The following is a 144179-nucleotide window of genomic DNA, read 5'->3' as shown; positions in this document are numbered from 1 at the left end:
AAGAAAGGGTCCAGATTGTCTAGCCCGGCTGATTTGTAGGGGTCCAGATTTTTCAGCTCTTTCAGAACTTCAGCTGAATGGATTTGGGAGAAGGAGAAATGGGGAAGGCTTGGGCGAGTTGCTGTTGGGGGTGCAGTGCTGTTGACCGGGGTAGGAGTAGCCAGGTGGAAAGCATGGCCAGCCGTAGAAACCCAGAACTTTTTTGAGTTAGTGTTGCAGGAAGCAAATTTCTGCTTGAAAAAGCTAGCCTTGGCTTTTCTAACTGCCTGTGTATAACGGTTTCTAGCTTCCCTGAACAGCTGCATATCACGGGGGCTGTTCGATGCTAATGCAGAACGCCATAGGATGTTTTTGTGTTGGTTAAGGGCAGTCAGGTCTGGGGAGAACCAAGGGCTATATCTGTTCCTGGTTCTAAATTTCTTGAATGGGGCATGTTTATTTAAGATTGTTAGGAAGGCATTTTTAAAAAATATCCAGGCATCCTCTACTGACGGGATGAGATCAATATCCTTCCAGGATACCCCGGCCAGGTCGATTAGAAAGGCCTGCTCGCTGAAGTGTTTCAGGGATCGTTTTACAGTGATGAGTGGAGGTCGTTTGACCGCTGACCCATTACGGATGCAGGCAATGAGGCAGTGATCGCTGAGATCTTGGTTGAAGACAGCAGAGGTGTATTTAGAGGGGAAGTTGGTTAGGATGATATCTATGAGGGTGCCCGTGTTTAAGGCTTTGGGGGGGTACCTGGTAGGTTCATTGATCATTTGTGTGAGATTGAGGGCATCAAGTTTAGATTGTAGGATGGCTGGGGTGTTAAGCATGTTCCAGTTTAGGTCGCCTAGCAGCACAAGCTCTGAAGATAGATGGGGGGCAATCAGTTCACATATGGTGTCCAGAGCACAGCTGGGGGCAGAGGGTGGTCTATAGCAGGCGGCAACGGTGAGAGACTTGTTTTTAGAGAGGTGGATTTTTAAAAGTAGAAGTTCAAATTGTTTGGGTACAGACCTGGATAGTAGGACAGAACTCTGCAGGCTATCTTTGCAGTAGATTGCAACAACGCCCCTTTGGCAGTTCTATCTTGTCTGAAAATGTTGTAGTTTGGAATTAAAAAATTTTGGTGGTCTTCCTAAGCCAGGATTCAGACACAGCTAGAACATCCGGGTTGGCAGAGTGTGCTAAAGCAGTGAATAGAACAAACTTAGGAGGAGGCTTCTAATGTTAACATGCATGAAACCAAGGCTATTACGGTTACAGAAGTCATCAAAAGAGAGCGCCTGGGGAATAGGAGTGGAGCTAGGCACTGCAGGGCCTGGATTCACCTCTACATCGCCAGAGGAACATAGGAGGAGAAGAATAAGGGTACGGCTAAAAGCAATAAGAATTGGTCGTCTAGAACGTCTGGAACAGAGAGTAAAGGGAGGTTTCTGGGGGCGATAAAATAGCATCAAGGTATAATGTACAGACAAAGGTATGGTAGGATGTGAATACAGTGGAGGTAAACCTAGGTATTGAGTGATGAAGAGAGAGATATTGTCTCTAGAAACATCATTGAAACCAGGAGATGTCATTGCATGTGTGGGTGGTGGAACTAATAATTTGGATAAGGTATAGTGAGCAGGACTAGAGGCTCTACAGTGAAATAAGCCAATAAACACTAACCAGAACAGCAATGGACAAGACATATTGACATTAAGGAGAGGCATCCTTAGTCAAGTGATCAAAAGGGTCCAGGGAGTGGAGAGGTTGGTGAATGATTTATTTCAGATTTTATTTATTTCATCACATTCCCAGTGGGTCAGAAGTTTACATACACTCAATTACGATTTGGTAGCATTGCCTTTAAATTGTTTAACTTGGGTCAAACGTTTTGGGTAGCATTCCACAAGCTTCTCACAATAAATTGGGTGAATTCTGGCCCATTACTCCTGACACAGCTGGATTAACTGAGTCAGGTTCGTAGGCCTCCTTGCTCGCACATGCTTTTTCAGTTCTGCCCACAAATTTTCTATAGAATTGAGGTCAGGGCTTTGTGATGGCCACTCCAATACCTTGACTTTGTTGTTCTTATGCCATTTTGCCACAACTTTGGAAGAATGCTCGGGGTCATTGTCCATTTGGAAGACCCATTTGCAACCAAGCTTTGACTGATGTCTTGAGATGTTGCTTCAATATATCTATATAATTTTCCTACCTCATGATGTCGTCTATTTTGTGAAGTGCACCAGTTCCTCCTGCAGCAAAGCATCTCCACAACATGATGCTGCCACCCCCATGCTTCACGGTTGGGATGGTGTTCTTCGGCTTGCAAACCTCCCCCTTTTTCCTCCAAACATAATGATGGTCATTATGGCCAAACAGTTCTATTTTTGTTTCATCAGACCAGAGGACATTTCTCCAAAAAGTACGATCTTTGTGCATTTGCAAACCGTAGTCTGGCTTTTTTATGACGGTTTTGGGGCAGTGGCTTCTTCCTTTCTGAGAGGTGTCAATATAGGACTCGTTTTACTGTGGATATAGATACTTTTGTACCGGTTTCCTCCAGCATCTTCGCAAGGTCCTTTGCTATTGTTCTGGGATTGATTTTCACTTTTCGCACCAAAGAATGTTCATCTCTAGGAGACAGAATGCGTCTCCTTCCTGAGCGGTATGATGGCGGCGTGGTCCCATAGTGTTTATACTTGCGTACTATTGTTTGTACACATGAACATGGTACCTTCAGGCATTTGGAAATTGCTTCCAAGGATGAACCAGACTTGTGGAGGTCTACAATTGTTTTCTGAGGTCTTGGCTGATTTCTTTTGATTTTCCCATGATGTCAAGCAAAGAGGCACTGAGTTTGAAGGTAGGCCTTGAAATACATTCACAGGTACATCCCCAATTGACTCAAATTATGTCAATTAGCCTATCAGAAGCTTCTAAAGCCATGACATAATTTTCTGGAATTTTCCAAGCTGTTTAAAGGCACAGTCAACTTAGTGTATGTAAACATCTGACCTACTGGAATTGTGATACATGGAATTTTAAGTGAAATAGTCTGTCTGTAAACAATTGTTGGAAAAATTACTTGTGTCATGCACAAAGTAGATATCCTAACCAACATGCCAAAACTATAGTTTGTTAACAAGAAATTTGTGGAGTGGTTGAAAAATGATTTGTATTGACTCCAACCTAAGTGTATGTAAACTTCCAACTTCAACTGCATACAATTTGATGCATACATTTGATAAATCTAACATATGCACCACAGAACGAACTGCAACTGCCCATGCAACGCAATGCTGCAAGGCAAACGCAGCGTTCCATTGGAAATGAAAGTACTTCATGCTTCTACATCTGCATTGCTTGTTGTTTGGGGTTTTGGGCTGGGTTTCTGTATAGCACTTTGTGACATTGGCTGTCTATGTGTGTAATAAGGGATTTATAAATACATTTGATTGATTTATTCTTGTGTACCAAAACGCAATGACGCTGTCTGTGTGATCGAGGCGGTACACTAACTAAAGTTAGCTAGCGTGTGTTGTTGGCCAGTTTGTGTTGTAATAGTGTGACAATGTTGGCCAGCTTGTGTTGTAGTAGTGTGACAATGTTGGCCAGCTTGTGTTGTAGTATTGTGACAATGTTGGCCAGCTTGTGTTGTAGGAGTGTGACAATGTTGGCCAGCTTGTGTTGTAGGAGTGTGACAATGTTGGCCAGCTTGTGTTGTAGTAGTGTGACAATGTTGGCCAGCTTGTATTGTAGTAGTGTGACAATGTTGTCCAGCTTGTGTTGTAGTAGTCTGACAATGTTGGCCAGCTTGTGTTGTAGGAGTGTGACAATGTTGGCCAGCTTGTATTGTAGTAGTGTGACAATGTTGTCCAGCTTGTGTTGTAGTAGTCTGACCATGTTGGCCAGCTTGTGTTGTAGGAGTGTGACAATGTTGGCCAGCTTGTGTTGTAGTAGTGTGACAATGTTGGCCAGCTTGTGTTGTAGTAGTGTGACAATGTTGGCCAGCTTGTGTTGTAGTAGTGTGACAATGTTGGCCAGCTTGTGTTGTAGTAGTGTGACAATGTTGGCCAGCTTGTGTTGTAGTAGTGTGACAATGTTGGCCAGCTTGTGTTTGTTTTACTCACTGCTTTAGCACACTCCGCCAACTCTGAAGTCCTTGCTGTGTCTGAATCCTGGCTTAGGAAGGCCACCAAAAATTCTGAGATTTCCATCCCCAACTACAACATTTTCTGACAAGATAGAACTGCCAAAAGGGGAGGAGTTGCAATCTACTGCACAGATAGCCTGCAAAGTTGTATCATAATTTCCAGGTCTACGCCCAAACAGTTCGAGCTTCTAATTTAAAAAATGTATCTCTCCAGAAATAAGTCTCTCACTGTTGTAGCCTGTTATAGACCCTCTTCAGCTCCCAGCCGTGCCCTGGACACCATATCTGAATTATTATTTACCTTTATTTAACTAGGCAAGTCAGTTAAGAACAAATTCTTATTTTCAATGACGGCCTAGGAACAGTGGGTTAACTGCCTGTTCAGGGGCACCTTGTAAATTGTCAGCTCGGGGATTCCGAACATGCAACCTTTCAGTTACTAGTCCAACGCTCTAACCACTAGGCTACCCTGCCGCCCCAATTGATTGCCCCCCATCTATCTTCAGAATTTGTTCTGTTAGGTGACCTAAACTGGGATATGCTTAACACCCTGGCCGTTCTACAATCTAAGCTAGATGCCCTCAATCTCACACAAATCATCAAGGAACCCACCAGGCACAACCCTAAAATCCGTAAACATGGGCACCCTCATTGCCAGGATATTATCCTGACCAACTTTCCCTCCAGTGATCACTGCCTCATTGCCTGCATCCGTTATGGGTCCGCGGTCAAACGACCACCCCTCATCACTGTCAAACGCTCCCTAAAACACTTCTGCGAGCAGGCCTGGGTATCCTGGAAGGATATTGACCTCATCCCGTCAGTAGAGGATGCCTTGTTCCTCTTTAAAACGAATTTCCTCACCATCTTAAATAAGCATGACCCTTTCACACAATGTAGAACTAAGAACAGATATAGCCCTTGGTTCACTCCAGACCTGACTGCCCTCGACCAGCACAAAAACATCCTGTGGCGTACTGCACTAGCATCGAATAGTCCCCGCGATATTTAACTTTTCAGGGAAGTCAGGAACCAATACACATAGTCAGTTAGAAAAGCAAAGGCAAGCTTTTTCAAACAGAAATTTGCATCCTGTAGCTCTAACTCCAAAAAGTTCTGGGACAATGTAAAGTCCATGGAGAATAAGAGCACCTCCTTCCAGCTGCCCACTGCACTGAGGCTAGGAAACACTGTCACCACCGATAAATCCACTATAATCGAGAATTTCAATAAGCATTTCTCTACGGCTGGCCATGCTTTCCTCCTGGCTACCCCAACCCCGGCCAACAGCTCCGCACCCCCCGCAGCTACTTTCCCAAGCCTCCCCAACTTCTCCTTCACCCAAATCCAGATAGCAGACATTCTGAAAGAACTGCAAGACCTGGACCCGTACAAATCAGCCGGGCTAGACAATCTGGACCCTCTCTTTATAAAATTATCCGCTGCCATTGTTGCAACCCCTATTACTAGTCTGTTCAACCTCTCTTTCGTAATGTCCAAGATTCTTAATAAAGATTGGAAAGCTTCCGCGGTCATCCTCCCCTTCAAAGGGGGTGACACTCTAGACTGAAACTGTTACAAACCTCTATCCATCCTGCTCTGCTAAAGTCTTCGAAAGCCAAGTTAACAAACAGATCACTGACCATTTCGAATCCCACCGTACCTTCTCCACTGTGCAATCCGGTTGCCGAGCTGGTCAAGGGTGCACCTCAGCCACGTTCAAGGTACTAAATGATATCATAACCGCTGTCATGACCTTGGCCTGGGGGTAGGTTTATGACAGTCATAAATACCTCTTTCCCCCTTTTTCATCTCTCTACCCTACTGATGTTACATTTGCAAAACTCTTGGTTAACATAGAGATTCTGGGAACATCAGAAGGTGGGGGGAAATCAACTATATTCTGGTAATCCGACCAATTGAACATATGCGGTGGTACTTAATGAATATGATGTCAGTTTGGTTGTCATCTGAGACATTCTCATCAATGATAAGATGACAAACTCTACAGTGGAAAGTCTACACATCAGAGTTATCGGATTCACATGGAATTGTTGTTCAATTTAAATGTTTGAATATGAAATTATTCGTGAGGGGATGAAATGTGATTTTAGCTTCTAAAATGTGAGATTTGGGTTTTCATAAGATAGGGCTCTGCTCAATCAGTGGCCGCCCCTGTAAAGGGACATGGGCTATAAAACTTTTCAAACACGCCCTCCTCTCCCTTCTTATATAAAGCCTTGACGACAATTTAACCTCCTGTTCCGAGGATGTGAGGACGACGGTCCGATGTCAGAATGGTTCAGATAATAACTACAGAACGAAGCCAACATCAGCATGAGCTTTGGTTGCGAATGGTATGAACTTTGAACTCTTATTCACTACAGAAGTGATACCTCCTAGCCGTTGAGTTAGCAACAGCAGCTGCAAACGCAGGTTATGAAGGAACAGACAGAGTATCCCATCTACCACACAACAACGTTACTACAACGTATTCAATTTACCAGCAGAAACATTCTTCAAAGGATAAAGGACTCGGTTGGGCAACACGGCCTTCCAACTACCACAAACCTACCGAAGCGCAGCTCGGAGTAAATATTTATTGCATTTTCCTTTTCCAAATGGGCGGTAATTTAGAATGCATAAGATTCTGTATTTTCGATAGCACAGCTTCCCCCTTTGTTCCTCAGTCTTCCCGCTCTTTTACTCAAACCCAGCCATTTTCTTTTGTGTAACCAGCTCTCATATCCGTAATTTGTAATCAAGTTATGATTTAATTATGTGTATGTGTAATTCTGTGTGATTAGTTAGGTATTTATTTAAATAATTAAACCCAATTTTGTATCGCTGATTCAACTTGTTAGCCAGGGTTCGTGCAGATAACCAAGAATTTACAACTTTCAGATGAGACTGAATTAAGATGACGATTAATATTGACTGCTATTGATGTAAAATATTACTAGGTCTTTAAGAGTTTATTCGGAAGATAACAGCTCTAGAAATATTATTTTGTGGTGCCCCCACTCTCTGGTTAATTACATTGACATGATTAGCTCAATCAGGTAATATTATTACGGAGAAATTATTTTATAGAATAGCATGTCATATCACTTAATCCGGCATAGCCAAAGACACGACACCGCCATCGATAAAAGACCGTACTGTGCAGCCGTCTTCATCGACCTGGCCAAGGCTTTCGACTCTGTCAATCACCATATTCTTATCGGCAGACTCTGTATATATCAATGATGTCGCTCTTGCTGCTGGTGGTCCTTGATCCACCTCTACGCAGACGACACCATTCTGTATACATCTGGCCCTTCTTTGGACACTGTGTTAACAAACCTCAAAACGAGCTTCAATACCATACAACACTCCTTCCGTGGCCTCCAATTTCTCTTAAACGCTAGTAAAACTAAATGCATGCTCTTCAACCGATCGCTGCCCACACCCGCCCGCCTGACTAGCATCACTACTCTGGACGGTTCTGACTTAGAATATGTGGACAACTACAAATACCTAGGTGTCTGGTTAGGCTGTAAACTCTCCTTCCAGACACACATTAAGCATCTCCAATCCAAAATTAAATCTAGAATCAGCTTCCTATTTTGCAACAAATCCTCCTTCACTCACGCTGCCAAACACATCCTCGTAAAACTGACTATTCAACCGTTCCTCGACTTATGCGATGTCATTTACAAACACTCCAGTCAGCAAACTGGATGCAGTCTATCACAGTGCCATCCATGTTGTCACCAAAGCCCCATATACTACCCACCACTGCAACCTGTATGCTCTTGTTGGCTGGCCCTCGCTACATATTCCTCGCCAGACCCACCGGTCTCCAGGTCATCTATAAGTGTTTGCTAGCTAAAGCGCCGCCTTATCTCAGCTCACTGGTCACCATAACAACACCCACCCGTAGCACGCACTCTAGCAGGTATATCTCACTGGTCATCCCCAAAGCCAACACCTGCTTTGGCCGCCTTTCCTTCCAGTTCTCTGCTGCCAATGAGTGGAACGAATTGCAAGGAATCGCTGAAGTTGGAGACTTATATCTCCCTCACTAACTTTAAGCATCAACTATCTGAGCAGCTTTCCGATTGCTGCAGCTGTACATAGCCCATCTGTAAATAGCCCATCCAACTACCTACCTCATCCCCATATTGTTTTTAATTTACTTTTTTGCCCTTTAGCACACCAGTATTTCTACTTGCACATCATCATCTGCACATCTATCACTCCAGGGTTAATTTGCTAAATTGTAATTACTTCGCAACTATGGCCTATTTAATGCCTTACCTCCTTACACCATTTGCACACACTGTATATATATACTGTATGTTTCTATTGTGTTATTGACTGTACTTTTGTTTATCCCATGTGTTGTTGTTTTTTGATGCACTGCTTTATCTTGGCCAGGTCGCAGTTGTAAATGAGAACTGGCCTGCCTGGTTAAATGAAGGTGAAATTTAAAAAATGGAATGCACAAGTATTATGGTCGCTCTCCTTTCAGCACCATGAGTCTTTCAACTTTGATGTGACACTGTTGTTGTCGCTATTGGTGATAGTGGTGTTAGGCTATCATAGGTTGTGTAAACAGTGTGCTTTTTGTTTTGCTGGTCACATTATTTTATGCTGTGTTTCCATGCCGGTTCTGTCTCTGTGTGCTGCAGCCCAAAGCACAGCCAGGCTTGGTTGATTCATTCTTGATGTCATCAAAAAGCATTGCTCCTCCTTCACTACAACTAGAATGGTCCGACTACAGAGGATATAATGTCGGGCGCATTAAGTTATGCTATATGTTCTGTTATTTTCTGGATTTTTACAATGCAATGTATTGGAAGATGTTTGGTCCCTCTGAAGGCCTAGATCCTATAGTCAAGGTTCAGCACTGATCAGTGTCATGTTTGGCTTAACAATGAGCAAGGCTAACAGTATGGAGCTAATGAGATGGCGATTTGGTGGTGGTATGTACATTAGTTAATTACATGGGCGAGGTTTGTCTGCCTCTCCACTGTGTCTGTGTTTAATTGAGCGTGTTTAATATTGCTATGGATCTCAGCCGTTCCATTTACTCAGGATTAACAGCTAGATTCCCTCTCCACTCAGAGTGAAAGGCTTCATCCCAAATGGCACCCTATTCCCTATACAGTGAACTACTTTTGACCACGGCCCACTGGGTTCTGTGTAGGGGATACGGTGCCATTTGGGATAAGACAAAATGAATAATAGGAAAGAAAATCATTTACAGCCACAAGTGACAGGCACAAACAGAAAACCCTAAATCTATATTTATATATTTAACCCCTGGCTTGAAGTGATGTAGATTTAGTGCCGGCTTGATTTATGAGCGGTTGACTTTTTCAACTAACTAAATTGATACTGCAGTGGCAGGTGCTGTAGAAATGGCCTGCGGGTAATTATATATGACACCTAAAGTAGCCTATTAAAAAGTATTCCATCGTTGAAGTGGCACTTGGCAGAGGCAGGGAGGCTAGGAGAGGATGCAGAACGGGAGCTTTCTGCCCTCTGATGAGTGTGTGAGTGTGTACGTGTGCGTGTGTGTGCGTGTGCGTGCGTGTGTGTGTGTGTGCGTGCGTGTGCGTGTGTGTGTGTGTGTGTGTGTGTGTGTGTGTGTGTGTGTAGATTTGGTTCAATTAAGGGCACACAGATAATAATGAATGAGTTTTAGCTATTCTCCGTACATACCTGTGTGTGTGGGGGCGGGGGGGGGGGGGGGGGTTACTACTAGTAAACAAACAAAACTTTGACCAACTGGGGACATTTTGTTAGTCTCCCACAATGTCAAATGTTATTTCTAGGGGGTTTGGGGTTAAAGTTAGAATTCGTGTTAGTGTTAGAATTAGGTTTAGGGTTAGGGTTAAGAGCTAGGGTTAGGTTTAGGTTTAGCTTAGGTTTTGGGGTTAGGGTAAGGGTTAGGTTTATGGAAAATAGGATTTTAAATGGGACTGAATTGTGTGTCCCCACAAGGTTAGCTGTACAAGACTGTGTGTGTGTGTGCGTGCATGCGTGTGTGTGTGGCTAACAGCATGAAACTGATCATTCATTAGATTAGTCCCTTATGGAAGGGCTAAGTGGTCTCCTGGTGGTTCATTTTTCAATCAAATTTGCAGCCGGTGCTGTTCTGAGACAAAGTGAGGATGTTTGACACACAGGAGAGGCGTCACAACAGGAACATAAATAACCATCTGGACACTATTTGATTATTTGACATTGATCTGGTACTGCTAATCCCTGCATATAGCTTCATTCTTGTGTATTTTATTCCTTTTGTGTACAATTATTATATTTTTTTACTCTGCATCATTAACATTTCACAGTAAAGTATTATACCTGTTGTTTTCAATTTGATTTGATTTGCCATGACTCACACTTAATAACTTTCACAAAAAATGTTGCTATACTTGATAATGCTGCTAACCAAACTATCCGTATGTATTTTAACACTCAGTCAAATCAAGTTAAATCATTCATAACAGGAAGTCCAGGGTATGACCCAGATATTTAACTAGTTTCTGAAAGCCATAGGGAATAGTGTTCCATTTCTGACACAATGAACGAAATGATTGGAACAGTTGGCTCCCATGTGTAGCCTAATTCCTGAGAGGTGCTGTTGAATTCAATTCAATTCATTCAATTTGAGATGTGAATGCTATAAAAGCACAATACTGTTTTTGGCTAAAAACGCATGAAAATGGTCCCACATGCAGACCAAGTGTTCTGTATTTCATCAGCTAACGAGTTCAGATCTAGGCCTTGATGTGAGAGCAATTTCTACCTGGAGTCTTATTAGTCTGTGAAAAAGTGGGAAACTTCAGGGGCTGAAGAGACACAGCAGCAATTATTCAGGCAAATACACTCCTTCCCCACGGGGGAGAGGGGAGGCGAGGAGAGAGAGGGAGAGCTGAGAGCAGCTATTGATTAGCACTGCACTAATACGCACATCTCTCTCTCTCTCTCTCGCAAATCAGATGACGGTCGTCACGCTACAAGACAAATTAGAGATTTGAGACCAGTAAACTCCCTCCTTTCCTTTCCTCTCTCTCTCTCTCTCCCCTCCATCCATCTCTCCCTCCCTTTCTGAGGGTGCCCTGGTCTTTGGTGATGTCAGCCTTAGTCACACAGGTCCGAAAGGCCAACGCAGTTTAAAGGCTTTCTTACCTTTTACTATTCTGCTCTCTGAGTCTCACCAGTCTCTCTCTATAGCTACGCACACGCACAGCCCTGCTCTTTAAGATAGGGTTCTTCGTAACTATATTTTGTCTCAAAGTGGGTTGAGTAGAAAAGGAGGTCAGATTTCTTATAGTAGATACACCTGTTTGTTACACACTCCCTTAGTCTCTACATACAGTGTCTTGCAAATTCAAATAATTCATCCCCCTTGGCGTTTTTCCTATTTTGTTGCATAACAACCTGTAATTTAAATGAATTTTTATTTGGATATCATGTAATGGACAAACACAAAATAGTCCAAATTGGTGAAGTGAAATGAAAAAAATAGCTGGTTTAAAAAAATTCAAAAAAATTTAAAACGGAAAAGTTTCTGAAAGGCCCCAGAGTCTGCAACACCACTAAGCAAGGCACACCACCAAGCAAGCGGCACCATGAAGACCAAGGAGCTCTCCAAACAGGTCAGGGACAAAGTTGTGGAGAATTACAGATCAGGGTTGGGTTCTAAAAAAATATCCGACACTTTGAACATCCCACGGAGCACCATTAAATCCATTGTTAAAAAATGGAAAGAATATGGCACCACAATAAACCTGCCAAGAGCGGGCCGCCCACCAAAACCCACGGACCAGGCAAGGAGGGCATTAAATCAGAGAGGCAACAGAGACCAAATATAACCCAGAAGGAGCTGCAAAGCTCCACAACGGACATTGCAGTATCTGTCCATAGGACTGCTTTAAGCCGTACACTCGACAGAGCTGGGCATTATGGAAATGGGGCAGGAAAAAATAAGCAAACATGTTTGGTGTTCACCACAAGGCATGTGGGAGACTCCCCAAACATATGGAAAAAGGTTCTCTGGTCAGATGAGACTAGAATTGAGCTTTTTGGCCATCAAGGAAAATGCTATATCTGGCGCAAACCCAACACTTCTCATCACCCCGAGAATTCATCCCCACAGTGAAGCATGGTGGTGGCAGCATCATGCTGTGGGGATGTTTTTCATCAGCAGGGACTGGGATCCTGGTCAGAATGGCAGGAATAATGGATGGCGCTAAATACAGGGAAATTCTTGAGGGAAACTTGTTTCAGTCTTCCAGAGATTTGAGACTGGGACGGAGGTTCACCTTCCAGCAGGACAATGAACCTAAGCATACTGCTAAAGCAATACTTGAGTGGTTTAAGGGGAAACATTTAAATGTCTTGGAATGGCCTAGTCAAAGCCCAGACCTCAATCCAATTGAGAATCTGTGGTATGACTTAAAGACACCAGTGGAACCCATCGAACTTGAAGGATCTGGAGCAGCTCTGCCTTGAAGAATGGGAAAAATCCCAATGGCTAGACGTGACAAGCTTATAGAGAGACATACCCCAAGAGACTTGTAGCTGTAATTGCTGCAAAAGTTGGCTCTAAGTATTGACTTTGGGTGTGAATAGTTATGCATGCTCAAGTTTTCAGTTTTTTTGTATTATTTCTTGTGTGTTTCACACCCAAAAATATTTTGCATCTTCAAAGTGGTATGAGTTGACAGTAAACTGTCTTCAGCAACCTCACCTTGTTGGCTGAGTTTGGCCACACCCAGTTTTATTCCTCCTACACAGCTGTTTCTGTTTCAGTTAATGATTGTGTTTCAACCTACATATTGAATTGATGATGACTAGCACCTGTTTAGTATAATTGTTTAATCATACACCTGACTGTATGCCGACAAAATCTCTGACTGTGTGCAAATGTACCTAGAAGAATAAATGCTGTTTTCAAGGCAAGGTATGGTCACACCAAATATGGATTTGATGTAGATTTTTCTTATGTTCATGCACTTTGCATTTTGTTAATTGATAAATATAATCTATTAACATGTCTATTTTTTAAAGCATTCTTACTTTACAGCATTTTTTCACACCTGCCCTAAAACTTTTGCACAGTACTGTACATACAAAAACAGAGATATTGAAACAAACAATTGAAAAGAAATCTACCTGCAATACAGCACGGTATATTGATAATGATGGGCGTGGTTTTGTCTTAACACTGGTTATTAACACCAACACTGGGGTTTCTTTTCACCAATGAGTGTTATTTTAACACTTACAGAGTTCATTTAACTCCTGAATCAACACTAGAAATGTTACACTGATAAATCAACACTAGGTAACACTGGCCAATTTGCAATGAACGCACATACACAAACTCACTCTCCCTCTGTCACATTATAATAGAAATCAGAAGGTGTCCGTCACGCTACAAGACAAATGATAGAGACCAGTAAACTCCTTGCTTTCCTCTCGCTCTACCTCTTCCCCCCTCTCCCTCCATCCCTCCCTCCCCCTGTCTCTCCCTCCCTACCTGATGGTACCCTGGTCTTTGATGATGTCATCCTTAAGGCGTCCACATGCTTCCCAGACGAAACAGTTTGGAAGAGTTTGTGCATATATCATGACAACATTTCGTGACGTTTCTGTTTGTTTTGGACTTCGGTGAGGGATTCTTCAGCTGATCGGGCTCACATAAATGTTTCTGGAGGCAAGCCGAAGTCTACGCTAGGGCCGTGGCAGTCATGACATTTTGTCAGCCGATTATTGTCATGCAAAACATCAAGTGATCATATTTTCACACGTTAGACTATAAGCAATTGAATCTTGTCTTTACTAACATGTAACATTAGTTGAGATTTAGAATGGCCCGCTATCAAATGGGCGGGAACAGGGGCAGAGTTCAAACACATGACATCCGTATGCACTCGAATAGCGAACGGAGGCCACTTTCCTGCCGGTTCGTTTCACTCATGTCAGGTAGGCTACTCCGTGCAGCAACATGTTCCACAACAAACTCTGTATGCCAAGGGGCTCTCCAACCCTGCTCCTGCAGCTACCCAGTGCTTACATTTTGGAAACCAAGTGAAATCTGTTCGGGTTTTCACAACAAAACATATTTCATTAAATGGTTGACAGCCCCTCTCTGCACGCTGGAGAAAGGAATATTGTATCATGGCACAATCATTATTTTAATTCCATTTATTTGGGGGGGGGGGGGTTCATATATAGGCCTATGCCTAAGCTTGTTGTGTTTGGCTTTGAAACAACAACCACAATGACCATGTTTTCCACTCAGTTTCAACCTGCTGTTGAACTTCTTTCATCAAAATGATCACCACAGTGAGGTGAGTTTTAAAAGTGCATACTGTTTTGATGATAAGTGTTTGATTGAATTTCTGATAGAATTTCAGAGTGGTTAGAAAGACAAAAACACAGAAATCATCCCCCGTATGATGCATTTTGCATCATACGCAAAACGCAGCATCATATGATTTCTGTATTTTGAAAGTTATATATATTGAAAACTTTATTAGTGACACGCAAAACATTGTGGGACTATGTCAACAATGGACTAATGAAATAAATGCCTAAATATCGTTTTGTTTGGGTGGAGAGTTCCTATGGTTCACCTAGTCGACTTCAGCTAGCCGCAAGCCAAACTGAGACTTGCTGACGTCTTTAGTCACACATCGGTTCCTAGGTAGCCTGTGGAGGAGGGAGGGAAGGAGAGATGGATGAAAGAGGGGTTGCTCCTGAGGCGCAGTGGGGCCCTGCTCTGCAACAAAGGCTTTTCAACTCAAACACTTATTGGCTATTCCTTCTCTCCCTCTATTCATTATTCACACAGATCCAAAAGGACAGCCAGTTAAAAATACATGGACAAGGCCAACACCGTTAAAAGGCTTTCTTACCTTTTACTATTCTGCTCTCTGGGTTTTACCAGTCTCTCTCTATAGCTACGCACACGCACAGGTAAGCATGCACACGCACGCACGCTCGCACACACACACACACACACACACAGCCCTGTTCTTAAAGATAAGGTTCTTCATACCTATCTTTTGTCTCAAAGTGAGTTGAGGAAAAAACGAGGACAGATTTCTGGTAATAGATACATCATGTCTGTTACATATTCCCTCAGTCTCTGCATATACAGTGCCTTCAGAAAGTATTCAGACCCCTTGACTTTTTCCACATTTTGTTAGGTTACAGCCTTATTCTACAAATTATTAAATGTTTTTTTTCCCTCGTCAATCTACACACAACGCCCCATCATGACGAAGCAAAAACAGGTACGTATCACATTTACATAAGTATTCAGACCCTTTACTCTGTACTCTGTTAAAGCACCTTTGGCAGCGATTACAGCCTTAAGTGTTCTTGGGTATGACGCCACAAGCTTGGCACACCTTTATTTGGGGAGTTTCTCCCATTCTTCTCTGCCGATCCTCTCAAGCTCTGTCAGGTTGGATGAGGAGCGATGCTGCACAGCTATTTCTTCAGAGATGTTCGATCGGGTTCAAGTCCAGGCTCTGGCTAGGCCTCTCAAGGACATTCAGATACTTGTCCTGAAGCAACTCCTGCGTTGTCTTGGCTGTGTGCTTAGGGTCATTGTCCTGTTTGAAAGTGAACCTTCGCCTCAGTCTGAGGTCCTGAGCGCTCTGGAGCAGGTTTTCATCAAGGATCTCTCTGTACTTTGCTGTTAATCTCTCAATCCCTGCCGCTGAAAAACATCCCCACAGCATGATGCTGCCACAGCCATGCTTCACCGTAGGGATGGTGCCAGGTTCCCTCCAGATGTGACGCTTGGCATTCAGGACAAAGAGTTCAATCTTGGTTTCATCGGACCAGAGTATCTTGTTTCTCATGGTCTGAGAGTTTTTATGTGCCTTTTGACAAACTGCAAGCGGGCTGTCATGTGCCTTTTACTGAGGAATGGCTTCTGTCTGGCCACTCTATCATAAAGGTATTCTGTGTAGATTGCTGAGGACATTTTTTATTTAATGCATTTTAGAATAAGGCTGTAACGTAACAAAATGTGAAAAAAGTCAAGGGGTCTGAATACTTTCCGAATGCACTGTAAATCAGTAAATCCACCCATCGACAGAGGGATATGTGATAAGGGGATAATAGAGAGGAAGAAAATACATATATATAGGCATCCTGATCACGTATTTCCTGTCTGAACCCGGAAATGGGTTCTGAGAGAACAGGAGAGAGCATATATTATGACAACATTTTGTGACGTTTTCTCGTTCATTTTGGACTGTTTCTGGAGGCAAGTCGACGTCTACGCTGGGACTGTGGCGGTGATGTCCTTCTGTCAGCCGGTTATTGTCATGCAAAAGACTGCCGGTCTCACAGTAGTCAACCGTTTATTAACATAAACACGTTTAGCATCTGCATGCCTCCACACACACACACACACACACACACACACACACACACACACACACACACACAAGCTGCTGCTGGGCGCATTTAGAACATTTCAAATGTCTAAAGAAATGATTGAATATACACAATCACAATAAATCCATTATTTATTTTAGGAATGTCCGTCTAAATAAACATTACGATATTAAGAAAATGTATTTCAGAAGAACAGAATGCGAGTTGCCCAACTGTAGGCTTGTTCATTTAGCTGACAAGATATGCTTAAGTCCCCTGACATTATTTTATATTTTAGGATTTTATAGTAAGAAGATTATAATTGAACTTAGCTGACTAAAATAGAAGAGATATTTTTCCCATTCCTGAGCAAGTGTGAATACAAAGAGGCTATGTTGAGCGTAAAAGTGATCATTTGAAACAGGTCCTATGCACTAGATTTAGAGTTATTTGGCAACTTAACTTTTGAATGATGCAAACCACAGTGCCGTGCTGCCGACCACCATTTAACCTCTATTTAAGTATTCACAGCCTACAGAAAACACATTTTTCAACGCTTTTTCATCCTATTTTCAGCTCTCTCTCCTTCTCCACTAATGTTGTTTCCATGTTTTCCCACAACCATTTTATAAATAATGCTGGTGTGCTAATAAAACATAGAAACAGCTCCCTCTGGACAAGAGGCTGAGAAAAGAGAGGAGAGTTTGTCTTTCTTCCCTTCTATACCCCTTGTTTTATTCCCACCCTCTCGTTCCCTGTATTCTAAACCGAGCTCTAGGAGCCAGTAAGAGCCAGTGCACAAACCCTGGGTCAAGTACAGAATTGGAATATTTTCTAATTACTTGTAAAGTACAGAGGTGAGGGTGATTTAGCTTGGGGTTAGCCCTTTGGGACAATTCCATCACTCATCACAACCACGACAACCAACCACTGAGCATCAAACTCCCATTAGTCTCCTTATGTTGTTCAACAACAAAAACAAAGCTCTTGTTCATGCCATGGAACCATCTTGCTTTGACTAGCCATAGAGATATACTTCCTAGTAATAACCAGCCGGTCTCTCTCTCTCAGGCAAAAGCCATGCATGGGGAGCTGTTTTGCAGTGTGTCACTCTGACAGGCGGTTTATAAGAGGCCGCCTAAGGCGTCATTTTCCGTCAGACACTAGCGTTCACACATCTCCTGCTCAACCCTGGGGATCTCCTTTGAGGCAGGTGACAAGTCTCAGAGAACAGCACAAACACGCTTCTAACACACACAGACCAAGCACAATGCTAACACAAACAGACCAAGCACAATGCTAACACACACGCTTCTAACACAAACAGACCAAGCACAATGCTAACACACACGCTTCTAACACAAACAGACCAAGCACAATACAAACACACACGCTTCTAACACACACAGACCAAGCACAATGCTAACACACACACTTCTAACACACACAGACCAAGCACAATGCTAACACACACGCTTCTAACACACACAGACCAAGCACAATGCTAACACACACGCTTCTAACACAAACAGACCAAGCACAATGCTAACACACACAGACCAAGCACAATGCTAACACAAACAGACCAAGCACATTGCTAACACACACAGACCAAGCACAATGCTAACACAAACAGACCAAGCACAATGCTAACACACACGCTTCTAACACAAACAGACCAAGCACAATGCTAACACACACGCTTCTAACACACACAGACCAAGCACAATGCTAACACACACGCCTCTAACACACACAGACCAAGCACAATGCTAACACACACGCTTCTAACACACACAGACCATGCACAATGCAAACATACACACTTCTAACACACACAGACCAAGCACAATGCTAACACACACACTTCTAACACACAGAGACCAAGCACAATGCTAACACACACTTCTAACACACACACTTCTAACACACACAGACCAAGCACAATGCTAACACACACACTTCTAACACACAGAGACCAAGCACAATGCTAACACACACTTCTAACACACACACTTCTAACACAAACAGACCAAGAGCACTCCTCACAGAGACTTTTGAAATTCACCACATCTTACACATTCAGCCCAAATACAATCCTCAAACACACTTCCTACATCCACATACAACACACAAACACAGACAAACACACAAACCTAACACATGCACCACAAATACACCCCTGACAATCACACACATATTTCATTCACACCCACATCCATGACACAATCTCCTCACACAAACGCATTACACACATTTGTGAGTCGTGACACACATACAGTAGCCCAAGCACACTACTCTCACCCCTTATACAACTTACAGACCTGACCCAAAAACACTTGTTACCCCCATTCTCTTAAAGGGATAGTTGCCCCAAACACACATTCTACAACCAGGCTTTCCAGAATCAGGTTCATTATAAAAACAAACTCTGGCGACCTCGACTCACTCCCAAAGAGCTTGAGGAGAAACTGGTAGACAAGTAAACAAACTTCACTCAAAAACCTGTGTGTGTGTGTGTGTGTGTGTGTGTGTGTGTGTGTGTGTGTGTGTGTGTGTGTGTGTGTGTGTGTGTTGCCAGTGGAGCTCGTTTGATGAATCATCAGTAGGTCGTCCTGGCTGAAAATAAATAATTTGAGACGGACAATTAGAGCTCTCCTCGTTAGTGAGGGCCTGGCCTACACTCTCTCGGGTGTGGCAGCCATCTTGCTTGAGACAGGCAGAGCGAGTCAAAAGTAGTGCACTACACAGGGAATAGGGTGCCATTTGGGAAGCCGTCAGTTTCTCCTCTCTAATGAGATCTCCTGGTTGTTGTTGTTGTTGTTGTGGTGTGAAGAACCCCTGGCTCCATTATCAGCCACTTAATTCTCTCATCATTAACGAGATCAACGGCACAATCATCAGACTCCTGAGACTCCTGAGACGCTCTCTCGATTTCTCTCTGTTGATCTCAATCTCCCTATCTCTTCTCGCAGTCTCTAAATCTAACACAGTTCACAGTAAGAACAGACACATACTAGCACACTTTCTGTCTGGACCTGTCCAACCACATCCTCAGAAGTCTGGCCCTCTGGCCATCAGTAACTCTGTCATTAAACTCTTCAATGCAGAGGGCGAAATCATCCCGATGACTTCTATTTGTCATGTATGACTCATGAGCATGTAGTTGTTCCTTCCATTCCAATCTAATTGTTGTCTTCGGAGTGTAATGGAGCAACACGATTGGTTCATAATTCGCAGTCTTTGAAATGATCCTCTTCTATAAACGCGTTCTCCGTTCAACGACAGAGTGCATCACGTTCCCGGGGGGCCTGAAAATATTTGCTCGCGCCAATATCATTCTCAGCAAGACTCTGAAACAATTGTTCCTTTACACCCCCTCAACCCTCCTCCCTCTTGGCTCGTTGGGAGCAGAGAGATTCTTCTCCTCATCCTATCAGACAATAGTAACACAGTAATACAGAGACTATGGGTAATATGACACATGGCAGCAGATAATACTGCTCCAGACGCTGCATTGCTGGAGTATGGCGTTATCTACTAAACCGTCACACACACACATGCACACACACACACATGCACTCGCACACAAACACATACATGCACACACACACACACACAGACACCCCTTATTCCTCCCCAACACAAATGGATTTGGAATAGCAAGGTAAATGATGGGGAAAGACATCATAACGTTCCTTTTCTATCTGACCTTTGGTTCAATTGAAATGGTTGAAATAGAATGGACCCCGAACCTGTCTAAACAGTGATCCAGTATAATTACCAACCTGTGGCCCCTCTGGAGCTTCTCAATCAATACCCAACCAGCCAGGCAGGCCGGGCAGGTGTAGGCCTGGTTAATCTGCCTTACAGGGGCCAACGGAGGGAGGAGATACCCACAGTCTGTGTCCACTACCAGCCCAGCTCTATAGAGAGACAGGGGGTGAAACATGGCCAAGCAAACAGGAAGGGTTACGGCTGTGTCTGGTTGGGGTATCCAGGGCTGGAACGTCCATACATCCTTCCTCCATCTCAGTTCTCCCAGTTTCCGCCAGGTCGTGTCTGCTCAGTGCATCTGGGTTCTCCTCTTATTTGAGACAGGCCGAGAGAGCCTACGTCTATGTCCCTCCTATTCCCTAAGCAGCCTACTACTTTTGGCCAAGGCCATATGGGCCCTGCACAAAAGTAGTGCACTACATAGGGAATAGGGTGTCATTTGGGAAGCGGACAGTCTCTCCTCTCGAATAAGATCTCCTGGTTGTTGTTGGGATGTGAAGAACTCTGGGCTGAGTGGGAGAGTATGTTGTGTTTGAAATATCCGGGGCAGGAACCTCTATCCATTCCGACCTCCATCTTGGATCTAATTCCTCACAGTTTCCACCATCGCTGGGCTTCCCCATTTGGGTTTACCATGCTGCTCAATGCATCTGGGTTCTCCTCTGTGCTGACTAAGGGAGTCTGGGGGCTCCAGTGGGGAGATTAGCTGGCCCATGCCACCCAGTATGACATCTTCTCCAACATGCTATTTCCAGACGCAACACACTCTGCATCATTCATGAGACACGAAGCTGCAGATAAAGCATCTACATAGTAATGTGGTACGGAGCACAATCCATCCTTCCACACACACACACACACACGCACACGCACACGCACACACACACACAGGGAGAAACACATTAACACACAGCCATATACATTGAGTGTACAAAACATTAAGAACACCTGCTCTTTCCATGACAGGCTGACCAGGGGAATCCAGGTGAAACGTCAACCAGAGTCGATGATGGATTGTGTATGTGCGCCATTCAGAGGGGGAATGGGCAAGACAAAAGATCTAAGTGCCTTTGAACGGGGTATGGTAGTAGGTGCCAGGCGCACCAGTTTGTGTCAAGAACTGCAACGCTGCTGGGGTTTTCACGCTCAACAGTTTCCCGTATGTATCAAGAATGGTCCACCACCCAAAAGACATCCAGCCAACTTGACACAAATGTGGGAGGCATTGGAGTCTAAATGGGCCAGCATCCCTGTGGGGGGGCAGGGGGGTAACTCAATCTTAGGATGGTGTTTTTAAAGTTTTGTACACTCGGTGTATACATACACACAAACACACACACAGAAATGCTACAATGCAAACACACACGCCTACCAATCCCCTGCTCTAAATCCTATTAGTGAAATGAGAACGAGGCACTGCGACCTAAAATCAAGGCCCTGTGTGTGCTGTTTCCATGGCAGAATCCTCCCTAAATCATGTTTAGTATTATTATGCACAGGTTTAGAATACAGCACTGCCACTCACACAGAACCAGGGCAATGATGTGGGAGAAAGGGAGATATAAAAGAGAGAAGAGAGAGACATAAAAAGAGAGAGAGAGAGAGAGAGAAATAAATAGAGAGAGGAGAGAGAGAGAGAGAGAGAGAGACGAGAGAGAGAAATAAAAAGAGAGACGAGAGAGAGAGAGAGAGAGAGAGAGAGAGAGAGAGAAATAAATAGAGAGAGGAGAGAGCGAGAAATAAAGAGAGAGACGAGAGAGACGAGAGAGAGAAATAAAAAGAGAGACGAGAGAGAGAGACGAGAGAGAGAGAGAGAGAGAGAAATAAAAAGAGAGAGACGAGAGAGAGAAATAAAAAGAGAGAGAGAGAGAGAGAGAGAGAGAGAGAGAGAGACGAGAGAGAGAAATAAAAAGAGAGACAAGAGAGAGAGAGAGAGAGAGAGAGACGAGAGAGAGAAATAAAAAGAGAGACGAGAGAGAGAGAGAGAGAGAGAGAAATAAAAAGAGAGACGAGAGAGAGAGACGAGAGAGAGAGAGAAATAAAAAGAGAGACGAGAGAGAGAGAGAGTGAGAGAGAGAGAAATAAAAAGAGAGACGAGAGAGAGAGACGAGAGAGAGAGAGAGAGAGAGAGAGAGAGAGAGAGAGAAATAAAAAGAGAGAGACGAGAGAGAGAAATAAAAAGAGAGACGAGAGAGAGAGAGAGAGAGAGAGAGAGAGAGAGAGAGACGAGAGAGAGAAATAAAAAGAGAGACGAGAGAGAGAGAGAGAGAGAGAGAGAGAGAGAGAGAGAGACGAGAGAGAGAAATAAAAAGAGAGACGAGAGAGAGAGAGAGAGAGAGAGAGAGAAACGAGAGAGAGAAATAAAAAGAGAGACGAGAGAGAGAGACGAGAGAGAGAGAGAGAGAGAAATAAAAAGAGAGACGAGAGAGTGAGAGAGAGAGAAATAAAAAGAGAGACGAGAGAGAGAAGAGCGAGAGAGAGAGAGAGAGAGAGAAATAAAAAAAGAGAGATGAGAGAGAGAAGAGCAAGAGAGAGAAATAAAAAGAGAGAGAGAAGAGAGAAGAGAGAGAGAGTAAGAAGACAAAGGTGTATGGCTGAGAATGTCACATGGATCATTAGGAGACACATATTTCCACATTGCGCTCGCATCAATCAACCTTGTTGGACTATTGACGGCGGGAACACACACACTCTTGTGCTCGTATACTCACATTCCTCTGTTACAACCACTCTACCATTAATTGGCTTTTGTACCCGAGACAGTAATTGATTTAATTGTTTCTCCATGTTCTAGAAAGCCCCGTCTAAACCAGTCGAGCATAGATCAAATTTGAACAGCATACTACCATGCCCAAAACCTCAACCTCACACACGCACAGTCTCCGGGGCTGAGGGCAGAGTGAGGTGGAGTATTCTTTAATAAGATTGACAGTATTTTAATTGGTTGTCACAATTGAACTGTATCTGCCTGCAGTAGCGAGCGCGGCTGGCTGAAGTGGCGTCTCTGTGTGTAATACCAGAGAGCCTATGTCAGGAGACAGGCTGCTTCTAGAGCACAATAATGGCTCTGACTGACAGACACAGGCCAGGGTAATATCCTGCTGGAACAATATGCATCCATCTGACGAGGAGAGGATAAGAGGAGGAGGAGGAGGGGGGGGAGGGGAGATAGACAGGATGTAGCCCCAGCCCTGGCAGCCAGCAATATACTCTATTTCACTGTAAAGAGACCCCCTACATCCAACACACAGTGGCTGGTGTTCAACACCTACACACACAGTGCCATAGTATCCACACAAACACAACACAAAGATCCACGCATGGCTCCAACACCAATGTAAACACAAACCATGACATCACCCGCACTGAAACCGGCAAGGTTCTTAACCCAGACCCAGCCTGACTAACCCAACTAAACTCAAGTCAAACTAAACCAGACCCAGCCTGACTAACCCAACCAAACTCAAGTCAAACTAAACCAGACCCAGCCTGACTAACCCAACTAAACTCAAGTCAAACTAAACCAGACCCAGCCTGACTAACCCAACCAAACTCAAGTCAAACTAAACCAGACCCAGCCTGACTAACCCAACTAAACTCAAGTCAAACTAAACCAGACCCAGCCTGACTAACCCAACTAAACTCAAGTCAAACTAAACCAGACCCAGCCTGACTAACCCAACTAAACTCAAGTCAAACTAAACCAGACCCAGCCTGACTAACCCAACTAAAGTCAAGTCAAACTAAACCAGACCCAGCCTGACTAACCCAACTAAACCCAAGTCAAACTAAACCAGACCCAGCCTGGCTAACCCAACCAAACACAAATCAAACTAAACCAGACCCACCAGAAACCAACCCAGATCCGTTCCAGTGTCCTTACCTTGAACAGCCTCAGTATATTGGCAACCATGATGGACACGGAGCTGGCCGCCGCCCCGATCACCCCCACGATCTTATCAGGCTTGGCGAAGATGGGCAGGTCGCCGTTGGCACAGCGTACATCCGAGCCGTCCTTCTCGATGAGGGCCTGGACAAAGGTCAGCGACTGCTCCAGGGCGTAGGTGTCTCTGGAGCAGGTGTCCAGGATCCGGGCCCCCAGGGTGATGTTGGGGAGCAGCTCCGTGTCCTTGTTGATCAGGTCGATGGCGAACATCATGGCCTCAAGACGATGGATCCCTTTCTCCTTCTTCAGTTCCCCGCAGGGCATGCCACCGCCCCCACGGGAGTGCACCGGGAACAGGCCACCCAGGATGATGTCGCCTTCCAATCGGATGGAGTGGGCGTACTCCTGATTGGGCGCAGTACCGATGGCGGGGTCCGTGATTCGCTGAGGAGAGGCCAGAGGGAGGAACCAGGAACATGAGGCAAGGAAGTGGAGAAGGAAGTGGCGTGTGGCGAGGAAGGAAGGAAGGCGTTGGGATTCCGGCAACGCCATGGTAACAGTTGAGTGGCGGTTGTGGGAGGAGTTACTGAGGAGTTACTGTGGAGTTTGTGGGCGGGATCATGGGTGAAAGGGCGTCAGTGCCCCGAGGGAGGAGTTAGCAGGCAGCTCTAAGATGTCCCAGGCCCATGAGGCATGCATGTCCCAGTAGAGGAGAGAGAGGAGAGAGAGAGAGAGAGAGAGAGAGAGGAGACGGTGGCGGCGAGTGCAGCTGCAGCGATTGTAATCCTGAACTCACATCTTCAGCAGACCCTGCAAGATACACACACAGAGAACACGTAGCAGTCAGTGCCTCAGTTATCTAGCACACAGTCTCTCCCTCCCTCCCTTCCTCGCTCACACACACACACATACACACACAAATCACTGTTCATGCTGCAATGCCTGTCTGTCAGATTCAAGAGTAGAGAGATGAGCATTGGCCACACACACAGTACAGCCCCCCTCTCTCTCTCTCTCACACACACACACACACACACACACACACATAACCGCCAATCCTATCCCACTGATAAGTCCATCCTATCCGTCAGTGCCAAGCCTGTCAAACACAAAGTGCCAAGCCTGTCAAACACATCAACAATGGTCCAGAAGGCATTATTCACGTGGACAGAGTGAAGGTTACTCAGTGTGTAATCATTCAGTATAAACATCTACTGGTTCTACACCTGTTTGACTGACAGCTGCATGGGAATCAACACCTGGAAGGTGTCACCTCAGCTACCTAATCATTGTCATCAGAAACAGGACAGTAATGATGTAGCAAGCCATCCTAGTACGTGAGTCAGTGAGAAGAGGCAAGGCTTTCATGGAGCAGGTTCGGTTTAACGCTCTTAGTTTTCTTGCTGGTGTCCTTCACGAATGGGAGTGATGTCATTGCTGGCCAATCAGATTAGGCTACTGGGTGCCCTCTTTGCCTCAAAATATAATATCCACTGGCGGCCTGGTTTATCTGTAGCCCGCTAATAAACTTTTATCACTCATATCACATCATCACTCTATATTCCTCAGACAAAACAAAGGCATGAGGAAAAGACCATCATTGAGACAGACGAAGAGGGCCTTCCTAATAGTGTGTTTGATCTGTTATGGTTTGACCACACCCGCTTCCCCAAAATAGTCAAATGTGTGGATATTCTTCTGAGATAGATAGAAGACCATATTAATAACACTAGAATGTGAAAATATCAAAGAAATTCACATTCGTAGCTATAATGTATTGGCTCAATAAGTCTAAACTTCCCGCAGAGCGCCATGACCACTTTTGAGCGTGTCCGTGTGCGTTCCAAAAAGGCACAGATGCTGCGCAGTATGCTTGTGTGGGCTGAACCGGCTGCACAATTCTAGGATGCTGAGATGCTAGGGGACTGCTGCATCATTGCATATAAATATCCTAATGTTTATTCGGACATCGTGGCAATATTTCTCCCTCCCTCCCCGTCTATGTACCCATATTTCGAAGACACTCACCTTTCCACACAAACAGCACTTTCAGATACACCCCCCCCCCCCCTACCACCACCACCACAACCACCTTTTACCCTCAGAACAGCCTCAATTCCTTGGGGCAAGATGTCAAAAGCGTTCTACAAGATGTCGAAAGCGTTCTACAGGGATGCTGGCCCATGTTGACTCCAAAGCTTCCCACAGTTGTGTCAAGTTGGCTGGATGTCCTTTGGGTGGTAGACCATTCTTGATAAACACAGGAAATTGTTGAACATGAAAAACCCAGCAGCATTGCGGTTCTTAACACAAACCGGTTTGCCTGGCACCTACTACCACACACCCTCTGAATGGCACACATACACAATCCACGTCTCAATTGTCTCAAGGTCTAAAAAATCCTTTGTTAACCTGTCTCCTCCCCTTCATCTACAGAGATTGAAGTGGATTTAACAAGTGACATCAATAAGGGATCCTAGCGTTCACCTGGATTCGCCTGGTCAGTCTGTCATGGAAAGAGCAGGTGCTCATAATATTTTGTACAGTGTATAGTTCCTATGGTTGTCAATTATACACCTATGAAATACATGAATCATTTACCTTGAAAGGATAACATTACTATAGCACTTTACCAAGCACTTTAACAATAAAAAAAAATGTCTAACGCAATTGGGAAAGGCACAGGCATATTAATATAAAACAGTTAATCTTTATGGTTAGGTTATATTCCTAATTGGCTATTCAGGCTGTATTCATGCATACACTTTAAACCCCAATGTGCTGTCATGTCAGAGACATGGTTGTTGAATTGATTCATTTTCAGTCCTGTGGCCTTCACCGAGTAAGTTCCTCGGTGAATGTTATCATTAAACTCTTTATGACAATACATTAAGTATAAGGTCTTATTTTGAGGTCAAACCAAATCCCAGTAACTTTCCCAGATTTTCAAAAAAGTCCTAGTTGAAGTATTTCCAGGAATCTTCCGACTGCAATTTCTGGAAAACCTGAGATATTTACAAGAATTTTGCGTCCCTAACTGCAAGTCATATAATGCTGGCGTGCAAAGTGATGTGTAATTCCTATTGGAATCCAGACAGAATTAGGACATCGAACAGCTGGAATTCACATTCACCTACAACCTGTATTCACAATGGCTGCAAGGTTTCGGGAAATTATGAGGACTGCGTTTAAACTGGAACAGTAATTTCAATAAGGGGTTGCAAAAATCAAGATAAATTATTAGATTAGTTTAGAAAAAAACAACGTTATTTATCTCTGTGTAGCATAAGATTTATGTATCCATCCCTCAATGTACATGCAAAAACACAGATATTAAAAACAATTCCAAAAAAAATCTATCTGCAGTAGAGCATGCTGGGAAAAAAGTACGATTGTTATTTTTTATTATAACTTTTAAAAAATAGGGTTGATGTGACTTCTCATTTAGTTTTGAGTCACTACCACAAACATTTTAAGTAATGATGACTTTTCATTGACTTTGAGTTCAACTTACTACACGTTTTTGAGTTCATAATGCCTTGGGTTTTAACAGTGTAAGAAGAGTGGATCTTTCAACGTATTGTATTCTTTTACACTATTTTATTTCACTTCTGCAATAAAGCCTTATCACAAGCATTTCGCTACACCCGCAATAACATCTGCTAATCACGTGTATTTGGCCAATAAAATTTGATTTGATTCCTGCTCGGGTTGGAACTTTTGACTCACTAATAAGAGATAATTGACAGAATGGTGGAAATTCCAGCAGTGTTATCATTATTGTTGGCAGTAAGAAAAGGGAGTATTACCCTGCGAGGCAGAGGCCGGCCCATTTAACTTTTTAATTTACACCAATCGCTAGGTGTCAGTCTGCACCATTCTCTCTATTGGTCATGATATTAGGTGTCCTCGTGTGCAGAGACGTTCACTAGGGAGCGCACTGCTCTTTTCACAAAGTGATAGCTTTTCTCTCTTTTTCGCCTCTCTCTCTCCCTCCCTCTGCTATTTTATCCCCCTCCCTCTGCTCGTTTCTCTCTCCTATCTCCCCGCCCGTTCCTCTCCTTCCTCCTGCTCCCCCTCCTCCTTAGTTTCCCCCTCTCACCGCACCCGTTGAATATGGCTTTTTTTTTTTTAATTGCAATTCCGATCACAGGCAGGTAAAGACACCAACCAACGGCAACGAATCAAACACATCCCAAATCCCTCCAACGGTTCGGTTCCCCCCTAAATTGACTTGTGATCCTCACAATTCCCTTGACCCGTTCTTGTGGATGAGAGAAGCGACAGAACTCCTCACAGAAGACGTGGTGGAAGTGGTGTGTTAGTATGATTGCGTGGGTTTGTTGCGGGGATAGATGGGGATCCAGGGTTCAATTCTCGGGCCGACTCTTTTCTCTGTATATATCAATGATGTTGCTCTTGCTGCGGGCGATTCCCTGATCCACCTCTACGCAGACGACACCATTCTATATACTTTCGGCCCGTCATTGGACACTGTGCTATCTAACCTCCAAACGAGCTTCAATGCCATACAGCACTCCTTCGTGGCCTCCAACTGCTCTTAAATTGAGTAAAACCAAATGCATGCTTTTCAACCGATCGCTGCCTGCACCCGCATGCCCGACTAGCATCACCACCCTGGATGGTTCCGACCTTGAATATGTGGACATCTATAAGTACCTAGGTGTCTGGCTAGACTGCAAACTCTCCTTCCAGACTCATCAAACATCTCCAATCGAAAATCAAATCAAGAGTCGGCTTTCTATTCCGCAACAAAGCCTCCTTCACTCACGCCGCCAAGCTTACCCTAGTAAAACTGACTATCCTACCGATCCTCGACTTCGGCGATGTCATCTACAAAATGGCTTCCAACACTCTACTCAGCAAACTGGATGCAGTCTATCATAGTGCCATCCGTTTTGTCACCAAAGCACCTTATACCACCCACCACTGCGACTTGTATGCTCTGTCGGCTGGCCCTCGCTACATATTAGGTCGCCAGACCCACTGGCTCAGGTCATCTACAAGTCCATGCTAGGTAAAGCTCCGCCTTATCTCAGTTCACTGGTCACGATGGCAACACCCATCCGTAGCACACGCTCCAGCAGGTGTATCTCACTGATCATCCCTAAAGCCAACACCTCATTTGGCCGCCTCTCGTTCCAGTACTCTGCTGCCTGTGACTGGAATGAACTGCAAAAATCGCTGAAGTTGGAGACTTTTATCTCCTCACCAACTTCAAACATCAGCTATCCGAGCAGCTAACCGATCGCTGCAGCTGTACATAGTCTATTGGTAAATAGCCCACCCATTTTCACCTACCTCATCCCCATACTGTTTTTATACTGTTTTTTTATTTTATTTATTTATTTACCTTTCTGCTCTTTTGCACACCAATATCTCTACCTGTACATGACCATCTGATCATTTATCACCCCAGTGTTAATCTGCAAAATTGTATTATTCGCCTACCTCATGCCTTTTGCACACATTGTATATAGACTGCCCATTTTTTTTTTTTCTACTGTGTTATTGACTTGTTAATTGCTTACTCCATGTGTAACTCTGTGTTGTCTGTTCACACTGCTATGCTTTATCTTGGCCAGGTCGCAGTTGCAAATGAGAACTTGTTCTCAACTAGCCTACCTGGTTAAATAAAGGTGAAATAAAAAAAATAAAAAAATAAAAATGTGGGATACACCACCACCACCCTCTGATACATACGGATGATTAAAGCAGTGCCATGAAGCAGGAAGCTGCGGTATACAAACCGTGGTTGTGCTCCAAAGAGAAATAACCTAATGACGTCTTCATGGTAGGCTACATATAATTAGATAAAAACATTATCAACCCGTAATGTTTTTTAATTCAAGTTCAATATAACATTTCGTGTCTATAGATTGAGACAGCATCCTTCATGTGGGTGAAGTAACGCGTCCCTTTTCAGTGAGCTCTCTGAAAATCACACTAGTGATATCCCAATTATTTTCATCTAATTTTCCCATATTAATTATGATTAATTAGATCACAAAATAAGACGTTTGTGCTACGGACGAGATCAGATGTATGGATCATTCCTAAATGCCATCAGAGCGGATGCTGTTTCTTGTGGCGCGCGGAACAGAGCAGAGAGCGCATTCCTTTGGGTCAATATCGGAACTTCATTGCGGAGCTCAGCAGTTTCCTTTCCCAACACTGAACCCTTCTCATTTAGCTACAGGTCACGACTCTGATTAACGATACCGTGGACTGTCAACATCAACTATGCATGTCGATAATGAAAAGATAAATAGTTATTTAAGGGATGATTTGCAGAACCATCGAGGGTAATTAATTTAACAATGAGGGAGAAGAAAAAGCAGATGGACGAAGAGCGATGGATTCTTCAGATAGAGGGAGAGGGGGGGGGGAATTATGTTTGATGGGACCTTCTCAGACATACGAAAACTATTGAACTAAATATGTAATTTTCAAAAATGCCTACCTGCTTTTCCGTGACTTGATTGAGTGATCCTCGCTCCTTCGCGTCCCACTCATAGATGCACGCGCCTCGGGTTTTCGGTGCTGAAAGGGACAGCGCATGCAGCAGCGGTCCAGCCAAGCAGCCAGCGCGCGTCTCCGCCAAATGAATCCCCCCCCCAAAAAAACACCCACCCAACAGCGATTGGTCTCCCTACTCTCTCTTTTCTCTCTCTCTCACTCTCTCCGCATATCCCCTTCTCTCTTTATCAGCATCGGCACCTTTTATATGTAGCATAAATGACACAGAAACGGTTTGAAATGCAACATTTAAGCAGTCATATTCTGATGCATCTGCCCAGACAGATTCCCATTCAATTAATCCGTTATGATTGAGATCAATGTCTTAAAACAAGACGACACCAATAGGCCTACATCTACTTTCTGCATAATAGCCAACACAAAAACGCAGCCATTGGTTCCTCTCTGACGCTCACACCAACATACATGTGTTGCTACATGTCAATAGGTTCTTTCTAATCAATAGGCCTATTGGTTGCAGTGATCAATCTATAACTTGACTTATGCAGATATATTGCAGATAAGCCGATGCTATATATTGGTGATTACCAACCAAAATGAATACGGACGGGGGTACGATCAAAAGTCAGACAACTGATTCATCAAGAAGAAGAAAGGCTTTCGCGTTCAAATGACGGTGATGTGCGAGACGTGATAAAATGGTGTCATGACTTTAGGAGCGAGCGCCTCACTAGATAGAGCACTACCGCCATCTAGAGTAACGTAGCCTACAGTAGGTCCATAAACGAAACACCGGTCATGTCAATTTAGGGAAACTATTGACTATAGCTCTTCTGTTTAAAAAAAAAAGCCCATAGGTTGAATCAACCAAAGCATACTTGTTCAGTAATAGACTAACAATCCGCAAAAACACTTCAAATCCACCAATAATAGGCCTACTTATATCCGAGCCTCAAGATCCACAGTAGCTTGGCCCGGTGGTTCTTAATAAAATGGGGTTCGGGGACGCCTGTGGGTCAGAGGAGGTACTGCAAGGGGTCCGCAGACTGATCGCAAAATACTGTATAACATACAGCCTGTCTGGCTGCTTTGTATAGTAAACCACGGTCACGTCATCATTGTAGATGAAGAGGAGGAGACAGGTTAAAAAGTGACATCAATAAGGGATCATAGCTTTCACCTGGATTCACCAAGTCAGCCTGTCATGGAAAAGGCAGGTGTTCCTATTTCTTTTGTACACTCAGTGTGTATAAAACGTTTACATTTTTTTATGAATATACCTAGAAACAACAAGTTGAATGAATTTTGGGCAAGGAGTCCAAGGAAAAAAATTTGAGGGCGCAAACACAACATAATGTAATATTATTCAACCAAATTAAATATTTACCCTTAAATGCACAACATTGGCCTGGTTCACACAGATATTGGTAGCCACATTAAACAGAGGCTGCTTGGGGGAGCTATAGGAGGATGGCTCACTGTAATGGCTGGAAGGAAACAACATCTTTGACTCCAATGAGCCCATCCTCCTTTAGCTCTTCCCATCAGCCTCCTCTGACACCAGTGATCAACTCAATTCGTGTATTACCTAAGAATGTTGTTTTGAACATAAATGCACTGTACTTTATGCTTTACACTGCAAAATTCTCTCTGGCCCATGGACAAGAAATGAGCTTTAAACGGCAAAAATATCTCTCTGATGCCAAGTGGGGAGGCCTTCAAAATGTTCGTTTTTTTCCTCAGGGCTCTAGACTTGATTTATCTGGCCATACACTGCAGAAGTCATAATAAAAACAGCTTGTATGCTATTTTTGTTGCACTCTAAAGCAGGGGTTGGAAGCACAATTATTTTCCAATCGTTCCTTTCTTAGCCACAGAAACTGTGTGATGCCATCGCGTCAGCATGGACCAACATCCCCGGGGAACATTTCCGACTTGCAGAATCCATGCCCCGGAGCATTCAGGTTGTTCTGAAAGCAAAGGGGATCTGACCCGGTACTAAATGGGTGTACCTAATAAACTGAGTCTATACTGATGAGAGGTCTAAGGAGCATGGCAAGAATCGTGTAAGCTAACAGGCGAGCTACAAACAGACGAATAACGACTCAATATAACAGTAGAGTGCAGAACGCTATCACATCGATCCTTGTCACAGATGGGCTATTGCAGCAGACGACCACACCGGGTTCCACTCATCGCCTGGTCCGACAAATTGTGGGTCCTGTTGCGTCATGCTGATGGCAGAGATAGGATTTGGCGTAAGCAGCATGAGTGATGACTGGATATGATGCACCTGACCAATTTTGCCCTGGTCTCCACTATGCCTCGATGCAATAGGGGATCCTTGGTATGTCGCTAAACCCTAACCCCTACACTTACCTAACGCTAACCTTGAACCCTAACCCCTACCTAACGCTAACCCTAAACCCTACCCTTACCTAACACTAACCCTAACTCCTAACCTTACCTAACCTTAAACCCTACCCTTACCTAATGCTAACCCCTACCTAACGCTAACCCCTAACCAAGGCTAACCCCTAACCCTTACCTAAAGCTAACCATATAAATCCTAACCCCTACCAAAGGCTAACCCCTACCCTACCCTTACCTAACGCTAACCCCTAACCTAACACTACCCTAACCCCCACCCTTACCTAATGTTAACCCTAAACCCTACCCTTACCTAACGCTAACCCTAAACCCTACCCTTACCTAACACTAACCCCTAACCTTACCTAATGCTAACCCTAACCTAACGCTAACCCTACACCTAACGCTAACCCCTACCCTTACCTAATGTTAAGCCTAAGCCCTAACCTAACACTAACCCCTACCCAACACTAACCCTAACCTAACGCTAACCCTACCCCTAACCTTACCTAACACTAACCCCTAACCTTACCTAGCGCTAACCCTTACCCTACCCTTACCTAACGCTAACCCTAACCTAACGCTAACCCCTACCCTACCCTTACCTAAACTAACTCCTAACCTTACCTAACACTAACCCTAACCTAACGCTAACCCTACCCCTAACCTTACCTAACGCTAACCCCTACCTAATGTTAACCCTAAACCCTACCTTTACCTAACGCTAACCCTACCCTCACCTAACGCTAACCCTAAACCCTTACCTAACGCTAACCCCTACCCTTACCGAATGCTAACCCTAAACCCTAACCCAAAGCTAACCCTAAACCCTACCCTTACCTAAGGCTAACCCTAAACCATAACCCATACACTTACCTAATGCTAACCCTAAATCCTACCCTTACCTAACACTAACCCTAAGTCCTAAGCCCTACCCTTTCCTAACCCTTAACTCCTACCCATACCTAACACAAACCCTAAGTCCTAACCCCTACCCTTGCCTAACCCTTATCTCACGCTAACGCTAACCCTAAGTCCTAACCCCTACCTTTGCCTAACCCTTAACTCCTACCCTTACCTAACGCTAACCCTTAACTCCTACCCTTACCTAACGCTAACCCTAAGTCCTAACCCCTACCCTTGCCTAACCCTTAACTCCTACCCATACCTAACGCTAACCCTAATCCCTACCATTACCTAACGCTAACCCTAACCTAATGCTAACCCTAAACCCTAACCTTAACCCCTACCCAACGCTAACCCTGACCTAACACTAACCCCTACCTAACTCTAACCCTAACCCCTACCCTACCCTTACCTAACACTAACCCCTACCTCTACCTAACCTAACGCTAACCCTAACCCAATGCTAACCCTAACCCAATGCTAACCCTAACCAAACGCTAACCCTACCTTTACTTACCGCTAACCCTAACCCCTACCCAACACTAACCATAACCCTAACCCCTACCCTTACCTAATGCTAACCCTAACCCCTACCCAACACTAACCATAACCCTAACCCAATGCTAACCCTACCCTTATCTAATGCTAACCCTCACCCCTAACCTTACCTAACGCTAACCCATATACAGTGCATTCAGAAAATATTCAGACCTCTTGACTTATTCCACATTTTGTTATGTTACAGCCAGCCTTATTCCAAAATGGATGATTTTTTGCCCTCATCAATCTACACACGACAAAGCAAAACAGTTTTTTAGAAATGTTAGCAAATTTGTTAAAAATAAAATATTACATTTACATAAGTATTCAGACCTTTTACTCAGTACTTTGTTTAAGCTCCTTTAGCAGCGATTACTGCCTCGAGTCTTCGGGATGAGGCTACAAGCTTGGCACACCTGCATTTGGGGAGTTCTTTGCAGAACATCTCAAGCTCTGTCAGGTTGGACGGGGCGCTTCGCTGCACAGCTATTTTCAGGTTTCTAAAGAAATATTAGATCGGGTTCAAGTCCGGGCTCTGGATAGGCCACTCAAGGACATTCAGAGACTTGTCCCAAAGACACACCTGCGTTGTCTTGGCTGTGTGCTTAGGGTCGTTGTCCTGTTGGAAGATTAATCTTCACCCCAGTCTGAGGTCCTGAGCGCACTAGAGCAGGTTTTCATCAAGGATCTCTGTACTTTTCTCCATTCATCTTTCCCTCGATCCTGACTAGTCTCCCAGTTCCTGCTGCAGAAAAACATCCCCACAGCATTATGCTGCCACCACCATGCTTCACTGTAGGGATGGTGCCAGGTTTCCTTCAGAAGTGACACTTGACATTCAGGCCAAAGAGTTCTATCTTGGTTTCATCAGACCAGAGAATCTTGTTTCTCATGGTCTGAGAGCCTTTAGGCAAACGCCAAGCAGGCTGTCATGTGCCTTTTACTGAGGAGTGGCTTCCGTCTGGCCACTCTATCATAAAAGCCTGATTGGTGGAGTGCTGGTTGTCCTTCTGGAAGGTTCCCCCATCTCCACAGAGGAACTCTGGAGCTCTGTCAAGAGTGAACATTGGGTTCTTGGTCACCTCCCTAACTAAGGCCCTTCTCCCCCGATTGCTCAGTTCGGCAAAGTGTCTGAATAATTATGTAAGTAAAGTATTTCTGTTTTTTATTTCAAATAAATCTGTTTTTGCTTTGTCATTATGGGGGTATTGTGTGTAGATTGATGAGGAAAAAAATATATTTAATCAATCTTAGAATATGGCTGTAATGTAACAAATGTGGAAAAAATACTGAATACTTTCTGAAGGAACTGTATTAACTATTTCAAATGGTATGGTACTTCAATTGGTATGAACGTCACAAGGATCCCAGATAGCAGGGACCTATAAACCATGCCACTGTTAAAAACTTCTAAAATGGTGCAGTTCACCACTAGAATGCCCTATGATCTTCCTCTTTTAAGAGTGGCCATTAACTACTTTCAAAGGTGTTTTTACACGACTGCATTAAGAATGTTGAAGGCTACAATGACTGAGAATGCATGTTTCTCTCCCTGGGCGCCACCTGCAATTTGAAAGCACAGAGAGGAATATTATTTTTCCACATAGAATGCAAAAGCTGACCAATTGAATAGGCAAACTATTATAATATGGGGTTGTAAGATTTTGCTGTTGCTTACTCGTGTCGTTGGCTGAGAAAAATTACATAGATAATAAATATAAAAAGGGACTGTGTCTCAGCTCCGCCTGGCTCTCATTTGGATCATAGGTCCTGGCAGAACCTGAACCAATTTAACCCCTGGTATAGCCTACTTTCTCTGAATTGGTGGCTTCTACGATTGTGGTTAGAAGGGAGTTCAGCTATGGACTTAAAGTTAGGAGAACTAACACAGCAGGTTAGGAGAACTAATGTAGCAGGTTAGGAGAATTAGGTCAAGGTTAGGAAAAGGGTTAGGCTTAGCTAAATTCTAGTTGTCCCTGACGCGACAACTAGATGGAGATGTGCTAGCCACAACCGTAGAAGCCATCATTTCTAAAAAAAAAAACAACAGTATCATAACACCGCCATAATGAATTAATGAGGTGTGTGTCTGTGTGTGTGTAGGCCCCATGACAAGCAAAGCTGCACAATATGGCCTGGGTTTGAGACAGGGGGGGGGCCTATAACTAGTTCAAATGGAATAACCATGAACTGAATAGTTAATTCACAGCTTTCCTGACAAATGCTGAGGGTTTGATTATCTCAATTGATTCTTGCTGAAATACTGGGGGAAATGTCAATTTCACAACTACAAAATAAAAACACAAGAACACATTTTCCTTTTGGGCTGTTTATTATTGGGGTAACAGTTGACTTCTTCCGGATGGATTAATGGGTTACGTTATTTTCAACAGAAAACCTAACTGATCTACTCTTCTCCTTATCCTACCGAGGTGCTTCAGGTCAGCTAGTAGGCCTGGAAAAAATGTCTCCACTCTTTTATATCTGAATGTAGAGGACCAGTAAGGAAAGTCAGTCATGAAAAGGAAAATCACTTCATTTCCCTTCTGCTCGGTCACAGATGTGCCGCCAAAAACACACATCTTCTCCTTTAAAGAAAGAAAGAAAACTCCCTACGTCATTTCATCATCTGGTTTTGACACAGTCGTATGAGTGAGAGTCTGAACGTAACAGATTCTTCAGTGCTTTGAACAAATAGAGGAAAACAAAATCTCTCACTATTCAGAGATACTGGGGCATATGCAACCAACAGTAGGCTATACAATATATCTACTTTTCAGGGAGATTGAAACAAAAACTATACATCACCTATACATCTGCCAATATATCTATTGTTTATACCATCCATATGATATTTTAACAAGCTTTTCCGTTAGAAAAATACAATTTGGTCTGTTTCTTTTCTACTGTGCCATGGCTTTCTGACTGAACAAGACATTCAGATTTTTTCCCCCCCTCACTAATTGACTTCTTGACCAATCGGATCTTTTCACATCATGATTTTCATGAAACCATTTTTTTAAAAGTCTGTAGCAAATTGAGCTACAAAACCATGACGCATCTGCAAAAATTAATTATCATTCTGAGGACTAAGATATCTAGTTATTGGGAAGGTAACATTTTCCCTGAATTTTGTACATTTTCACCCCAAATTCTCATTTCCGAAATGTGTCCGGATTCAATTCTCGGGTGATTATAAATGTTCTTTAGAAAACATAACACAAAATATGTTGCTGTACATATATCATGCATTTGTCCATAAATCATAAAACGGATTAGTAGTTGAAGTTTACATTAAACTATAATATTTATTACATACAGTGTCTGTCTGAGGACGCGTTTCATTACTGTAATTACCGAATCAGCTAAAGAGCTCAAATTGGAAAGTCTGATTTAATTTGATAATAACTGAACAATTTCATTTGAAATATTTACATGTTCAGTGTTATGCTTAACTCAGGCCTTGTCATTAGGGGAGCAATATTAACAAATATTATAAATATATATATAACTTTTTGGGACTTCGAAAACTGTTACGGTAATGAGTTTTGTGAAAAGGCTAGTAAAAATCCATAATATCTGATTAAAAAAAGTAGAATAATTATGAAATAGATAAGCACAGATCCTAATCTCAGTGATTCAAGAGGAAATTCCGTGAAAAATTACACTTTAATTCATTTGTTCATTTTTTACAGTTTCATGAGAATTGCCTATCAGAGCTTTTTCAGAGCTGATCTGATTGGTCAAAAGTCCAACTAGCGAGAAAAAAAAGAAGTCAGAAGTGGGCTGCCTGTTTAAACACAGCCAGAGCCACTCAATCAATCAATCAAATGGTCACCGTCTCTTCAATGTGCCAGAGTATCGCTAGTCAGCTATCTACTTGTCTTTCTCTGTCAGATAATCACCCAAACTATATCTCTTGGAATGCCAGAAAAACTCAAGCCTATCTGGAAGAACTGAGTTAATATGGAGTCTTTCCCAGTGGATGGATAGCTTACTATGAGCTGGGGAAATAAACCACTAACATCACTACTGCTGGCTCTGGCTGGGCCAACTTCACAGCATACACATGGGGAGATCTCTCCAACCCGTCCTGTAGGTTTTTCACCCCAACCCTAATCTAGCACACCTGATTCTAATAATTAGCTAGTTGATAAGATGAATCAGGTAAGACACCACTGGGTTTGGCGTGAAAACATACAGGAGGGTAGCTCTCCGGGAACAGGGTTGGAGAGACCTACCTTAAAGTCTAATCCTATAAAGCAGAACTGGAGCACCCTCTACTGGTCAGATATGGGATATCTATGGTGTGCTAAGAGCGCTCCCAACCCTGCCCTCTTCTCTCCCCACCCCTAAGGTTTATACAGGCTCAAGTCTAGACCAGGTTCAGGTGTGTGTATATATATATATGGATCTACATGTACATACAATGATGGTAACCTACACACAGCAGTATGATAGCATCAGTGCCTCCGCAGATGGCTCCTTGAGTGTCCACTGACTCCACTCCTCTGGCATCACGTTGGCTCCCATCCCTCCTTCTAGTGCGGGGTTCCAACAATACTTTTGGTCCCTTAGATGTGAAGTCTCTCCTTCTTTCACCCCATCTGTTTCGCTTGCACCACTTTCCCAGCCCAGCTACTTTCTTCATCATCGTTAGCGGTGCTCTGTCATCCGTTAAGTCTCTCCTCCCAGGATGGAGGCTCCCAAGAACCAGGAGTGAGACGGGACTGGGGATCTGAGAGAGAACAGCAGCTGTTAGAAGGCACTCGCCAGTCAATTAGAGCCGGTTTAAACACGGTTTGTGTTCCCTCTCCTCTGCTCTGCTGTAACATCACTACCCCAAGGACCAGCCTCCTCCCAGACATAAACACACTAATCAACTGTCTGTCTGGACACTCTCTCACACACACACTTTAATCAGGTGTCTGTGCTCGCTCCCTTTGATTGAAACCTACAGTCGTCCGGGGGAGAAAACAAGTTCAACTCTCTGGAAGAGACGTGCCACCTGAATCAGCCTGTGTGTGTGTGTGTGTGTGTCGTAGCAGACTGACCAAAGGGTTTAAATGATGTGTAATGTGTTAAAAAGAGAATGTTCTTCCCCTCTCTGTGGTCTCCTGACACCCCACTGTGACTAACACTGAGCTACACACACACACACAGTGGTGGGGTTAGTTTAACCACAGCTAAAGAGGCTCGTCCTCAGACAGACCACACAGAGCCCGGGGGAGTAAACCTGGAGGAGGATGGATTCGGCCTCATATCCGGGCCTGGCTACACAATCCATATTTTACTAGACAGAGTGAGTGAAGAGAGGAGGAAGCTTGAGGACATCTGTACTCATAAAACATTGTGATATACGATGGTATCGCACCCTATTGGACAAAACCCCCCACCCCCCCCAAAGAACACAAAAAAAATCCCCCGTTGGGCTATAGCGCCAAAATCACATGCTACAACTGGACCAATCATGACGTAAGATAATGTTGTGGAAAGCCCGGGCAGAGGCTGAGTGCGGGAAAATATTTTCTAATATTATTGTCTGGTGGAGCTTTTGGCATGGAATGGGTTTGCCCGTGTCTGTGTGGCGCGCACATGATGGAGCACAGTGACAGTCAACTGATCAGGCTGTCTTGCCGTAGTTAGGTTCTAAATAACGGGACAGGAAAAGAAGCAAAGTCGGTCCTCTTCAGACCTGGATAACATCAGCTCTATTTGGCACGTCCTCCTCTCTTAATATTGTCGGTTCCATCTCTCATAAAGCTGTGACCGAGAATAGCCCTTGCCTATAGACTCCCACTTCCATTAACTAACGTTTAACTCACCTTCTTAGGCTGTTTCGAACATTTGGGAAATCGGCTACGGTTCATAACTTCAACGAGCAGGAGGATTGGCGCCGAACGGATTTCTCTGCGTCGCACAAATTATTTCTTCCTCCGTAAAGCTTAAGCTCGATTCAACTCGTCATTCCATTTCTCTATCGGCTATATTGGTATTTGTTCTCCCTCATTATTACCCCGGCTACTTACGAACAACTTTTTGAGATGAAAGCGTAGCCGAGCCCAAAGTAATATGCAGAGCCTGTCGAAATGGAGAGAGACGGGAATACAGCCAAAAGAAACAGCAAGATAGATAAGGGCTAGCTGTCGTGTAATGTGTACAAAACATTAAGAATACCTGCTCTTTCCATGACATACTGACCAGTTGAATCTGGGTGACTTCGATCAGTGTCGATGAAGGGGAGGAGACAGGTTAAAGAAGGATTCAGAGGGTGAATGGGCAAGACAACATATTTAAGTGCCTTTGAACAGGGTAGCAGGTGCCAAAGGACAACCAGCCAACTTGACACAACTGTGGAGTCGAGATGAGCCAGCATCCCTACAATGCACTATTGTAAAAGTGGCTGTTCCACTGGATGTCATAAGGTGAAAGCACCAATTTGTAAGTCGCTCTGGATAAGAGCGTCTGCTAAATGACTTAAATGTAAATGTAAATGTAATCCCTGTAGAATGCTTTCGACACATTGTCGAGCCCATACCCTGACGAATTGAGGCTGTTCTGAGGGCAAAAGAGACAGAGAAAGAGCGAGACAGAGAGAAACAATATTTGGAGGACTTCTCCACTCTATATAACATATTGAACTAGGCTATACCCGGAATAGGATATTACTCGGTAGGTCACTCCGTGTGGTGCCCTGCTGTGCACCCCCCAGTCAAGTTCAAATAGGCTAAACCAAGTTCAAATAGGCTGTCTATCATCGTCAATAGATGTAATATCGCCCCAACCCCACTCTCCTGGCTCCATCTCTATCAGTCCGCCCCCACCCCTCCCTCTCTCTCTCATAACAACCCATTTCACACGGCACTTCCTCTCAACAACAAGATATCGACAAAGACAACCATATGTGTAGTGAGGCTCACCAGAGCAGTGCCTTGGACCGAGTGCTGACCCCCTTAGCCCTGGCGCCGCTGGGCGGCGTGCTGACCGGTGGCGTGGCATTCCGGTGGCTCCTCTTATGGGACTCCAGGTAGAGTTTCTTGGCGAAGGCCCGGCCGCACACGTCACACGCATGGAGCGAGAAGTTCTTGGTGACACGCACCTCTGTGCTACTGCTGCTCTCCTGGTGAGCGTCATGGCGACGCGTGTTGAGGGGCGTCGGGGCGGGGGTGTCGGGGAGTTGTTTGTCGTTCTTACGGAAGACAGGTGACCCGGTTTGGGCCTCCTGCTGCCTCTCCTGTCTCTCCTGGTTGCGAGTGACCGGAGTGGAGGAGGAGAGGAGGTCCTGTTTGCGTGTGACTGGGTAGGAGGAGTTGTTGAGGAGCTCCTGTTTGCGTGTAACTGGGGGAGGACCCCGAGTGGCACCCGTTCACCTCCTCCTTGACCGTTGTTCCTCCTCTCTTGTTGTTGTTGGCATTGGGGGCAGAGTTGAGGACCACCTCAGCCGGCCGCTTGACCGCACGCGACTCCAGCTTGGGCACGATCTTGGCCAGGTAGCCCGTCGACTTCTTGTGCACCACCGTCACGTGGCGCAGGACGTCGCGCTTGCGGCGGGACTCGTAGCGGCAGAGCGGGCAGCGGTAGAACTTGATGAAGATGTCCGTGCCGTCCGTGTGCAGCTCGATGTGCTTGGTGAGGTTCTGGCGCGAGCTGAACTGACGTTTGCACAGCTTGCAGAACAGCTGCTTGAAGTCGAAACCCACCGAGAGCTTCTGAGGGGGTCTCCCAAGAGTCCCGCTACTAGTACCACCGGTGCTGTTGATGGACGTGGAACGAGTCCATGTCTTGGGGCTGCCGCCACCCTCTTCCTCTTTGATCTTTTGACCTGCCTTGGTTGCCACGGCGACACCCTTCCCGTCCGTGTCCCTCCCGTCCGTGTCGCCTGGCGTCGAGGCGGGGCTGGAGTCAGGGTCGTCCCAGGGTTCCACCGCCTCCTCCTTCACGCTCAGGCTGTTGATAGGGGTTCTGTTGCTAGGGGTGCTGTCAGTGTTGGTCGCTGTTTTGCTGCTGTTGTTTTTGTTGGTCGCCGTGGATGTGGTTGCGGCCGTGGTCACGGAGACGGAGCTAACGTTCTTCAGGTTCTTGAGATTGTAGATCTTGTGGACGATGCGCATGTGTCTCTTTAACATGACCTGGGAGCTGTACTTCCTCTTGCAGAGCAGACAGCGGCAGGAGGCCAGGTTGTACAGGGCCGATGCCAGGAGAGAAGGGGCAGGGGGCGCCGCGGTGGAGCTTTTGGGGGGCTGAGGGGTGGTAGCATCCGCGGCTCCTCCGCTCTTTGGGGTGTGACCTCTCGTGGGTGAGGAGTTGGCGCTCTTGCGGGGAGGCGTGGCCTCCAGGGACAGCGGCTGGCCGGGGCGCGTGGCGATGTCCGGCGTGATGGTGTCCCGGCGCAGGCCGCGGTGCACCTCGTCAAAATGGCGCCGCACGTTGGCCTTGGTGGCGAAGGACTTGAAGCAGACGGGGCAGGACTTGCCGCTGGGCGTGTGCAAGGGGCGGGACCGACCTTTGACCATGGAGAGGAGGCTGATGGGAACGGTGCGCGTCTCGGTGAACTTCCGGAGCTCCTCCAGCTTGGTCTGGTGCATCTTGCGACAGTGGCGGCGGATGCTGCGGCGAGAGTTGAAGTCCTTACCACACAGGCAGCACGAGATGGTAACGTCCTCCACCTAGGGGGAGAGAGACAGAGGGAGAGTATTACAGTGAGCGTTGGTGTGTGTGTGTGTGTCTGCTTGCAACCTTTCTCCTGTATGTACCCACCCCGCTCGTAGACCCCTCCTCCTCGGGCTGCGCCGCCTCCTCTCCTCCCTCCTCCTCCTCCTGGTCACTCCTCCTCCTGTCCTCCCCCTCTCCAGTCTGTCCATTCTCCGGCGTCCCTCCCTGCTCCCCCCAGGGCTCAGGGCTGTGTGTGTGGGTCCCTCCAGGGGTGTGTGGAGCCCGGGGGAAGTGGGCCAGCTCCTCCTCTGAGGACATGAACTGGAACACAGCGTTATTGGTGGTCTGGATCGGCTCCAGGCGCATCACGTAGTCCGGCCGGTCCTTCCTGGGGTAGATGGCCTCCAGGAGGTCCTTCATGGCCCCGCTCTGCTTGTCACCCTCGCCCGCTGGATCTAAGAGGTCAGGGGGGAGGAAGAGAAAGGCATTAGGAAAAGAACGTTTTCAATCAGACACTAATATTTGCTCCCAAACGTGATGTGTTTTGAGCCTAGATACGTCACAACACTAAGGAACATTCCGACAGAAGGAACATTTTTAAACTTGCCAAAGGGAGAAACAAAAACACATCATTTCTTCTGTTTCCAAATAAGATATGTAATGAGCACATTGTGGCAACAGCAACCACGTTTCAACCATATCATTAAATAGCAATTGAATGCATCTTTGTTTTCACACACATGGTCTTTTTTGTCGTTATAGTTCAATACACAGATGAGATAACAAGAGGATTTTCTAGATGACCGGTATTTCTAGATATAGACAGAAGTCAGAGAATGGAAGAGTAGTGGCTAAGGAGGCTGGATCAAAGACAGAGGCTGGAGCATGAAAGAGAATTTAGTTAGTTAGAGTATAGGAGGACAGGAGACAAAGACATGGAAAGACAGGGAGAGAGACATGGAAAGATAGACATATGGAGAGAGACATGTAAAGATAGACACATGGAGACAGACATGTAAAGATAGACACATGGAGACAGACATGTAAAGATAGACACATGGAGACAGACATGTAAAGATAGACACATGGAGACAGACATGTAAAGATAGACACATGGAGACAGACATGTAAAGATAGACATGGAGAGAGACATGGATAGACAGGGAGACAGACATGTAAAGATAGACATGGAGAGTTAGATAGACACATGGAGAGAGACATGGACATGGAGAGAGACATGGATAGAGGGAGACAGACATGGATAGACAGGGAGACAGACATGTAAAGATAGACCGTGAGTGAGTGAGTGAGTGAGTGAGTAAAGTGGGTGACAGAATAAGAGACAAGCATAGGCATTAAGTGGGAGACAAGCATTGACAAAGAGGGAGAGAGACAGACGGAGAACAAGAGAGCGAGATGTAGCCACGTACCGTCCGGCTTGGACAGTCTGGTGAGGCAGTAGTACTCTTTGTGGGTGATGAGGTTGGGCAGGCCCCGGAACAAGCTGCGACATGTCTTACACTCAAAGATGGTGTCCACCTCATTCAGCAGCATGTGCTTCAGCTGGGCAGTACCTACACATAGACAACACCAGGGGGCAGTGTTAGGGAGCGCTGGCGGAGACAGACAGACAGGACAAATAGGACTGGGCCATCATCAACTCCTAGAGCCTATAACCCTTCGGTGTTTGCATATCGGAAGGAATATAATAGGTGTGATTAAATAGATTTGGTTTGCTGGACGAGCGATCACTATTTTTCTTCAGATGTGCAAACATTGAAAGAGTAGAAGCTAGGTGTTGCACTTGAGTCATGTTTCATCACAAAACGTACGACTGTGTCGTGATTCCTGATTAAAAGACCCCGGTGCAGTCGGAGTAGCATGACTAGATGTTACCTGAGCGGAAGACCTCTGTGATCTGCTGGATGCCAGACTTGGAGGTCTGGAGCTGCTGCTGCAACAGAGGAGGGTCACCTGGCTCCACGCAGTACCCTGCAGAGGTCACACACTTCAATACAACACTTCACTCTGCCCTCAGCCATGGTGTGTGTGTGTGTGTGTGTGTGTGTGTGTGTGTGTAGAGAGTGGCTATTTCCTATAGGAAGTGACTAGGATGGGTTTGCTGCCAGATCCTGGGCATATAAGTATAGAAGTGGTGGCAGCCCATTTACAATGACAGTGGTGGGTGCAACGTGTGTGTCAATGAGAGTCAGAGTGTGTGTGTGTGCAAAACGTTTCGTCTGTTGCGTTTACTCCAAGCGGAAAACGCAAACGAGTTCCTATGGGAATAATTCGGTTAGGTCCCTCCCAGTTTTACTCTGTTTGGTTCTTAGCGGTTTCCGTAATGAATACACTCCAGTTCACCCCTTCCGCCCCGCTAGAGTCGGACTAACAGGAAATATGCTTGTGTGTGTGTGTGTGTGTGTGTGAGTTTTATGCAACAGACAGACAGTTGATGCAACAGATATTTCACACGTTCGCTACAGTTAGTGGGGTCTCTCTCTCCAATCCCAAATGGACCCCTAAGAAATATGGTGAAACTTCCACCTAAAATATCCGAGGTGGAAGCTATTGCCACATTGCTTACACCTGTCAAATCCTCTCAGATCTCCACAAGTACATAGGGGTCCATCTGGGATTGGGCCCTGGACTGAGGCTTCACCTGTCTCCGGCTGCACGTCAATACTCCAGCATATCTTCCTCTCCTCTTCTCCTCCCCTTCATCTGACGTGAAGGATCTGGACAGGCTTCAGCCATACTGCTTTAGGGCATTTCCATGTAAAAGGAGCCACGAGCACCAACACGAGAGGTCAATAGGAGCGAGTGCCAAATGAAAGCGAAGAGTCTATTTGTGTTTCGACACCGGATGTCCATAGACATTGAAAAGTAGTTGACATTTGGTGGCCTTGATTTCAATGTCCACAGATGTTGCTTATTTTGAAACGTTCCGGATCGGCTTTCATTTCAACGTCCACGGATGTTGATTTTTGGTCCGGTCCCGACCGGCCTTCATTCGGCCCAATAGACGTCCATGATTATTCAGATTTGGTCAAGTCTGAACCAGACCAAACTAATGTACTGTACTGAATGAACTATACTCTACGGTACTGAACTCTATTGTACTGAACTATACTCTACTGTTCTGAACTGTTCTGTGTTATACTTTGATGTCCAAACTTGTGAAAGATAGATGTCTATTGTTTCATATTTGGTCCGGTCCAACCTAATTTTATATTTGTTTGGGGTCTGAGTGCATTAAAATAATAGCCAGTGTACCCAAATATGAAAAGGAAGATATTGCATATTTCTACATTTATGTACCTAGGATACATCACCATGAAGAGAATGAAATGTATATGTATAATTATGTGTTTCTGTGTAGTACAAATCCACTTCATTTACTGTAGTTCATGAACCAAAAATATTTTTATTTTGTCACTCTCCGCGGTCCCTCCCCTCTCCCCAGCCCCTCTCCTCTCCTCTCCCTCCGGTCCCTCTCCTCTCCCTCCGGTCCCTCTCCTCTCCCTCCGGCCCCTCTCCTCTCCTCTCCTCTCATCTCCCCGGCCCCTCTCTCTCATCTCCCTCCGGCCCCCCTCTCCCCGGCCCCTCTCCTCTCCCGGCCCCTCTCCTCTCCTCGGTCCCGCTCCTCTCCCGGTCCCTCTCCTCTCCTCGGTCCCTCTCCTCTCCTCGGTCCCTCTCCTCTCCCCCTCTCCTCTCCTCGGTCCCCTCTCCTCTCCTCTCCTCTCTTCGGTCCCTCTCCTCTCTTCGGTCCCTCTCCTCTCCTCTCCTCTCTTCGGTCCCTCTCCTCTCCTCTCTTCTCCTCGGTCCCTCTCCTCTCCTCTCTTCTCCTCGGTCCCTCTCCTCTCCTCTCTTCTCCTCGGTCCCTCTCCTCTCCTCTCTTCTCCTCGGTCCCCCTCCTCTTCCAGTCTCCTCGGTCCCTCTCCTCGGTCCCTCTCCTCTTCCAGTCTCCTCTGTCACTCTCCTCGGTCCCTCTCCTCTTCCAGTCTCCTCTGTCAGTCTCCTCTGTCACTCTCCCAGTCTCCTCAGTCAGGACAGACTGGCCAACAATGACTGAATAAATATATTGTATCTAGTGCTCCGCAGTGTGTTTGAAGGACTTCAATCAAACTAACGGTAGGTTGGTGTAGACAAGCGGGCAGTCTTACCCGGTGTCCTGGGGGCTGCGTCGGGGCCTGGGTTAAGGTCAGTCATTGGGTTAGGGCTGCTGGGCTGGGTCTCGTCTGTCTGGCAGCACTGGTCTCTGGTAACATGGCTCTCAGGCTCAGGTTGGGGCTCGTCCTGGGGGATCGCCATCTCCACCTCCATCCTGCTGGAACTCTGATACGTAGACAGACAGAGACAGAGAGAGAATGGTGAAGTTGACCTTTTAAACCTCACAGACATTCCTGGGCTATACGATGGTCAGGGAAACACTGGGACAGAGGGTGTGGGGTGCAGAGTTGGAAAAAGAGGTATGGGTAAATTCAACACAGGTGTGGCGCCTGAGTTAATTAAGTAATTAACATCCCATCTTGCCTACGACGATGTATAAAAATGACCACTTGCCCATTATTTTGACTACCATGGCTAGAAGAAGAGATCTCAGTGACATTGAAAGAGGTCTCAGAGGAGCACAGGGGGTTTAAAGCTGTTCTGGTTGCTCGTGGTGTCCCAATGCCCTAATAAGACACATTATGTTGGGGTTTCCTTTATTTTGGCGGTTACCTGTACATCTACAGACACTCTCTACTAACCTGTGTAACACCAAAGCTATAAGTGTTATGGGAGAACCCTACTTATATAAGAGAGACAGAAATACTGTACACGGCACTACGGAACCGCCTCTATAGCTGCATAATTGGTCTGAGTAAAGATACCTAATGACTCATTATGCCAAACGCTATTTGATCAGCAGTGCTGTTGCTGATCTCGACACCTGCGGTGTCACGTGGCATTGTTTGGTTGGGTCTGATAAGGGCGGGTGGTGGTTCCACTACTGGCTGGGTGAGACTCTCGCCTTGTCTGTCTTTCTGTTTCTCTCTCCAAGGTGATGGAGATGTTTCCCAGCACACCCAGCTAACACACACACACTAGGCTGTCAGAGATAAGGGACTCTACACTGACCCTTGGCTTCTCTCTCCCCTCCCCTCTGAATACTTTCTGAAGGCACTGTAAGTCTGAGGAGAGAGAGCGAGAGAGAACTTGTCATCTCTCTCACTGATTGATGAGTAAACAGTGAGGATGACTGTCTGTATTCAACTGCTGCATGACAGACGCTGTGAAAAGGAAAAGGGGAAGACAGAGTGGGCTGGAAACGGGGAGGAGTAGAGGGATGGTACCTGAACCACTGAGAGGACTCAGTGTGTAGATTGGGAGTCAGTATATAAACATAGTACACTGGGGGTGAGGGGCTATTGTTTAGGAGAGGAGGGGATAGTATATATTTGGGGTTCTATTGAGACTGTGTACTGGTAGGATATATACGGGGGGAGGGGGGACTGTCTTGTCTCTACCTTTGTGTGTTGCTGAGAGGTCTTCCTCGGAGCGGATTTGGCCTTCACCATGCTGCTCTCCCTCTACCCAAACACCTGCAACAACACTGGAATGAGCCCATGTTTCAGTGTGCGTGTTTCCCCATCATCGCCAAACCATGTTTCGATGCCGTCACAGGGGTGAAAACAGAGGTAAAGCCCCCCTCTAGTGGTGGCCCCAGGCTAGTGCAGTTCCATCCATCACATCCACCTGCCTGACTGTCGGCACACTTCCAAGTCTTCATGTATTATTCCAAGTAAAGAGTGTGTGTCTCTCTATCAGAAACGTCCCAAACCATATACCACCCCTGAAGAGTCCCGAGTCTGGTTCCTCTCTAACTCCCTTCCAGGTAGTTTTTCCTGGTCACCGTGCTAGTGCTTGCTGACTCACTTTAGGTTACCGTAAGGCACTTTGCCAATGTTTTGGTTAAGTCGGTGAACCGGTCCTCAATTTGCACCGATTCGATCAAAACTCGGTTTTCAGATTTCCATTCTTCCAAACCTATAGCCTAATGCATTAGGAGGAAGATGGTCATCGCCGTCTCAGAGCGGGGAGAAATACGAGAGCACGTTCAATGAAGAGCTCAGCGGTAATGCTCTCTGACAGCATCAGACCGGACGGCCGGGTATCACTGGAGTCAAGCCAAAGTCGTGAGGCTCAATCAGAAAACATGCAGCTATCATCAGAGAGGTGACCTGGTGGCGAAGACTTGGTAACACGCGCGGGCGTTTCCATGGAGACAGAGCCAGAAGTAGTTGTTCCTACTCAGGTAATATGATGAAGTGTGTATTTATCAGTGGGCCTGTAGAGACAGACACTGCTACCAGAACAAACTCACCAGAGAGTAATTTTAAACGGGAAATCTGTGTTTGCTACATCATTATTTACTTTTTTGCTTTTAAATTCATGACATACAAATGTCCCATTGATTCTTGAAGAATATAACGCAATTACCTCATGACCTTAGTTGGCTGAATTGTCTTACCCCATCAGAAACCAAAATATACGCTTGTTTTACGCTAGTTAACAATGTTTTGTAGACAAACACGGTATAGCTTCAAAACATGGTTAAAACTACAAACAAATGTTGTTCTCATGGATGGTCAGTCCTTGCACCTATAGCTCTGTTTATGATTTTAAGAGTGGTCACATTTCTCCAGCCCTATCCCTAAGCTATTTACCGAATCCGTGGCGGGGGTCATCGATATGTTATTTATTTGATGTACACTGATGTGAAAGTACTGAACCCACACCTGCACGAGACTGCTGCAGCAAGGCAGTGAACATAATTGAATGAAGAAATGGGGCGGCAGCGTAGCCTAGTGGTTAGAGCGTTGGACTAGTAACCGGAAGGTTGCGAGTTCAAACCCCCGAGCTGACAAGGTACAAATCTGTCGTTCTGCCCCTGAACAGGCAGTTAACCCACTGTTCCCAGGCCGTCATTGAAAATAAGAATGTGTTCTTAACTGACTTGCCTGGTTAAATAAAGGTAAAATTAAAATGACGGGGAAAAGTTCACAGCAATTATTTCTGTGTGTAAAGGGTATAAGTGCTGTAAAGGGTATAAGTGCTGGAATAAAGAACGGATGCCTCGGTTCACGTTGTAACCCGTGTGGACAATAAAAGAACGGATGCCTGGAGACTGGCTGGTTCACGTTGTAACCCGTGCCCTCATAATCACACCCACTGAGACACTATAACCTCACATGGAGACTGGCTGCTGCCCTCATAATCACACCCACTAGACAGACCACCAGCACATCATAACGCAGGTCTGCCCTTATAGTGAGTGATTCTCAACGTCCTCAATCTAAACCCTATCTGACCATAACAATAGGCCGGCCTTGGGATGTTTACATTCAGTTGTTAGGCAACCCTCTCCTGGTCGTTTTAATTCATCTGAAGAAGAATTTGACCAAAAATATACATCATAATAGCATTATATAGGCATACTTTCTCTTGCCCTCGGCTAGTCTTCTTAAAATGGGCTAGAAATCCGTTTCTAAAGTGGGCACTGTAGAGGCATATACTTTAAAATCATAACCCAACATTACCTAAATATCTCCACATGCTAAAAACGGTCAAATTAAAACGCATTCAGGTGATTTTCATTAAAGTCGATGAGAAAATAAAATACTACTTTTTGTTTGAAAGCAGAAAATCACCCGAGACAAGTGTAACTAACATGCGCAGTGCCCAACGGGGCGCAATAACAAAACCAAGCGTTCAGTTGGACAATACGCCCCACTCGGGACGAAACCAGAAATGGCACTGCGTTTCCCCCGCTTTAATCAGAAAGGATGCCTTATTTGTATGATTCATTATCTAGAATTTTATGTGTGCGCTATTCGTAAGGGCTTTACGGTCGAACAAAATGTACGTTTACCATACTGTGGAAAAATATACCCATATTTTGAGAAGTCGCGAGATATCGACACCAGCGACTCCACAATGGGTCTCGTCAAACATGAAGGACGAAGTGAACTGCCCTCGCTGACTAACAAAAGTCCATGTGAGCCTGCCAGCCACCATCCCCTTACGCATTCCACGCAAAGGGGGAAGAAATTTTGCCATTCCGTAAAATAAAACACCATAAAACGATACCTACACTGTTCAATTTCATCTCCAATTGCAACTCGTCTCCACTAGCAAGCGCGCATTGATTGTTGGCGTTTGGTTCAGTTATCTTTCAGCGGGTAGCAGTCTCCATTAGCAACTCCATATCCCATGGACGTGCGAGGGCCGCGGGCTGTGACGCAAATGCCACTTGTGAATTGCAAATTTGACATATCTAATTCAGTGTGGCTGGATGACTATTCATCCCACATTTAAAACTATAACCTGCCCCCGTGCTGGGAGATGTGGCGATGCCAATAGCCACTAGCCAGCATATTATGTTAGGATTCGTTGCATAACTCGCCAGCCCAACTTAATAAATTGTGCACCGAGAGCGAACGGGTGCAGTAGCCAGTCTGGATATTGTTACGTTTTGAATATGATGGCCCAATCAACACAATTACATTACAATCTGCGCGAAATGACACAGCGACTTATATGATGTGTACACGAGACATGGAAAGCGAGTGGCCTCGGTAAACGTGGATCTATGGTAGCCAGCACTTGGCTACGTTCTGCTAGGACGCATGCAGCTGACGATAGAGAGGGCAGGGCAGCCAGCGAGTGGAACTTGGGACTGCATTCATACATAGACCATACGGGCGCCCGGATAAAGGGCTGCATGAATACTTTATTGTGTGCTCCTTTCTCCAAAAGTCCCCAAGTATTTACAAAAGGTTCGCCCAAAAAATATTGTGGCGAAACACAGGTGGTTTCAGCAGCTGCCGATATATATGGAAGCCCTTTCCCGCCACCGAACATTTTTTTTAAAGTCTACTATCTCAACATTTTGAGAGATACCTACATCAACATTTTGAGGTAGATCATACATATATAGGTCATTTTTCTTTATTTGTTGCATTGTGTGGCGATTTCCATCTATCCACGTTGCAGAGACCGGCACAGCAAGGCCACCAGCAAGCTAATGGTCAGCTGGCATTTGCTTATCACTTTTGATTTGGTTTAATAACAAATATTGCACAAAAAAAAGCACTGAAAAGATGGGACAAAGTAGCCTACTGTTTTTAGACTGATTTGCCTCATGATTTGTCAACTTTTGCACAATTCCTCGGTGGTTCAGTCTGATCAACTGTAGCCTACCGACTGGGCACACCGCTGGTCGAATCAACACTGTTGAAATGACGTCAAAGCAACATGGAATAGAAGTAGAATTGACGTCTGTGCCCAGTGGGTACTGATAACCACCACTACAGCACACATTTGGTTAATATGCTAACTTTAGCTGACTAGGCTACCTAGACATTTTCAATTCAAAATGATTGATTGGAATGTGATGTGTGATTAACTTTTCAATTACACACGAAAAGGGCTACATGATGCAACCCTGTTAGTTGTATTGTCCAATTGCAGTTGTGTTTGTCTGTGTAAAGGACTTCGCATTAGTTCATTTAAAAAATACATAATTCATCTGAACAAGTACAAGGTTGCTGCAGTTTGACAGCGTTTTGATAGTTTCATCCTCACTAGGGCCCAAAGTTTAAAAAATATAATTAAAAAAACATATGACCTGATTAGTTTTACAGTTGATTTATTACCAGATCATACCCTACAACTAGGGTCCAGAGTTTTACCTAGTTAGGTTTGCCTACCAGATCAGGAGAAACGCTGTGCTCCTCACGCAGCACATATGCTAGCTGTTAGAGCTTTGGACCAGTAACTGAAAGGTCACTGGTTTGAACACCCAAGCAGACAAGGTGAAAAATATGTGCCCTTGAGCAAGGCACTTAACCCTCATTTGCTCCAGGGGTGCTGTACTACTATGGCTGACCCTGTAAAACGTGTCACTGCACCTATCCAGTGTATGTGTAAAATACAACTTTTTCTTCTAAGAATCATTCTATATAGGCCTAGGGATCTATCTCGAAATGTCAACTTAGTATCTCAAAATGTTGATTTATGAAGGCCTATTTCGAATTAGTATCTGAACATATTGAAATATCCAATTGTTCAGATATTTCAATCTCATTTTTTGTGTATAGTATCTTGAAATGTTGAGATAGTAGGCCGCCTGTTGACATTGTGGGAATGGGCTTCCATAGATATGTGCAACGCAGCATATCGTTGCACAGCACTGAACTTTCCCAGTTTTGTGCTAACTACGTGATGTTCCAAAGGACCATTTTATTCAGGCTGTCCTCACTGGCAATCTGGAAGCCAGAGCGCAGGGCATTTTACCGTTCTCATGGCACGATTTACATTGCCTCATTATCCCCGAAAATCTCCTTTACACGGTTATATTGTCAGCCTCAAAACGCCAGTATGTTGAGCAACAAAAGACCAGCTTAACTTGATCAAAGCAGAAGCCAAGTACAAAATTCACCTTTCAAGCCGTAAAAGAGAGGCCCCTTCTACATTTTGCAGCATGGCAGGGGAGTGCGGCGTAAAAACGGGCTAACCCAGACAAAATAAATACAACGAGAACGTACAACACTCACATAAACACATCCATCAGCATCTTAGGGAAATCCCTAAACCACTCTCAGATATTTGGCTTTGTAAAGACTCTCCCGAGTGGACGATATTACGAATGTAAAACGCTGCGCTTTGCGGCTCTGTGCCACCTTTTCCAAGAAGCAGCTTGGCGCACAGACCGGTGACCCTTCCGGCTTTGCGCGTCTTTATAACGACTAGATTTTTACCAACAAATCTAATTTTAGCAATGAAATATGACTAAATACATCTAGTTGTAACTATCATCGTATTTGAGGCCCTGGAAATATTATTTAAGGGCGAGTTTGAGTCGCCGAAACCAATTCCTCTCCCCTCCATGGACAGGCAGAACAAGAGAACGATGACGCCATTTTCTGCAAAAACAACCACGTTCGGGGAGCCAAGGCGAGGGCTTTTACGCTTCCATAACGCGTTCCAGGTCTTCGATTAGACATTTAGGGCGAATATAAATGTGTTAAGAATAGTTCTTACCTGTATAAGTCTTAACCTGACGATGGAATCCGGTTTCACGGAGTAAAGCTACGGGCTTGGGCCGGGGAGCGACTTCGAGTCCGCGTCCCTGTCTGTAGCTAGCCGGGGGTTGTTTATTACGCCTCTCAGCGCTCGGCTAGTCTCTTGCACTGAACAGTTCCTCCAGCAGCTGCCTTTGTGCACTCAGAGGGGACCGTTCAGCTAAAGGCGGCTGCTGCGCAAAGGTGCAGCACTTCTACTTTTCTTTATAAATGCCAGTCTCGTTGGCACTTTGGGGGGTAGGAGAGGAATAGTTGACCCCCCCCCTCGTGATCGAGGAACACTGTTGCCAAATTCAGGCCGTTTAGTGCTCCATTTACTAAACGCGCGCACAGGCTTTCCAGAATCCAGGACACACAAATTAAACCGAAACGTTAGTTCGTTTTGTTCTCTTCTGCGCATTCTTGTCGTTGATAAAAGTGCATTATTCCTTGGGAAAAGTCGTAAAACGCTAAACGCAGAATGTAAAATAATAAACTGATGATTTGGAACTGTTGGAAATGTTGCACCACGGCCATTTATAATTTCTGTGTTTTGAGTTTATTTAATAGTAGGGCAAACAGAACAATGCCACAATTTTGAGAAAAAATGCATTTATTTCAATAAATCTAAGTTATTTATCTTGCCACCAAAACGCAACCTACAATTGTTCACCTGTGGGTTGAAGTGAACGAGTAGCTCCATATCATGACCAAGACTTGGCATCTATAAGGTCTTATTTATGCATACATGTAAGCAATGACATGAGAAATATATATATTAGATACACACACAAAACTAGCCAAAAGTTTGGACATCCAGTGATTCATTTGTTTCATTAAGGATCAAATATATTACTTTCATAAGTGATAAGATAGGCCTATATTATAATAATGATACATTTATATATTTCAACATTTCCCTTGATACACAGGAAGACAGGATTTCCCCTAAAGAACGCATCATCTACAGCCCTTTTGATAATCTCATTTAATTAAAAAAAAAGTTTAGTCTAGAACATTCCAGTAGCCTATTAGATAAGCCTACATTTTCATATTGCATAACTAGTCCTACAGCATAGCCACAATTAGTCAATGCAGATTATGAATTGTCGTGATATGTTAATATTGGTTGCAATAACGCATGTCCAGCATCGGCACCAGCCTGGTCTCATAGACTAGACACAACATAGTAAATCCGGGACACTCAAATTAGTGTGATATGTTATGTTTGGTATGGTTACATAAGACAGAAGGTTACGAAAGGCAAAAATAATGGGGTGGTTGGTCGGGGTGGATGGGTGGGCATATAACTGGATAATCTAGCAACCCAAAGGTTGTGTGTTTGAATCTCATCAAGGACAACTTTAGCATTTGAGCTAATTAGCAACTTTGCAACTACTTGCTACTTTTTAGCTACTTTTCTACTACTTAGCATGTTAGCTAACCTTTCCCCTAACCTTAACCCTTTAACCTAACTCCTAACATTAACCATAACCCCTAGCCTAGCTAACGATAGCATTAGCCAACTAGCTAACCCAGCTAACATTAGCATTAGCCACCTAACTAACATTAGCTACAACTAATTGGTATTCGTAACATATCATACATTTAGCAAATTCGTAACATATTGTATGAATTGTAATTTGTAACATGTTGTAAAAAAGCGATGATGGACATCCACAAATTAATACATTCTATATAAAACACAGTGGAGGCTGGCGGGAGGAACTAGAGGAGGACGGAGTCATTGTAATGGCCACGTTTGACTCCATTCCATTAATTCCATTCCAGTCATTACAATGAGCCCCTCCTCCTATAGCTCCTCCCACCAACCTCCACTGATGAAAGGTAACATATCATACTAAATGGAGTGTTACAGATGTACTTTTACTCTGTTACGTCTACCCTTGTGTCCAGGTTGCCGGCACACAGTCTGTGAATTTTTGTTTTCATGGATAGCCAAGTAGAATGTTGGCATAAAAGCAACCTTGCCAAATAGTTTACCCATATGGATTGATAAAATGTTGCTCAAATGTAATAAAGTTTCTACAACATTTGGTAATTCATTAAGGAATATATGATTTTCAGCATTAAATGTTCTAGTGTGCTTAATAGTGAAAGAGCTAGAATAGGTGGAGAGACGGGGCTACTCATAGGTTCCATGGAATGTCTTCTCGCAGGTGCTGCAGCATTTTGTTGCTGTTACCGCAATCTGTCGTGAACGCCGAAAGTGTCGCTTAGATAATCACGTGCTGAATAAAAATGTGGACATGGCAAACAGTGCACTCTAGGCCGAATGCCACGAACATTTGCGCAAAGATCGTCTATTAATTCACTATAAACTCGGTGGTTCGAGCCCTGAATGCTGATTGGCTGACAGCCATGGTATATTTGAGCAATAAGACATGAGGAGGTGTGGTATATGGCCACAGGCTGTTTTTTACAAGACGCAATGTGGAGTGCCTGGATACAGCCCTTAGCCGTGGTATATTGGCCATCTACCACAAACCCCAGAGGTGCCTTATTGCTATTATAAACTGGTTACCAACATAATTAGAGAAGTAAAAATTAATGTCCGCAACTCCGCAATGCGTCGTGCCTAAGAACAGCCCTTAGCCGTGGTATATTGGCAATATACCACACCTCCTCACGCTTTAATCGCTTAATTAACTCATAAATATCAATAATATTACGCTAATCATTCAAACATAGGTCTACAAGTTATGGCTGTAGGCCTGCAATATCTCACCATGTGATGTGTGTTTTAGACATTTTAGATTCAGTAGAACAGGTATTATATTGTTTAGCCTACTTCCACATAATATAGTATTAATCACCAGTCTAAAAGTAGTCGGAACCAACTTCTAGCGTAGGCTACAAACTGGGGCTTCTGAAAAATATAGTTGTTGTGGTATTTGAGTAGACCTCTAGAGTTATAATCCCCGAGACCAGACCCTGTCCTTTAGGCCCAGTGAGAAATACAACAAAAGGTGGCCACCGCTATCGGCCAGACAATTAACCAAAGGACCAGCATTAAACCATTATCATAAGAATGCTGTTTGCGTATGGGGGGGAAAAGCCCTCGGAATTCATTGACATGCTGCATAGTGTTGGAAACCTTTTATGTCATCAATTACATGCAAGCTGCCTTTCCCATTTTACCTACTGACATCTTTTTGACATTTTGGAGCGCTAGTTTCTCTATTTGTGTTGCTATAATAACCACTTTACAACACACAAATAGGCCTACTTGTGGGCAGTTAGAACTATTCCCTTTTGATTTTAAAAGTGAACAGAAAAGGCTCTTGTGAGGCCTACTAGCAAGCCTACCAATTCTTGCGATGTGGCGGCACCTGTTGCTACACTAGACAGTCTATAAGCGCAGAACTTTTTACAGGTAGATGGATAGGCTACTGTGAAGAATAGGATGAACACAGCTCTGTAGTAGCCATCGCTACACACCAGGACTTGTTGTTCGAGCAATATATTACGAACGGAAGGATGCTCCCTGCTCAACACAGTTCCAGACGCCAGTGTTTGTTCACCAACATAATGATCAGGTCTGGTTTCAAAATGGATTCTGGCTCACCTACTAGACTGTATACCAAGTGATCGTTTGTGGTCATGTGTACAAGGGGACTCAAAGATATCCTAAACATCAGCACTACACCCACCCTGGCCTTTACTCACTGCTCCAGTCCATGTGGCACAATCCATACATTTTATATTAGGTAGGCCTTTAAAAGTGCCACCCTTGCAGGAATGAGGGGAATGGACTTTGCAAGTGTACAGAGGACTAATTCAAGTAAATGGAAATGTATGGGTGTCTGTCCCTCTTTCAGGCATAATTAATTGTGTACATCTCTTGCGCCCCCCCCCGCGGGAAACAAAGACATCAATTGCATCCTCCTCGCATCCTCTCTCCTTTCCTCCTTCTAAAAACCCATTGGAGAAGGTCAGAGGGGTGGGACCTCTGACTTCTTATCCAATGGGTATTGAGGAGACAAAGAGAGAGGACGCGAGGAGGATATAATTGATATTCTCCCACGGAATTACTATCCTGCTATGCTGAATCGTGCACCTGGGTGAAGTTATTCCATCAAGAAGGGACAGGACAAAACAGCAGGTAGAAAACATTTTATATATCCTTTTTTAATCCAAAACATAGTCAAACCTGAAAATACACATCTAAATGTGTTCAAAACACCATGGGGACAACAGGATAAAAGAGTCACCCAGGAGTAGAAAGCACATGATGGACGCCACCACAGACTGATAAGGTGAACCAGTGACTATTTCATAGTAAGATCTCGACAAGGACCAGGTTCTGCTTTATTTACAGTGAATACAAAAATAAGGCCTTACTTACAGAGAGACATCCATGTCCTGGGTGAGTAGCGGGGAGACTGCACTGAAACACTAGTCTACTCAAGTCTGCGTCATTCCCTATAGTGCACTACTTAGGCACTGTATTCCCGATACAGTGCCCTTGTTTTGCCCAGGGCACTTATATTAGGGCATTGGTCAAAAGTAGTGCACTACAGGGAACAGCGTGCCATTTCAGACCAACACGTAGGGAAGACCTCAATTGCATTCTCCTCGAGTCCTCTCTCCTGCCGTCATTCTCACAACCCATTGGAGGAGAAGGTCAGATGGGCGGGACTTTTGGCTTTCTTATCCAATGGGTTTTGAGAAGGAGACGAGGAGCGAAGAAGCGAGCCGTATGCAATTGAGATCTTCCCATAGTGTACTGCTACTCCCCATAAACTTGAGTCAGCCTCTGAGGCAGTTGAACTAGATGGCATATTTGCTGCTCCACACTCAGTGAAAATAGTGAGGGGAGGAGAAGCAAAGTTAACATTCAGGAATACTACCTAGTCAGTCACGTGCCGTTTGTGAACCTAAATGACTGGAGAGGGGCATTGCTGCCTCCTGACGGGACTAACCATTAGAGCAGTGCACACATTTTTCAGTGATCGAACAGTAACTGGTAATGGATGGGAGTTATAAACTGATATTCTGTAAGCCTAATACTATGTTGGGAAGAAGTTACATGTCGACATTGACCACTTGCAGAAAGCGAGCATATCTGACCGAGATGGTGAAAAAGAGACAATACCTTCACCTATCAGAACTTATAGAAATATGGAGGGCCTAAGGACTTGGAAGAGTGTGCACTCCTGCAGAGGCAGGGTCTGAAGACAAAACGGCAGGCATAGAAACCTTCCCCCCACGGTACCTCCCCCTGGACCAGGCAGACAGTGTTTGTGACTTCCCTTAGCCATGGTGACAGATACATTCTGTCTTGAGATTCAGATAGCCTACACCTTTCAAACTCAACCCCGGACCTCAAAGCCAGTTTCAATGCATTGTTTTTCCCCCATCAGTCCCTGATTTAGACCTGGGACACCAGCTGGGTGCAATTACTGATCAGGTAGAACAGAAAACCAGAAGGCTCCGGCCCTCGTAGGGTCAGAATTGAATACCCCTGGCCCACACTACACAGGTTTATAGAGGGGATTGACGTCACAAGGAATACAGGCCTAGTCTTCATATTTACTGTTGTTGACAAAACACCTTTACAAATGTATACAGTGCCTGGTGAAAGTCTACACACCCCTAGCAGTCTTCGCATTTTGCAGTCTTACAATTCCCTCTAAAAAAAAAAGGGAATACATTGGATTTTTCCCCCTGCCGATCTACAAAACCGTCAACATTTTCAAAGTGAAAGAAAAACGAAAGAGCATTTTCGAAATTCATTACAAATACAAAAAAAATAAAAATTGTCTTGATTGTGCGCGTCCTCCCACCCCAGAGTTCATACTTGGTGGCCAGCAAATATCTATAGAAATGGAAGTAGATTTAATGACCTGGGCATATGAGGAAAAAGTGCAAAAGAGAGGATCGGAAAAAGCAGTATACTACCTTCAGGCAAACACTGAACAGACTTCCCCACCTACACTATGCAACAGTAGGGGCACTGCCACTGTTCTGAAATACGCATCGAAGTAATCTAAAGTAACTTCCTACCGCAAGAACTCGCTAGACAGAAGTCTAATTCCTGTCTGGCAACCACCACATTTGTTCTAAAGGCCACCGTCGTTTTCAGATCAGGAAAGACAAAAAGGAGGAGACGAGGAGAAGATGCCACTTAAGACTATTGAGATGCAGCCCATGCCAGTGACATCCCTGTAGTGTGTCCATCCTTGACAGAATAGAAGAACACAGCGCAGTGGAACCAGCAATATTAAAAGAAGATGGCTGGTGCCATATGTACATTTCTGTAATGGACATATCATATAGAAACATTGGAAGAAGTGTGAAACGAGAGAACCACCGGCAGAGGACCCTTGAAAATACTAAGCATCGTATTAAGAGTGCACACTTCACCTGGCAGGTAAAACACTATAACTTCAGTTCTTTTAGTAAGGGGAGACTAATAATAAATAATTAAAATATATGTACACATTTTCAACAATAACTATGATTATAATAATACTTTTTAAAATTGACATACAAATATAATTTTGCTCAACGTTTGTAGCTCTACTCTGGTCAGTAAGAAAATGAAGAAATGATAAATTATTATACATTTTTAAAAATCCAACACCATCTTTTTTTCCATTTAGGGTGTAGGTCCTGACACTCTGTGTCGCAACATTTGAGACGAATAGTAAAACAATCCTCGATAACCTGAATTGTTCCTATTTTGCAAGCCATTTCATGAAAAAGTGTCGGTATGAAGTCTTCCCTTGTGTGACAGACACGTTGTTGTGTAGCCTCCAGGAGGAGAGCAAGTGCACTTTAAACTCTGGCATGCTGGAGAGAAGGGTGTGTGTGTGGTGAGGAAGGGAGGTCTGCTGGGGCTGTCAAGACAGGTCTGTCTGAGGAAGTTTTTGGACATGGGAATTCCTTCCTGGTCACCTGACCACACAGGAACAGGAAGCTACAACAACAAATGTCTAAATGCATGTAGAGTGGTGATGAAGATGCCAAACTAAAGCAGGTTCCCTTTTCAGAGGGCAGTTTGTGATGATGAGTGTCTTGATTCATGGAGACTACCTCTGCAAAACCGCCCATTGGCTGATCAATGTGTGGGCGGGGTGACATCACTGTTCAGAGGTGCAGGACCCTGTGTTACTGACATTGGGTCAAAGGTCACAGATTCTAGTCCACGCAGCTGCCCAGCATTCTGTCCATGTCTCCTGTTATTGTCAATGATGCAACTTGGACTGCAAGAGGAAAGAGAGAAACAGGGGGAGAGGAAGAGCAGAGGGAAGGCAAGAAAAGGAGAAAGAAAGATACAAGTTGACAGTCAAGCTCAACCCATATCCAAAAACGACATCAATCTGTATAATCCGTGACAGCAAAAATAAATATGAGGCAGGCTATTTGTATTTGAGCCAAGCTAACTTGAAGCTGTCAAGTGAGGTGAATTACCATGTGAGTAACCAGGTGAGTTAGGTGTGTTTACCTGTCGAGGTGACTCGGAGCCTGAGGCCAGAAGTCCAGTGCTGTTCCTCCTGAAGATGCCGTCCAGCCCTGCTGCTGCTTTGGTCACCTTACTGGGCTTCCCTCCTCCTCCGTACGCACTGGGGCTCCTCCTCTTTCTCTCATCCACCCCTCCTCCGTGGGCCAGGGGGCTGGGTGGAGGCAGGGGGCTTTGGTGATCCGTAGTGAGGGGGTAGGGTGTGGTGGTGGTTGGGTCAGGGTTGGAGTACCAGTCCTCGGCCCTGACCCCCACCTCACTGGCACTGTGTCCTAAGGTCTTTCTCCTACCACTAAGGGGGCAAGCCAGAGCTGAGCATGGGGGTGGGAGTCAGAGTGTGGTAGCTGCTGTTGTTCCCCCTGAGAGTGTCAAAACTAGATGGAAGGGTGGTCCTCCTCTTCTTGGCCGCGACACCAGTGGCCCCTGGGGGCCTGATGGGTTTGGTGGAAGTGCCGTTACGTGGTTTCCCTAAGGCGGAGACAGGGGCCAGGGAAGGGTCCCTGATACCAAACAACCCTGCTGCTGATGCATTCTGGGGGAAGGCTGTGGAGTAGGATCCAAGGGACAAGGCTCCGTTGGTGGAGGGAGGGAAGGAGGGGGAGGAAAGGGGGGGAGGAGGGGTGAGAGAGCTGGGGGAGGGAGGGCTCTCAGCAGCCAGGGGCACCTTTCTGTAACACAGCAGAGGACAGAGACAAGCAGAGGCAGCGCGTTAGGAAAACCAGAGCCATAATGAAATACTGACCCGTAGATTTACAGGGGTTCAGAGACATTACTGTCTAGAATGAGCTGACGTCCTATTCCAGAGCCTCAGCAGATACAGGTCATACTAACATCTGCCATTCCACACCTATTAATAGTGTCTATGAGTCTCTGTGTGTCTTCCCTAGAGAGCTGAACCCACTTTCTCCATAGGGCATCTCAGAAGTCTTAAGCTGGATGTAAATACATTGGAGTTTGTCCCAGAGCCCCAGAACACGGGCCGACAAATAATTTAGACTGGTACAACAACAGACGCACACTTTCCTCACCTCCACATCTGAGCGTTGACATGTTTCTCCACCATGCAGTGTAACGCCAGCCTCATCCTGTCCCACCGCCGGTCAAACACATAGTGACCACGTCCCATCAGCCTGCTGTTGAACGCACAGCACTGAAACATGGAGGGAGGGGTTAACACAGTCAGAGAAAAGAGATCAAATCAGCCTATATGTTTGGCCCTGTCCGGGGGTGTCCTCGGATGGGGCCACAGTGTCTCCTGACCCCTCCTGTCTCAGCCTCCAGTATTTATGCTGCAGTAGTTTATGTGTCGGGGGGCTAGGGTCAGTTTGTTATATCTGGAGTACTTCTCCTGTCCTATTCGCTGTCCTGTGTGAATCTAAGTGTGCGTTCTCTAATTTTCTGCTTCTCTCTTTCTTTCTCTCTCTCGGAGAACCTGAGCCCTAGGACCATGCCCCAGGACTACCTGACATGATGACTCCTTGCTGTCCCCAGTCCACCTGGCCATGCTGCTGCTCCAGTTTCAACTGTTCTGCCTTAATATTATTCGACCATGCTGGTCATTTATGAACATTTGAACATCTTGGCCATGTTCTGTTATAATCTCCACCCGGCACAGCCAGAAGAGGACTGGCCACCCCACATATGCTCTCTCTTTCTTTCTCTCTCTCGGAAGACCTGAGTCCTAGGACCGTGCCCCAGGACTACCTGACATGATGACTCCTTGCTGTCCCCAGTCCACCTGACTGTGCTGCTGCTCCAGTGTCAACTGTTCTGCCTTATTATTATTCGACCATGCTGGTCATTTATGAACATTTGAACATCTTGGCCATGTTCTGTTATAATCTCTACCCGGCACAGCCAGAAGAGGACTGGCCACCCCACATAGCCTGGTTCCTCTCTAGGTTTCTTCCTAGGTTTTGGCCTTTCTAGGGAGTTTTTCCTAGCCACCGTGCTTCTACACCTGCATTGCTTGCTGTTTGGGGTTTTAGGCTGGGTTTCTGTACAGCACTTTGAGATATCGGCTGATGTACGAAGGGCTATATAAATACATTTGATTTGATTTAGATTTGATTTGATGGGCTTCAAGCTAAGGGGTGTAACGGTTCACCAAACCCATGGTTCGGTACGTATTGAGGTTTTTAGGGGTCATGGTTCGGTTCGGATTTCGGGACAGTGGGAAGATTAAATGCCATTCACATGTTCCGCATTCACAATGTTCCGCATTCACACAATGTACAGCATTCACACAATGTACAGCATTCACACAATGTACAGCATTCACAATGTACAGCATTCACAACGTACAGCATTCACACAACGTACAGCATTCACACAACGTACAGCATTCACACAACGTACAGCATTCACACAACGTACAGCATTCACACAACGTACAGCATTCACAATGTACAGCATTCACACAATGTACAGCATTCACAACGTACAGCATTCACAGCATTCACACAGTACAGCATTCACACAACGTACAGCATTCACACAACGTACAGCATTCACACAACGTACAGCATTCACACAATGTACAGCATTCACACAACGTACAGCATTCACAAAACGTACAGCATTCACACAATGTACAGCATTCACAATGTACAGCATTCACACAATGTACAGCATTCACAATGTACAGCATTCACACAATGTACAGCATTCACACAATGTACAGCATTCACACAATGTACAGCATTCACACAATGTACAGCATTCACACAACGTACAGCATTCACAATGTACAGCATTCACACAACGTACAGCATTCACAATGTTCCTGGCATTGTCTGTCGTGACAGGATTGTTATGTCGGGCCTCTCAGGTTTCCACTCTGACGCTGCGTTTGTGACCATGTGGGTGGTGGGAATTCACCAGTTGGATGCGATCATGTGATTTGAACTCACTGAGAGACGCAGATTGGCTAATGGCTAAACTAAAAGTACAGCTATTATACAGTTCCAAATCCACATGAATAGATTATATATATATTTTTTTTAAAGCAATATTTCGTTGTCGTATTGAACTGCTGAAAATGCTGTTAGGGGTCATTTCCTTAGTAGGTGACGTCAAAGGTCAGTATGCGGGAGAAGTGGGAGCTCAGGAGTTTCCCACTAGTAATAACCAGTTGGAGGGTCGTTCAAGTGGCAAATTCCAACTTCCATCTTGGTAACGAACGCACCATGACACTGCATCCTTCAGTGCCAAATACGCACTTGTGGCGCTCATAAAGGGGGCGTTTCTGTAGCACGGTACATCCCCCACTCTGGGGAAATGCGATGTGATGACACTTAAGTGCAAATTCATTGAACACTTTGGTTTTTGTATGCTTATATAGAGCGGGTGCTACCTGTTTGCTGAAATGGGTGCAAGAGGGAAGTTTGTTGTGTGGCTCGAGCACTATCACGAGGTGCTGAAACCCTCTGTTCTCAACCACCGAGAATAGGCACATATCCGCGGCTATAAACCGAAGACTGTAAAAAATATAAACATAGCCTACCTATCTCTTGGTCAGGTCAGAATCTGCTGCCAAGGGCTGCTTGCATGCGGTATACTGAGGTGATGTCAACATATTTGAGGTGTTGCCAGCTGCATAAGCTATTCTCGTTGAGCGTGGCGACATACTGTTAACGTTTTACCCACAACTCTATGTCCATCGCTGTTGTAATCTACTAGGAAGCTAAAATGTTCCCAAACGGGAGATTTAAACGATGGAGGATCCTCCAATTCTGGTTTATCGACCATAGAACTAGTTCCCCGGCTGCGCCTCAGAAAAGAGCATTTTCAAATGCCCCAATTAAATTTTTTATTTTGATTAACAAGCGCATAGCTTGTTTTAACGGAATAGCCTGAAATGTTGTTTTTCCCGTTAAGATTTACTCAAGAGGTGTAGGCCTGTAAACACAGCGTACGTATCATATCTTCTAGCGCCAACAGAGATGGTCGCTTCGTTTCGCGTTCTTAGGAATCTGTGCAGTATTTCGTTTTTTTATGTATTATTTCTTACACTGTTACCCCAGGAAATCTTAAGTCTTATTACATACAGCCAGGAAGAACGATTGGATTTAAGAGCAACGTCAACTTACCAACATTACGACCAGGAATACGACTTTCCCGAAGCGGATCCTCTGTTTGGACCACCACCCAGGACAATGGATCGGATCCCGGCCAGTGACCCAAAACAACGGCGCCGCAGGAGGGGCAGGAGAAGCGGTCTTCTGGTCAGGCTCCGTAGACGGGCACATCGCGCACCGCTCCGGAGTTTACTACTCGCCAATGTCCAGTCTCTTGACAACAAGGTAGACAAAATTCGAGCAAGGGTTGCCTTCCAGAGAGACATCAGAGATTGTAGCGTTCTCTGTTTCACGGAAACATAGCTCACTCAAGACACGCTATCGGAGTCGGTACAGCCACCTGGTTTCTTCACGCATCGCGCCGACAGAAACAAACATCTCTCTGGTAAGAAGAGGGGCAGGGGGGTATGCCTTATGATTAACAAGTCGTGGTGTAATCATAACAACATACAGGAACTCAAGTCCTTCTGTTCACCTGACTTAGAATTCCTTACAATCAAATGTCAACCGCATTATCTACCAAGAGAATTGTCTTCGATTATAATCACAGCCACATCAAGCAGACACATCGATGGCCCTGAATGAACTTCATTGGACTCTATGTAAACTGGAAACCACATATCCTGAGGCTGCATTCATTGTGCTGGGGATTTTAACAAGGCTAATCTGAAAACAGGATTTTATCAACATATCGAATGCGCTACCCGGGCAGAAAGAGTAACAATGGTCCAGGATTCTAACTTCCGTGATGCATACAAAGCCCCGCCCCGCCCTCCTTTTGGAAAATCTGACCATGACTCCATTTTATGCTCACAGCCTATAGACAGAAACTAAAACAGGAAATGCCCGTGCTCAGGTCTGTTCAACGCTGGTCCGATCAATCTGATTCCACGCTTCAAGATTGCTTCGATCACGTGGATTGGGATATGTTCCGCATAGCGTCGGACAATAACATTGATGAATACCCTGATTCGGTGAGCGAGTTTATAAGCAAGTGCATCGGTGATGTTGTACCCACAGCAACTATTAAAACCTTCCCCAACCCATCTGGACAAGAGGAATACCTATGTAAGAATGCTGTGCATCGACTACAGCTCAGCATTTAACACCATAGTACCCTCCAAACTCGTCATTAAGCTCGAGACCCTGGGTCTCGACCCCGCCCTGTGCAACTGGGTCCTGGACTTCCTGACGGGCCGCCCCAAGGTGGTGAGGGTAGGAAACAACATCTTCACCCCGCTGATCCTCAACACTGGGACCCCACAAGGGTGCATTCTCAGCCCTCCCCTGTACTCCCTGTTCACCCATGATTGCATGGCCATGCACTCCTCCAACTCAATCATCAAGTTTGCGGACAACACTACAGTGGTAGGTTTTCATTACCAACAACGACCAGACGGCCAACAGAGAGGAGGTGAGGGCCCTCGGAGTGTGGTGTCAGGAAAAATAACCTCACACTCAACATCAACAAAACAAAGGAGATTATCGTGGAATTCAGGAAACAGCAGAGGGAGCATCCCCCTATCCACATCGACGGGACAATAGTGGAGAAGATGGAAAGTTTTAAGTTCCTCGGCGTACACATCACGGACAAACTGAAATGGTCCCCCCACACAGACAGCATGGTGAAAAAGGCGCAACAGCGCATCTTCAACCTCAGGAGGCTGAAGAAATTCGGCTCGTCACCAAAAACACTCAAACTTTTACAGATTGCACAATCAAGAGCATCCCATCGGGCTGTATCACCGCCTGGTACGGCAACTGCTCCACCCACAACGGTAAGGCTCTCCAGAGGGTAGTGAGGTCTGCACAACGCATCACTGGGGGCAAACTACCTGCCCTCCAAGACACCTAAACCACCCGATGTCACAGGAAGGCCAAAAAGATCATCAAGGACAACAACCACCCAAGCCACTGCCTGTTCACCCCGCTACCATCCAGAAGGCGAGGTCAGTACAGGTGCATCAAAGCTGGGACCGAGAGACTGAAAAACAGCTTCTATCTCAAGGCCATCAGACTGTTAAACAGCCATCATTAACATTGAGTGGCTGCTGCCAACACACTGACTCAACTCCAGCCACTTTAATAATAAAACATTGGATGTAATAAATGTATCACTAGTCACTTTAAAACTATGCCACTTTATATAATGTTTACATATCCTACATTACTCATCTCATATGTATATACTGTACTCTATACCATCTACTGCATCTTGCCTATGCCGTTCGGCCATCGCTCATCCATATATATTTTTATGTACATATTCTTATTCATTCCTTTACACTTGTGTGTGTATAAGATAGTTGTTGGGGAATTGTTCGATTACTTGTTAGATATTACTGCAAGGTCGGAACTAGAAGCACAAGCATTTCGCTACACTCGCATTAACATCTGCTAACCATGTGTATGTGACCAATAACATTTGATTTGATAGCCTATAGGTTTAGTGTTTACATTTTGTAATATTTGTATGTATTCATTCGTGTTCACAGTGCGGACCGAACTGACGTCTCCGTACCGAACGGTTCAGTACAAACATGCGTATCGTTACACCCCTACTTTTTTACATTTTTAAATGTAACCTTTATTTAACCAGGTAGGCTAGTTGAGAACAAGTTCTCATTTACAACTGCGACCTGGCCAAGATAAAGCATAGCAGTGTGAACAGACAACAACACAGAGTTACACATGGAGTAAACAATAAACAAGTCAATAACACAGTAGAAAAAAAAGAAAAAAAGAGAGTCTATATACATTGTGTGCAAAAGGCATGAGGAGGTAGGCGAATAATTACAATTTAGCAGATTAACACTGGAGTGATAAATGATCAGATGGTCATGTGCAGGTAGAGATACTGGTGTGCAAAAGAGCAGAAAAGTAAATAAATATAAACAGTATGGGGATGAGGTAGGTAAATTGGGTGGGCTATTTACCGATGGACTATGTACAGCTGCAGTGATCAGTTAGCAGTACAGCAGTACAGCGCCCTTAACCACTGCGCCACCCGGGAGGCCCTTCTTTGGATGTTTTTGTTCTAAAAACATTATTTTGTCAACAGTAATGTCCGTTAACGTGCTTTCTGCAATGAAAGTACAGTCTCTTCCTAGTCCCTGTTTCGCTACCTGGTCTCACTCCATTTCCCCACTTTCCCCACCAAGTCAATGGACAGGTGCATTCTGATAAGCGCAGGCATACAGCCACTCATCAACATTTCAAAATGTAATTTTTGGGGAAAACAACGTTTTTAAAAACGTATTTTGCTGTTGTTAAAAAAATAGGACATTCGCAGCTTTATGTGAGCATATTTGTTCCTCAGCTCTCAATATTGAGGAAATAACAGCACTTTGCAGACAGAGTATGTGATTGAGATGATGCGCTGACGGATCGTGCCGTTTGCAGTCAATACATCAAGTCGTCTATAGATGCCTGCCAATGGAAAGTTTTTTTTGAGGCATTACATTTACTGTTAGGTCAATGACATGGCCATCTAGCAACAATGTCATATATTTAGGGTTAGCAATATGTGTTTTGAGTTCTTACTTCCTCAGGTGGTGAATTATGTGTCATATTAACGAGGGCACTATGCACCAAAAAAAAAAAGATGCAGGCAAAAGAATCTATAAAAAGCCACAAAGAAATCTGATCATTCTGGATCCTATTTTGACCGGTTGCACATCAAAATACCCCTCATGCATTCACTGAACATGTTAGATGAAACATTGTAGCTAACTTTCATGTCGGTCTTGGCACTGGCAAAGTCGAGATCCCTGCCACTAATGGAAAGTGACTGTGTACTTATCGAGCAAAATGGGTCAATTTATTGCACACACACTGTAGAGATTTGATTGTGTAAGCAATATTGTGGAAACCTCAGCCGGCATGCCTGATGATAATACTTTAGGGCTATGCCTTAGTAATGACTGAGGAGCTATTGCCATGTCACCGTACTGAGTGGCACAGTGGTCTAAGGCACTGCATCCCAGTGCAAGAGGCGTCACTACAGTCCCTGGTTCCATCCAGGCTGTATCACAACCGGCCATGATTGGGAGTCACATAGGGCGGCGCAAAATTGGTCCAGCGTCGTCTGGGTTTGGCCAGGGTTGGCCGTCACTTGCCTAATTAAATAAAGGTGAAATAAAATTTAAAAAATTAAATAAACTGCAGCGCCAGCTGTGCCATCAGAGACTCTGGGTTCGCGCCCAGGCTCTGTCGTAACCGGCCGCGACCAGGAGGTCCGTGGGGAGACGCACAATTGGCCTAGCATCATCCGGGTTAGGGAGGGCTTGGCCGGTAGGGATGTCCTTGTCTCAGCGCGCACCAGCGACTCCCGTGGCGGGCCGGGCGCAGTGCGCGCTAACCAAGGTTGCCAGGTGCACGGTGTTTCCTCCGACACATTGGTGCAGCTGGCTTCCGGCTTGGTTGGGTTGTGTATCAAGAGGACGCATGACTTTCAACCTTCGTCTCTCCCGAGCCCGTGCGGGAGTTGTTGCAATAAGACAAGATAGTAGCTTCTAAAACAATTGGATACCACGAAATTGGGGAGATTTTTTATAAAAAATAAAAACATCCAAAGCAACGTTGTATAGCATATTCACCGAAAATTACAGATGTAACCAAAATGCGCCGGTAAGAGGGCAATGTCCGTGTCGGTAGTTTTCTGTTTATCTTCCTAGCTCTAGGGAAGGGGCGTAGGGTTGATTTCAGTCGGGGTGTTAGACAGATAAGAGAATGTTTTATAAAGGATTTACAAGTCCTTTATTAGGTTTACAGATATTTTAGAAGCAGCTGAAATGTAGAAATTACTTACACACCCTTTGTACAAATTATACATATTTTTGCACATAGCTACCTTAAATGTTAAATGTTGTGTAGACAACGCATTTAACCTACATTTCTCCTGTAAGTGACCCTGGAAAAGAGCGTCTGTTAAAAGACTAAAGGTACATACCCCCAGCGGTCGAGGGTGGTGAGGGGAGTAGTGGCAGGATGGTCGGTCTCCGTCTATGTCTCTGTCAGGGTCCTCCGGTGTTCCTGGGTTGCCCTCATAACTGGACAAACGACCGTCCCTGTCCTCTCCTGCCCTCTGCCAGACAGGGGCTGGGGGGTCCTGGGTCGAGGCTGGAGGAACGGGGGTGGAGGATAGGACAGCAGCGCCCCCACCACCTGGTACCCTGCACACAGAGGGGGAGAGAGAGAGAGAGAAAAAGAGAGAAAAAGAGAGAAAGAAAGAGGAGAAATAGTGAAAGGTAGAACATTTTTAGAACTTGACACTAACATGACCTACAAAACGAACAAGCGCCAAAATCCCCTTGTTTCACTTGGATTCATTTGGATTCTGGATTCTGCTATCAACAGTAGTTTACATCTCCCCCTAGTGGTGTGAGTTTGAACTGAGTGATTAAAAAAAATAATCAAATCAAAGTTCATTGGTTGCGTACACAGATTTGCAGGCGTTATAGCAGGTGCAGCAAAATGCTTATGTTACTAGCTCCAACAGTGCAGTACAATGTCTTGCAAATATGCATCTTTGGTCTAACTTCAGTCTAATGTTCCTGAGAAGCAAACACAGCATCTTTATTGAACAAATATCCATAACAAGTATACGATTCCATTGAATGAGTCGAAGCTATACATTGACTTTGGCCTCAGTGCTGCCCCCTACCTGGGTATGTGTGCATTAGCCAGCCGTAGTTTGAGAGTGGAGACGGTTCTGCCATTGTGGCAGTGGGGGGGCAGGGTGGAGGGGGTAGTGTCATTGGCAGGGCTGCTCTGACTGCCCCCCTGTGACTCCCTCCTCTGCCCTCCCTCCTTCTCTTTCTCCTTCGCTCTGCCCTTGTGTTCTGCCAGGAGGATATCAAACTCTTTCTGCCTGCCTGGGACGGCCCGCCGGTGGATCAGGGAGTGAGTCTGGAACACACACACACACAATAGAATAACAAAGAGAAGTGGGCATAAGAGGGCAATGAAAACACATTTAAATGAGACTTCAAATGTAGCTTTCCCTGGTATCAAGGAAAATAAAGCACACAAGGCAAAATAAAGTAATGCGAACTGATGGTCAGAATAAGCTGTGTAGCCAATGGGAAGTGAGGTTAGAGGTCAGTGTGTCTCACCTTGCAGGTGAGTGATCGCGTGCAGGACCGTTTGCTCTCCGGGTCCTGGACTCCACAGTGCTTGTTCGGGTCAAACACCCTCCCTGTAAACACCAGACAGAGAGAAGAAAAACCAAACCAGGTCATCACGGCTGATTTCAGAATTTTGTCTTCCGGAGTACTACGAAGACATCTTTTGCCAATATATCGTGAATGACAGGAGAGAAGTGTCTTACAAAGTCGTGTTATAGGACCTACAGTAGACTGTTGTTCGACTGAAACCCAAATTCTCCTGAGAAGTTTCCCCCTGAGTCAAACACTTCAATTGTCCCTGTAATCTTCCACATGTCATCTCTATAATCTAGCTGGGTCTGAGTTATGGGAGTGGTTGGGAGTGTGTGTGTGTGTTTGGGAGATGAGAGTGTATGTGAGTGTGTGTGAGTGTGTGTATGCGGGAGATGAAAAGTGTCCGTGTGTGTGTGTGTGTTACCGCTTGTGTGGGAGATGAGAAGTGTGTGTCTCTCTCTCAGGAGTATGTGTTTAGGAGATGAGAGTAGATGAGGCCAGTTGGGAGTCCCAAGCGGTGGGAAGGTTTTTAAGGAGCAGACGCCTTGGCAGCAGTAGCTCATGAATTACACTTACTTCTAAATCATAGAGTCGGAGGGACGCACAGAACAGAGACAACAACATACGGAGAGAGAGAGAGAGAGAGAGAGAGAGACTGGGACAAGAGACAGGAGAGAGGAGTAAAGGAAGAGAGGAAAGAAAGGAGAAAGGCAAGAGAGGCGAGAGGAAGAGAGAGAGAGAGGGGGAAGAGAGAGAGAGAGGCGGAAGAACAAAGACATAGGAGAGCTGGAGAGAGAGGTACGAGGGAAGTCTCCTCCACAGTAGAATTAGCAAGGCCCCAGTGCATAGGATTAGTGTTGAGCAACAGCCTCCAGTCTCTCTTCTTTCAAAACAGCCCCCACCCATGCCAAGTTCCTAACCCATCAGATGAATCTGTTCATGCCCCATCACTCTCATGACTGGGCAGCTTTCAAAGGTTAGGGGAGATAAGGAATATGGAGGGCTTTTACACTTGGAAATATATTTAGACCATGACCTTTTATGGTGCTTAGATAGATATGCACAATCCTGGTGGAAGAGTTTAAGCTGATACACATTGCATAGCAGAAAAAGATACATTAATACATTGTATGTTCTCTCCATCGGTCGTTGTGTCTATTCACCTTGGAGGAGGATGAAGTTGGCTGACCTCTGGTCAGTTTTGATCCCTGATTATAATACTGTAGATATAATGTATGCCATTTAGCAGCCGCTTTTATCCAAAAAGCGACTAACATCATGCATTAATACAATTTCTGTGTGGGTGGCCCCAGCGGGAATCAAACCCATGATCATTGGCGTGCACCATTCCACCAACTGAGCCACACAGGACCATGATAATGATTAAAAAGGTAGGATTGGGAGTAGGGTAAACTGATCCTAGATCTGTGGTTAGACTGTGTTCTCACCTGACAGTCTCCTGTGAGGCCTGGGGGTCTTGGTTCCATTCTGCTGTTTCCTGTCCAGGGGGCAAGGGGTTGCAGGGGTCCGAGGGGAGGGGGAGTGGGAGGCGGAGGGTCTGCGGTGGTCCAGGGGGGAGAGGCTAGAGGGCCGTTTATCCACGGGAGAGCGGGCCGGGCTGGGCCGGCGGTCCACCGAGGGGGATGTGGAGGAGCAAGGGGCGGTGGGGCCACGACCATTCACCAGCATTTCCTGAGACCCCCTGAGGGGAGCTGGGGGGGTCAGGGAGGGTTTGAGGGAGGAGGGAGAGGAGCAGGAGGGGGAGGAAGAAAAGCAGTGGCCTCTGACATGTGTTCCACTCTCTGCCCGGCCCAGACATGGCATCTTCTCCAGACTCACTACTGGCAACGACACACTGGAGAGAGAAAGAGGGATGGAGCGACAGATAAAGCAAGAGAGAGGGATGAGAGAGGGAGGGGGGATGCTAATTGATTGAGTGGAAAGTTCAGGATTTTTTAAAATAAAAATAAATGTATAATAATTAATAATAATAATAACCATGACAGGGTTCAATGCAGGAAATTCAATGCAGGAAATTCAATGCAGGAAAATTCTGGATGTTCACAAGATTTGGCCAGTGTGTGTACTCACCATGTCTTGCTGCGGACACCCTTGGGAGGGTAGACAGCGAGCGGGGCCTTGTTGAAGCGGGAGTGGGGGTAGTCTCTGGGGACCCTGAAGGGCAGAGGGGGAGTAGGACCCGGGGTGGGGGACACTGCCACATTGGGCTTCACAGAGGCCACTGGACCCCTGGAGGGACATGGGGAGCCGTGCCGACGCTCTGAGAGACACACACACACACACACACACACACACACACAGAGAGTCAGGAGAAATACAGACTGAACATACACAGCGAGAACACATCTTGTAAACACCCAGCACCATGAGAACGTCTTAACGCTGTAGATCACGGACTAGTCAGTTATTCACACAATGGATCTGTGATGTTTGCAAGTGATCCATGGTTCCATTTGACCTGGCTGTACAGGTTGACCTTTATTAGTCGTCGCATCGGTGCGAGTCGCACATTCTACACTGTCACTCACTCAAACCTTCCTCTTTTGTTGGGCAGCTAAAAGCACAATTTGGTCAAACAGTAAAGTACATTATACATTAAAGTAAATTATACAGTAAAGTACATTATACTCATGATTCCTATAATGTAAATGTCTGTTTCACTGGGACCTATGACGTGATGAGCAAGCCACTTTCCTCTCCAGGAGAAAATGTGTTTTCCGATTGTAAAACATTTCAAAATCCAATTGCAGGAACAACACAGCTTTAGAAGCAATTACTGTTGTTCATGTTGAAGAGAGTCTCAGCTTTTTATAGATATCATTTTGTTGGGTTACAGCCTGAATTTAGCATGGATTAAATGTAACAAAAATTGACACTGGCCTACACACCATAATGTCAAAGTGGAATAATATTTAGCAAAATGTTTACAAATTCATTCAAAGTGAAAAGCTGAAATGTCTTGAGTCAATAATTATTTAACCCTTTGTTATGGCAAAACTAAATACGTTCAGGAGTGAACATAAAAACAAGTGTCATGAACTCACTGTGTGCAATAACAGTGTTTAACATTATGTTTGAAAGACTACCTCATCTCTGTACCACACACATACAATTATCTGCAAGGTCCCTCAGTCGAGTAGTGAATTTCAAACACAGATTCAACCACAAAGACCAGGGAGGTTTTCCAATGCCTGACAAAAAAAATGGGCACCTATTGGTAGATGGGCAAAATTTTAAAAAAGCAGACATTAAATATCCCTTTGTTGATGGTGAAGTTATTAAATGACACTTTGGATGGTGTATCAATACACCCAGTCACTTCAAAGTTACAGGTGTCTTTCCTAACTCAGTTGCCAGAGAGGAAGGAAACCACTCAGGGATTTCACCATGAGGCCAAATGGCGACTTTAAAACAGTTAGAGTCGAATAGCCTTGATAGGACAAAACTGAGGATGTATCAACAACATTGTAGTTCCTCCACAATACTAACCTAAATGACAGAGTGAAAATAAGGAAACCTGTACACAATACAAATATTCCAAAAATATGCATCCTGTTGCCAACAAGGCACTAAAGTAATACTGCAAAACATATGGCAAAGCGATTCACTTTTTGTGAATCGATTCACTTTTTGTCCTGAATACAAAGTTATGTTTGAGGAAAATCACATTACTCACCATTTTTTCAAGCATAGTGGTGGCTGCATATGTTATGGTTATGCTTGTAATCATTAAGGAGCGAGATGTTTTTCATGATAAAAAAATAAAATAAACGGAATGGAGCTAAAGCACAGGCAAAATCCTAAAGGAAAACCTGGTTCAGTCTGCTTTCCACCAGACATTGGGAGACAAATGAACCTTTCAGCGGGACAATAACCTAAATCACAAGGCCAAATCTACACTGGAGTTGCTTACCAAGAAACAGTGAAAGGTCCTGAGTGGCCGAGTTACAGTTTTGACTTAAATATGCTTGAAAATCTATGGCAAGACCTGAAAATGTTTGTCAACTTGACAGCGCTTGAAGAATCTTTTAAAGAAAAATGGGTAAATGTTGCACAATCCATGTGTGTAAAGCTCTTAGAGACTTACCCATAAAGACTCACATCTGTAATCGCTGACAAAGGTGATTCTAACATGTATTGAGTCAGGGGGTTGAATACTTATCTAATCAAGATAGCATCATATTTTTTTTTTTAACAAATGTTCACATTTTTCTTCCACGTTGACAGGCTATTTGTTGTAGACTATTTGTTGTAGACAATTAAATCCATTTTAATTCCACTTTGTAACAACAAAATGTGGAAAAAGTCAAGGGGTGTGAATACTTTCTGAAGGCACTGTATCCCTCTCATTATTACCTTAGGCCTAACATATTTGTAGGTTTTTTTTTTTTTATAAAAAAACGTAAAACTTTGAGATAGCCTAGAACTCTGTTAGATATATGAATTGCTTGAACATGAAATAGCGCGGTGGGAGAAATCATCCACTATTGGAGAGAGAGAGAGAAAAAAAAAATCACATTTTCTGACTGGACATTTAGCGCCGCTTTGGTGAAACTAGGCCATGTCTTCATTTGTTCTCTTGCATTCTGTAAATATAAGGTATTCATTGAAATAGGCTACAGCAAATAGGAATATAGACAGTTTCCTCGGAATGTCACCTACGCACTGCCCTGCACCACCGGACTCCGCTTCTCTCTTTAAAACGGCCAGTCAAGTTGAAATAGGTTAGGCATCGTCTGTCACATTATGTCGTCGTCACCATCGACAATGGCTGTCGATCATCCTCGATAGACGATACTATCATAATATCGCCCAACCCTAGTTACAAGTGCATCCTTAAAAGCTGCCTGAGTTTAAACTCCTTCTCTTTCACAAAAAGTGAATAGCTCAATTGATAGCAAGAGAGTTACACATTGTAGGCCTACTCGATTACCTCCCTAGCAAAGTACATTTTTTGACTTTGAGGCTATAGAAATTCGTAGCTCAGCCTCTGAATATCAGAGGCAAACAGAATATATTCCCATACGCAAGAGTCTCGTCTTTCTCGTGCATTTTGTGGCTCGTTTCTAGCATCAGAGGAAAGCGCTGTTAAAGATCAGTTTTGACTTCTTCAAAATCTTAAACTAAACAAAGGGGTAGGCTTTTTGCAATTTTCTTTAACAAAGTAGGCTATGGTATACCCTCACATAGACCTGCCCCCTTAATGGATTTAACTTAACATACAAAGTCCTTCACGGACACTGAGGTATTTAAGGAGTGGTGACACAATTGAAGGAATTGTCCGACTAATCTAAACATAACGTATAATTGTCGGCCAAACAGGTAGGCCTACCTCTTATTTCTTAAATAGGAAGAAATAGGCTCCAACACAAAGCCTTCGTTGTTAGTTAATTAGTGAAATGTTTTTTAATTTTTTTTTTTTTTTTTTACAATTACTCAAATTAGCGTAATTTCAGCACCATGTGCTTTCCACCTCCCGATTGATTGCAAAGCGGCTGCAGCTTCTCATTACAGCAGCACAAAGCTGTCATGGAAGTTACTCGACACGGGTTTATTGTGAGGTCAATTACGCTGATAAAAAGCCTCATCATGGGCAATGAAACATGTTGTTTCGCGGCGTTTGGAAAATATCAAGTGTGACAAATAGGAACAAAGCCACCCCCCAGTAATTTTCTAACTGTCCCCTAATGCATATAACGATGTAGACAAATTCATCTCCATAAAATGAAAAATAACATCTGGAGCCCTATTTTGCCAGTAAAATATAACAATATCCTAATTGTCAACCCAAAATCCATGACAATCACTAGATTAGGTTGCACATCAAAATATCTTGAATCATGCATTCCTGCTTGGACATGTTGAATGAAACAGCTTTTCTTGAATAGTAGTAACCTATTACATGTATTAATAAAGCACTGGGAATTACTTGATACAATTACTATAAAAATATACAGCACCAGTCAAAGGTTTAGACACCTACTCATTCAAGGGTTTTTCTTTGTTTGAAATAACACATATGGAATCATGTACAAACCAACAACAAAAGTGTTAAACAATATATTTTATTGAAAGTAGTCAACGTTTGCCGTGACAGCTTTGCACACTCTTGGCACTCTCAAAACCAGCTTCACCTATGCTGAGCACTTGTTGGCTGCTTTTCCTTCACTCTGCGGTCCAACTCATCCAAAGCCATCTAAACTGGGTTGAGGTCGGGGGATTGTGGAGGCCAGGTCATCTGATGCAGCACTCAATCTCTCTCGTTCTTGGTCGAATAGCGCTTACACAGCCTGGAGGTGTGTTGGGTCATTGTCCTGTTGAAAAACAAATGATAGTCCCACTAAGCGTACACCAGATGGGATGGCGTATCGCTGCAGAATACTGTGGAAGCCATGCTGGTTAAGTGTGCCTTAAATTCTAAATAAATCACAGACAGTGTCACCAGCAAAGCACCACCACACCTCCTCCTCTATGCTTCACGGTAGGAACCACACATGCAGAGATCATCCGTTCACCAACTCTGCATCTCAAAGACATGGCAATTGGAACCCAAAATCTCAAATTTGGACTCATCAGACCAAAAGGACAGATTTCCACCAGACCAATGTCCATTGCTCAAATTTCTTGGCCCAAGCAAGCCTCTTCTTCTTATTGGTGTCCTTTAGTAGTGGTTTCTTTGCAGCAATTCGACCATGAAGGCCTGATTCACGTAGTCTCCTCTGAACAGTTGATGTTGAGATGTGTCTGTTACTTCAACTCTGAAGCATTTATTTGGGGTGCAATTTCTGAGGCTGGTAAATCTAATGAACTTATCCTCTGCCACAGAGGTAACTCTGGGGCTTCCTTTCCTGTGGAGGTCCTCATGAGACCCAGTTTCATCATAGCACTTGATGGAACTTTCAAAGTTCTTGACATTTTTAGTATTGACTGACCTTCATGTCTTAAAATAATGGACTTCTCTTTGCTTATTTGAGCTGCTGTTGCCATTATATGGACTTGATATTTTGCCAAATAGGGTTAGCTTCTGTATACCACCACTACCTCGTAATAACACAGCTGATTGGCTCAAAAGCGTTAATGAAATAAATACCACAAATTAACTTTTAACATGGCACACCTGTTAATTGAAATGCATTCCAGGTGACTACCTCATGAAGCTGGTTGAGAGAATGCCAAGAGTGTGCAAAGCTGTCATCAAGGCAAATGTTGGATACTTGGAAGAATCTCAAATATAAAATATATTTAGATTTGTTTAACAGCTTTTTTCCATATGTGTTATTATATTGTTTTGATGTGTTCACTATTATTCTACAGTGTAGAAAATAGTCCAAAGAAAGAAAAACCCTGGAATGAGTAGGTGTGTCCAAACTTTAGACCGGTACTGTAGTCATGGCCAAAAGTTTTGAGAATGACAAATATTAATTTCCACAAAGTTTGCTGCTTCAGTGTCTTTAGATATTTTTGTCAGATGTTACTATGGAATACTGAAGTATAATTACAAGCATTTCATACGTGTCAAAGGCTTTTATTGACAATTACATGAAGTTGATGCAAAGAGTCAATATTTGCAATGTTAACCCTTTTTTTTCAAGACCTCTGCAGTCTGCCCTGGCATGCTGTCAATTAACTTCTAGGCCACACCCTGACTGATGGCAGCCCATTCTTGCATAATCAATGCTTGGAGTTTGTCAGAATTTGTGGGGTTTTGTTTGTCCACCTGCCTCTTGAGGATTGACCACAAGTTCTCAATGGGATTAAGGTCTGGGGAGTTTCCTGGCCATGGACCCAAAATATTGATGTTTTGTTCCCCGAGCCACTTAGTTATCAATTTTGCCTTATGGCAAGGTGCTCCATCATGCTGGAAAAGGCATTGTTCGTCACCAAACTGTTCCTGGATGGTTGGGAGAAGTTCTCGGAGGATGTGTTGGTACCATTCTTTATTCATGGCTGTGTTCTTAGGCAAAATTGTGAGTGAGCCCACTCCGTTGGCTGAGAAGCAACCCCACACATGAATGGTCTCAGGATGCTTTACTGTTGGCATGACACAGGACTGATGGTAGTGCTCACCTTGTATTCTCCAGACAAGCTTTTTACCAGATGCCACAAACAATCGGAAAGGGGATTCCTCAGAGAAAACGACAATCCTCAGCAGTCCAATCCCTGTACCTTCTGCAGAATATCAGTCTGTCCCTGATGTTTTTCCTGGAGAGAAGTGGCTTCTTTGCTGCCCTTCTTGACACCAGGCCATCCTCCAAAAGTCTTCGCCTCACTGTGCGTGCAGATGCACTCACACCTGCCTGCTGCCATTCCTGAGCAAGCTCTGTACTGGTGGTGCCCCGATCCCGCAGCTGAATCAACTTTAGGAGACGGTCCTGGCGCTTGCTGGACTTTCTTGGCCGCCCTGAAGCCTTCTTCACAACAATTGAACTGTTCTCCTTGAAGTTCTTGATGATCCGATAAATGGTTGATTTCAGTGCATTCATACTGGCAGCAATATTTGCATTAATTTCATGGCAAAGAGGGACTTTCAAATTAATTGCAATTCATCTGATCACTCATCATAACATTCTGGAGTACAGTGGGGAAAGAAAGTATTTAGTCAGCCACCAATTGTGCAAGTTCTCCCACTTAAAAAGATGAGAGGCCTGTAATTTTCATCATAGGTACACTTCCACTATGACAGACAAAATGAGAAGAAAAAAATCCAGAAAATCACATTACTTATTTTCCACCCTAATTTGCAAATAAATTAATTAAAAATCCTACGTCATTTTTTTCCCTCATTTTGTCTGTCATAGTTGAAGTGTACCTATGATGAAAATTACAGGCCTCTCTCATCTTTTTAAGTGGGTGAACTTGCACAATTGGTGGCTGACTAAATACTTTTTTGCCCCACTGTATATGCAAATTGCCATCATACAAACTGAGGCAGCAGACTTTGTGAAAATTAATATTTGTGTTATTCTCAGAACTTTTGGCCACAACTGTATATTGCGTGACAACGTTTTTTTATGGGTGCGACAGAATCATGAGCTGGTGCCACCAAGTGAAAAGGTTTGTCTGAAACGCTGGGATCTATATTGCAGTAGAGTACATTGGAGAGAGACAGAGAGAGGAGAGGAGAGGAGAGGAGAGGAGAGGAGAGGAGAGGAGAGGAGAGGAGAGGAGAGGAGAGGAGAGGAGAGGGAGAGGAGAGGAGAGGGAGAGAGGAGAGGAGAGGAGAGGAGGAGAGGAGAGGAGAGGAGAGGAGAGGAGAGGAGACTTACGGTTCTGGCTATGCATGTCTTTGGGAGGGGAGGGTGAGGAGGAGGAGGAGAAGGAGGAGGGTGGGGAGGTCCTTTACTCTCTCTGCCTCACTGGGACTCTACTCCCCAGACACCTAATCAGGACAGAGGGACATGTCAAAAACACAACACAGCCACACGGGCGCTCCCACCCACCCACACACACACACACACACACACACACCCACCCACCACAAACGTGCTCTCACACACCCACACACATACATACATACATACATACATACATACATACATACATACATACATACATACATACATACATACATACATACATACATACATACATACATACATACATACATACATACCACATGTGCTCTCGCGCGCACACACCTCATTAAATGCGTGTTGTAGATCTACTACTCATGCAGACTTTGCACTAAAATGTGTGTGGAAAGCTTGTGAACTGTGCAGTGGGGATACAATAATGCATTATATCACTGTCGGCAAATAAAAATCTTCGTGATTATTCATTTTGGAATCAACATCTTTGTTCTGCCCTGGCAATTTCCTAAATAGACTTGGCCCCGGCAACACAGCCATCCTGCCAACTGTCCTCAGCCAACTACTGTCTGACAGGCTGCATCACCCTCACCACAGAATCTGTCTCATTGGTCACAGTTTAGTGACTGACAGTGTGAGGAGCCAATAAGATGACAGTCTGTGGGAATGACAAGGAGATTGCCTTACCCAGCCAATGAGTGCTGAAATACCAACAGCTCGTTAGAACAATACAGATGACTGAGCACACAGATTAAGCAGGCGTCAAGGCCTCTGTGTGTGTGTGTGTGTGCGTATGTTCCAGGTGTGTGTGAGCGTGTAACTGCGTCCGTCAGGCAGGTGAGTAAATAGGCAAGGTAAAGCAGAGGGGGCAGCTGTATTGGGAGCTAGGATTAAAGTCCACCTCATTCAGATATGTAGTAGTAGTAGCAGCAGTAGTTACACAGCAGCCCATCCAGATTGGTTACTTACATCTGCAGTTTAGCGTACATCTAACAATGCACCCAAGTCTATGTCTTGTGCTTCTGCCCTTCCAAGGTACAAGTTACCACATTTCATTTTTTTATTTTTTTATTTAACCTTTATTTAACTAGGCAAGTCAGTTAAGAACAAATTCTTATTTACAATGACGGCCTACAAAAAGGCAAAAGGCCTCCTGCTGGGACTGGGATTAAAATAAATAAATAAATAAATACAATGTAAATATAGGACAAAACACACATCACAACAAGTGAGACAACACTACATAAAGAGAGACCTAAGACAACAACATAGCAAGGCACCTAACATAGATCTAGGGTCAAAATACCCTATCCTAACCTTAAAAACATTATTAAGGGCTTTTAAAACTAGCTGACCCTGTATCAGTGGTTAGGGGCAACAACTACCAAGTCCCTCAAGCCCGTTGCCATGACATTGCCAAGCGAGCGAAACGGTGGCTAGCGTGAGAGCCCTGTGAGGCTAGCAACCACAGGAAGTAGGAAGCTCAGCCCCAGCTTCTCAGAGCTCAGCTGGGTTTGTTTACATCCGCACCACCAGCACTAGAGGAAGACACCCACCAGAGAGAGAGGAGAGAGAGAGAGAGAGTAGAGAGAGACAAAGAGAGAGGAGAGAGAGAGAGTAGAGAGAGAAGAGGAGAGAGAGAGAGAGTAGAGAGAGACAAAGAGAGAGGAGAGGAGAGAGAGAGAGTAGAGAGAGAAGAGGAGAGAGAGAGAGTAGAGAGAGACAAAGAGAGGAGAGGAGAGAGAGAAGAGAGAGACAAAGGGAGAGGAGAGGAGAGAGAGAGAGGAGAGAGAGACAAAGAGAGAGGAGAGAGAGTGAAGCGCCAAACCCTTCTGCAACAGCCAATACATTTCATATCGCGACACAGACAACGCAGCACATTACTAAACTACTCTACACAAGTCAGCACTACACTAAACCACACACACAATCACTGCCACTCCTTCAACACCACACACAACAGCTGCCCACACTGGAACCAAAGCAAGCACACAAACAACTAGCTGCCTCGCCAACACACTGCAGTGAGTGCCAAGCCCACACATCAAAGTCAGGAAACGAAACTAAGCTGAGAGGACAGAGCCTGCAAGGAGTTCAATTAATCCAGGACCATACGAGCAGAGTCACCAGACAACAACACACACACTATGAATAACAGTCTAGCACACAGACATTCTCAGAATGACACACACCCCACCTCTGAATAACACACAAAAGCTTTTCCGTTAAACTGCTTAATCAGCCTCCGCCGCCAGCTACAGATGTGTCTGTCTGACTCCTGCAGCCTGGCTGGCAGAAAGAGTATTTCTCCACACACACACACACACACACACACACACACACACACACACACACACACACACACGCTGGAGGAGCATAGCTGAAAGGCATTGACCCCTGAGCAGACCTGACCTATTCAGAGCCTGTCAATGAGCAGCTGTTGTGATGAGAGGAAGCTTTCCTGTTTCCCCTAAGCACAGATCTAAGGTCAGATGTACATGCGTTATAACAATTTAGTGGTTAGGAAAAAGTCTAGGTCCTGTCTGAGAGGACTGCAGCTGGAGGCAGCAACCTGCAGGGGGCAGGAGAGAGCACTCAAAGTGGGTCGTGTGTGTGTGTGTGTGTGTGTGTGTGTGTGTGTTTTGCCTGTCTCTTGGCACAGACAGACTCCTCTCTCTAGGACATGAGCAGCCAGCAGCAGAGAGCAGATGTAAGCGCGCTCCGCTCACTGGAGATCAACGAGAACGTAAGCAGACGGACAGACAAGAGCTGGTTTTCAATTATTATTATTTATTTTTTTTACTTTAACTCTGCATTGTAGGAAAAGTGCTGTAAGTAACCATTTCCCTTTTAGTCTACGAAGCATGTGACAAATAAAAAGTGATTTTGATTTGGTCCAGCCCTGACCAATGTTAAAGGGGCTCTGACTGTGATGGGTTAGAGTTAGGGTCTTACTGTAGTGTGTAGGGGTTAGGGTTCTTACCGTAGTGGGTGAGGATGCCCTGGGGTTTGACCACTTGGTTGCAGACATTGCAGACGACGAGACAGAAATCCTCCTGGTTGGGAAACTGGCCAAACACGTGCATCTCTGCAGGACACAGAGACGGGAACAGGGACAGGGGGTGAGCTAGGAGAAGGACCAGAAAGCTGCATTGATCTAAGGGCAGCTTGTTGATTCCTCCCATGGTTAATGTTGGGAGGGGGGGGGGGGTTCAGCTGATCCAATCAAAATGTCTCTTCCTACTTCCAAACAGGCAACTTCACAGAGATCTTACTCATCACTATGTGGACTCTGCATCCCAGGGGGATTGGCAGGTTAGCGTTTGTCGTCGTGAATCTTGCTCTGGAGGCAGCTCTGCAAAGTCATCAAATCCGATTTTAAACTTAACCACGATGCCTACAACTAACTACCAGGGGGGGAAAAATAAATAAATAAATAAATAAATAAAAACAGGAGAAAAATCATGACAATAAAACATCAACCTGTGGGAAAACTGAGGATTTGGTTCGTCTTCGCCTTGACCTGGCATGTCCTGTCGACTGGAATAGACAAGAGGCCAGTCATGCTTGGTGGGTATCTAACTGAGGCGGTACTCATGCTGTCCCAGACCGTCCGGAGATCTTTGGCTGTACACTTTGGGGAGAAGGGGGATGCTGCCTCAGAGCCAGTCAAGGTCTCATGGAAGCGAGGACTGAAGCATCACTCTGGCTAACACTAAACATACAATAATGCCTGCTGATTGATTGTATGTCTTTGTATTTTAAGATGTGCGCGACTGTGCTTGTCCACCAGTGTATCAGTGTTGTGCTACTTGTCATGCTCTGTGATTTGTGTGGACCCCAGGAAGAGTAGCTGCTGCTTCTGCAAAAACTAAATGGGGATCAAAATAAACTAAATCGAGTGGATCTGGTCCAGATAGTTGCTTAGACATAATGGTTAAAGGTTAGGATTGGCGGAGGGTTATTCTGATGCTAGATCAGTGGTTAAGGGCAACCTTGACCTCCATGGTCCAGCCCCTACACTGTGTGGAGCATCAGACCACTCCGGTAGACCAGCCGCTCCGCTCTTCTTTTTTTTTATTTTACCAGGGAAGACATCTTTTTCAAATGTGCCCTACAAGTAAAACATCACAAATCACTTAGAAAAACAGCTACATCCCTCCACAAATAAATCCCCAATCAATACTCTAAACTGTACCAGAGAACATCAAGACCTTTCGGTTCCTGGCCCAACGCTTCTAACCTATTTATTTACAAATTAACAATGAAAATGCTTTGCACGTACATTTAATTATCCACGTGACATTGTTAAATACAAGGATGACATTGGAAATGGTTTCATCCAATAAAACAAGCTACGTTTTTAAAAAGTAGGGTTCATGGCGTTCACCCCGTTAACAAAAAAAGACCGTCTATGTTGGCAGCCTACACGCCTTTCGCGCTTGGTGATTTTTTTTGTCGGCCAATCAAAGCTGCTCCACAGTCGGAGGTTCCAAGTGTAGCAAGTGAAGTGAGAGATCTCGAATCAAACGCAAACATGGAATTAAAATGACAGAATTAAAAGTGAGCTAAATAAGAAGGAGTGGGCTACGACAAAACAACCAAGAGGTGGGCTGTTGTTTCATCTGAATCACGGTGTTGCCATTTCTTTACAAGGACGAGGAGTGCAGTAACTGTAGCCTCGGTTAGCTCGTTACCTAGCTAGTCACCTAACGTCGATTTGACGCAGTCCAAACAGGCACTGTCGTGTCATGATGAATAAGCAGCAGCTAACTGGGCCAGCTTGGCTACTTTGTAGTCTCTCTCACACGCACGTACACACACACACACACACACACACGCACGTACACACACACGTACACACAGGTCCTTCCTCCTACTAAAAACAAAAGTAAAAACAAACAAAAAAACATATATTCCAACTATCCAAGGAAGAAAATCCTGATATTATTCTAATAGTGAAATTATTTCAAATGTCCACATCCCTAAACCAGAAACAACAAGTATAGCACTTATAAAAGCACCAGTTTTTTTTTTCATCTGTCTCTGCCAAGACAAATGAGAACAGTGTGTAGCTTACTGCCTCGCTCGCCTGCCAGAACAACAGAAACTGCCAAAACACTGCTGCGAAAACAATCTTGTCTTTCGTGAATGAGCGCTACCCAGGCAGAGAGAGAAACACACTGTCTGTCAGACACCCACTGAGAAAATAGTTTAAAGCGGGAGGATAACATTTTTCTATATATTTCAAGTCTCACTTATCCTCTAAACAACATTGTCAGATAATGAATTGAATTATAGACTGCATCAGCTGTTGACCTATGTAGTGGGGAGAAGGCATAATGCTGAGTTTACCATATAACTATGGGCATAATCGCTGTCTGGCACTAATCTCAGAGATGATTAGGCATTGGACTGTAATGACGTCACCCAGTTAGCTATTACTGTCTGCTTGACACATGGTGTGACCTCATCGGCTGATGGTGTGACTGACTGAGTGTGTGTGTGTGTGTGTGTGTGTGTGTGTGTGTGTGTGTCTCACAACCTGCCTGACTCTTGGCCGGGGAACAACCACACTGGGAGACTCCATTCTGACTGAGTGAGTGGATCTCCTTACCTTATCCATTATGGGGTCCAGGGCAAACACAACTGGCCTTAGATCAGTGTCTAAAGGGCAAGTCAATCTCACTCTGTCTCAGTGTGTTGGCCTGGGATCAGCAGTCAGAGCATGTTGGTGATTCCAGTCTGGCTGGGACTGAGAGAGGCTGCTTTGGCACTCAGTCTGACTGAACTGAAGACGGGGTAGTTAGTACTGAAGTGTACTGCACTTGAGTGTAGCTCCTGTCTGTCACTCTGGGTGGCCCACCAACCTACAGTTATCAAATCCCCTTATTTGTACAGTGTAGGTGGAGCCAAGAACCTCTAGGGTACAAACTCTAGGTAAGCAGGAAGGGAACATAGTCATGCACATGTGACATTTCCTGCTTGACCAATATCATGCCACTAGATACCAATTAGTTTGTAATTAACAAATTCGTACACTCAATACCATACAAGAATGCTGGAGTGACACCTGGAGCGTCATCAGTCCACAAGAACAAGGCTCAGGTGACAGTCACCACAGCACGTTTTGATCAACCTCACCTTCTTTGCTGAGTTTAGTTCCTTCCCAGTTGTTGTATAGTTCTTTCAAGCGGTTCCCGACGAGCGAGTCTGTATTTGAATAATATAAGAAAATAAGGTTCATATTGGAGTTAATGTACTAGAGGTTAGTTGGTGCTTGAATTAAAACATACATCTCACGCACGCCACGCTGGAACGTGTCATGACGTCCAGCTCGATAACTAGGTCGCAGCTGTAACGTTAACTGACGAGGTGCCTTGACAAATCAAGCAAACCGTCACCAACAAGCAACGAAAAGTTATCCTGGCCAGACAGCAGTAAACTAACCCATGTACATCACGAACATGTTGAGAATGCATCAGAGAAATGAGTACACAGCATTTGCAAAACATGCGTTTTATCGATTTGTTATGCATTTGGTAACTAACTTAATATGTGGTTGTTATCTTCCAGTTTTGACAGATGCATGGAGGACACGGCTGGCTAACTCAATCTCAGTTCAACAACACTGTTCGCACGTGCCATTTTTATAGAAATGGACGACAAAATTGACGTGCACTTACTGTCAGAATAGTGTAATTTTGCTGCGCTGATAAAAGTCGACCAAGGTTTGCACAGGAACGTATCCGGATTTGGTAGTTGGCGATCCAATGTCGCCATTGCACTTCCTTCTTGTTGCTTGCTTTTTTCCCTCTCCTTCGCAGTACGCTAAACGAGACAAGCGGAACACCTGACGTCATTTTCGTCACGTTCCGTCTTCGCTCGGCCTCTGGCGGCAAGGAGTTGAAAGGTTGCAAAGGGGTGTGTGGGCCTCTGAAGTTCACACGTTTGTTTTTCTGATACATAAATGACACGTGTGTTGTTGTTTTTCTCAAAATTGCATTTCACCCATTGTTGATTTGCTGAAATATATTCCGATGTCTTACATATTCAATATGTTTTAGTTAATGTTTCAGTAACAGTAGAAGATTTTAGGCTGGCAATAGCCAAACTACAGCACATTTGACCAATATATGAGCAATATTACAGTATAACACAGTACAACAACGTGCAGTCGTTGTGAAGCAGCAATATCCTAGTCGGTCAATAATACATTTTACTACAGACAAGAATATTGTACACTTTTGCACTACACAAACAAAATACCTTTTGCTGCCCATACACATTATTATATAAAATATCACTTTTGCTGATCACAAATTTGCCATAGGAATCCTATACATTGTTCCAAGAGCTCTTCAGCGCAACAACAAAATATGACTCAGCATTGACCTCTTGTGGTTGGAATTGGAAATTGCGTCTCTACTCAATGATGGACAGACAGTGGCCTACAACATTGGCTCATTGGTATGGTGATGTCGATGTTTGTGAAAATATCCATACAGTCAGTACCCATACATCATTCAACAAGTGATTGTTGGAGAAATGTATGGAAAAATGTGTGGATGAGTGGTCAAACTTGTGTTATAGCTGCAGACTGTGTTATAACATTAGTTATAGGTCAGTGATAGTAGGTTGGTGTTGAACAGGAACCAAAGCCAATAAGGCCGCATGACTTCAGCACGTGTCAGTTTGGACTACCACAGACCACATGACTGAGCATGTAACAGTGGTTCTCTAGCTGCAGGACATCACTGGGAGGAATACTTGAGCCATGTTCCAATAGGCTACTATAATATTGCATAATTTCATCCTTCCGTGAGGTAATTGTCACCCTCAAAGACAGTCTGGTAGGTCTAAGCAATGATCACATAGATTTAAATGATCCAGTCATGTCAGGTGAGCACTTAAAGGAAGGGAGGAATGATGCATTAAGGATGCCAGTGATCAGCTCAGACACACCGGAGCAGCGTTACCAGATCATATCCTGTTTGTTCTTCAGACAAACGGTAAACAGTGAGGTCACTAGACAGACCATGAAACAAAAGCTGCATTATGTCTTTGGGGTCAGAAATCTCCCGCAACCTCCCCAGTATGGCTTGTAAAAGAAGTAAATATTACCAGAGAGAGAGACCCATTCTACTTTTATACAAAACGAGAGAATGTAGGAAATGCATGGTTTTTTATTCCAAAAGAAAGTAGACATTCATAATTCGCATGTTGTGGAAAGGACAGCTCCGTCTCTCTCCACAACGGGGCAGATACATACAGATCCTCCATGAAGCTAAAGTTGGTCTGATGACTACAAGAGGAAGACAGAGGCATAACCAGGATACCAGACATTACAAACACACATGCACACACTCAACATTGGTCTTCCATACATACACAAGCACTTCAAGTTACACTTTTATAAGATCAAAGGTAATAACAGAAAATAGATCAGAAATGCAAAGGTAATGGCAGGGAATAATAATTCATTAAGCAATCTAAAAATAATTTTAAAAAACAGGAGATTTGAAGACATAAAGCCAGCACATGCACACTTTCTTAGTGGCTGAGGTTTAACAAACAAGATAATACAAAGTACAAAAACCATGGCAGACTAAAGAACATCATTTTTTTTAAATCAGTCTTCGCAACAGAAGATGATATTGAAAGATACAAGATCAAGACTGGAAAGTTCTACTTATTTTCAAGTGAAACAAACATTGAAATGTATATATATATATATATATATATATATATCAAATTTAAGAAAGCATATGGCCAGCAGTACAGTCAGAGACACATGCATCCTTGTGTTAACAGTGTGAAATGGCTAGCTAGTTAGTGGTGCGCGCTAGTAGAGTTTCAACTGGTGACGTCACTCGCTCTGGGACCTTGAAGTAGCTGTGGAGCGATAGATAATGATGCTTCGTGGGAGGCAGTTGTTGATGTGTTCAGAGGGTCACTGGTTCGAGCCCAGGTTGGGGCGAGGAGAGGGACGAAAGCAAGACTGCCACACTTGGCAAAAAGAGGCAAGTGAGGACAGATCAGGATTCCTTCTAGTCTATGAGGCGAAAGGACACATTGTTTAAGAATCTGAATTATCCCAGGTTAGGGTTTGGTAGAAATGCCCAGAACAAAGACACTGTAGTTGCCGGTCAAAGTGCACAAATGCTGTCAATAAGTCTGTACCACAGCTTAGGAGAAAATACCAGGGGTTCGTGAGATTTACTGGTAAGTGAAGGCACCGGTTTAGAAGTTAAAGAAGGCACGAGGAGAGAAAGCATTAGCATGCTAAGGCACAGAAAGGCATGGCCCAAAATTGGGACCGGTATTGAAGGCACAGATATATTCGACAAAGCATAGATATTGATAACTAAGGCACAGTAAAAATATGGCCGTTTCCACCCAGACAATCAGCAGGCAAGATGAAGCTGCCTATTACCATAAAACTTATAGTGTATCCATCCAATCCTCTCAGAGCTACAGGAGTACTTAGGGTGTGTAGGGGCTATTTTGGCCATTGGAAGTGGAGTAGAGTATTAGATAGCAGCAGGGACTTGTTGACCACGCCCGGCCCCAGCCCCCTGCCGGGCAGTGTACTTCTGAGAGTGGCAGCGGGTCTCCTTGTACACAATCCAGGCGTTCCCAGCCCACACGATCAGATTCAGGTACCCAAACACCTAGAGGAGATAGGCAGAGATTGCTTTAGTCAGAGTGAGACCAAGAGTGGTCAAACAGAAGTGAGCATGGCAAACACAGTATTTCTGTTGGATGTGCAGAAAAACTGTTACATTTCACCTCTTCTTAAATCTATGTGCGTATCATGCAATTCAAGTGAATGTGAACTTGATACATTCTGATGAACAAGCATCGTCTATAAGAAGTTTTTTTTTTTAAACGGTCGAGTTACTCACCACAGAGACATTGAGGGTGCGCATGTTGGCGAAGTCAGTGACCTCGCAGGACACGTCGCTCTCCTTGCAGAGTGCCAGTGTGGAGGTGATGTCCGCCGTCCCGGTGGCATCCTTCACGTTCTGCAGCCCCTTGGCCCATGCTGAGGAACACACTAGCCACAGGAAGGCAATCGCTGCCGTCAGACCAAAATCCTGGGGGGAGAGAGGGAAGAGGAAACCCAAGTCATCCTCCCTCACTTTGTCCTCGTGTGAACCACTTTGCTTCAGCATGGTTTCAAATGGACAAGGGAGTACATTCAATTGTAGCCTGATCCCTGATCTGTTTGTGATGCCTTGCTTGGCGTGACAATGACCAAAAGGAGTTATCAAGACAGAATAAACAGTTGTAGGACCACACCAAATTAATTGTTCACATCCTACTGGAAGATGTGCATGAATAACTCAAGAAATTGGCTTAAAAACACTGCTCAGCGGTCGTCGTCACCGGTCTACTAGCTGCCACAGATGATTTTTCCCTTTTCTGTTGGTTTTGTCTGGATTGTTTTCACCTGTTTCTTGTTAACCGTTTATTCAGGGCGATTTAAGCCTTCAGGTCTGCTTTTGGGGCGGCTTGTATATTTTGCTGTCAGTGGAGGTTCGTGTTTTATGGCTTACGGTTTGTTTTCGTTCCTGTTTTTGTGGTCATGTGTGCCTGTTGTTTTTGGCTTGACCCATATTTGGAATAAACATTCTCCTTTGGAACGTTGCTCTCTGTGCTTGACCCCACACCCACCAATCATAGCTATCCTGACACATGTGACTAACAGAAATGTAATAATGTGTTCCTAAACAAAGGGGGGGGGGGGGTCAAAATCAAAAGTAACAGTCAGTATCTGGTGTGGCCACCAGCTGCATTATGTACGGCAGTGCATCTCCTCCTTATGGACTGCACCAGATTTGCCAGTTCTTGCTGTGAGATGTTACCCCACTCTTCCACCAAGGCACCTGCAAGTTCCCGGACATTTCTGGGGGGAATGGCCCTAGCCCTCACCCTCCGATCCAACAGGTCCCAGGCGTGCTCAAAGGGATTGAGATCCGGGCTCTTCGCTGCCCATGGCAGAACACTGACATTCCTGTCTTGCAGGAAATCACTCACAGAATGAGCAGTATGGCTGGTGGCATTGTCATGCTGGAGGGTTATGTCAGGATGAGCCTGCAGGAAGAGTACCACATGAGGGAGGAGGATGTCTTCCCTGTAACGCACAGCGTTGAGATTGCCTGCAATGACAACAAGCTCAGTCTGAATATGCTGTGGTACACCGCCCCAGACCTTGACGGACCCTCCACCTACAAATTGATCCCACTCCAGAGTATAGGCCTCGGTGTAACGCTCATCCCTTCGACGATAAACACGAATCCGACCACCACCCCTGGTGAGACAAAACCGCGACTCGTCAGTGAAGAGCACTTTTTGCCAGTCCTATCTGGTCCAGCGACAGAGGGTTTATGCCCATTAAGCGACGTTGTTGCCTGTGATGTCTGGTGAGGACCTGCCTTACAACAGGCCTACAAGCCCTCAGTCCAGCCTCTCCCAGCCTATTGTGGACAGTCTGAGCACTGAGGTTTTGTGCGTTCCTGGTGTAACTCGGGCAGTTGTTGCCATCCTGTACCTGTCCCGCAGGTGTGATGTTCGGATGTATCGATCCTGTGCAGGTGTTGTTACACGTGGTCTGCCACTGCGAGGCCGATCAGCTGTCCTTCCTGTCTCCCTGTAGCGCTGTCTTACGCATCTCACAGTACGGACATTGTAATTTATTGCCCTGGCCACATCTGCAGTCCTCATGCCTCCTTGCAGCATGCCTAAGACACATTCACGCAGATGAGCAGGGACCTTGGGCATCTTTCTTTTGGTGTTTGTCAGAGTCAGTAGAAAGGCCTCTTTAGTGTCCTAACTTTTCATAACAGTGACCTTAATTACCTACTGTCTGTAAGCTGTTAGTGTCTTAATGACTGTTCCACAGGTGCATGTTCATTAATTGCTTATGGTTCATTTAACAAGCATGGGAAACAGTGTTTAAACACTTCACTACAATGAAGATAAGTTATTTTGATTTTTACGAATTATGTTTGAAAGACAGGGTCCTGAAAAAGGGATATTTCTTTTTTTGCTGAGTTTACATACATCAGACATAAAAAAAGTCAGGACATACAGTCACATTTTATTGATGTCAATGGGAGACTTCTGTTATTCAAAACTGATTAGCAGTATATATTCAGGAACAAATTACCATGTCGAATCAACCAAATCAAGGACAAACGTTTTCTGATACACTTGGAAAAATGGACAGCTGATATTTGGTTTAAACCTAAACTTAGAACCAGGGGTTGGAACCGGTTCAAGGAACAGAACCCAAAACGGTAAAATAATGACATTTTTCAAGGAACAGAACCAGAACCGAGAACGAAGGTCATCTAATACGGTTCCGGAACAGAACTGTTATTTTAAAAGCATGGGAACCAGTTAATAATGTTCTGGGCATTTTCTTTCAGTTCCACAAAAATCGAAACAAAGTGCCTATGCAAAGCCCTCCCTCTGCCACTCATAAATTTAGTGTCTGCCTGCCTGCCAGCTGAAAATCTTTACGTGTGTGTGTGTGTGTGTGTGTGTGTGTGTGTGTGTGTGTGTGTGTGTGTGTGTGTGTGTGTGTGTGTGTGTGTGTGTGTGTGTGTGTGTGTGTGTGTGTGTGTGGGTGTGTCAGCTAACTGCCCCTTCCCTCGCTTCAAAACAGTCTACTGTAGCTACTGACGTTACACGAGTGTTTCAGAAATTAGGGAGAGAGATTTGTAATTTTCAATGCTAGTCAAGGATACTATAGTTATCACGTTTCACATTGGATTTATTAACAAAAAAGGTAAGACCTGTTCTTGTGCCGCTCTGCTACACAAACTTGTCTAGCTCTCAAAAACTCTAGGCGGCATTATGGGTAATGTATTGGAACTGAGAGTCATGGTCAAGGGCTAGCTCTGGTCCAACGTTAGTCCAACGTTAGTTAAGCCAACTCTCTGAAGTTCAAAGACATTCAAAGTTCCTTCATAGATGTCACTCCTCCTAGGTATAATTCTATGGGCCTAATTCAGATTATACATGTCGTAACAACAAGATGCCCAGCGCTTTATGGCCAGCGCTCTTCTCACGGGTAAAGTTTCAGTCGCATATTACACCCTACTTGTCTGTCCACTACATGTACATATTGTAGATGCCTGCTCCATAACAAGCTGCTCTATCTATTGGTGAAGTCATTTAATGTCAAGCTAAATGTAGATTTTAAAATGATTTCAGAGGTTTAAAAAGAAATTATACAAACCCTAACTTTTTGGGGTGTTTGAACCGGTTTAGAACTTTATTTTGTTGGAACAGTGGAACGGATTTTTTTTTTTTTATGGTTCTGTTCAGAACGAAACGATTGGAAAAATATTTTTTGTTCAAACCCCTGCTTAGAATGTCAACTCTCATCAAAGAGAACTACACCCTTGAACCGTATGTCTATCTGAATCTAACAAAAAGCCAAAGGTCAGTTCCAGCCCCCTCCCTCTGGCTATAGAGATGGGTAGATCTAACAGATTGCCTGAAGAAAAGAGCACTTGCCTAATGTGTGATCTTGGGGAAATCTAAAACAAAATCCAGGTTGTGTTTTATTGCCCTCTGTATATTAATCTCAGATGTTCTGAGACATTCTTTTGTGTAACATTTTTGGTGATAACCGTGAAGTATTCTGGTTACGAGACAAGCAGAGGCTTAAATTTAGTTTCAGACAGGATGTGTTTGAGATTGAAAAGTTTGTTCACAATGCCTAGAGGAGAAGGAGAAATGTACTGTTTGTGTAGTGTGGCTGGATGGTAGCTGTACTTGCTATGATTATTGTATGCGTATAATTTGTTAAATATTCTTTTGATTTGAGTACAAGGAAAATGGTACTCTGTATAGCAGTGTCTTGTAAGCCCATGTGGGCTGGGCAACAGTAGGTGTATGACACTTACATAAATAACATCAATCAAAATCAAATCATATCAATCATATTCATTTCAAGTCACGTATGAGAATCTCAATCTGGTTTTGTCCCTTTACTTTCCCAATACTCACAAACATAGGGCCGAAGTCAGAGTCCTTGTACACGTGCATGTAGCCCAGGTAGACGAGCAACGCCACTATAGAGTACAGGAAGCAGATGATGGCCACGCCCACAAAGAACTGGGCCGAGGAGGCGGAGTCTCCCACCAGGTGGGTGACGGGCACAGAGTGGTTACACAGAGTGGTGTTGCTCTCCACTAGAGCAACCAGGTTTAACCTGGGGACACAACGCAGCTTAACACTTCAGTGTACATCTCTACGTGATATAGCAGAGTTATCCAGAGTATTTCTGTAAGAGATCAATGTCACACTAAATATACTGAACAAAAATATAAACGCAACATGCAGCAATTTCAAAGATTTTACTGAGTTACAGTTCATAAGGAAATCAGTAAGTTTAAATAAATTCATTAGGCCCTAATCTATGGACTTCACATGACTGAGAATACAGATATACATCTATTGGTCCCAGATACCTTTAAAAACAAGTTAGGGGCGTGGATCAGAAAACCAGTTCGTATCTGGTGTGTCTACCATTTGTCTCATGCAGCGCAACACATCTCCTTTTCAGGCTGTTGATTATGGAATGTTGTCCCAATATCCAGCGGAGTTGCTGGATATTGGCAGAAACTGGAACGCGCTGTCGTACACGTCAATCCAGAGCATCCCAAACATGCTCAATGGGTGACATGTCTGGTGAGTATGCAGGCCATGGAAGAACTGGGACATTTTCAGCTTGTGTACAGATGTTTGTGACATGGGGTGATGGCGGCGGATGAATGGCACGACAATGGACCTTAGGATCTCGTCACGGTATCTATGTGCATTCAAATTGCCATCGATAAAATGCAATTGTGTTCGTTGTCCGTAGCTTATGCCTGCCCATACCATAACCCCACTGCCCCCATGGGACACTCTGTTCACAATGTTGACATCAGCAAACCGCTCGCCCATACAACGCCATCTGTGGTTGTGAGGCCGGTTGGAAGTACAGACAAATTCTATAAAATTATGTTGGAGACGGCTTATGGTAGAGAAATTAACATGACATTTTCTGGCAACAGCTCTGGTGGACATTCCTGCAGTCAGCATGCCAATTGCACGCTCCCTCAAAACGTGAGGCATCTGTGCCACTTTGTTGTGTGAGAAAACTGCACATTTTAAAGTGGCCTTTTATTGTCCTTGGCAGAAGGTGCACCTGTGTAATTATCATTATATTTAATCAGCTTCTTGATATGCAACAACTGTCAGGAGGATGGATTATCTTGGAAAAGGATAAATGCTCACTAACAAGGATGTAAACAAAGTTGTGCACAACATTTTAGAGAAATAAGCTTTTTGTGCATATGGAACATTTCTGGGATCTTTTATTTCAGGTCATGAAACATGGGACCAATACTCCCCCATGTTGCATTTATATTTTTGTTCAGTGTACTTATACCCAGGGGATATAGAATGACAATAGCAAGAGGAAAGAATGGAGACTTTTATTGTCAACATTTCAGCTGCTAATCATCCTGATTGACAATTAAAAACTATTCATTGTGTCATCTATTTTAACCTGATACATCTTCACTGTACAGGTCACTTCCTGTTTGTGTCATACTACACCTGGAATAAACCCCAGTCATTACACTGCACACGAAAACACTCATCCAGATTAATGGAGGAAATAATCAGTTGAGGTCATGGGGTCAAGTTGTTTCCTCCACCACGAACATCCTTCTACAGATGATATCTATACAACAACTTCCTTCCTAGTTCCAGCAGGATATCTGATAATACATCAAGGCATTTCAAATATTTCAAAAGGGGTCTTTTTTGCAGTTGGGTCTAAGCGTTGTATGGGTTATCAAACACAGTAACACAGAGAGAGAGAGAACTGACTGACACCCACCTGAAGGGATAGCTAAAAGTAGCATTCAGTGTCTCGTTCCTTCCTTCGCTGCAGAAGAGTGACACGATAGTCCTTCCAGAATACCCCCCACAGCTCCCAAATGCAAAGATGGCTGTCAGCTGTTTAAAACAGAGAAAGAGAGAGAGAGATTGAGAGAGATATCACGTAAACTGTTTTAGCTGAGCAGGGAGAAGGGAGAAACATTGCTTACACTGAACATACTGTGAGATACTGTAGTACACCAGCTCAGGGGGGGTGTTTGGATAAACGGACTGAAAGAATTGAAGAGACTGCATGCAGCATCACACCCAACAGCAAGCTTGCCAAGAGAAAGAAGGATCTAACGGTGTACATAAAGATCTGTTTTGATCCTCTTCTCGTTCTCTCTGCTGCAATCCATGTGGTTCTCTGTTGATGCTCTCGCTCTCTCTCGATGTAGGCTATTAGATCAGTGTCTAGGGGGAAACGTAATGCTACTTTGTGACTGTGCCTCCATTTTGCTTCCGGAGAGGCCCTTCTTTCTCACCCTTCTCCAGATGTTTTCATTTCACAGTGTGGAAACTTCCTGTTGGCTGACAACCTCATTGCAGCAACTTGTGCCAATTAACATCTAGTGAGCACTGCAAATGCACAGACAGAGACAACAGCCTGCTATGGTCAGATGACTTGGGTGACTGGGGTGTTGCTGCCTGTCTGGTTGCTGCCTGTCTTGCCTGCAGCCTGTATCTTGAAGGATTTGCACAGTGAGAGTGAGAGAGAGAGAGAGAGAGAGAGAGAGAGAGAGAGAGAGAGAGGGAGAGAGAGAGAGAGAGAGAGAGAGAGAGAGAGAGAGAGAGAGACAGAGAGAGAGAGAGAGATAAAGAGAGAGAGAGAGAGAGAAAGAGAGAGAGAGAGAGAGAGAGAGAGAGAGAGAGAGAGAAAGAGAGAGAGAGAGAGAGAGAGAGAGAGAGAGAGAGAGAGAGAGAAAGAGAGAGAGAGAGAGAGAGAGAGAGAGAGAACAGCTGAATTGTTAACCTAATTTCCTCCTGCATGGCTACACAGGATTCCTTTGACCGAGTTATGCAGGCAAGTCGGTTAAACTTGATTAATGAATGCTCTCCAAAAGCATGGCTTCTCAGGACAACATGGTTTCCAAAGTGGAAGGAATGTAACCCTGTCCTAAAAACGATATCACACCACTTCAGTGCTGATTAACTCTCTAAAAGTCTAAACCCACTACCACTACAGCCCATAGAAACGCATTGATAACACATTCATGACAAAAAATGAATCAAACAGAATAAGGTTTTGAAGTATATGTCCTTTATCTAGAAGATACAGCCTAAGAAAGCCCAGGAAATATGTGTTTTTTGGACACATATTTAACCCCAAAACGACATCCATACTTCCATTCATTTTTTAAACTGGCACCGGGTTTGGAGGTTCAGACAGAGAGGTTTGGAGGTTCAGACAGAGAGGTTTGGAGGTTCAGACAGAGAGGTTTGGAGGTTCAGACAGAGAGGTTTTGAGGTTCAGACAGAGAGGTTTGGAGGTTCAGACAGAGAGGTTTGGAGGTTCAGACAGAGAAGACCGATATTCGGAGATGGGGATGGAGTAGATTGAGACGCATCCCAGATATCTCGAGGTTAAATGGACAGATTTTGATGAGGATTTGTCTATTATGTTCCTTAGATTGAGTCAGTAGGGTGCGTTAATATGGTCTCAAGGATTTTTAAGTTCTGCAAAAACATGTCAGCTTGATTGGGTGCAATTTTAATTTTAATTTAATGGCACAGAGCTTCCTGGCCCCAGATCTGCATGTTCCCTTCAAGATAATGATTGTATATGCTGGGTAACATTTAAGTGAATTATTAATGAGACATGAATTAATGTATAACACCTCTTGCCTTTCATTTGAAAGGCAGGAAAATGTTTTTGAACAGGGACATTTCAAAACCATGCCAGTACAAACTGATCCAGCCCCTAGCCCGCTACTCTAACAGACTTTGCTGAAATGGAGAGTTGAATGAATGTCATACTGTAGGCTATCATTATTTTGTCATTGCAGAATCAGGAGAAGAGAGACTGACAAGACAAAACTGTGACCCAGTAGTTTATGAAAAAACTGATGAAAGCTTGTGTGGTTTGCTCCAACATGCAATACGATTGAAATGCAACAAAAAGCATGATATACAGTATATGTCTTTTCTATTTGATTTTATCAGGCCACAGCCCCGAACTAAAGTGAAAAATCCCTCGGCTATTAGAACTGTTGAGGTGCATATTTTCTCCAGTAAGATTCTGGACAGTGTAGCCTACTTACCCATTCTATAAATTTGATGAATCCCAGCGGTTCCTTGAGAGGCGCCAAGTTCAGTCGAAATCCTGTTATCATCTCCCCCGACTCCCCAACTATCTAAATATGATCTGAATGAAAATGAAGTATATGTTGCTAGAAAGTAACGAAACAAGTTTCAATAAGATTGACAGAATGACGTGGTACTGCGCGCAATGGCTTTGTGCGCTCTGTTTTGGTGATCCCTGTCCCTCCTACGCAAATGCCGGAGGCTAGAGTAGAAACAAATTATGAAAAAGGGTCAGTTTGCCTTTTTAGATTAATTTTTACTCTCTCGGTAGATAGTTGCAACTTGAATCAACTAGGATTAGGTCGATTTTAAAAAATCCTAAATTGGCTAAACAATTGATAGACCAATGATGGAAAGTAACGGTTCTCTCAACTGCGCGTCTCGAATTTCTTAACACAAAAAAACACTGTGTAAGCCTGCAAATGACTGTCAAAAAAATTATGTCTGTATTCTATTCGCACTAAGCTGCTGAACCTTCGGTCTCTGTTTGGAAAAATCTTCGCTCTCTTGTTGCAAGTTTCTGCTACTCTAGCCTGAAAGCAAATCAAGGCCGTCATTGTAAATACGAATTTGTTCTTTAACTGACTTGCCTTGTTAAGTAAAGGTAAAATACATTTAAAAAATGTTTAAAAATATATATATATTACAACATATTGGATGACTCTCATTCACATTCCATTCACCCAGTTCAATGTAAAATCGATAGGTTTAGGCTACTACATGATACTCACATTTTACTCACATTTTCCCTATACCCATCATGAGGTTGCTGCAACCTAGCCTATGAATGAAAGTGTACAATGTACAGTTGAAGTCGGAAGTTTACATACACCTTAGCCAACTACATTTAAACTCAGTTTTTCACAATTCCTGACATTTAATCCCTGTTTTAGTTCAGTTAGGATCACCACTTTATTTTAAGAATGTGAAATGTCAGAATAATAGCAGAGAAAATTATTTAGTTCAGATTTGATTTCTTTCATCACATTCCCAGTGGGTCAGAAGTTTACATACACTCAATTAGTATTTGGTAGCATTGCCTTTATATTGTTTAACTTGGGTCAAACGTTTTGGGTAGCCATCCACAAACTTCCCACAATAAGTTGGGAGAATCTTGGCCCATTCCTCCTGACAGAGCTGGTGTAATGAGTCAGGTTTGTAGGCCTCATTGCTCGCACATGCTTTTTCAGTTCTGCCCACACATTTTCTATAGGATTAAGGTCAGGGCTTTGTGATGGCCACTCCAATGCCTTGACTTTGTTGTCCTTATGCCATTTTGCCACAACTTTGGAAGTATGCTTGGGGTCATTGTCCATTTGGAAGACGCAAGCTTTAACTTCCTAACTGATGCCTTGAGATGGTGCTTCAATATATCCATATAATTTTCCATCTTCATGTTACCATCTATTTTGTGAAGTGCACCAGTCCCTTCTGCAGAAAAGCACCCCCACAACATGATGCAGCCACCCCCATGCTTCACGGTTGGGATGGTGTTCTTCAGCTTTGCAAGCATCCCCCATTTTCCTCCAAACATAACGATGGTCATTATGGCCAAACAGTTCTATTTTTGTTTCATCAGACCAGAGGACATTTCTCCAAAAAGTACGATCTTTGTCCCCATGTGCAGTTGCAAACCGTAGTCTGCCTTTTTTTATGGCGGTTTTGGAGCAGTGGCTTCTTCCTTGCTGAGCGGCCTTTCAGGTTATGTCGATATAAAACTCATTTTACTGTGGATATCGATACTGTTTCCTCCAGCATCTTCACTTTGCTGTTATTCTGGGATTGATTTGCACTTTTCATGTCAAAGTACGTTCATCTCTAGGAGACAGAACACATCTCCTTCCTGAGCAGTATGATGGCTGCGTGGTCCCATGGTGTTAATACCTGCATACTAATGTTTGCACAGATGAACGTGGTACCTTCAGGCGTTTGGAAATTGCTCCCAAGGATGAACCAGACTTGTGGAGGACTACAATTATTTTTCTGTGGTCTTGGCTGATTTCTTTTGATTTTCCCATGATGTCAAGCAAAGAGACACTGGGTTTGAAGGTAGGCCTTGAAATACATCCACAGGTACACCTCAAATTGACTCAAATGATATAAATTAGCCTATCAGAAGCTTCTAAAGCCATGACATAATTTTCTGGAATTTTCCAAGCGGTTTAAAGGCACAGTCAACTTAATGTATGTAAACTTCTGACCCACTGGAATTGTTATACAGTGAATTATAAGTTAATTAATCTGTCTGTAAACAATTGTTGGAAAAATAACTTGTGTCATGCACAAAGTAGATGTCCTAACCAACTTGCCAAAACTTTAGTTTGTTAACAAGACATTTGAGGTGTGGTTAATAAACGAGTTTTAATGACTCCAACCTAAGTGTATGTAAACTTCCGACTTCAACTGTATGTTCACACAGGTCAGGTATGTTTATGCCTGTTTTGTTCCGTTTAAGAAATGTTTTCAACAGAATCGGCAGAATGAATACACCCCTGATCACCTGTAAACACAGTTCACTTTCATAGCAGCCACGTTGTATTCCTTCTCGCATCTATGCGCTCTCCTCCTCTCACCTCTTCCCTTCGCTTGTGGACTTCAATGCACAACACATCAGCTGTATGTGACCAGGCGAAAAAACCTTTCCAAACCAAACCACTAAACACAGCCTACATAGTTGTCACCATATTAGCTAAAGTAATATCATAGTCAGCATAGCTAATATAACTAACTCGTCAGTAAACATGCTACAATTATGCAGTAATGTAAGTGTACAATCAGTAAGCAGTTACACCGGCGGTCCCCGGTGGCAATAATTAATAATACCAAAAGCTTAGCTTGACTTTAAGTGTTGTGAGTTTAAGAGTTTAAGTGTTGTGTTGGAAAGTCATATCCAGCTAGCTAACATAGCATCTGTCTGTTTGATCAGGATGTTTCAGTAAGCTAAAATAGCTAGCTAGCTGTAGCTTATGCTTCCAGTACTAGATTAATTCTCTGATCCGTTGATTGGGTGGACAACATGTCGGTTCATGCTGCAAAAGCACTGGTAGGCTGGAGAGGGTCACCCGGAATTTGTCATAATTACTGTGTAAGTCTATAGAAGGGGGTGAGAACCATGAGCCTCCTAGGTTTTGTATTCAAGTCGATGTACCCAGAGGAGTGTTGTGGAAATTCTGCACAGGGACACTCAAAGTCAATCTTAAATCAATCAATCTTTATTATCAGCGTGCTGGAGAAGTTCCAAACAACTCAATGCATCAAGTACATCATATCTTTACCAAGCACAGGCAGGAACCAATGATTATTTATGACACTAACACAAGATTAAAATTTTCAAGGCTATCTTTTCACAAGATAAAAATGTCCATCACATTCCATCCTCTTATATCTATAATTTTAATAAAGATGGCGCTGAAGAACATGGCTGACGTTTTACATTCAAACCAACCAATTGTGCAATTTTGTGCGATTTTTTTGCGTTTTGTGTAACTTATTTTTGAACTTATTGTGTACATAATGTTGATGCTACCGTCTCTTATAACCGAAAGTAACTTCTGGACATCAGAACAGCGATTACTCAACGTGGACTGCAAGAAACTGCAAGGATATCCCACTTTCAAAGGAACAGGCCCAGATCCCCGCCTTTTGCGTGAAAAAAGACGTAGGAAAAGGGGCCTCAGATCGGGCAGCCTTCTGAGAATCCGTAGGCGAGCGAGTAAACTCCCACTGCCATATTTTCTTCTTGCTAATGTGCAATCTTTGGAAAATACAATTGACGGCCTACGATTAAGATTATCCTACCAACGGGACATCAAAAACTGTACCATCGTATGTTTCACCGAGATGTGGCTGAACGACGATACGGACAAAATAGAGCTAGCAGGATTCTCCATGCACCGGCAAAACAGAGACGCTACCTCTGGTAAGACGAGGGGTGGGGTGTGTGTCTATATGTCAATAACAGCTGGTGTGCAATGTCTAATATTAAATAAGTTTTGAGGTATTGCTCGCCTGAGGTAAAGTATCTTATGATAAGCTGTAGACCACACTATCTACCAAGAGAGTTCTCATCTGTATTATTCGTAGCTGTCTACTTACCACCACAGAACGAAGCTGGCACTAAGACAGCTCTCAACCAACTATATAAGGCCATAAGCAAAGAAGAAAATACTCACCCAGAAGCGGCGCTCCTAGTGGCCAGGGACTTTAATGCAGACAAACTTAAATCAGTTTTACCTCATTTTTACCAGCATGTCACATATGCAACCAGAGAAGAGAAAATCCTAGACTACCTTTACTCCACACACAGAGATGCATACAAAGCTCTCCCCCGCCCTCCATTTGGCAAATATGACCATAATTCTATCCTCCTGATTCCTACTTACAAGCTAAAACACACCACCTCAGTCATTGGCTTCATTAATATGTGCACCGACGACGTCGTCCCCACAGTGAGTGACTGTACGTACATTTCCCAACCAGAAGCCATGGATTACAGGCAACCTCCACATGGAGCTAAAGGCTAGAGCTGATGCTTTCAAGGAGCGGGAGACTAATCCAGACGCTTATAAGAAATTCTGCTATGCCCTCAGATGAACCATCAAACAAGCAAAGCATCAATACAGAATTAAGATTGAATCCTACTACACCGGCTCTGACGCTCGTCGGATGTGCCAGGGCTTGAAAACTATTACGGACTACAAAGGGAAACCCCGACACGAGCTGCCTAGTGAGCGAGCCTACCAGACGAGCTAAATGCCTTTTATGCTCGCTTCGAGGCAAGCAACACTGAAGCATGCATGAGGGTACCAACTGTTCTGGATGACTGTGTGATAACTCTCTCGGTAGCCGATGTGAATAAAACCTTTAAACAGGTCAACATTCACAAAGCCGTTGGGCAAGATGGATTACCAAGACGTGTAGTCAAAGCATGCGCAGACCAACTGTCAAGTGCCTTCCCTGACATTTTCAACCTCTCCCTGATCAAGTCTAATACCTACATGTTTCAAGCAGACCACCAAGTCACTCTGCACTAGACCCACTCCAATTCGCATACCGCCAAAACAGATCCACAGATGACGCAATCTCAATCACACTCCACACTGCCCTTTCTCACCTGGCCAAAAGGAACACCTATGTGAGAATGCTCTTCATTGACTACAGCTCAGCGTTCAACACCATAGAGCCCACAAAGCTCATCACTAAGCTAAGGACTCTGGGACTTAACACCTCCCTCTGCAACTGGATCCTGGACTTCCTAACGGGCTCCCCCAGGTGGTAAGGGTAGGCAACAACACATCTGCCACACTGATCCTTAACACTGGGGCACCCCAGGTGTGTGTACTTTGTCCCCTCCTGTATTCCCTGTTCACCCATGACTGCATGGTCAAACACGACTCCAACACCATCATTAAGTTTGCTGACGACACAACAGTGGTAGGCCTGATCACAGACAACGATGATATGGCCTATAGGGAGGAGATCAGAGAACTGTCAGTCTGGTGCCAGGACAACAACCTCTCCCTTAATGTGAGCAAGACAACAGAGCTGATCGTGGATGACAGGAAAAGGCGGGCCGAACAGGCCCCCATTAACATCAATAGGGCTGTAGTGGAGCGGGTCGAGAGTTTCAAGTTCCTTGGTGTCCACATCAACGACAAACTATCATGGCCTAAACATACCAAGACAGTCGTGAAGTGTGCACGGCAAAACCTTTTCCCCCTCAGGAGACTGAAGATATGGTATGGGTCCCCAGATCTTCAAAAAGTTCTACAGCTGCACCATCGAGAGCATCCTAACCGGTTGCATCACCGGCTGGGATGGCAACTGCTCAGCATCTGACCGTAAGGTGCTACAGAAGGTAGTGCGAACGGCCCAGTACATCACTGGGGTCAAGCTTCCTGCCATACAGGACCTATATAATAGGCGCTGTCAGAGGAAAGCCCATAAAATTGACAGAAGCTCCAGTCACCCAAGTTATAGACTGTTTTCTCTGTTACCGCACAGCAAGCGGTACCAGAGAGTCAAGTCTAGGACCAAAAGGCTCCTCAACAGCTTCTTATCTATGCATAGTCACTTCCCCCTCACCTACATGTACAAATTACCTCAACTAACTTGTACCCCTGCAGACTCGGTAACGGTGCCCCCTGAATATAGCCTCGTTATTGTTATTGTGTTACTTTCTATTATACATTTACATTTACATTTAAGTCATTTAGCAGACGCTCTTATCCAGAGCGACTTACAAATTGGTGCATTCACCTTATGACATCCAGTGGAACAGCCACTTTACAATAGTGCATCTAAATATTTTAAGGGGGTGAGAAGTATTACTTTATCCTATCCTAGGTATTCCTTAAAGAGGTGGGGTTTCAGGTGTCTCCGGAAGGTGGTGATCGACTCCGCTGTCCTGGCGTCGTGAGGGAGTTTGTTCCACCATTGGGGGGCCAGAGCAGCGAACAGTTTTGACTGGGCTGAGCGGGAACTGTACTTCCTCAGTGGTAGGGAGGCGAGCAGGCCAGAGGTGGATGAACGCAGTGCCCTTGTTTGGGTGTAGGGCCTGATCAGAGCCTGGAGGTACTGAGGTGCCGTTCCCCTCACAGCTCCGTAGGCAAGCACCATGGTCTTGTAGCGGATGCGAGCTTCAACTGGAAGCCAGTGGAGAGAGCGGAGGAGCGGGGTGACGTGAGAGAACTTGGGAAGGTTGAACACCAGACGGGCTGCGGCGTTCTGGATGAGTTGTAGGGGTTTAATGGCACAGGCAGGGAGCCCAGCCAACAGCGAGTTGCAGTAATCCAGACGGGAGATGACAAGTGCCTGGATTAGGACCTGCGCCGCTTCCTGTGTAAGGCAGGGTCGTACTCTGCGGATGTTGTAGAGCATGAACCTACAGGAACGGGCCACCGCCTTGATGTTAGTTGAGAACGACAGGGTGTTGTCCAGGATCACGCCAAGGTTCTTAGCGCTCTGGGAGGAGGACACAATGGAGTTGTCAACCGTGATGGCGAGATCATGGAACGGGCAGTCCTTCCCGGGAGGAAGAGCAGCTCCGTCTTGCCGAGGTTCAGCTTGAGGTGGTGATCCGTCATCCACACTGATATGTCTGCCAGACATGCAGAGATGCGATTCGCCACCTGGTCATCAGAAGGGGGAAAGGAGAAGATTAATTGTGTGTCGTCTGCATAGCAATGATAGGAGAGACCATGTGAGGTTATGACAGAGCCAAGTGACTTGGTGTATAGCGAGAATAGGAGAGGGCCTAGAACAGAGCCCTGGGGACACCAGTGGTGAGAGCACGTGGTGAGGAGACAGATTCTCGCCACGCCACCTGGTAGGAGCGACCTGTCAGGTAGGACGCAATCCAAGCGTGGGCCGCGCCGGAGATGCCCAACTCAGAGAGGGTGGAGAGGAGGATCTGATGGTTCACAGTATCGAAGGCAGCCGATAGGTCTAGAAGGATGAGAGCAGAGGAGAGAGAGTTAGCTTTAGCAGTGCGGAGCGCCTCCGTGATACAGAGAAGAGCAGTCTCAGTTGAATGACTAGTCTTGAAACCTGACTGATTTGGATCAAGAAGGTCATTCTGAGAGAGATAGCGGGAGAGCTGGCCAAGGACGGCACGTTCAAGAGTTTTGGAGAGAAAAGAAAGAAGGGATACTGGTCTGTAGTTGTTGACATCGGAGGGATCGAGTGTAGGTTTTTTCAGAGGGGTGCAACTCTCGCTCTCTTGAAGACGGAAGGGACGTAGCCAGCGGTCAGGGATGAGTTGATGAGCGAGGTGAGGTAAGGGAGAAGGTCTCCGGAAATGGTCTGGAGAAGAGAGGAGGGGATAGGGTCAAGCGGGCAGGTTGTTGGGCGGCCGGCCGTCACAAGACGCGAGATTTCATCTGGAGAGAGAGGGGAGAAAGAGGTCAGAGCACAGGGTAGGGCAGTGTGAGCAGAACCAGCGGTGTCGTTTGACTTAGCAAACGAGGATCGGATGTCGTCGACCTTCTTTTCAAAATGGTTGACGAAGTCATCTGCAGAGAGGGAGGGGGGGGGGGGGGGAGGAGGATTCAGGAGGGAGGAGAAGGTGGCAAAGAGCTTCCTATGGTTAGAGGCAGATGCTTGGAATTTAGAGTGGTAGAAAGTGGCTTTAGCAGCAGAGACAGAAGAGGAAAATGTAGAGAGGAGGGAGTGAAAGGATGCCAGGTCCGCAGGGAGGCGAGTTTTCCTCCATTTCCGCTCGGCTGCCCGGAGCCCTTATTACTTTTTATTTTAGTCTACTTGGTAAATATTTTCTTAACTCTTCTTGAACTGCAATGTTGGTTAAGGGCTTGTAAGTAAGCATTTCACGGTAAAGTCTACAGTTGTTGTCACGCCCTGACCTTAGAGATCCTTATTTATTCTCTATGTTTGGTTAGGTCAGGGTGTGACTCCGGTGGGGAAATCTATGTTTTCTATTTATTTGTTGTTTTTGCCAAGTGTGGTTCCCAATCAGAGGCAGCTGTCTATCATTGTCTCTGATTGGGTATCATATTTAAGTTGTCATTTTCCGTTTGGGTTTTGTGGGGTGTTATTTTCTGTTTAGTGTCTGTGCCTGACAAAAGTGTTTGCTTTCGTTTTTGTTTGAGTGTTTATGGAAAATAAATATCATGAACACTTTCTATTCTGCGCTTTGGTCCACTCTTCCTTCCACCGAAACAGTCCTGCCAGGTGCAGAAAACACTAAACAGAAAATAACTACACACAAAAACCCTATGGGAAAAAGCTACCTAAGTATGGTTCCCAATCAGAGACAACGATAGTCAGCTGTCCCTGATTGAGAACCATACCCGGCCAAAACAAAGAAATACCAAAACATAGAAAAAGTAACATAGAATGCCCACCCAAATCACACCCTGACCAAACCAGAATAGAGACATAAAAAGCTCTCTAAGGTCAGGGCGTGACAGTTGTATTCAGTGCATGTGACAAAGTTGAATTTGATTTTAAGCATTTAGATTTTAGCTTCTATATCAAAATATGTCATTATAATAAATCATAATAAAGGTTATACTTCTATTAATGGGAGTGAATCTAATTTCATTCATAATCATCATAAAGCTAAAATCTACAATCAAATTAGTAAATAAAAAAAATAAACGCAAAAAACTGAGACTTTCAACCCTTCATTCTTGGTTGTACAATCCAACTTGCAAAATCATGGCTTAAGACATTCACTTCATACATTTCCATATATGCTTCATTACACAATTTCATTTATGGATTCTGGCAATGACATGTTAGCTGGAGCTTTTGTTGCGAGTGGCATGAATATGACAGATTGGTAATCTCAGTCCATTTCTAGTCTAAAGTACTATACATTTTGCAATGTGCAGACCTCCACAATCAACCTGAAACACCATATAAACCATTTTGGATAAACCTAAATTAATTACGGGCACGTTGACCACCCACCCCCCTACCTCCCGGCACTCATTATTCTGCCGTTTCAGTTTGTCCTCCCAATGGCACATGTTCAAAGTGGATGGCCCTTGATAATGTCTCTCACCTGAGTCGCCACCATCCTTTACAGTCCATTATGTCTTTGTCCATTTTCCTACCAGTACATGAGAGAAGTTGGACGGGATCTCGTCCATGCTCACTCCACATTGGACTCATGTCGCACTCCTGAGAGAAAAGGCATGAGAGAAAAGGCTGGGTTTTTCAGCACATTTCTTATCAAGGTGGGTTGTGTGTGGGTGCTGGCGTGTGTGTGGTAAAAATCGTAGGGTAGCAATAAACAGAATGGCCAGGCCTTACTTAATTTGGGAGCTCCCTCAACAGCTGGATGCGGGCATCTTTACACTGCACAGTACACAGTCTCAATAACGTCTCTCCTAAGGCACCTTCAAGAAACCTTCAAGAAGCCCCTCAAAGGGAAAGACACAGATCCATTGGCAAAAAAGAAAGAAAGAAAATAAACATCTTAATCAGTCATAATTTAAAAAAAAAATCTTTATCGAGTTTACTGCATCTTGGGCAGGAATAGGCACCTTCCAAAGTCCCAGAACCCTTCTTTTGTAATCATTGTCATTTTGCATTGACATACAGTTCTGTACAAACTGTCCCTGGGACATCAACTAGTTAAAATATGAAACCTATTGTTTACCAAATCTGCTAGGACCTTCAAATAGTTGGTGCTGGCTTATCAGCTCAATATTCGGTACTAAAAACATTTACTTGGATCTTCTTATTCTGGACACAGTTTCACGTAATGTGAACAGATTATTGTTTTGGATGACACTACCTTCTTACTTAAATCACTAGTGCTACTATAGAATTGACTAATAAAAATTGAAACCTGTCAAAAATGTATAATTTCAATTATTCCTACCTCTGTCCCAAATTTCCCCACTGTGTCCCTTACAGATAGTTTTTTGTTCAGTGAGTACTGGTGGCTATCTATTGTTCCACAGCAAACTTATCTCTAACCCAAACACCAGATGGTGGCCTCTATCAGTCCCAATGCTCAATCACTCTGTTCGTCATGTAACTGCATATTGAAATACTTACTTTTTCAAATGACTAAAACATTACATTAGAGTGCTATCTGATATTACCATTCTCTTTGTTACTTTCACTAGTCTCCATATCTGTTTCCTTCAACTAAAAACCCTTCTACTCTTTCCAGTTGAAAAAAAAACTACTCCTAATACACACCGATTATTTACTATATATATATAAAGATAAGATTAAATTAAGAAAAGTCTGATGGGTGACCATATTAGCCTATCAATTGGGAATTATATAAACTCAGCAAAAAAAGAAACGTCCTCTCACTGTCAACTGCGTTTTTTAAAGCAAACTTAACATGTCAAATCAAATCAATCAAATCAAATTTTATTAGTCACATACACATGGCTAGCAGATGCTAATGCGAGTGTAGCGAAATGCTTGTGCTTCTAGTTCCGACCGTGCAGTAACATCTAACAAGTAATCTAACAATTTCAAAACAACTACCTTATACACACAAGGAATTAATAAGAATATGTACATGTAAATATATGGATGAGAGATGGCCGTGCGGCATAGGCAAGAGGCAGTAGATGGTATAGAATACAGTATATAAATATGAGACGAGTAATGTAGGGTATGTAAACATTATATAAAGTGTCATTGTTTAAAGTGACTAGTGATACATTTATTACATCACATTTTTTATTATTAAAGGGGCGATGGCTGTGATGGCTGTTTAACAGTCTGATGGCCTTGAGATAGAAGCTGTTTTTCAGTCTTTCAGGTGGTGTAGGTGTCCTGGAGGGCAGGTAGTTTGCCCCTGTGATGCGCTGTGCAGACCTCACTACCCTCTGGAGAGCCTTACGGTTGTCGTACCAGGCGGTTATACAGCCCGACAGGATGCTCTTGATTGTGCATCTGTAAAAGTTTGTGAGTGTTTTTGGTGGCAAGCCCAATTTCTTCAGCCTCCTGAAGTTGAAAAGGCGCTGTTGCGCCTTCTTCGCCACACTGTCTGTGGGGTGGACCATTTCAGTTTGTCCGTGATGTGTACGCCAAGGAACTTTCCACCTTCTCCAATACTGTCCCGTCGATGTGGATAAGGGGGGTTGCTCCCTCTGCTGTTTCCTGAAGTCCACGATCATCTCCTTTGTTTTGTTGACGTTGAGTGTGAGGTTATTTTCCTGACACCACACTTCGAGGGCCCTCACCTCCTCCCTGTAGGCCGTCTCATCGTTGTTGGTAATGAAAACCTACCACGGTAGTGTCGTCTGCAAACTTGATGATTGAGTTGGAGGCGTGCATGGCCACGCAATCATGGGTGAACAGGGAGTATAGGAGAAGGCTGAGAACGCACCCTTGTGGGGCCCCAGTGTTGAGGATCAGCGGGGTGGAGATGTTGTTTCCTACCCTCACCACCTGGGGGCGGCCCGTCAGAAATTCCAGGACCCAGTTTCACAGGGCGGGGTCGAGACCAAGGGCGGGGTCGAGATTGATGCTGCCATCAATCCACGGTTTCTGGTTGGGGAAGGTTTTAATAGTCACCGTGGGTACAACATCACTGATGCACTTGCTAATAAACTCACTCACCGAATCAGCGTATACATCAATGTTGTTGTCTGAGGCTATCCGGATCATATCCCAGTCTACGTGATCGAAGCAATCTTGAAGCGTGGAATTCGGTTGGTCAGACCAGCGTTGAACAGACCTGAGCACGGGCGCTTCCTGTTTTAGTTTCTGTCTATAGGCTGGGAGCAACAAAATGGAGTCGTTGTCAGATTTTACGAAAGGAGGGCAAGGCAGGGCTTTTTATGCGTCGCGGAAGTTAGAGTAGCAATGATCCAGAATGCTGCCAGGACCGGGACGCGCATTCGAAAATTTAGGGAGCCTTGTTTTCAGATTAGCTTTGTTAAAATCCAAAGCTACAATAAATGCAGCCTCAGGATATGTGGTTTCCAGTTTACATAGAGTCCAATGAAGTTCTTTCAGGGCCGTCGAGGTGTCTGCTTGGGAGTGGGGGGATATACAAGGCTGTGATTATAATCGAAGAGAATTCGCTTGGTAGATAATGCAGTTGAAATTTGATTGTAAGGAATTCTAGGGCAGGTGAACAAAAGGACTTGAGTTCCTGTATGTTGTTATGATCACACCACGACTTGTTAATCATAAGGCATACCCCCCCGCCCTTCTTCTTACCAGAGAGATATTTATTTCTGTCGGCACAGTGCGTGAAGAAACCGGGTGGCTGTACCGACTCTGATAACGTATCCCGAGTGAGCCATGTTTCCGTGAAACAGAGAATGTTACCATCTCTGATGTCTCTCTGGAAGGCAACCCTTGCTCGAATTTCGTCTACCTTGTTGTCAAGTGACTGGACGTTAGCGAGTAGTATACTCGGGAGCTGTGAGCGATCTATGAAGCCTGGCCAGAAGACCACTCTGTCTGACCCTTCTGCGGCGCCGTTGTTTTGGGTCGCCTACTGGGATCAAATCCATTGTCCTGGGTGGTGGTCCAAACAGAGGATCCGCTTCGGGAAAGTCGTATTCCTGGTCGTAATGTTGGTAAGTTGTCGTTGCTCGTAAATCCAATAGTTCTTTCCGGCTGTATGTAATAAGACTTAAGATTTCCTGGGGTAACAGTGTAAGAAATAATACATAAAAAACTAAATACTACTTAGTTTCCTAAGAACTCGAAACGAAGCGACCATCTCTGTCGGGGGGGTCAAAATCAAAGTTTACAATCAGTATCTGGTGTGGCCACCGTCTGCATTAAATACTGCAGTGCATCTTCTCCTCATGGACTGCACCAGATTTGCCAGTTCTTGCTGTGAGATGTTACCCCACTCTTCCACCAAGGCACCTGCAAGTTCCCGGACATTTCTGGGGAGAATGGCCCTAGCCCTCAGCCTCCGATCCAACAGGTCCCAGACGTGCTCAATGGGATTAAGATCCGGGCTCTTCGCTGGCCATGGCAGAACACTGACATTCCTGTCTTGCAGGAAATCATGCACAGAACGAGCAGTATGGCTGGTGGCATTATCATACTGGAGGGTCATGTCATGTCAGGATGAGCCTGCAAGAAGGGTACCACATGAGGGAGGAGGATGTCTTCCCTGTAATGCACAGCATTGAGATGGCCTGCAATGACAACAAGCTCAGTCCGATGATGGTGTGACACACCGCCCCAGACCATGACGGAACCTCCACCGCCAAATCAATCCTGCTCCAGCGTGCAGGCCTCAGTGTAAAGCTCTTCCCTTAGACGATAAACGCGAATCAGACCATCACCCCTGGTGAGACAAAACCGTGACTCGTCAGTGAAGAGCACTTTTTGCCAGTCCTGTCTGGTCCAGCCACGGTGGGTTTGTGCCCATAGGCGACGTTGCTGCCGGTGACGTTGTTGCTGGTGAGGACCTGCCTTACAACAGGCCTACAAGCCCTCAGTCCAGCCTCTCTCAGCCTATTGCGGACGTCAGAGCACTGATGGATGGATTGTGCATTCCTGGTGTAATGCGGGCAGTTGTTGTTGCCATCCTGTACCTGTCCCGCAGGTGTGATGTTCAGATGTACCGATCCTGTGCAGATGTTGTTATACGTGGTCTGCCACTACGAGGATGATCAGCTGTCCGTCCTGTCTCCTTGTAGCGCTGTCTTAGGCATCTCACAGTACGGACATTGTAATTTATTGCCCTGGCCACATCTGCAGTCCTCATGTCTCCTTGCAGCATGCCTAATGCACATTCCCACAGATAAGCAGGGACCCTAGGCATCTTCTTTTGGTGTTTTTCAGTGTCAGTAGAAAGGCCTCTTTAGTGTCCTAAATTGTCATAACTGTGACCTTAATTGCCTACCATCTGTAAGTTGTTAGTGTCTTAACGACCTTTCCACAGGTGCATGTTCATTAATTGTTTATGGTTCATTGAACAAGCATGGGAAACAGTGTTTAAATCCTTTACAATGAATATCTGTGAAGTTATTTGGATTTTTAAGAATTATGTTTGAAAGACAGGGTCCTGAAAAAGGGACGTTTCTTTTTATGCTGAGTTTATTATCACTTGTGAATAATGCCCAGCATAAGAAGCAATGCATTTTTTGGGACTTTTTCGAATCATAATCGCACACCTCATGTAGCCTAGCCCATAGTCCTAACATAGTCCTATGTTTTATTAAGGTTTGTATCACAGTGGCCAAATAACTTCTTAAAATGAAGAACATTAATCTGCTTTACAAGCCTGTAGAGCCTAACTGACATATATAAGCAGTGCGTGAGTTTCAAGTTTGGGGAAGATAATTTTCACCATAAAAATGCACCTTTACAATAAAAGCATCAAATACATAATTGCATTTGCAGTCTCTTGATAATCGGCCAATTTTTATAATCGGTCACTTTTGATAATCCAAAATGGAACATTTGCGATTATAGCCTACTACAATGTGAGCATTGCTGCGCTTATAATGTGAAGAAATAGCCTAATAGTTTATCAACATTTTAAACTAAACGTTCTGATCTGTTGCTTCAGCCACATTGCGTAAGGTGTTTTGGTGCAAGTTGTTGTATTAATTTGAGATCTATCCGTGCCGCAAAAGGCAAGGATTTGTTTTAGGGTACATTACCGCCACAAAGGGAATGCCAGCCGTGAAATTCGAGGCATTATCAAGTGCTTGTCAAATTGTGATTGAGAGTGTGTACAGCCTGCGCAGAAAAAACAAAGCAGAGGTTATATTAAATTAACCATATAGGAGCACCCATTTCTTTGTTAACCGCTCAACATAGAATAGCCCCGTGTGCACACTCCTTCAAATCGTTTGGAGACAATGCTTCTATTTTATTCAGTTTTGTTCAAATGTATTCTTCATACTATAAAATAATTTCAAATAATGCCACGGAATTATAAGCAAATCTTGTCTGCTAAATAAACCAGTGTAGCCACACAGTCATATGGCATAGCCACATCAGGACCTAAAATAAGGACAACTCAGAGTATGCTATTCTTTTCTTCTGAAATAGTCTACATTTCCTTCATATCATGCTTCTTTAGACCTGTCTAAAATAAATACTGTATTTATTGTGACTGTGTAGGCTATATTACATGTATTTATTAGACATTTTAACATGTCTTGGAGGCTATGTATGAAAGCCAGGAGATGCTAAATGTGTTTATTTTCATTAACGGTAAATGACTGAGTATGTAGTCATATTACTTGCTTGCCAATCACCAGCTGACTAAATTGCACAGCCCTATGTATTACCAGGGTGGAGGACATCTCATAAGCGTTTGTAGTTTTATTGGTTAGGGGCAAGTCCCGTACAATGCTTTAACCTTATCTTTACCCTTATCTTATCTTTAACCTTATCTTATCTTTAACCTTATCTTATCTTTACCCTTATCTTATCTTTATCAAATGATCCATAAAGGGAGCACTCTGAACATTTCTCAGAATATTCTTTACACCGCTTACGTACGTTCATTTGTTACTTCATCAGATCTCTCGTAACCCATTACACTCCATATTATGTTGCGTTTATCTCTAGTGACCTATTATGCACTTGTGTTACATCACAAACTCCTCCTCTACACCAGTGTTCTATTCTTTCAGGGGTTTAAATATTCACTCTAGTGTTCTACTTAACAGTATATTCGGGAATAGACATATCTTTCATTCATATCTTTACATTCACTTTTCCCTATATAACTATACTTAGGTATTCACATCCACACCACTCCATGTGCATCCTATGTGTCTTCAACGGTTCTCTAGCCTCCCAGAGACAATGGTACAATGGTCCCAGACCACAAAGACAATTCCCAGAAATGCCTGTAGAACGCTACTCCCTATACATATAAAACAACAACAACAGGTGCTATTATTAATAGTCCCAGACCATGGGCGTGGTGGACACTCTAGCCTTCTTCTGTCATATGTATTACTGCCATGGTTCCTCTATAGTCCATACAGCATCCACAGTATCAATAGTTTATATAGTCATAAATGTTATGGCCTCTATAGTCTTGCCGCATACATATAGAATAACACACACACTTTCACTCAGTAACTCCACACACACACAACTCACATCAACATTCGATTTGTGCTACGACTTGACTCTATTTTTATGCTACGTTTTATTATTATAATATATATATTTTTTTAATACAAATTCATTTAAATGTACTTTCTGAAATCAGTTGCCGTGTCCCTCGTTTGTTTGTGGATGTGTCACCTCCTGGGCAGCTCAGAGTAAAGGTCTGGGTGGCTCCTCGTCCTCTTTTGGTCAGACAGGAATTTCCCCTCACGCTTCATAAAATGTGCCACCGGTTTTCCTCGCAGACCCCCAACTGGAAAGCTCTGCAGGCCGAATCAATCATCCTGTTTGTGACGCCAAATAGTTGTAGAAATTCTACACAGGGACACTCAAAGTCAATCTTCAATGAATCATTCTTTATTATCAGCGCGCTGGAGAGGTTCCAAACAACTCAATGCAGTCCCGTTATCCCTTATATACTGGTTACAGACATGTTAAATATGCATAGTTCATAGGGTTGGTTCCGGCATGTGTCTAGCACTGTCTCCTATCTTTAACTTAAAGAACATACTCTGGGCGTTCTGCCAGATCGTCCTAAGGAGGAGGTTGTGTCCCCCCCCACCCCATATCTTTACCAAACACAGGCAGGAACCAAGGATTATTTATGACACCAAGACAAGACAAACATTTTCAAGGCTGTCTTTTCACAAGATAAAAATGTCCATCACAGGAGGATGGAAGCCAGCTGTCCTCCAGCAACACAACAGTGCAACCCTACAGAGTGCTGTTGAGGCTACTGTAGACCTTTGCAAAAGTGTTTTAATCAGTTATTTGGTGACATGATTATATTTAGTATAGTTTTATCTAAAAAGGATAACTTTTTAAATGTTTTACAATAAAAATGCTCTATGAAATTCAGAGGAGGATGGTCCTCCCCTTCTGGCCTCCACTGAATTGTACAGTACAACTCTGAGGAAAATACTGGTGCAGATGACCATCTGCCTTTACCAATGACAAACATATGAATGAATATATGACCTCTATGGAACTCAATCATGAGGGGCCCATTGGAGGGGCCCGGCCAATAAACAGAATAGAACACAAATAGTTTTTTATCCAAAGATTCACACAAGTTGTAACTATTTAATTTTCCAACATGTGATATCAATATTATTTAATTAAATGCTAATGCATTAAGGAAACCATATTATACTGATTTGACAGCAGCTAGAGAAGAGATTCCCTTGTATAACAAAATATTAAATCAAGGGCCTCCTGAGTGGAGCTGCGGTCTAAGGCACTGCAGCGCAGTGCTTGAGGGTTCACTACAGACCCGGGTTCAATCCCAGGCTGTCAGAACCGTCCGTAACCGGGAGTCGCACAATTTGCCCAGGTTAGGGGAGGGTTTAGCCAGGGGCGCTTTACTTGGCTCATCGTGCTCTAGCTACTCCTTGTAGCGGGCCGGGCGCCAGTAGGCTGACTTTGGTTGTCAGTTAAGCGTTGTTTACTCCGACACATTGGTGCAGCTGGCTTCCGGGGTTCAGCGGGCGGGTGTTAAGAAGCGCGGTTTGGCAGGTCATGTTCCAGAGGACGCATGAGTCGACCTTCGCCTCTCCCAAGCCCGTTGGGGAGTTGCAGTGATCAGACAAGATCGTAATTGAATATCACAAAATTGGGGAGAAAAAGGGGGTAAAATACACCAAAATATATATATATTCCATCAAACATTTCAAATCGACAGGATGGTGCTTTTAATATGTAGACATTGCAACAGTAATGTTAGTTTAAAATATCAGATAATATGGGACAACCAACATATAACAAAACAAAAATAGAATTCACAAGTATTATTTTCACTACAGCATTCACACAAGACTACACCAGGATTGAAAAATTCCAGTATCACGAAATCCTGTTTAGAGGATTCTGGATTCCCTGCGTATTCCTTCCTTGATTCCCGGAATCTTTCAATCTGGGTTTCTGGAAAAGTTACCTGAAATGTAACACTATTCTATACACACAAACAAACATTTGCTAAAACCTGACATAACACGTCATACAACAAACAAGCAGTGTGGAAGATTCTGGTAGAAAATGGGAATTAGACCAAAATAATAATAACACTATTTCTCCCTCCTCTGTCCTCTCGCAGTATAATTCAGTCGTTATATACACGTGAGAAGACAGTTTGGCCACATCCCTTGTAAATATGAAGATTTACTGAAAATATTCTGCCAATATTTACCTTCTGTCATAACAAATGATGATTTCTGAGGTAAGAACCAACCAAGACGGTATCAAAATAGTCAAATCAAGCTCTACGGAAATGTTCCCCATAATTCAACATCGGAGACAAATGCCTTCTTGTTCTTTAAAGCAAAGAAAAATGTATGTGTAACAAATATTTGTACTTTTACACAAATAAAAAAAAAGGAGCCACAAAGAGAGAGATTGGACTCTGCGAGTCCAAAATGGCGCCCTATTCCCTATACGGTGTACTAGTTTTTACTGGTCAAAAAAAGTGCACTATAAAGGGAATAGGGTGCCATTTCAGACATACAGACTGTGTCCTGCAGTTCTGCAGACAGTGTTTTAGCAACATGATTAGTTGGCTTCTAGATGGCGACTTGCCCACGTGTGGGCAGTGTCTTCTAAAGAACCGGGGACAAATGTGTTTAAAAAAGGCCAACAACTTAAAAAAGGTAGAGTATGTGTTCCCCTGATCAGCAAATTCATTTGCATAAAGGAATACAACGTTCCTTTACGAAGAAGAAACTGTCAGCACGCACACACAAACATCCACACTCAGGAACATTAAACATATACCTCTCAGTTCTAGAACCACACAACGTTCTGGAACTTTCCTGAACACAGTAGAAACAGTATCTCCTTTCCTGTGATCAGTTTATAGCGACACTTGGTCAGATAAACACTAACGTAACCGCAGTTGAAATGATTTCTATCCCACGATATCATTCCACCCACCACTAAAAGACAATGCTAAATAGATGATTAATTACTTTAAATAGCTCTGTACACACAACACAGGGTACAGTCAGTGTGTTTGTTTACATCTCTTTCGCTCTCATTTATCTCACTCAACTTCCTTTATCACTTACTGGTTTCACTCACTCCTCTCTCCCTTTCCTCATTCACTCACTACTTTCTCCCTTTCCTCATTCACTCACTCCTCTCTCCCTTTCCTCATTCACTCACTACCTTCTCTATCCCTTGGCCTTCACTCAGGTGTGGGTTTGGACGTGTTTGTGTGTGTGTGTGTGTGTGTGGGGGGGGTCTACTCTCCTCTCCAGTGGAGGACAGTGCTTCTGGGAGGGTGGGTGGAGGTTGAGGGAAGGGGTCATTGGCAATATGCCGCCTCCGGTGGGGTGATGGAGGTCAGAGGTTCAGGCGTCAGCGGCCCCTCAGTGGAGGAGCTCCTTGAGGTCACTGTCCGTTATCTTGGCATTGTCTCTGACGTCATCGAATGTGTACGTCTTGACAATTTTCCCATTCTGAAACACTGTGTGTAACAGGTCCTGGAGAGGGAGGGGAGGGAGCGAGGGAAAATAACAAATAAATGTCAGTGAAGAGTCTCATTAAATAACCTCAAAGGGTCACATTTGACAAACCTCAATAACTAAAACAACATTTATTTACAAAAGGCTATTGGAATGCATTGACGTGGGAGTAAGATATGATATGTGGACTCAACTCACCACGCCGTACTCCTCCAGGTCTCCCTTGCCCTCCTCCAGAGTGACAAAGTCCCCGCTCGCTGTCCGGTGCAGAGACAGACGACCTTTCTTTGACCTTTTGTTAGGGTCCGCCACCGGGTCCTTGAACACATTCACCTGGCACCAAAATGTAAAACAGTTACACTTCTCCTTCCAGTGAAGGTAGGATGTGTGTCTGTGTTAAGAGTCCTGCACGGGACAGTTTTTTGGAGATGCTCCCGCTCTCGCCAGCCACGTCAATTCCGAGCCCCACCTGGCATCAGGGTAGATTTTTCTCCGCAACCACGACCCACCCGCCAAATAATAATTTATTCTATTGTTGGCTCCAGAGCACCACCCGTTGAAATAATAATTTATTCTATTAGGTTGTTGCTCCAGAGTACAGCTATTCCCTTTCCCGTTGCACTATAGGCTATTCCCCTTTCCCGTTGACTCCAGAGTACTATAGGCTATTCCCCTTTCCCGTTGACTCCAGAGTACTATAGGCTATTCCCCTTTCCCGTTGACTCCAGAGTACTATAGGCTATTCCCCTTTCCCGTTGACTCCAGAGTACTATAGGCTATTCCCCTGTCCCGTTGACTCCAGAGTACTATAGGCTATTCCCCTTTCCCGTACTATAGGCTATTCCCCTTTCCCGTTGACTCCAGAGTACTATAGGCTATTCCCCTTTCCCGTTGACTCCAGAGTACTATAGGCTATTCCCCTTTCCCGTTGACTCCAGAGTACTATAGGCTATTCCCCTGTCCCGTATGAATTGATTTGTCTGCATGTCTATTCAACATTTGGATAAAAGGAAAGCATGGCGTGAATTAAGAACCTTATCTTCTTATCTCACATTGTGAAAATAAGAGTCTTCTAATGAAAGCCTAAAGCTGACATACATTGAATATCGCTCGATAATCAAATAGTTGAATTCAACCTTACATAAACAACTCCCAGAATCAAATAGGCTATAGGCTGCAAAATTAGCATTCATTTATTTAGTAGGGTATACTCAAACTCTTACCAGCCCGCACAGGTTTAAAATATATATGACCTGCAATATGGTCTCAATGAACAAAAGCCTGAATTAAATGTAACAATTAACTGATAATTAACCGAAATATAGGAAACAAATACCTGCAGGATGTGTATTCATCGACCGGATTGTTTTCATCCGACAAATTAAGTTTGCTAAAGAGCATTGGCACTTTATCGGAATCGGAACCAGTGCTTTGGTCAGATGACCTGAAAATAGAGGTGGTTGACCAAGCACACCAGTGGTGGGTTCGGTGGCGTAATGAGAATGAGTGAACAGAAAAGAACCCCATTGTAAAATATGGTGGTGGATTTCTAATGTTACAGGGATATTTTGCTTCCACTTGTCCTGGGGCCCTTGGTTACCGGCATCATGAATTACCAGGTTATTTGAAGATTCTGTATGGAGGAATGGTCTAAGATCCCTCCCAATGTGTTCTCAGCGCCGTTATTCTGGCAAGGTGAGGTATTGAAAACAGGGTGTCAATCATTTTGACCCCTACCTTGTTGAGAAAATGAAAGCGCTACTTGTTAAACAAAATCTCTTTCTTCTCTGAGCAATTACATTAGCATAAAATAATGCCTAAATGTTTTTTTAGCATACAATTTAGCTCAGTATTTGAATGATTGATTTTATACAGTCATTTCTGCTCATTTTTATCCAAAAAAAAGTGTCAATCATTTAAGACCCCACTGTAATATAGTATGCATGCGTATGTGATGGTGTGTGCAAGCGTGTCATGCTCTGCTCACTCCCAGGCCATTGGTGACCACGTAGCTGCATTTGAAGGAGCAGTTGAGCAGATCCCTGGTCAGTTTCTGCAGCAGAGCCCCTCCAGAGCCAAAGGCAATGTTCTCAATGCTCCACCGATGCTGCTTCATCCCCTCCACGATCTACACACACAGATTTGATTTTTTATTTCACCTTTATTTAACCAGGTAGGCAAGTTGAGAACAAGTTCTCATTTACAACTGCGACCTGGCCAAGATAAAGCAAAGCAGTTCGACACATACAACGACGCAGAGTTACACATGGAGTAAAACAAACATACAGTCAATAATACAGTAGAAACAAGTCTATATACGATGTGAGCAAATGAGGTGAGATAAGGGAGGTAAAGGCAAAAAAAAGGCCATGGTGGCAAAGTAAATACAATATAGCAAGTAAAACACTGGAATGGTAGATTTGCAGTGGAAGAATGTGCAAAGTAGAAATAAAAATGGGGTGCAAAGGAGCAAAATAAATAAATAAAATAAATAAATACAGTAGGGAAAGAGGTAGTTGTTTGGGCTAAATTATAGGTGGGCTATGTACAGGTGCAGTAATCTGTAAGATGCTCTGACAGTTGGTGCTTAAAGCTAGTGAGGGAGATAAGTGTTTCCAGTTTCAGAGATTTTTGTAGTTCGTTCCAGTCATTGGCAGCAGAGAACTGGAAGGAGAGGCGGCCAAAGAAAGAATTGGTTTTGGGGGTGACCAGAGAGATATACCTGCTGGAGCGTGTGCTACAGGTGGGCGCTGCTATGGTGACCAGCGAGCTGAGATAAGGGGGGACTTTACCTAACAGGGTCTTGTAGATGACATGGAGCCAGTGGGTTTGGCGACGAGTATGAAGCGAGGGCCAGCCAACGAGAGCGTACATGTCGCAATGGTGGGTAGTATATGAGGCTTTGGTGACAAAACAGATTGCATAGACTGCATCCAATTTGTTGAGTAGGGTATTGGAGGCTATTTTGTAAATGACATCGCCGAAGTCGAGGATTGGTAGGATGGTCAGTTTTACAAGGGTATGTTTGGCAGCATGAGTGAAGGATGCTTTGTTGCGAAATAGGAAGCCAATTCTAGATGTAACTTTGGATTGGAGATGTTTGATGTGGGTCTGGAAGGAGAGTTTACAGTCTAACCAGACACCTAGGTATTTGTAGTTGTCCACGTATTCTAAGTCAGAGCCGTCCAGAGTAGTGATGTTGGACAGGCGGGCAGGTGTCTGTTTAACAGATACATGTCTGTTAAAACTGACTCTCACTCTCTCTCTGTGCGCGTGTGTGTGTGTGTGTGTACCTCTTGCAGGGTGTTGATGTCCACTCCGTCCCCCTGTATAACTCTGATATAGGGCGGCAGAACTTTGTAGCCTTTGGAGTTCTCCGTAGGGATAAACTTCTTCCCCAGGATCTCCAGCACCTGAGTGGAGGAACCACTAAGTTTAAAAAATAAAAACAAGAATGCTAAAATCTGTATGGGAGGAACATACAGGACAGACTGAGAGGGCTTCCATAGGGCTCAATCTCAACTACAGAAGCCCGGTCATAGCTCAAAATACCACCCAAATCATGCACCCTCCGTAGCGCAGTTGGTAGCGCAAGGGACTTGCAACGCTAGGATAGTGGGGTGGATTCCTGGGACCACTTGTACATAAAATGTATGTGTGCATGACAATAAAAGCATCTGCTAAACGGCATATTATTATTACTACACTTATATCAAATGGCAGATTAACATGGACGTTGAATTTGTGGGCATCTTTCTCAGAGGACCTGATTGGGACCTACCTTCAGTACGTTATCCACGGGGATCCCTAAGTCGGGCAGACCATGTGGGGTTTATGGGGGTAGATTTAGGGTTTAGTTAGGCCTAGTGTTACCTTCAGTACGGTATCCAGGGGGATCCCTAAGTCGGGCAGACCATGTGGGGTTTATGGGGGTAGATTTAGGGTTTAGTTAGGCCTAGTGTTACCTTCAGCACGGTATCCAGGGGGTTCCCTGAGTCGGGGCGGACCACCAGTGGGGCGTCAGCGCTGCGGGACTCAATGAGACTCCTCAGGTCTTCGCCCCAGATCTTTTCACAGGCGTTGTAGATGTCATAGCTGTCACTGACGATCGACACGGGCACGTTGGGGAACTGCCTCACGATGTGCTCAAAGGCATCTCGCTCGTGGTCCTTCCCCCACGCCGTGATGGTGCTGTAGAGAAGGAGGGAGAATACAAAGTTATCAGATCTACTAAAGACAACAACAACAAAACGAATCCCTCTCCCTGTGAACTCATCCACGTAGTGCTGCACTACCACCACTAGAGGGCATCCTTATCAACGCTTTGCAGAGACTGGACTTCCAGAAGCTCATGTCCACAACAGTGCACTGTAGCGGCTAGCGGTGTCCTTTTAGTTTCTTTCTGAATCCATCTGTGCATTTCCCTTGTCTCAGTTACAATTTGAGCTTTATTTTCATTCTATCAAATCAAGCCTACCCGTATTAGCTAAGAAGTGAGGCGGTGTATCTCTAAATGCATTGATACCACCTCGGAGAACCCAGAGAGTGGTGGTCGGAGGGGGGCAAGAGTACCGTGTGTATCATATGGAGAGGAGTGAGACTGTGTCGTGATTCCGTGAACACAGTGACCAAGCCAGGGACTCTGGAGCCGAACTCCTAGAAACCAACGGGGCAAATGAACGGTGCAGTGGAGCAGTGGTACAGCCAACTCAGCTAGAGACGTACTGTAATATCCTGTGTGTGTGTGTGGTGTGTGTGGTGTGAATGCAATTGATATTTGGATATCAAAGCCACCCCCCCCTGCTTGCTTTCTGGGGCTAAGAAGCCCTATACAAGTGTAATTTGATTGATTCGGGACCAAGTAAGAGATGTTAGTGTGTTAACTGTGTGGTCACTGTGTGTCTTGACTGTATTACCTGTGCTCCGCGGCGGGCACAGAGAAGCCAGGCACGGGGTCTTTGGTGCCGTAGTACTTCTTAATCACGCCGATGCCAGCCACCGTGTCTGTGCCCTTAAAGTTCACCAGGTGGGCCGAGGCTCCGATACCTGCCGTCTGAAATGGGGAAGAGAGACGGTGAGTCAAATGTCACACACACACACAGTATTCAGACCCCTCGACTTTCCCCACCTTTTGTTACGTTACAGCCCTGTTCTAAAATGGATTTGAAAAAATACATATATGAATTTACACACAATAACAAAGCAAAAACAGGTTTAGACATTTTTGCAAATGTATTTAAAAAAAATAAAACTGAAAACTGTCGTTCTCAAATAACATCAAGGCGGTGGCCCGTTCCTGTAGGTTCATGCTCTACAACATCCGCAGAGTACGACCCTGCCTCACACAGGAAGCGGCGCAGGTCCTAATCCAGGCACTTGTCATCTCCCGTCTGGATTACTGCAACTCGCTGTTGGCTGGGCTCCCTGCCTGTGCCATTAAACCCCTACAGCTCATCCAGAACGCCGCAGCCCGTCTGGTGTTCAACCTTCCCAAGTTCTCTCACGTCACCCCGCTCCTCCGCTCTCTCCACTGGCTTCCAGTTGAAGCTTGCATCCGCTACAAGACCATGGTGCTTGCCTACGGAGCTGTGAGGGGAACAGCACCTCAGTACCTCCAGGCTCTGATCAGGCCCTACACCCAAACAAGGGCACTGCGTTCATCCACCTCTGGCCTGCTCGCCTCCCTACCACTGAGGAAGTACAGTTCCCGCTCAGCCCAGTCAAAACTGTTCGCTGCTCTGGCGGAACAATGGTGGAACAAACTCCCTCACGACGCCAGGACAGCGGAGTCAATCACCACCTTCCGGAGACACCTGAAACCCCACCTCTTTAAGGAATACCTAGGATAGGATAAAGTAATCCTTCTCACCCCCTTAAAAGATTTAGATGCACTATTGTAAAGTGGCAGTTCCACTGGATGTCATAAGGTGAACGCACCAATTTGTAAGTCGCTCTGGATAAGAGCGTCTGCTAAATGACTTAAATGTAAATGTAATATCACATTTACATAAGTATTCAGACCTTTTATTCAGTACTTTGTTGAAGCACCGTTGCCAGAGATAACAGCTTCGAGTCTTCTTGGGTATGACACTACAAGCTTGGCACACCTGTATTTGGGAAGTTTCTCCCATTCTTCTCTGTAGATCCTGTCAATCTCTGTCAGGTTGGATGGGGAGCATCGCTGCACAGCTATTTTCAGGTCAGTTGTTCGATCGGGTTCAAATCCGGGCTCTGGCTGGCCCCTCTACCATAAAGGCCTGATTGGTGGAGTGCTGCAGAGATGGTTGTCCTTCTGGAAGGTTCTCCCATCTCCACAGATAAACTCCGGAGATCTGTCAGAGTGACCATCGAGGTCTTGGTCACCTCCCTGTCCAAGGCCCTTCTCCCCTGATTACTCAGTTTGGCCATGCGGCCAGCTCTAGGAAGAGTCTTGGTTGTTCCAAACTTCTTCCATTTAAGAATGATGGAGGACACGGTGTTCTTGGGAATCTTCAATGCTGCAGAAATATTTTGGTACCCCTCCCCAGATCTGTGCCTTGATTACAATCCTGTCTCGAAGCTCTATGGACAATTCCTTCGACCTCATGGCTTGGATTTTGCTCTGACATGCACTGTCAACATGGGACCTTATATAGACAGGTGTGTGCCATTCCAAATCATGTCAAGTCAAATGAAGTTACCACAGGTGGACACCAATCAAGTTGTAGAAACATCTCAAGGATGATCAGTAGAAACAGGATGCACCTGAGCTCAATTTCAAGTCTCATAGCAAAGGGTCTGAATACCTATTTTTATAATCGCTTTGTCACTATGGGGTATTGTGTTGTCACTATGGGGTATTGTGTTGTCACTATGGGGTATTGTGTTGTCACTATGGGGTATTGTGTTGTCACTATGGGGTATTGTGTGTAGATTGACGAGGAACATTTTTATTGAATCAATTTTAGAATAAAGCTGTATGTAACAAAATGTGGGAAAAGTCAAGGGGTCTGAATACTTTACGAATGCACCATATATAACACCCCGCCCCCACACACACACCCTGTTCCTCTACCTCTTGTGAGGAGACTCCCCTGTAGCCGAAGTCGTGCAGCTTGTACTCCAGCTTGTCCAGGTTGCCAGAGGTCTCCAGCAGGTACTTGGCCAGAATCTTCTTCTGCTCCCTGGAGTTGGTCGCCACGGTGATGGGGTACCAGACCTGAACAAGGATGGTCTGGAGGGGAGAAGGAAGAGGGGACAAGAGGAGGGGGTTAGTAGATGGCCATTCTATTCTTGGGCCCAAGTCTGGAGCTATCGAAGCACAGCTTTCAGTGCTTTTGAAGAGTCTCTCTCATCCCTCCCTCTCATCCATTTCTGATCCCACTCCTTACACTCTCTCCTTCATCTTCCCTCCCTCTCTCATCCCTTCCTCTCATTCATTTCTGATCCCACTCCTTACACTCTCTCCTCCATCTTCCCTCCCGCTCTCATCCCTTCCTCTCATTCATTTCTGATCCCACTCCTTACACTCTCTCCTCCATCTTCCCTCCCTCTCTCATCCCTTCCTCTCATTCATTTCTGATCCCACTCCTTACACTCTCTCCTCCATCTTCCCTACCTCTCTCATCCCTTCCTCTCATTCATTTCTGATCCCACTCCTTACACTCTCTCCTCCATCTTCCCTACCTCTCTCATCCCTTCCTCTCATTCATTTCTGATCCCACTCTCTCCTCCATCTTCCCTACCTCTCCATCTTCATTCCTATCCCCTCCTTACACTCTCTCATCCCTTTCCTCTCATCCATTTCTCCATTTCCCGCTCCTTACACTCTCTCCTCCATCTTCCCTCCCTCTCTCATCCCTTCCTCTCATTCATTTCTGATCCCACTCCTTACACTCTCTCCTCCATCTTCCCTACCTCTCTCATCCCTTCCTCGCATTCATTTCTGATCCCACTCCTTACACGCTCTCCTCCATCTTCCTTGAACCGTAGTGTGCCTGTCCATGTCCCTGCCCTGGACCGCAAAAAATCCCTCTGACCCCACACAGCCCCATCCACACCCTCCAGTCACCCCCATCACAGTGTAGTGAGCTGGAACATGAACCCAAAACAAACCCTCTTGACAGACCCTTTATCCTGCTATGTGGAAGGGGAAGTGGGCTGTTTGGGAGGCTCAGGGGACAGACCCATATTCCCTGGGAAAGGGACATGGAGAGGACATCCACAAGTAAACACTGGGTTCGATGGGGGGATTCCCCACACGGCAAGCCCAGGACAGAGTTACTTAGCCGTGGCCCGCTGGCAGCTAGAGATGCCTGGGTCTTTGTCTCAGTCCAGTCATCGTTGAACGGACGAGTCAATATTATCACGCCATGTCCGAGTGTGTGTTTTGTCATATTTCTCCCTCTAGGAGCTGCGTATGTCCGTGAGAGTGTACGCGTGTGTGTGTGTGGAGGGTCATCTGTACGGTCTACAGGGTCAGAAACACCTTGTTAACCCCTAGAAGGTGATCACTACCTCTATACATGCAGGGTTACCTGACCTCTCACATGCTACCACAAGATGTTGCCAGCCACAGCTCCAAAAACTACAACACAATATGTGAAAGTGATCAGAATAATCTAGAAACACATGAATCATCTTTAAGGAACTGAGGCCATACAGGCCTACTATATGACTGGTTGCATTTCGATGCATGCATTGATGCTGATGTGGCAGTGATCTACAGCAGTAATGCCAGGTGGAGACTGAGGGGGGCGCCAATGAGCACCGTAGTGTGGATGGGGCTAACAGAGCCACATCCTCAGAGACAAACCATGATATACTGTATAATACAGTGGTCCCCAACATTTTCGGAGTCAAAAAGCAAGCAGAGATCTACTGCTCAGAAGAAAATAAAACATGACATCAAAAAATGTAAGTCTATGCAACATTAACGTGCAAGGCACAGCTGAGCATAAATGGAAATAATTGGCTTTTGAAATGTTTTAAACATTTTATTTTAATGGAGATACCTGCATCTGAGGGAGCAACCCTCAGAGGCGAGGCTGACCAGAGATAGGGGACACAGTCTTAAACCTGCTGGCGAAAATCTAGTCGCTAGGTATTATTCATGCACAAATTCATGCTGTTCCTATGACCAGAGTAAGTGAAATATTCCTCGATATTAAAATTAGAGGTCGACCGATTAATTAGGGCCGATTTAACGTTTTCATAACAATCGGAAATCGGTATTTTTGGACACCGATTAGGCCGATTTAAAAATATATCTATTTTTTTACACCTTTATTTCATCTTTATTTAACTAGGCAAGTCAGTTAATAAGAACACATTCTTAGTTTCAATGACGGCCTAGGAACGGTGGGTTAACTGCCTTGTTCAGGGGCAGAACGACAGATTTTTACCTTGTCAGCTCGGGGGATTCAATCTTGCAACCTTACAGTTAACTAGTCCAACGCTCTAACCACCTGCCTCTCATTGCACTCCACGAGGAGTCTGCCTGTTACGCGAATGCAGTAAGCCAAGGTAAGTTGCTAGCTAGCATTAATCTTATAAAAAACAATCAATCATAATCACTAGTTAACTACACATGGTGGATGATAGTACTAGTTTATCTAGCGTGTCCTGCGTTGCATATAATCGATGGGGTGCGTATTCGCGAAAAAGGACTGTCGTTGCTCCGATGTGTACCTAACCATAAACATCAATGCCTTTCTTAAAATCAATACACAGAAGTATATATTTTTAAACCGGCATATTTAGCTAAAAACAAATCCAGGTTAGCAGGCAATATTAACCAGGTGAATCTTCTCTTGCATTCATTGCACGCAGAGTCAGGGTATATGCAACAGTTTGGGCCACCTAATTTGACAGAATTTTGCGTTATTATGACATAACATTGAAGGTTGTGCAATGTAACAAGAATATTTAGACTGATGGATGCCACCCGTTAGATAAAATACGGAAAGGTTCCGTATTTCACTGAAAGAATAAACATCCTGTTTTCGAGATGATAGTTTCCGGATTCGACCATATTAATGACCTACGGCTCGTATTTCTGTGTGTTATTATGTTATAATTAAGTCTATGATTTGATAGAGCAGTCTGACTGAGCGATGGTAGGCAGCAGCAGGCTCGTAAGCATTCATTCAAACAGCACTTTCATGCGTTTTGCCAGCAGCTCTTCGCAATGCTTCAAGCATTGAGCTGTTTATGACTTCAAGCCTATCAACTCCCGAGATGAGGCTGGTGTAACCGGTGTGAAATGGCTAGCTAGTTAGCGGGGTGCGCGCTAATAGCGCTTCAAACGTCACTTGCTCTGAGACTTGGAGTGGTTGTTCCCCTTGCTCTGCATGGGTAACGCTGCTTCGAGGGTGGCTGTTGTTGTTGTGTTCCTGGTTCGAGCCCAGGTATGAGCGAGGAGAGGGACAGAAGCTATACTGTTACACTATAATAAAAGATTGCCAATGAGTGGTGGATAACAACAGGTAGGCTCTGTTCATTGCCGATAGGAAACATGTTTAAAGTGGTCGAGCCGCGCTTCACTATTCCTTCCAGTACACATTTTGCCCAGACATTAATACCTGCCTTATACAAAAGAACTTGAGAGCGAATTGTCAGAAACGCGGTGTGCTGCTCTAACTACAGACAGTTGGACGTCTAGAGCTACCTTACTGTAACGGCTCATTTCATTACCGCAGAGTGGGAGGTAAAAAAGCCATGTCCTTAAAACACGTCCCCTTGAGAGGAGTCACACCAGTGTAAACTTGGGGGAAGAGCTAAGGGAAGTAGTTGCAGTGTGGAAGTTAGAGAGGGATAATGTAACGATTCCTGTGACAACGCTAGAAATATTGTAAATGCAGTCGCACTAGTTGGGGCCACAGATAGGATGCTTTGCTCACGTTATTCATCTGCATCTCAAAAAGCAATGTCAGTGAATCCAATCTCTCGCCTCCCAGCAAAGATCAGGAAGGTGGTATCCTTTCACAAAAGCACAACTGCCGCACATGTTTTCAAGACAAAACAGGAGACACCGGAGCTGCCAAACCACAAACTAATCTAAGATGTCCCGACTAGATGGTATTCAAGCCATGGCATGGTCGAGAGATACCTGGAGCAGAACGTTGCGGTGTACTCTACACTGACTGATCAAGCTGTGAGGAAGAATGGCAAAAGATATTGTGACTTTGTTTGAAGATGACAACGTCCTATGCCAGTCTGATCAAAGCGCGCAAACCTCTCAAAACAGAACTCACAGCAGAGATTGTGACCAGTATACAACAGGTTGTATTTATTTTGTTCACGTGACATTTATTATTTTATTAGTTAATGATTTAACAATGAATTGTGACAGGTATTGTATTTATTTTGTTCATGTGACATTTATTATTTTATTAGTTAGTGATTTAACAATTAATTGCAAAGTAATAATTGTCATAATAGTGTCTGATATATATTTCTAACAACAAAACATATGTTTAAAGCTCTTCAGAGATAGTCATTTTCATGTCATTTAATTCTGCAGGGTCAAGCCACAGGAGCCAACCCCTCTCCAGAGACGGCAGACGACAGGGGTTGTCCTCCACAAAAGAAGTCTGCAACGGCGGAGCTTATTTGGGGAGTTGTTCACGACCCAGGAGCAAGGAACCAAGTCAAAGGTCAAGGTCATAGAGGAGCTGGTGACCTCATACAGGGAAGTGGACTGTATTCCCCTGGATGCTGATCCACTTACACTTACAGACCAAATATTTAATATACCCTCATGTTGCCATGTTAGCAAGGCGCTACCTGGCTGTGCCTGGGACCTCTGTCCCCAGCGAGAGGCTATTCTCCACAGCGGCTGACATTGTCACAGCTACCTGGCTGTGCCTGGGACCTCTGTCCCTAGCGAGAGGCTATTCTCCACAGCGGCTGACATTGTCACAGCTACCTGGCTGTGCCTGGGACCTCTGTCCCTAGCGAGAGGCTATTCTCCACAGCGGCTGACATTGTCACAGCTACCTGGCTGTGCCTGGGACCTCTGTCCCTAGCGAGAGGCTATTCTCCACAGCGGCTGACATTGTCACAGCTACCTGGCTGTGCCTGGGACCTCTGTCCCTAGCGAGAGGCTATTCTCCACAGCGGCTGACATTGTCACAGCTACCTGGCTGTGCCTGGGACCTCTGTCCCTAGCGAGAGGCTATTCTCCACAGCGGCTGACATTGTCACAGCTACCTGGCTGTGCCTGGGACCTCTGTCCCTAGCGAGAGGCTATTCTCCACAGCGGCTGACATTGTCACAGCAAGCTGATCTGTGCTCACTGCAGATAATGTGGATAGACTAATCTTCTTAAAGAAAAACGTGAAAATCTGATATTTCATTTTTTCTCCCTTCAAGTAAACAGTCTCAAGTGGTCCTATTTCATTTAAGACACTGCTGTGTGACTTAATGTTGATATATGCTGCTGGACTATGCATTCTTGTTGAAGTTCTGTTTTAAATGACTTTTATTTCATGTTCTCAGGCAGGCACTGCTGTTATTTTGATGTACCTTTGTTTCCACATTCTCCTGGGAACTCAAGCTACCCATGTTTACTATTATAATAAATGGAAAATCTAAATGCAAAAATGACATATTTCTCTGGCATTTATTTTGTCGATGTATCGAAACCATACCAAACCGTGAAACCACTGTAACGTATCGTACCGAACCGTGAGCTTTGTGAACCAGTTTCACCCCGAGGGAATAGGGTGCCATTTGTGATGCAACACCCATAGAAACTATCCTAGTCAGAGAAGCTAGCTAGTAACACTCCAGGCTAGACAGACAAGAGGCAGGATACGTGAGGAGGTTGTTTACAGATAGAAAGACTGATGGCTCTCATCATAAGTGAATTAAAAAGCGTAGAGTCACCGTGGCAGTGTTGTGTGGTGTGCTCTACGGGCAGGGCCTTGGTCAGTGAGGAGCGAAGTTAAATAAATATGATCATTTATTTTAGATCAGGCAGTCTCCCGAAAGCCCCACTGACTCGAAGGAGTCATTTGGAACAGACCGGAAGGACCCAATCCACTCACATTGATGGAGAGACCTAACCTACCTCTAACCTGACTGATTCTGCATTCAATAATGCCATGTAAATAAACTCCATTTCAAAATGGCTGCCGCTCCCATCCACTGACACTCACCTCCACCCAGTTGGTGAGCCAGTAGCATTCTGGGTCGGTGCTCTCCACGGTGAAGAGGACGTTACCCCGTGGGATCACACTTCCCTCCGGCACCGCCTTGATCTCTATGGGTAGGTGGCCGTCATACTTCTGCAATACACACACAACCGTTACAGCAGCCATTGCAGTTAACACACAACATTTACCCTAAAGCCCACGGTCTGATCCATTTTCTTTATCAGATTAGTACAAATAAAAGTATGGAGAGAAAAAATACAATAGGACACTAATCAAATTAAAGTGACCCTGATCAGCACGAGTAACCCAGTGAGCAAAATTGATTGAAAGATGTCTTTTCCACCAAAAATACATATTTTCAACATCTAGTACTCATAGGGAAGCATGGTGTAGGCCTAATTGGGTAATAGGTCTACCACTAGGTAGTGATGTCAGAGTTCAGAGAAACATCTAATGTGATCTCTATGGCCTCTCCCTCAGTCCTCTCGCTCAGTCCTTTACTATTCTCGTGGGGACGGGTAAATAATGGATTGTGTCATTTTGGAGCCATTTTTATTGTAAATAAGAATAGAATATGTTTCTAAACACTTCTACATTAATGTGGATGCTACCATGATTACAATACATTATTTACCATTAATTTCTATTGGGCACAAAATCATCTGAAACACAACCAAAACAAACAGCAAATGCATCCAAGAAGGTTGTAGAATTGCAAGCTTGATGTAATCATTGTGTGTTAGGTACATGGCACCAAATACTCAACTTTTGACTACTTTAATACACATAAGTGAATTTGTCCCAATACTTTCGGTCCCCTAAAATGGGGGGACTATGAACAAAAAGTGCTGAAATGTACTCCAAAGTGATGGAGTACAGAGGCAAAACTGTCCCAATACTTTTGGAGCTCACTGTAGTAAAACAAACTTGTATGTGTACCTCCAGTATGTAGTTCCAGCCCTTCTCGTTGAAGACATCATCCTGGAAGTGTTCCCTGTAGACCTCCTTCGCTTCCTGGATCTTCTCTGGAGTCACCACCTTCCCTGGAGGGAGAGAGAGAAAGGAGAGCGAGAGAGATAGAGAAAGGAGAGCGAGAGAGATAGAGAAAGGAGAGCGAGAGAGAGGAGAGCGAGAAAGGAGAGCGAGAGAGAGAAAGGAGAGCGAGAGAGAGAAAGGAGAGAGAGAGAGAGAAAGGAGAGAGAGAGAAAGGAGAGAGAGAGAAAGGAGAGAGAGAGAGAAAGGAGAGCGAGCGAGAGAAAGAGAAAGGAGAGAGAGAGCGAGAGAAAGAGAAAGGAGAGCGAGAGAGAGAAAGGAGAGCGAGAGAGAGAAAGGAGAGCGAGAGAGAGAAAGGAGAGCGAGAGATAGAGAAAGGAGAGAGAGCGGTTAAATCGTTGAAGCATCAGTGAACAAGAGGAGTGTATAGGATAGAGAGATGTGATAGTTTGTGAGAGCAAAAGAGTGAGAGAAGGGGGAATAGAGAGAGAGAAGCATGGAATTCCAACAAACTCTAGTCCCTCCATGTGCTATTAAATTAGTAGCGTCTCTCTCCCTCTTACAGAGCGGCTTTGTCCTGCTGCAGAACATGCTACAGGCTAGGGACACAGCCAATGTATACAGCTACACCTACACAGCACACCTACACACAACCACAACTTAACAGTTACACACACACACCAAAGTGTGCTTGATACGACCCCGTTGCAATAAAGTAACAAGGCTGGTATTTTTAAAAAGGTTATTTGAAGACAAAATAAAAACAAAAGTTGAGTTGATGTTATTCTAAGACTACTTATTGCGGGTCGAACTCTGTGTCATTGTAGAGAATATATGCTAGTAGCCCCTAGCACAGCTGCCCTTTGTGTTGCTGGGGTTCAAAGAGAAGACGCTCCTTTGTCTCCAGTCCACGCTAGTCCTGAAGCTCTCTACAGCACCTCTCTCTGCCTCGCCCGTGAAATCACGTTTGAGTTCCATTCTCTGATGCTGTGCGGAAGAATAAACACAGATCTAGGATCAGCTTAACCTTCTACAAATCCTAACCTTAGGGTACGGAGTGAGAAACTGAGCTTAGATCAGTGTCTAGGCTGAGGCCGCCCAAGGTGGGACATCCGGCGAAGCCTCAACAGGAGGCCCTAACAGGAGGCCCTTTACAATAACTGATGGCCAGAGGAGGAGCTATAGTCTAGGCCCTGTTCAAATACACTGAATATTTAAAAAAAGAAGGTGTCCTCTTTCCTTACTTCCTACCGTGGAGTAATTCCTGACCGGACATTACTGGGTAGTGAAATACTAACGGTAGGTCAATCACAAGGAAGGATTCCTTTTAAAAGTATTGGAACGTGATCCTGGGGAGAATCTCAATTGCATTTCCTTGATTCCTCTCTACACGCCTCCTTCTCAAAACCCATTGTATAAAAGTCCTCAGAAGTTGAGTGTTTGGTCCCATATTCCTAAAACACAATGTTTACGTCAAGCGTGTGACTCCTACAGACTTCTTGGATTCATTTGCTGTTTGTTTTGGTTGCGTTTCAGATTATTTTGTGCCCAATAGAAATTTATGGTAAATAATGTATTGTGTCATTTTGGAGCCACTTTGATTGCAAATGACACAATACAGTATTTGCCAATAACTTCTATTGGGCACAAAATGACTTGAAACACAACCAAAACAAACAGCAAACGCATCCAAGAAGTCTGTAGGAGTCACACGCTTGAAATAATCACTGCGTGCTATGAATACGGGACCAAATAATAAAACTGTTAACTACACATGAGTGAATTTGTCCCAATTCTTTTGGTCCCCAAAATGGGGGGGACTATGTACACAAAAGCGCTGTAATTTCATTGTATCATTTCAAATCCAAAGTACTGGAGTACAGAGCCAAAAAAACAACAAAAACGTGTCACTATCCAAATACTTTTAGAGATCATTGTATCCTTATGGGGACCAAACAATTGGTTCTCATTTAAAATCCTTCACAGCAAGAGAACTGATCAATCATAACTTCCAAGTGAGGCAGAAAGAAAAGATTGCTTTTCAAAGTACTGAGACGTGATCCTGGGGAGGGACCTCTGAACTTCTCATTCAATGGGTTTTGCGAAGGAGGCGTGGAGAGTGGACTGCGAGGAATCAAGGAAATGCAACTGAGATTCTCCCCTGCTCGGTCAAGATGCTAACAGAGCCTCAGATGCCGCCAGTCCATGGTGTAGAATTCATCTGAGCACCTATTAAATGATATGCTAGCCTTGATCACATGACAGGGATTCTCCTGCTGGCAGAGACAGGAAGGATCACTCTCTTCACTTCAACTCTGCAGACTAGTAGCAAGGCCGAGTGGTAAAGAATGTTAACTCAAAGAAGAGCTATTTATATAGGCTTTGGCGTCTTATTTTGCATTATGAGGACATCAATACAATCCTTACCTTTTAAGTATTTGTTGGTGATGTACTGCAGGCCATAGAAGACCGTCGTCTCATACTTGACTTTTCTGTTCTTGGTCGGGTCAGGCCTCTTCTCGCGGCACTCGAAGTAGGAGTACACTTTACTGGTGTTGGGAGGGTACTGCTTGTAGTGTGTCACCTAGAGCAAAGATGGAGGAGACAACATGGATAAAACACATCATATCTTCAGGCTATAAAATGACAGTTAAAGAGATTGAATGGTACTTTGGTGACATCTCACTCGCTCTAGTTGCACCTGGGACACCCAGGTATGTGTAGAGAAGTGGAACAGAAGGGAGAGGATGGGCACATTGGGGACAGTTATAAAAAAAAAAGAGAGAGGGACAGAGAGACGGGCTGCGGAGCAGATGGAACAGTAAATAACGCAAACACAGGGGAATGAGCAAATCTGCTGACGATGCTTTTATTGATTAGCCACGACTACTATGCACATATAATTACACTGGCCTCTCTACAGCGGCATATCTGGCTGGCACAGTCCTGTGTCCTCGTCTCTGGGCACGCCCACATCAAACTCTCTCTCGGCCTAGGTTATTAACCAATGTTGTCCCATCCATCACTAGCCCCCCACAAGACCTCATGAACTAACCAGTAACTTAACCATTGAACCAAAGGTCAGTTTTGCATCTCCCCCAATGGGTTGGCTGATCCTAGAACTGTGCCTACATCAATCAGTGCTGGCCTGGGAATCAGTCCACAAGGACCTCCGCTCTGACAGAGAGACGAGCCCCCTGCGTGTGATGAGCCCCGAGTGTCACTGGCTGCTGGATGGATGGAGCCAACCAGCTCAGTCTGAATGCACACATTCGGAATTTAGGGACACAACAGGAGAGAGAAAGACTAAATCAAATATTTTCATGAAGCACAATTGACCAAGATTAAAGCGAATGTTTGGAGCCGTTCGACTCCATTCTGTTCTGTTCACAAACCTCTCTTTTTGGTGTTGTTGTATTTTACCAGACCAGGGGTTGTGAAACAAAGAAACATAAGCTTTGCATGGCAAAGACGGAACACTGAGAATCCAATATTTCTCCATGGTTTTAGGACAGTGGTTAGGGACTTTAGGGCCTACCTTATGACCCTTTATTACCCTCTATCATGTTATGGTGGATCAGTCACAGTAGCGTGTCCCTTGCCTTTAGTTTCCCACCCTCACTCTCTCTATCCTCACAGGCCCTCTAGTTCCAGATGCTGACAAGTCACTGTATGGCATTGAGCCCAACAGACAGATGTTTTTGTGCAACTCCACACACACACACACACACACACACACACACTGAACAGCATCATCACAGCACGGACAGTTGATGCTGGCTCGTCAAATATAATAGGATTAATGTGCAGCCTTTATTATTGTCCATCTGGTAAAGAGGAAACAACATATCAGTTCCACTGTGTTTATATAATGGTCTTGTGCCACAATGGTATAAAAATAAAACTATGCAGTATTGTGACCTGTGAGTGAGAGATTCAGTTGCTATGACAGCTTGGATGACAGGACATGGACAAGGGGCCACAAGGAAATAAATACATTTCATGTAGTATTGTAATCAACAAAAGCAGTCAGTCATAACTATAACATTTCTGCCTGCAAGGTCTATAAATTGTACCCATCAGCAGACTTTTTTTCAAATAAAATAACATGTAAAACCCAGTCAAAAACAGACCGAATCAGGTTGTGCGCTGAATGCACTCATTCCATCTCCAACAATATCGACAGTCAAAAAAGGTTTGCAAAAAGACCTGGAGCGTATCCAAAGGCTTACCAAAGTTTCGCTTTTGTTTCAGGATCTACCATAGTTTTTTTCTCCCAAAGTAAGCAAATGGATAGTAACACCAGTAGACGCTGGTCTGTTAGCTACGTCTCTTGCAGAAGCTAGCCTTCCCTCGGTTTGGTAGCAAAATCACCCGCTCAATTCATTGCTTTCTTGCGCTAGCTACCGCCTTTCAAATGAGCTGCTATAGCGTTCCCATTCACAACACATAGTTAAGACTATATATCCACTGCTCATTCGTTAGCTGCCTGCCTAGCAAGCGTAGCTAGCTGCGCAAAAAGGTGAGCTCTGCGTAGATTCGCCAGTGGCCACTCCGTCAGTCATCCGAGATGAAAATAGGCAAGAGGTTCCTTTCAGACTGCGGTAACTTACGACCTTTTCTACCTGCCCCTCTCTCCTCCCCATTTGGCCTAGCGATCGGACACAGAAAGCGACCAAGGCAAGCGTGATGGCCTTGGAGGATGCAACCACCTTGGCTGATAGAATTCAATTCACACTGAACCTACTACTAACATACCGGCGTCGCCCACTCACCTTGTAAGAATCAGTAGCTAACAATATGTTGAAATGAGGGTCTCTGTGCTCCATCTTCCCCTTGGTTTCAGTCAGTCGCGGGTGTCAGTATTCTTGCTCCGTGTTGGGGACTCACAACCTAGCTCTGTCGCTGGGGAAGGGACGCTGAAGAGACCGGGGGAGGCGGGACTCGCGTCACACAAGCGGAGGGGTAGACGATAACGTCGTGTAGGGGGGCAAGAACACAAAGCAGGCTTATCATTTGCCCAAGTTCTGAATCGTAAGGACTGTTCTAGGATCAGCGGCCCAAACCAACACTTTAACCGCAATACATTGAGTGAAAATGATTGGAATTGGCAAATACTGTAACTAAAAATAAAATGTTACCATGATAATACCATCATAATGAAGATGTAAATTATTGTATATAAAAATGTATAGATAAAAATATGAGACGGCGGTCAAATTAATTATTTGTGAAATTATTATTTTTCCCAGGAGCCACCATTATTGTTGTAACATCTCTGGAATCAGAGACGGAAGAGGAAGCGAGACATCCCACTATTTGTTACAGTCTATGCATCCCACTCTCTCGTTTTTTCTGTTTCAATGGAAGTCTATGGGCTTGTTCGACATTGCAGCCGCATTTGCTGGATTCATTGAAACATGGGTGAAATGAAAACCACCATAACCAGAAGAGAGCGCTATATTGTTCAACAAACCCAAACCTCACTGACAGCGGTTGTAACCAGTGATGGAAATAAAGTTTACATACTTAGGTTGGAGTCATTAAAACGCGTTTTTCAACCACTCCACACATTTCTTGTTAATAAACTATAGTTTTGGCAAGTCGGTTAGGACATCTACTTGGTGCATGACACAAGCCATTTTTCCATCAATTGTTTACAGACAGATTATTTCATTTATAATTCACAATATCACAATTCCAGTGGGTCAGAAATGTACATACACTAAGTTGACTGTGCCTTTAAACAGCTTGGAAAATTCCAGGAAATTATGTCATGGCTTTAGAAGCTTCTGATAGGCTAATTGACATAATTTGAGTCAATTGGAGGTGTACCTGTGGATGTATTTCAAGGCTTTGCCTTCAAACTCAGTGCCTCTTTGCTTGACATCATGGGAAAATCAAAAGAAATCAGCCAAAGATTGTTGACCTCCACAAGTCTGGTTCATCCTTGGGAGTAATTTCCAAATGCCTGAAGGTACCACGTTCGCCTGTACAAACAATAGTACGCAAGTATAAACACCATGGGACCACGCAGCCGTCATACCGCCCAGGAAGGAGATGCGGTCTGTCTCCTAGAGATGAACGTACTTTGGTGCGAAAAGTACAAATCAATTCCAGAACAACAGCAAAGGACCTTGTGAAGACTCTGGAGGAAACTGGTACAAAAGTGTCTATATCCACAGTAAAACGAGTCCTATATCGACATAAGCTGAAAGGCCACGCAGCAAGGAAGAAGCCACTGCTCCAAAACCGCCGGTTTGCAACTGCACATGGGGAAAAAGATCGTACTTTTTGGAGAAATCTCCTCTGGTCTGATGAAACAAAAATAGAACTGTTTGGCCATAATGACCATCGTTATGTTTGGAGAAAAAAGGGGGAGGCTTGAAAGCCGAAGAACACCATCCAAACCGTGAAGCACAGAGGTGGCAGCATCATGTTGCGGGGGTGCTTTGCTGCAGGAGGGACTGGTGCACTTCACAAAATAGATGGCATCATGAGGATGGAAATTATGTGGATATATTAAAGCAACATCTCAAGACATCAGTCAGGAAGTTAAAGCTTGGTTGCAAATTAGTGTTCCAAATGGGCAATGACCCCAAGCATACTTCCAAAGTTGTGGCAAAATGGCTTGAGGACAACAAAGTCACAGTATTGGAGTAGCCATCACAAAGCTCTGACCTCAATTCCATCAAATGTGTGGGCAGAACTGTGTGCGAGCAAGGAGGCCCACAAACCTGACTCGGTTACACCTGCTCTGTTAGGAGGAATGGGCCAAAATTCACCCAACTTATTGTAGGAAGCTTGTGGAAGGCTTCCTGAAACGTTTGACCCAAGTTAAACAATTTAAACGCAATGCTATCAAATACTAATTGAGTGCATGTAAACTTCTTACCCACTGGGAATGTGATGAAAGAAATAAAATATGAAATAAATAATTCTCTCTACTATTATTCTGACATTTCACATTCTTAAAATAAAGTGGTGATCCTAACTGACCTAAAACAGGGAATTGTTACTGGGACTAAATGTCAGGAATTGTGAAGAACTAAGTTTAAATGTATTTGGCTAAGGTGTATGTAAACTTCTGACTTCAACTGTATGTATATTTTTATATATATATATATATATATATATATATATACTGTATATCATTGGTTTTAACTGATGGGATTCAATAAGAACCCTCATCATGCAAAAACTGTTTAGCTTAGAATCTTTGCTAGTTTGATATAATAGTATGAAATAATACCTTGCCGGAGAATGACAAATGCTTCTTTTTCTTTTCAGGAGAGAACGTTTTTAGTGAATATGACAATGGAATATGAATATAAATACATCAGTCTTGTCATGGAAACAATAACATACTTATCCCAGTTTATAACGGCAAAAAAAATGTAATAGTAATAGTTATGATTATGCAATGAACTTATTATTTGGCTGTGGGTTTCTGTAGTCCAGTTCCCTCAAAACTACAGTTATGGCGACTCTGAGCGACCAATAAGAGCACAACATGTAGGCTTGCATGGGACTCTGCTTCACACATAACAGGGAGGGGTGAGTGGAATAGCCGACAGAAAGTTTTAGTACCACTTCATCGGACTCAACATGAACTACGGAGGAACTGGGACCATTGTACAATTATTTACAAATGCCTAGTCACAAACCGTGTCATATTTCTGCTGGCGTTAGTGTGTTTAGGTCTACTGAGCGGTACGTTTTTCTCCATATGGGTTTCTCTGGCTTTCATAATTTTCCTGGCGCATGTAATCGGCAATAAATGACCGTTACTTTCTGTTTTTGATATCTAACGGTCTGGATTTGCTCATGGGAATCAATAATTGTTGTATTTTTTTTTACAATGTCTGATTTTTTAAATATACTGTAGGTTTGTTTTTGTGGGCAGGTGTAGGAGACTTGTCAATTTCATTTCAAGTTGTGATAGAGTCATTTTTTGAAAAATGTTCTGAAATGACTAAGGTGTAATTTACAATGTTGCCAAATTCTGGTTACCCAATTTTAGTGCAACATTTCTCTTCTTTTGATGAGTTGATAGCAATGACTGTATGGGGTTGATACGTTGTTACTGCTGTCAGTGCTTCTTCTTGCTTCCTGCTTTGCAACTCACCATGCAGAGAAGTTCATCTGAAAGAAGTTTAAGATTCATATACACCATCATAGAACATAGAATTATTATGAGCACAACATATCATGAAAGAGTATCTTATTATAGGCTATGTTGACAAACACGAGATAATTTTACATGCTACATTTAACATCCCTTATACATCCATCTATTCTAATCTAAACTGATATATTTTATTCTTCATTGATAATAGATAACTCGTGTTATGGAACAGCAAGTGAGCGATGAAGAAGAACCTCAACCTGTAGTCCTAAGAGCAGAGATCCGGAGGAGGAGAAGAAAGATGAAAGCCTTCACCTCCACCTTCTCCGTGGCCATGGACCAGATAGCCGTCGAGTTCGTCCTCCCCACCACCACTAAGAGTAGCCGCAGCCCGGACACCTTGCTCCTGGAGGTGGCTGGGAACTGGACGGTGGAGCAGGTGAAAGCCCAGGTGTGGCTGAGGGTAGTAGCCACCAACCTGTGCCCCGAGTTCTACCAGAAGTACTCCCCTGACCACTGCATCCTGCTCTACCAGAAGAAGGGCAACTGGTGTGAGATCTACGATAAGCACCAGGTGTTTCAGACCCTGGACTGCGTCCGCTACTGGAAAGGTAGAAACTTTAAGTCTTAAATCTGTCTTTTACATCCTTTAATTATTTGTATACGGTATATTTCATTGTGAGGAGTGTTGAGATGTTTTAATAAAGTTGTGTTTGAACCTAAAGCTCTGAAGAAAGATGTGGGGAAGATCCACCTGACGTGCCGGCCTCAGCCCTCCGAGGAGTCCACACAGTACCAGAGGTACCTCAACTACCTGATTGGCTACGACGTCACCGACGTCAGCAACGTGCACGACGACGAGCTGGAGTTCACCCGGAGGAAGCTCCTCACACCCCGCAAGATCGAGCTGTCCGACCGGGACCCCAAACTATACTCAATGGACCCTTGGATCACATCCAAGCACCTCCCGGAGTACCTGCTCACCAAGGTATGTAACCCCTAACCTGGCTGCCCCAGGGGTGTAGCTCTGCGGGGCGACCCTCTGCTTCTTGCCAGCTCCCAGCCTGTTCTGTGTTGGGTGATGTAGCTGGTTACTGGGACAGCAAAATATTGCCAATTTCCGTTGTCTCTGTATCAATAAAGATTGAATAATATTTTATTCTAGGTGACCAACAGCCACATCCTGCTGGTCATTCACAGGAACAAAGCCAGCCAGACCATCAAGGTGTCCATCGACGACACGCCCGTCCAGGTGCTCCAGACCTTCTTTACAAAGATCTCCAATAAGAGGGCTCTGCTGGGAGTTCCTGAGGATGTTTGTGAGGCAGACTATGTCCTGAGAGTGTGTGGCAGGGAAGAGTATATCTATGGGAACCACCCGGTCAGGGACTTCCACTGGGTCCGACAGTGTCTGAAGAACGGAGAGGAGATCCATCTGGTTCTGGAGTCGGCTCCTAATCCGGGTCAAGACCTAGTCCAGAGAGAGGACTGGGCACAGGTGGATAACTGTACTGGAGTGGCAGGTAAGCTAGCATCAACATTCCCATAGTAATCTTATCAGGATGTTTCACCAATAGATTACAATTGACTATTATGTGCTTTTAAAGTAAACAATTTGTGCCACAATAACCAATATTATAGCACATGATTTTACTGTGGGAAGTGTTTCTTTGATGATTAAGATGATCCATATTCCTCTGTTCCAACAGGCACCCATGAGCAGCTGACGATCGACGAGAAAGACCACGAGCGGGTCTTCACCATCTCTCTGTGGGACTGTCACAGGAAGTTCAGGGTTAAAGTCCTGGGCATAGACATCCCGGCTTTGCCGAGGAACCCTGAGCTGATCGTGTATGTGGAGGCCAGTATCTTCCATGGCCAGCAGCTCCTGGCTCAGGAGAGGACCTCCTCCAAGGCTTTCACTGAGGAGGTGCTGTGGAACGCCTGGCTGGAGTTCAATATACGCATCAGAGACCTGCCCAAGGGGGCTCGCCTCAGCCTACAGGTAAACTGGTCAGCTGTATAAGGTGTATTGGTTTAGTCTGGCAGCCGTATCTATATTTGCTTTAGCCAACATCTTTGTTGTGGGATTTTTTTGTAGAATACCAGTCTATTATTTGGAGAATATAACATGAATCACAACTTAATTCAATTCATTACAATTGAACTCTATTTTCTTTTCTCCTCTCCCCAGGTGTCCTGTGGGAAAGCCCAGACCCAGATCTCTAAGGGCACCTCCTCCTACCAGGACAACGGAGGATCCCCAGGTGGAGGTGGCAGCGGCAGCCATGATGGTAGCAAGACTAAGAGTCGTCTG

General features: G+C 44.4%; 6 protein-coding genes across 6 annotated transcripts in view; 1 reads left to right on the top strand and 5 right to left on the bottom strand.

Moving 5' to 3' along the window:
• LOC115106963 (metabotropic glutamate receptor 8-like) overlaps positions 1-30762 on the bottom strand; it is a 303996-nt gene extending 273234 nt beyond the window's left edge. The window contains exons 1-2 of the mRNA XM_065008182.1: positions 30679-30762; positions 24192-25004 (exon numbers count right to left, since the gene is read on the bottom strand). Of these exons, the coding sequence (XP_064864254.1) occupies positions 24192-24746 (555 nt within the window). The 5' untranslated portion in view covers positions 24747-25004; positions 30679-30762. The remainder of the gene's footprint in view (positions 1-24191; positions 25005-30678) is intronic.
• A 6062-nt stretch (positions 30763-36824) lies between these two features.
• Positions 36825-54633, bottom strand: LOC115106962 (zinc finger protein 800-like). Its single transcript, XM_029630225.2, is given in 9 exon segments — positions 36825-39249; positions 41432-41871; positions 41873-43177; positions 43269-43618; positions 44594-44737; positions 45060-45155; positions 47330-47501; positions 48677-48751; positions 54255-54633. Coding segments are annotated over 8 exon segments (2559 nt in total). The 5' UTR covers positions 48728-48751; positions 54255-54633; the 3' UTR covers positions 36825-39248.
• A 3763-nt stretch (positions 54634-58396) lies between these two features.
• Positions 58397-88174, bottom strand: LOC115106103 (ataxin-7-like protein 1). The gene is given in 12 exon segments (XM_065008181.1): positions 58397-61506; positions 61749-62058; positions 62060-62431; positions 62792-62913; positions 70794-71016; positions 71508-71752; positions 71959-72041; positions 73452-73858; positions 74095-74284; positions 84316-84420; positions 87477-87545; positions 88019-88174. Coding segments are annotated over 12 exon segments (2241 nt in total). The 5' UTR covers positions 88116-88174; the 3' UTR covers positions 58397-61488.
• A 1326-nt stretch (positions 88175-89500) lies between these two features.
• LOC115106960 (synaptophysin-like protein 1) lies at positions 89501-99982 on the bottom strand. The gene is made up of 5 exons (XM_029630222.2): positions 99548-99982; positions 97246-97364; positions 95361-95565; positions 91241-91432; positions 89501-91006 (listed from the first exon to the last, which is right to left on the bottom strand). The coding sequence occupies exons 1-5, from the start codon at positions 99617-99619 to the stop codon at positions 90866-90868; spliced, it is 729 nt and encodes a 242-aa protein (XP_029486082.1). The 5' UTR covers positions 99620-99982; the 3' UTR covers positions 89501-90865.
• A 16497-nt stretch (positions 99983-116479) lies between these two features.
• On the bottom strand, positions 116480-138694 carry LOC115106959 (nicotinamide phosphoribosyltransferase-like). The gene is made up of 11 exons (XM_029630221.2): positions 138510-138694; positions 136162-136318; positions 133681-133784; positions 132745-132873; positions 126657-126815; positions 124519-124655; positions 123568-123793; positions 122896-123015; positions 121590-121730; positions 119801-119935; positions 116480-119620 (listed from the first exon to the last, which is right to left on the bottom strand). Exons 1-11 carry the CDS (start codon positions 138561-138563, stop codon positions 119507-119509), a joined length of 1476 nt encoding a protein of 491 aa, XP_029486081.1. The 5' UTR covers positions 138564-138694; the 3' UTR covers positions 116480-119506.
• A 2590-nt stretch (positions 138695-141284) lies between these two features.
• LOC115106957 (phosphatidylinositol 4,5-bisphosphate 3-kinase catalytic subunit gamma isoform-like) overlaps positions 141285-144179 on the top strand; it is an 8074-nt gene continuing 5179 nt past the window's right edge. Inside the window, exons 1-6 of the mRNA XM_029630219.2 lie at positions 141285-141447; positions 142074-142473; positions 142588-142850; positions 143028-143385; positions 143572-143867; positions 144057-144179. The exon at positions 144057-144179 is cut by the window's right edge and continues 404 nt beyond it. Of these exons, the coding sequence (XP_029486079.1) occupies positions 142086-142473; positions 142588-142850; positions 143028-143385; positions 143572-143867; positions 144057-144179 (1428 nt within the window). The 5' untranslated portion in view covers positions 141285-141447; positions 142074-142085. The remainder of the gene's footprint in view (positions 141448-142073; positions 142474-142587; positions 142851-143027; positions 143386-143571; positions 143868-144056) is intronic.

The sequence above is a fragment of the Oncorhynchus nerka genome, linkage group LG23 (genome assembly GCF_034236695.1).
Source record: "Oncorhynchus nerka isolate Pitt River linkage group LG23, Oner_Uvic_2.0, whole genome shotgun sequence".
NCBI classification, from domain to species: Eukaryota; Metazoa; Chordata; class Actinopteri; order Salmoniformes; family Salmonidae; genus Oncorhynchus; species Oncorhynchus nerka.
The sequence above is the reverse complement of the archived record's forward strand: the minus strand, read 5'-3'. Positions and strand labels throughout refer to the sequence as shown.

Coding starts and splice junctions, on each gene's coding strand:
- LOC115106960 (XM_029630222.2), bottom strand. CDS start 99,619: ATGATAACAGGATTTCGACTGAACTTGGCGCCTCTCAAGGAACCGCTG. Junction 95,566..97,245: donor ACTTTTAGCTATCCCTTCAG/GTGGGTGTCAGT, acceptor TTGTGTCCCCAG/GTTAAACCTGGTTGCTCTAG. Junction 91,007..91,240: donor GCACCCTCAATGTCTCTGTG/GTGAGTAACTCG, acceptor TATCTCCTCTAG/GTGTTTGGGTACCTGAATCT.
- LOC115106959 (XM_029630221.2), bottom strand. CDS start 138,563: ATGGAGCACAGAGACCCTCATTTCAACATATTGTTAGCTACTGATTCT. Junction 133,785..136,161: donor CACCAACAAATACTTAAAAG/GTAAGGATTGTA, acceptor CTCTCCCTCCAG/GGAAGGTGGTGACTCCAGAG. Junction 124,656..126,656: donor GGGGAGTCTCCTCACAAGAG/GTAGAGGAACAG, acceptor TCCCCATTTCAG/ACGGCAGGTATCGGAGCCTC.